At 39.0% G+C, this 140,130-nt stretch overlaps 16 protein-coding genes, 1 non-coding gene and 2 pseudogenes across 32 annotated transcripts in view; 11 read left to right on the top strand and 8 right to left on the bottom strand.

Annotated features, from left to right (window-relative positions):
- The window catches only part of LOC112168198 (ras-related protein RABA3), a 3,553-nt gene extending 1,881 nt beyond the window's left edge, over positions 1–1,672 (bottom strand). The window contains exon 1 of the mRNA XM_024305345.2: positions 1,248–1,672. Within this exon, the coding sequence (XP_024161113.1) occupies positions 1,248–1,522 (275 nt within the window). The 5' untranslated portion in view covers positions 1,523–1,672. The remainder of the gene's footprint in view (positions 1–1,247) is intronic.
- A 3,928-nt stretch (positions 1,673–5,600) lies between these two features.
- Positions 5,601–6,185, top strand: LOC112182095 (ATP synthase subunit delta). Its single transcript, XM_024320533.2, has one exon. It carries the CDS (start codon positions 5,601–5,603, stop codon positions 6,183–6,185), a length of 585 nt encoding a protein of 194 aa, XP_024176301.1.
- Positions 6,186–7,908: 1,723 nt separating this feature from the next.
- On the top strand, positions 7,909–10,767 carry LOC112182094 (annotated as a pseudogene).
- Positions 10,768–11,212: 445 nt separating this feature from the next.
- Positions 11,213–13,031, top strand: LOC112169493 (annotated as a pseudogene).
- A 12,579-nt stretch (positions 13,032–25,610) lies between these two features.
- LOC112182093 (U-box domain-containing protein 43) lies at positions 25,611–32,012 on the top strand. 4 transcript variants are annotated; one of them, XR_005809113.1, is made up of 6 exons: positions 25,611–26,192; positions 26,960–28,365; positions 28,559–28,862; positions 29,281–29,771; positions 30,273–31,701; positions 31,784–32,012. XR_005809113.1 is itself a non-coding variant. In XM_024320532.2 (6 exons), the coding sequence occupies exons 2-6, from the start codon at positions 27,130–27,132 to the stop codon at positions 31,108–31,110; spliced, it is 2,781 nt and encodes a 926-aa protein (XP_024176300.1). In that variant the 5' UTR covers positions 25,611–26,192; positions 26,960–27,129; the 3' UTR covers positions 31,111–31,260. The 4 variants fall into 4 exon arrangements, 3 of the variants coding, with proteins under 3 accessions (XP_024176300.1, XP_024176299.1, XP_024176298.1); XM_024320532.2 differs by lacking the exon at positions 31,784–32,012 and having other exon boundaries at positions 30,273–30,993; positions 31,082–31,260; XM_024320531.2 differs by having other exon boundaries at positions 26,977–28,365; positions 30,273–32,012.
- A 108-nt stretch (positions 32,013–32,120) lies between these two features.
- LOC112182092 (calcium-transporting ATPase, endoplasmic reticulum-type) lies at positions 32,121–37,132 on the bottom strand. 7 transcript variants are annotated; one of them, XM_024320524.2, is made up of 9 exons: positions 36,848–37,132; positions 36,475–36,736; positions 34,576–36,120; positions 34,366–34,487; positions 33,980–34,258; positions 33,518–33,901; positions 33,290–33,399; positions 32,965–33,193; positions 32,319–32,882 (listed from the first exon to the last, which is right to left on the bottom strand). In XM_024320524.2, exons 3-9 carry the CDS (start codon positions 36,041–36,043, stop codon positions 32,319–32,321), a joined length of 3,156 nt encoding a protein of 1,051 aa, XP_024176292.1. In that variant the 5' UTR covers positions 36,044–36,120; positions 36,475–36,736; positions 36,848–37,132. The 7 variants fall into 7 exon arrangements, with proteins under 7 accessions (XP_024176297.1, XP_024176292.1, XP_040373468.1 ...); XM_040517534.1 differs by having other exon boundaries at positions 36,498–36,736; XM_024320527.2 differs by having other exon boundaries at positions 36,475–36,612.
- A 15,398-nt stretch (positions 37,133–52,530) lies between these two features.
- On the top strand, positions 52,531–55,581 carry LOC112182091 (serine/arginine-rich splicing factor RS31). Of its 3 annotated transcripts, none has more exons than XM_024320521.2 (6): positions 52,531–52,682; positions 52,849–52,993; positions 54,346–54,458; positions 54,612–54,853; positions 54,940–55,218; positions 55,315–55,569. In XM_024320521.2, the coding sequence occupies exons 2-6, from the start codon at positions 52,888–52,890 to the stop codon at positions 55,343–55,345; spliced, it is 771 nt and encodes a 256-aa protein (XP_024176289.1). In that variant the 5' UTR covers positions 52,531–52,682; positions 52,849–52,887; the 3' UTR covers positions 55,346–55,569. The 3 variants fall into 3 exon arrangements, with proteins under 3 accessions (XP_024176289.1, XP_040368383.1, XP_024176291.1); XM_040512449.1 differs by having other exon boundaries at positions 52,653–52,682; positions 52,880–52,993; positions 55,315–55,580; XM_024320523.2 differs by lacking the exon at positions 52,531–52,682 and adding an exon at positions 53,503–54,219 and having other exon boundaries at positions 52,855–52,993; positions 55,315–55,581.
- Positions 55,582–57,229: 1,648 nt separating this feature from the next.
- LOC112196218 (calcium-binding protein KIC) lies at positions 57,230–57,988 on the bottom strand. The gene has a single exon (XM_024336533.2). It carries the CDS (start codon positions 57,816–57,818, stop codon positions 57,468–57,470), a length of 351 nt encoding a protein of 116 aa, XP_024192301.1. The 5' UTR covers positions 57,819–57,988; the 3' UTR covers positions 57,230–57,467.
- A 2,562-nt stretch (positions 57,989–60,550) lies between these two features.
- LOC112181550 (protein yippee-like At4g27745) lies at positions 60,551–61,817 on the bottom strand. Of its 2 annotated transcripts, none has more exons than XM_024319923.2 (3): positions 61,719–61,817; positions 61,164–61,291; positions 60,551–60,915 (listed from the first exon to the last, which is right to left on the bottom strand). In XM_024319923.2, exons 2-3 carry the CDS (start codon positions 61,254–61,256, stop codon positions 60,688–60,690), a joined length of 321 nt encoding a protein of 106 aa, XP_024175691.1. In that variant the 5' UTR covers positions 61,257–61,291; positions 61,719–61,817; the 3' UTR covers positions 60,551–60,687. The 2 variants fall into 2 exon arrangements, with proteins under 2 accessions (XP_024175691.1, XP_024175690.1); XM_024319922.2 differs by lacking the exon at positions 61,719–61,817 and adding an exon at positions 61,610–61,685.
- A 7,040-nt stretch (positions 61,818–68,857) lies between these two features.
- Positions 68,858–71,211, top strand: LOC112182088 (DNA-directed RNA polymerase III subunit RPC10). 2 transcript variants are annotated; one of them, XM_024320516.2, is made up of 4 exons: positions 68,858–68,988; positions 69,403–69,545; positions 69,662–69,752; positions 70,775–71,211. In XM_024320516.2, the coding sequence occupies exons 2-4, from the start codon at positions 69,435–69,437 to the stop codon at positions 70,906–70,908; spliced, it is 336 nt and encodes a 111-aa protein (XP_024176284.1). In that variant the 5' UTR covers positions 68,858–68,988; positions 69,403–69,434; the 3' UTR covers positions 70,909–71,211. The 2 variants fall into 2 exon arrangements, with proteins under 2 accessions (XP_024176284.1, XP_040365194.1); XM_040509260.1 differs by lacking the exon at positions 68,858–68,988 and adding an exon at positions 69,012–69,173.
- Positions 71,212–71,426: 215 nt separating this feature from the next.
- Positions 71,427–75,154, bottom strand: LOC112182087 (probable serine/threonine-protein kinase WNK4). Of its 2 annotated transcripts, XM_024320514.2 has the most exons (7): positions 74,459–75,153; positions 73,980–74,017; positions 73,589–73,816; positions 73,278–73,498; positions 73,034–73,191; positions 72,531–72,927; positions 71,427–72,404 (listed from the first exon to the last, which is right to left on the bottom strand). In XM_024320514.2, exons 1-7 carry the CDS (start codon positions 74,684–74,686, stop codon positions 71,614–71,616), a joined length of 2,061 nt encoding a protein of 686 aa, XP_024176282.1. In that variant the 5' UTR covers positions 74,687–75,153; the 3' UTR covers positions 71,427–71,613. The 2 variants fall into 2 exon arrangements, with proteins under 2 accessions (XP_024176282.1, XP_024176283.1); XM_024320515.2 differs by lacking the exon at positions 73,980–74,017 and having other exon boundaries at positions 74,459–75,154.
- Positions 75,155–76,004: 850 nt separating this feature from the next.
- Positions 76,005–79,277, bottom strand: LOC112191516 (putative F-box/LRR-repeat protein At5g38386). The gene is made up of 5 exons (XM_024330904.2): positions 79,153–79,277; positions 78,094–78,215; positions 77,121–77,975; positions 76,872–77,021; positions 76,005–76,561 (listed from the first exon to the last, which is right to left on the bottom strand). The coding sequence occupies exons 2-5, from the start codon at positions 78,136–78,138 to the stop codon at positions 76,220–76,222; spliced, it is 1,392 nt and encodes a 463-aa protein (XP_024186672.1). The 5' UTR covers positions 78,139–78,215; positions 79,153–79,277; the 3' UTR covers positions 76,005–76,219.
- An 80-nt stretch (positions 79,278–79,357) lies between these two features.
- Positions 79,358–79,431, top strand: TRNAV-AAC. The gene has a single exon. It is a non-coding gene; the product is annotated as a tRNA-Val (tRNA).
- A 2,712-nt stretch (positions 79,432–82,143) lies between these two features.
- Positions 82,144–86,777, top strand: LOC112182084 (bifunctional fucokinase/fucose pyrophosphorylase). Its single transcript, XM_024320512.2, has 7 exons — positions 82,144–82,610; positions 82,727–82,979; positions 83,169–83,527; positions 83,678–83,804; positions 83,909–84,922; positions 85,138–85,871; positions 86,172–86,777. Exons 1-7 carry the CDS (start codon positions 82,281–82,283, stop codon positions 86,568–86,570), a joined length of 3,216 nt encoding a protein of 1,071 aa, XP_024176280.1. The 5' UTR covers positions 82,144–82,280; the 3' UTR covers positions 86,571–86,777.
- A 241-nt stretch (positions 86,778–87,018) lies between these two features.
- Positions 87,019–89,622, top strand: LOC112182086 (protein LEAD-SENSITIVE 1). Its single transcript, XM_024320513.2, has 3 exons — positions 87,019–87,205; positions 87,341–87,471; positions 88,780–89,622. The coding sequence occupies exons 2-3, from the start codon at positions 87,378–87,380 to the stop codon at positions 89,439–89,441; spliced, it is 756 nt and encodes a 251-aa protein (XP_024176281.1). The 5' UTR covers positions 87,019–87,205; positions 87,341–87,377; the 3' UTR covers positions 89,442–89,622.
- Positions 89,623–108,771: 19,149 nt separating this feature from the next.
- On the bottom strand, positions 108,772–110,935 carry LOC112182083 (aluminum-activated malate transporter 10). Its single transcript, XM_024320511.2, has 6 exons — positions 110,547–110,935; positions 110,291–110,431; positions 109,915–110,187; positions 109,667–109,779; positions 109,443–109,586; positions 108,772–109,354 (listed from the first exon to the last, which is right to left on the bottom strand). Exons 1-6 carry the CDS (start codon positions 110,887–110,889, stop codon positions 108,947–108,949), a joined length of 1,422 nt encoding a protein of 473 aa, XP_024176279.1. The 5' UTR covers positions 110,890–110,935; the 3' UTR covers positions 108,772–108,946.
- Positions 110,936–119,521: 8,586 nt separating this feature from the next.
- On the top strand, positions 119,522–120,097 carry LOC112169478. Its single transcript, XM_024306512.1, has one exon. The coding sequence runs from the start codon at positions 119,522–119,524 to the stop codon at positions 120,095–120,097; it is 576 nt and encodes a 191-aa protein (XP_024162280.1).
- Positions 120,098–121,775: 1,678 nt separating this feature from the next.
- LOC112182082 (ORM1-like protein 2) lies at positions 121,776–124,326 on the top strand. Its single transcript, XM_024320510.2, has 3 exons — positions 121,776–122,149; positions 123,185–123,333; positions 123,937–124,326. The coding sequence occupies exons 1-3, from the start codon at positions 121,964–121,966 to the stop codon at positions 124,073–124,075; spliced, it is 474 nt and encodes a 157-aa protein (XP_024176278.1). The 5' UTR covers positions 121,776–121,963; the 3' UTR covers positions 124,076–124,326.
- Positions 124,327–129,378: 5,052 nt separating this feature from the next.
- On the bottom strand, positions 129,379–131,164 carry LOC112195174 (dof zinc finger protein DOF3.7). Of its 2 annotated transcripts, none has more exons than XM_024335544.2 (2): positions 130,988–131,164; positions 129,379–130,440 (listed from the first exon to the last, which is right to left on the bottom strand). In XM_024335544.2, exons 1-2 carry the CDS (start codon positions 131,009–131,011, stop codon positions 129,619–129,621), a joined length of 846 nt encoding a protein of 281 aa, XP_024191312.1. In that variant the 5' UTR covers positions 131,012–131,164; the 3' UTR covers positions 129,379–129,618. The 2 variants fall into 2 exon arrangements, with proteins under 2 accessions (XP_024191312.1, XP_024191320.1); XM_024335552.2 differs by lacking the exon at positions 130,988–131,164 and adding an exon at positions 130,840–130,979.
- Between the last annotated feature and the right edge of the window lie 8,966 nt (positions 131,165–140,130).

The raw sequence follows: 140,130 nt of genomic DNA, 5'->3' as shown, positions 1-140,130 counted from the left end.
AGCTAGCTCAGGAGAGGATCCTCTCCCATTATTCTTGGCCCAATTCAATGCAAAAGAACATGCATTTTGTCCTACTCATTAATTTTGAGGTTGGCTAGCTCTAGGCTCTAGTTCCAGTTGCAATGCATTCATACAGTACAGTTGGTGGTACTGATGCAGAAAATACAGGGAGCCCTTCGGCCCAAAACTCATGTTCTCATAACTACAGCAACCACTCAAAATCAGAACCCTACGAACGTGAATGTCTGTCATCTATGGCACAAATAAAACAAAAATTGAGAAAGATTAACTTGCTACGGATATCAAACAGGGCCCGTGGGGAATTATTATTATTATTTTTTTTGTTATTTTAAGGGATGGCTTATTAGACTAATTTTTCGATCACATATTGGGATCTTGACCATTCAGTTCTTAGCTCTATATGAGTAGATCATTTCTGTAAATTTTCAGTCAAATTGATGATCGTTAAAACATTCATAACTGTGATTTACAATTATAAGTATGAAAGGTTTAGGTTGGACATATTTGATTCGTTCATTAATTTAATATAGTTTGATACCTCAACGACCATTAATTTAGCTAAAATTTTGCATAAGTGATCTACTCATATAGAGTTTAAAATTAACGGTCGAGATCTCAACATGTGTTCAAAAAGTTAGTACAAGTAAGAGATCTTTTATGACTGAGTACAAGTAAGAAAGTTACTTTACAATAAAATATCGTACTTTGCTAGCTCACAATATACCGTAGTTGAGTTGAGATTAATATCAATTAATATTACAGCAAGCATGTCGGTTATAATTATAATATTTTCATATGTTGTTATAGCTACATTTATAGCTGAAACATAGGACATGCAGAAGAGGTTGAATTTTACTAGGTAGTAATCAGGTTCGAATCCAATGTAGGTGGTGTTACACTTCATAAATTTGCTTAATACATTTTGCATCAAATGAAATGTTGGTGTTTCAGATCGTGCTCGCCCTAGATCTCGTGTATTAGTTATTAACAAAGATGTGTTCCAAAATATAATTTGGTCAGCAATTTTGGCTAGTCGAGCATTTTTCACCTGATTATTGTCATACAGTACTAAAACTATTTTGAATTCGCTTAATAAGTGAAACTGTGAAAGTAACAGTAATCTATACCAGATATATATGAATCATAAAGATCATGATCATTAAAATCCTTTCTAGCTTTTGAAGATCAAAATGAGAGACAGACAGAGAGGGAGAGAAGAATCAAACCTTTCTTGGCCAGCAGTATCCCAGATCTGGGCCTTGATGAGTTTCCCTCTAATAGTGACACTCCTGGTCTGAAACTCAACCCCAATAGTAGACTTGGAGTCGAAGCAAAACTCATTCTTAGTAAACCTCGACAGTATCTGAGTCTTCCCCACAGCTGAGTCTCCAATAACCACCACCTTGAACACATAGTCTATCTTCTCCTGAACATGATGACCATTGCTGAGATTCTCCTTCTGATACCTCTCAGCTTCAACCCCATTCATTTCCTGGTTCATTTTGAAACTGGACCTGAAAATGGACTCGGTCTTTCTGGTCTATGAGGTTAAGTAGGAAAGTAAGTAGGGAACAGAAGAAAAGACGTTGAAGACAAGACAGGGTTGAGGAGAGAGGAAGGAAGAAAGAGGGCATCAAATAATAATGGAATTTGGTCCGGTCTTTGTCTTCTTGTTTTAATGCTTTGAAGAAAAGTGGACGTACCATGCATTATTTAACGTTGAATAGTGTAGAATGATTGTTAGGGCAAAGCACCGTCGGTCAGAAGCTCTACAAGTTTTGCCTATGTATAATATATACAATGAGTCATTTGGGTTTTTGCTCCACTTGGGATTTGGGGAATTATTAAAGGGGTTGATCCAGATAAGCAGCATATATGAACTAATGTCTTTAGACTTTGTGGCTTAATCCAGGGCATTTGCCACTAATGTTATCATTAAAGTTGATACAAAGTGGGTTTGCCCTTGATAATGACCCAACGCATTTGAAGGGAGTGTATTCCATGCACCGTCAGTACATGAGTACTTGTAATATGAATGAATATAATTTTTTTGATATTAAAATATATAAAGGAGTGGATTAGATAAGTGACTGTTATTTTTTTATAGATTAAAATAACCGACAGTGCACTTGTACTGTTAGTGCATACAATCCTCTCCACGCATTTGAAGCCTTCGTGTAGTTTGGGTGGGGATGCGGCGTTTACATTGTTCATAACTCTATTACTCTATAAATACTCTATAACATATACTCATTGAGATGGTCTTATATTGTTGAACTGTCAATATAAATAGTACACATATTTTAGTCGTTTCAGTTAAGATAAATATAACTTAAATTTATCTGATTACATACGTATAAGACATTATATGTACGAAATTTAATAAATTTAAGTTATCTTATTCGTAACTTAAACGATTAAATATGTATACAATTTACATTAACAGTTCAACAACATCAGTTCTCTTGAAATCATAGCTATATATAATAATGGCTAGGGCATAGCTAACTACTTATATATGACCTATATATATGATACATGACATACAGCATTTTCAACATTTTCAAAAGAAAAAGAAAAAGGACATACAACCCGAGCTCTACCAAATAGTTTAGCATCATCACATTCTTGCTGTCACTAAAGATCTCAGAGCCTCTGTTATTAGATCTTTATGACCTGCCCTTCGAATTATTGGATGATTATGCTATAGAAGTATATATGTATGCTTGAGTGTTATGGCCCCATAACAGCAAACCCAATACAGGGAATAGCTTTTATGTAACCCACTTTTGTCCGGAAAATACTACAATTGGTCATCTTTAAATGTGATGTTAATTGGCCCCGACAAAGTGTTTGGTGCAGCACCATTTGGAATCAAATAGTAATGGTGATGATAGCAAAGAAGATAGAGATCGAGGAGAGGGAACACAACCCAGTGCTTATAGTTATTGCTACGTACCGAATGGTTATGAGTCCAGAGCTTACAATATTGTATGTCAATTTTGGAAATGTCTGCAGAGGTGATCAGTGGCGGATTCAGAATACAAAAATGGAGTAGGCTAATTTATAAAAAATATTTGTTCATTAATGTTTCTAAAATTTAAGAATTAAAAAAGATATATATATATATATATTTTTTTTAAGAAACACTTACAGAAAATTTACAAAACAGAGGAAGAAAATTGTAGTCAAGAAGAAGGAAGGGAGAAGAAAATAGGGGAAAGAGGAAAAGAAACAAGAGAAGAAAATATTGTGAGCAAACAAGAATGGAGAAGAAAATGGGTGGAAAAAAAAAATAGGGAAAAGAGGCAGAAAACACAGAAAAAGGGGTAAGTGGGGGTTCGAACCCACGCAGCCAACTGAGTTATAGTTGGTTTCATGAAAAGGAAACCACATCATGAAACCACATATATTATATACTATATACTATATCTACATAATTTTGGGTTGGGCTACAGCCCAAATAGCTTACAACGTGGATCCGCCACTGGAGATAACCCAGTAAAGACAATTTTAGCTATATATGACAATGATTATGGTTCATAGGAGTTTGTTTGGCTCCAAAACCAGTTGGCGTGCAAACTATCTCTTTTGAGCGTGTGTGCGGGAGTGTCAGCACCGTGGAGTGCAGTCTTCGGGGGAGTCCCTTGACCTGACTTCTTCTTCAAGCGCTGTGAACGAGGAGAGCACCAACCTCGCCACAAGGTTCTTCTCTAGCCTTCCGAGAAAGGACTTCTTGCCTTACGGATAAGGACTTTGGATGTAATCTCTTCGCGTCACCGAATCGATACTCAACGTTGTAGGCTGAGCAGAGCAATCACCGGGAAGTTTGGAGAAAGCACGGGTTTTGCTAAAGCGTGACTTTAGCTTCGCTAGGTTGCGAGGGCGTTACCCTTGCTTCGCTGGTCGAGAGAGTCTCGGTGGCAGTCGGCTCGCGGAGAGACTGGGACTGGAAGTACGGTTGCCGGGTTGATCTGGTGATGCTGACAGTCTGCTCTTGGAGAGACTAGGACTGGCGCGCGGTCACCGGGTTTCAACGAGGTTGAAGGTTTGCTCCGGGGAGGCTTTGTAATTGCTAGGATTGATTGATTTCAGAGAGGTCCTTTCTTTGTCCTTGAAACCAGGTATTTATAACTAGGGTTCCGACTGTTCCTTGCTATAGAAGGATTATTGATTGAAGTTTCCTATTCAATCTCTGCTACTTGACTCTAATAAGGTTTTGTTTCCCTTATGGACCATGGAATGGGCGAAGCTGTAACCCAATCCCAAGCAGGCTTATTTTTGGGCCGCAGGTATCGGCCCGTTGTGCTAAATCCACTAAAGGATCTTGCCAAAATTACTTTTGGGCTCAAACAATGGCATGTATATGTCTTTGAAATGGAAATTAGAATGGATCAAAAAGAGCAATGTGAATGATTAAAAACTAGGAATCAACGATGTTCTTATAAATGTGAAAAATCAGGAAATTCAATTACTGGTATTATTGTTCAATATACACATGCATGTCAAGTCTTAAAGACATACATCACTTGAGAATTCTGCTTCCAACCTTTTACAACACTTCATAGAATGAATGAATGTATGCATTTTCCAATTTTGCAAATCTTCACCCAATATATATATATATATATATATATATATATATATATATATATATATATATATATATATATATACAGATCCAATCCAGAGCGGTGCTCCGCTTTGAAATTAACGTGTGAAGTTCGAGTTTTCAGTCACTTTTCAGTCGCATATCCACATCTCAACAGTTCAGTTTTTAGGTACTACTGTATAGATCATCTCTGCAAATTTTCAGCCAAATTGATGATCATTAAGGCATCTAACTCGTTTAAACCAATGGAATGACTGAATCTGTCAACCTGAACCATACTAGCTTTAAGGCACTAATCAATGCCTTAACGATCATCATTTTGGCTGAAAATTTTCAGAGACGATCTATACACTAGTACCTAAAAACTGAACAGTCGAGATGTGGATATGCGACCGAAAAGTGACCGAAAACTCGAACTTCACACGTTAATTTTGAAAGCGGAGCTCCGCTCTAGATAGGATCTGTATATATATATATATATATATATATATATATATATATATAACATAGTACATCAAACCCACACCCAAACATTTATTTTGCCGTGTTTTCTTTTTGTAATTCAACATGTAAAATTTTTAAGAATGAACAGTTTTAATTATTGAATTATATTGTATGGTAGTCGAAAAAATTGAAAGTCTGCACTTTTTATTATTATTTTATTTCTTGTAAGAATCCGATTAAGTAGACATTTCCCGACCCTCCCTAATCAAATTGAATCCTTTCTGTTTCAACAAAATCATCAAGGCTTATAATTTATAGTGCAACTACTGCTTAATTACATTTATACGTGGTGGGTGAACTGGTTTGATTATGGGCCGAGCTATAAGGATAGGTTTCAGTTTCAAGCCTGCAACGTTGCGCTACCCACTCCTTTTAATCCAGAAAAATTGCTTTCAACGGTAACATACTCCAATTCCTTTGTCATTCAGTGGCTGAAAACTGAATCCTATCCTCATCTTCCTCCATGGAAACATTCTCAAGCTCTGTCTCAACTCTCAAAGTCCCACGCACCCTTCTTTCAACTCCATCTCGTGAACTACTCCACCATTTCAAGACCTCTCACAACACCCACAAACTTCCTCCACAAACCCACCTCCACAAAACCACCACCAAAACCACCTCTTTCACCCAAAAGCCTCTAACTTTATCCACACCCTCATTCTCAATCCCCACCAAAACCCTTTTCTCAACTCCAAATCTCCACAAAAACCCAGCTTCTGGTTATGCAGCTGCTCTTTTGGACATTGCTCAATGCAACAGGACCCTTGATTTGGTCCACAAGGATGTGAAGAGGTTCTTGCAATTGCTCCACAACAAGCAGGTTCAAGCTGTTTTGGAAAGCCCATTTGTGGGTTTGGAGGAGAAGGGCCAAGTGATGAAGCTGGTGGCCCAGAAAGGGAAATTCAACAAGCACTTGGTGAATTTGGTGAAGATGTTGGTTGAGAAAAGTAGAGTGGGGATTGTGAAGGAAATGTTGGAGGAGTTTGGGAGGATTTGCAGTGAGCTCTCTGGGGCTAATCAAGGATTGCTAAGAGGGCTGTCAAGGTGAAGGTAAGGAATAATATGGTCTATGATGAAAGCTTGACTTATTAGTTTGCTGTATGATACTAGTCATAATACCATAAGCAACGTAAAATGATACCATAAGCAATGTAAAGATTGCATTTTGCAATCTAGGAAGAGAATGTAAAAGCAAGTAGTACTTTGTAAATTTTTGCTATGACATTTTAGTACTTTTCACGACGCTCTGGATCTTGGTAATGATCAGTATCAGTTGCCCACAATTATGACTCAGTTTTTAAATTTAATTTATAATCATGAACATATGTAATGCTTCATCGGTATAGTTTAGTAACATGAACACCACTGCGATAATAGGTTGTGCAAGGATAGTATTTTAGATTGCAATTGAGTCGAATTTGATATCAATCGTAAGAAATTTGTTGTGGACCTTAGTATCTTACAAATCTCTGGCGAAAAAGAAAAGGAATTACAGGGAAATAAATTGTCATTATGTCTTGTACATTGTATACTGTGTCATTAGTTGTTTGGCGCATTTTGTGAGCAATAAATCCCTACATTTGTTCTGTAGGGCTAGTTGGGCATTTCGCCTGTGTGTGCACTCAAAGTGCCTTGTCTGCTTTAGGTAGGCGGTGAGTTTCTAGCTTCGTCAAATAGTCGCTACCTCCTAGTGGTAGGGTGAGACTAAGTGTTGTTGGATTTATCCTCCGGCGGCAACATAGTAGGAAGCTGTGCGTATGACAATTATGCTACGTTGTAATCGAGCTACATATCGAGTTATCTTTCCGTTATGTCACTGTTATATCAAAGCAAATAGACTCGCCAGTAGAGCGCTCTTTGCTAGTTGGTGCTTAGTTGAATACATTATTTGGTAGTGACTCGTGATAGTATTTCAGGATGTTCTCTAAATGTTTATTGTAATCAGGGGTTTAGGCTCAATGCGCCCCCTTGTATTCGACAGTTTTATTAATCAAGGCTTGAGGGCAGCCGCACTAGCCATTTATTAAAAAAAAAAAATGGAATTGACCCAAAATAAATTCCAATAGACAGATTGCATTCCCCAACTCTTCCACGGATAGTTTAAATTCTAAAGACCCTCTATCTTCCCACCAAAATAAATTCTAGAGACACCAACCAAAGTATGCTTCTGGGTGTGTTTGGTATGGCTATGCTTTTAAGAAAAATTGGCTTTTGTTTATTTATAAGAATAAGTGGCTGAAAAACAAAGCAGCTGAGTGTTTAGTAAACTGACTATTTATAAGTTCTGTGAGTGCTAAAAGCAGTGACAAAGTGTTTAGTAAACTCAAAACTAAAAGAATTTAGACATGAAATAATTTTTTCCCTTAATCGTTTGGTTGATCATCATGTTCAATATTTAGTAAAAACAGAATCATACTGATCTGTTGCTACCAAAGTACCAAGTACCATATCAATTGACGTTACTGAGTAAGAACAATTTCAATCGCCATTTAGCAAATAATGATCCCATAATAAACGTGAACCGTTCATCAACACAGCTATGCAAATATATCAAATTCAACAACACCGCTATCCAATTCATTAAAATTGCACGTCGAGTTCGTACAAATACTCCAATTATAAGTGCTGTGAGTGCTACAGTATAGCACTTCTGCTTCGAAAAGGAGGCAGCTTCTGCTTTTGCTCTGAAAAGCCTAGGCTTAAAAGCAAAGCACGTCATTTCCTACTTTGCCAAACAGCTGTTCCTGCTTTACTTAATGAGCAGGGGAGCTTAAAAGCCCTCCCAAACGCAGCCAGAATAAAACAATAGAGCAGAGCTCCAGCTACTACCATTTTTCAACTTTCTTATCCTTCTTAAAGTACTCTTAATCTTTTCTTTGGTTCGAGTACTATTAATCTAAGAATGGCGGGAGTAGAAGGGAGTCATGCAATCGGGATTGATCTGGGGACAACCTACTCGTGCGTGGCCGTGTGGCAGTATGATCATGTAGATATTATAGTGAATGATCAGGGCAACAGGACCACTCCATCTCTCGTTGCTTTCACTGATACTGAGTGCTTCATCGGTGATGCGGCATTTAATCAGCTCATCAGGAACCCCCACCAACTCCATCTTTGGTAAGTTCATCTTCCAACTATTGTTTTGAGTGAGTACTTTCTATTTTTGTAAATTTAGGATGTTGGTGATTATTTAAAAAAAAAAAAGAGTGGATGTTGATGATTAATCTGTAGTGTGAATAATTTAATATAGAAAATCTAAGATCTGTTAACAAAATTTTCATTAGTTACCAAAAGTATATTGTTGAATGAAACATGAAACTGTCTTTTGTGAATATGATTTGTATGAATGAGTGCGTCATATGAATGTGAGGTATATCATATATTATTCAATTTCTAAAGACTATGAGTTAGTGTTAAATCTGAAAAAGAGAGAAGATGCTTATGATCTATAGAGATTCAATTCTTGAGTAGTTTGTCTTATTACCTCCATTTTTACGAGAAATGTATATACTGCTCCTTCAAGTACAGACCTCTGTATCAATTACTTAAGAGCTTTAAATTATTAGATTAAAGCAAACTAGAGTTCTACAAGATGAAGATCGAGTAAATTGCATACCTAGAAAAATTCTCGGCTATATTTAATTAACTTATTGTTCAGAACAGATGGCTACCTATCCTCTGTTCAACTTCTCAGTTTTTATTATGTAATGCATTTAAAGAATGTGTATGGTTAAAAGGTACAACACATTATAACTTCCTCCCCCTTTTTTTTTTTTTAACACAATAAGGAACCTGTATTACGGTATTAGTGTTGTGTTGTTGTCTAATATATTCACTGGTAAATATATGAATGTTCATAGGACCTGTATTAGCAACTGACCAGGCATAATATGATAAAAACGCAGTAGTTACAGTATGGCATAGTTAGAGAGAGAATGTCGAATAAGGATTTAGCAGTATGATTATCACTAATTTGTAATGAAATAATTTAGTTAATGCTTGTGTTTCTACATTGGTTTTTAATTCGCAGATGCAAAGAGATTAATTGGTAGGAGATTCAGTGATGAAACTGTTCAAAATGATTTGAAACTCTGGCCGTTCAGGGTCATTGAAGGACCTGGTGACAAACCAATGATTATGGTTACTCACAAAGGTCAAGAGAAACAAATTGCTCCTGAAGAAGTCTCATCTATGGTTCTTGGCAAGATGCGGGATATTGCTGAGTCATTCCTCGGCTCAACTGTGAAAAATGCAGTGGTCACTGTCCCTGCTCACTTCAGTGACGCGCAACGTCAAGGTACAAAGAGAGCTGGTGCTGCTGCTGGCCTAAATGTCATGCGTATTATTAATGAACCAACTGCCGCAGCCATTGCTTATGGAATTGACAAGAAGGCAGGATGGTATAGCAAAAGAAACGTTTTGGTATTTGAATTGGGTGGTGGAACTTTAGACGTGTCACTACTTACCATAGGGGATGGTGTCTTTGAAGTGAAGGCCACTGCTGGAGAACTCACCTTGGAGGCGAAGACTTTGATAACAGAATGGTCGACTTTTGTGTTGGACAATTTAAGAGGAAGCATGATTTGGACGTTAGTGGAAACTCGAGAGCTCTTAGGAGGTTAAGAAATGCATGTGAGAAGGCAAAGAGGAGACTTTCTTATGCATTTGAAACTGACATTGAAATTGACTGTTTGGATCAGGGTATTGATTTCTATACAACTTTTACTCGTGCCAAATTTGAACAACTGAACATGGATTTCTTCAACAAGTGTATGGAGCCTGTGGAGAAGTGTTTAAGGGATGCTAACATGGATGTAAGTAGTGTCAATGATGATGTTCTTTCTGGGGGCTCTTCTAGAATTCCCAAGGTACAACAACTATTGCAGAATGTGTTCAATGGAAAGGAGTTGTGCAAGGGCATTAATCCAGATGAGGCAGTGGCATATGGTGCGGCTATTCAAGCTGCCGTCTTGACTGAGAGTGGGATTGGAAAGCTTCAAGACTTCACTCTCTTTGATGTCACCCCTCTTATCACTTGGTTTGGAGAGCATAAAACGTGATGGATCCGAGTTGATCATGAATGTTGCTATTCCAAGAAACTCTAGAATTCCCATCATGAGGAAAATAAGTGTACGTACTCATCATGACAACGAAGTAGAGATCAGCTTCCCGATTTACGAGGGTGAAAGTAGAATAGCCAAGAATAATAACTTTTTGGCTGAATTTTGCATCGGAGGCATTTATCCAGCTCCTCGGGGCGTTCCTAAATTTGATGTTTGTTTTGATATTGATGCAAACGGTATCTGGAGCGTCTCCGCTGAGGAAACTTCCACTGGCAGAAAGAAAGGTATTACTATCAACAGTGACAGAAGAAATTTTGAAGGAATTGAAAAGGTGAAGTAAGGTGAAGTGTTATATTGCAAGGGATTACAAGTCACGTCAGTTGAGTTGCCGAGGAAAAACATGCACGTTTGTTCCTGTATCTGGCATTTGTATTTAGCTAGGACTGAGGTGAAGTAATAGAAAACGCTTATGCTAGGACTGACAGTAGCTTTTAGAAGTAACCTTAGAGTAGCTTCTATAATCTGCTCTCAATCACTTATATTTTTTAATTAAAACTGTTTTTTTTTTTTAAGTTTACCAAACATCTTAAGGGACAATCTATAGTACTGTGATTTTTATCATACACTCATTTTACATTTATTTGAACAAAAATTACAACTTATATGAATCAAAATTACAACATTGAGAACAAAGTTACCATATTTATTTACACTATTTACATATAATTATACAAAAACTACAACATTGACAACGAATTTGTTAAAAACATGAAACAAAGTCATAGGTGGTGTAATTACTACTAATAAAACTAAGATTACACAAAATAGGACTTAACTTTACCACTCTGACAACAAATTTATTGTCACATTTGTAAATGTGTGTATGATATACGGATATGTATTACAGAATTTTCCACATCTTAAAACCTAAAACTTTAGAAAAAAGCTGATCTTTGTCAAAGCAAAGCAATCCCAAACTAGACCTTAGTATATGCTGTTTTCATTTAGCAATATGATAAGTTTATAACCACTAACCAATTGGCATTACACTTTGTAAGTAAAAAATTTCTATATATTCCCTTGTTCCTTTTTCTTGTTGGATTGTGTTCGAAATTGGACATTGATTTGCAGATGCGAAGAGGTTAATTGGTAAGAGATTCAGCGATGAAACTGTTCAAAATGATTTGAAACTCTGGCCATTCAAGGTCATTGTAGGTCCAGGTGACACACTGATGATTGTGGTTACCCACAAGGGTCAAGAGAAAAAGTTAAATGCTGAAGAAGTCTCGTCCATGGTTCTTGGAAAGATGAAGGAGATTGCTGAGGCTTATCTGGGGTCAACTGTGAAGAATGCAGTTGTCACTATCCCCGCGTACTTTAATGATGCACAACGTCAAGCTACAAAGAATGCTGGTGCCACTGCTGGCCTTAATGTCATGCATATCATCAATGAACCAACTGCCGCAACCATTGTTTATGGACTTAACAAGAAGGCAGGAAGGCATAGCAAAAGAAACGTGATGGTATTTGACTTGGGCGGTGGAACTTTAGATGAGTCACTACTTACCATAGGGGATGGTGTGTTTGAAGTGAAGGCCCCAGCTGGAGACACTCATCTTGGAGGCGAAGACTCTGATAACAAAATGGTGAATTTCTGCATTGAAAAGTTCAAGAGCAAGCATGATTTAGACGTGAGTGGAAACTCCAAAGCTCTTAGAAGATTAAGAAATGCATGTGAGAAGGCAAAGAGGAGGCTCTCGTTTGCGTTTACAACTGACATTGAAATCGACTCTTTGGAGCAGGGTATTGATTTCTATACAACTTTTACTCGTGCCAAATTCGAATAATTTGATAAAGTAATTTGGGGTTCACATCCAAAACCAATTGGCAATGGATGGAGTGACCCAAACCCTTATAAACCCATAGGCAAAGTCCCATTTTTCTCATGTGAGATGTATATATTCTCAACACGCCCCCGCACGTGTGGCGAATTTTCAAGCCATACACGTGGACAACTTTGGATGACATGGAGCCTGTGTGGCAGCGAGGTATGTACATGTGGGTAACCTGCTCTGATACCATGATAAAGTAATATGGGGTTCACATCCAAAACCAATTGACAATGGATAGAGTGACCCAAACCCTTATAAACTCATAGGCAAGGTCCCATTTTTCTCATGTGGGATGTATATATTCTCAACACAATTGAACATGGATTACTTCAGTAAGTGTATGGAGCCGGTGGAGAAATGTTTAAGGGATGCGTACATGGACGTAAGCAGTGTCCATGATGTTGTTCTTTCGGATGGCTCTTCTAGAATTCCCAAGGCATGCAGGAACTATTGCAGAAACTGTTCAAGGGGAAGGAATTATGCAAGGGAACTAATCTGGATGAGGCAGTGGCATAGGGTGCGGCTGTTCAAGCTTCTTTCTTGAGTGAGAAGCTTCAGAACTTCAGTATTTTCTTGGATGTCACACCTTTGTCACTTGGGGTGGTAATCGGCCCAAATCAGACCATCGAATTTCTGGTTCCAAGAAACACTAGAATTCCTGTCATCAAAAATGAATACTTCACTACCATGTACGACAACCAACAGGCTGTCAGATTATCCATATACTAGGGTGAGAGTACAATAGCTGCAAATAATAACTATTTGGGAGAATTTACAATGGATGACATTCCTCCTGCCCCTAAGGGAGTCCCTCTACTCAATACTTGGTTCTTTATTAATGCCAATGGTATCTTAACTGTCTATGCTCAGGATGTCTCTACGGGACAGATGAAAGGAATCAGAATCAATAGTGATAGGAGAAGTTGCCAGATGAAATGATGACTTACGTCATAAGCAATCGCCCCTACCCAAAATACTTTGGGTTTTTTCTCCCTTATGATAAGCAATGAAACTAATGAAACTGATTTACCTTGATTTCTCTTTTTGTATTGATTATACATTGCTGATATCTGTTTATCTTGATTATTGCTTGATCTTAGGATGTCATGATCTAAACTGAAAATCTCTAGAATCTAAACTGATCAGCAGTGCTTTAATTGTATTCATTGTAATGGCTGATCTTTAGGAACAAAACTGATCAACAACCATGTATATATGATTGACATACTTCAATGAGAAACTAAGGAAAACACTTTACTCAAATCTGTTTCATGGTATCCAGAGCCTCTTGGTCTAAACGACATCTCCTAAACTCTTACTTATTTTCTTCTTTTTTTTCCCTATCCTACTCTCGGTTTCCTCTCCTTCCCATGGCTACCCCCGCCAACACCACCACCACCACCACAACCACATCAAACTTCCTCACCATCAAACTGGATCGTACTAATTACTCCTTACGGTTAGCCCAGATAACCACCCTCCTCAAAAGCCGAAATCTCATGGGTTTTGTTGACGGAACAAAGCCTTGTCCTTCTGCCTTTCTTCGGAATACAGCTGGCGAATTAACTGAGACCGTGAATCCTGCATATGAGGAATGGATAGCCACTGATCAAATGATCCTTGGATGGATCAATGGCTCTCTTACACCTTCTGTCCTGGCCACCGTTTCACGTTCCATTGCTTCACACACTACTTGGACGTCTCTTGCACGTCGATATGCTTCACAGAATCACAACCGCATTCTCTAACTTCGCAGCAACCTTCTCCGCACCACTAGGGTTAATCTTTCCATATCCGATTACTTGGATAAGATTAATCAAGTTGTCGACTCCCTTGCTTTATCTGGGCACCCGGTTGATGACTCCGACTTGATTTCAATCATCATGAATAATGTTGGCCCTCTCTATGAGAACAATATTAGCTCTGCTCAAGCCCGTGACACCCCATCACTTATGATGCACTTGAAGCATTGCTTTTGGGAGCTGAAAGTCGTCTGCAAAATCAAGCTCTTGTTGGACTGGAATCGAATCCCTCTGCCCTCTTCACCAATAACCGCCAAACTGCACCACTCCAAACTGGTGGCTCTAGTGGACGCTGCTCGTTCTCTGGCTCTCAAAGAGGTTGTCCAAACATTCATGGCCGTGGATCCTTGTCTGGTCCTACCACATATGGACGTGGTTCCAGCTCCCGCTTTCCATCCAGTGGTGGTTCTATTCTTTGTCCAGCTCCATCTCCTTAACCTACCTATGATTCACGTGGCCCATGCCAAATCTGCAACCGCAATGGTCATACAGCCATTGATTGCTTCCATCGACTCAACATGGCTTATGAAGGTCGACCACCAAGCACTCGTCTCTCTGCCATGGCTGCAGCTACAACCTCTCCCCATGATTCCTCTGCTTGGCTCCTAGACACCGGCTCAAATACCCACATCACCAATAATCCTCATACATTAACAAATACTCGCGACTACCATAGTTCTGACAAGGTTGGCGGCGTTGTGTCTGGTCAAGGTTTGCATATTTCGAAAATTGGAAATACATCTCTTCCTTCTTCCCACTCTCCTATAACTCTTTATGATGTTCTTTATTGCCCACATGCCTCTGCCAATATCCTTTCTGCTCATAAATTGCTTTCAGATAACTCATGCTATATTCTAATGTTTCCCAATGCCTTTTATGTCAAGGATCTGAGCTCAGGGAGAACGCTTTTGGAGGGTCAAACTAATAATAGATTCTATCCTGTCAATCATGTTCCTTCATCATCTAATAAATCGAGTCTTTTTCATACCTTTACTGCAAATAAAGTTTCTGCGGATGTATGTCACTAACGCTTAGGGCATCCATCAGCTCAAATCCTTCATCGTCTTGCATCTAGGATATCCTTGTTAGACAATAATCATTCATCACCATGTCATTCGTGTCCGTTGGGTGAATCTGCTAAATTACCATTTACTTTATCCGAATCTGTTACTACATTTTCTTTTGAATTAATACTTAGTAATGTATGGACCTCTCCCACTCTTTCTATTCAAGGTTTTAAATATTATGTTATTTTTGTCGATGATTTTACAAGATATGCATGGTTGTTTCCCATGAAACACAAATCTGAAATCCTCACTATCTTTGTTGCCTTTTTCACCTATATTGAAAATCAATTCACCTCCAAAATAAAAACTCTTCAAACAGATGGTGGAGGTGAATACAACAGTCATGCCTTTAAACAATTCTTGCTCCAAAAAGGCATTCATCATAGGATCTCTTGTCCGCACCACCCTGAGCAAAACAGTTTAGCAGAACGTAAACATCACCATCTTGTCGAAACCGCTTTAACTCTTCTTGCTTATTCTTCAGTTCCAAAATCTTATTGGGTCGAAGCAGTCAACACTGCTTTTATATTTAGTCAATCGATTACCAACCCGTGTCCTCCATTTCCTCTCTCCTTATGAAAAATTATTTCGCCGCTCTCCCAATTATTCCTTTCTTCGTACTTTTGGTTGTGCTTGCTTTCCTTACATTCGTCCATACACAAAAGATGAGTTGGATTTTCGGTCAACTAAATGTGTCTTCCTTGGTTATTCTCTCAATCACAAAGGTTATCGTTGTTTAGATCTATCTAGTGGCCGAATTTATCTTTCACGTCACTGGATGATATCCTCGTCATTGGCACACATGTTGATCACATCAGTCCTCTTATCACCAATTTGAGTAAACTCTTCTCCATGAAAGATTTGGGTCCATTACACTATTTCTTGGGCATTGAGACTTTGCGGTCCTCTCATGGCCTTGCATTAACTCAGACCAAGTACACTTTAGATCTTCTACACCGCACAAACATGACAAATGCTAAACCTGTTTCAACTCCGACAGCTACTGGCAAACGTTTGAGTCTCACCAATGGCACTCCGCTTCATGATAGTTCCCAATATCGGAGTGTTGTAGGAGCCTTGCAGTATCTAACACTCACTCGCCATGATATATCATTTGCCGTTAATCAGGTATGCCAGTTTCTGTATTCTCCAACAAATGTGCATTGGGTGGTTGTCAAATAGATTCTCCGTTATCTCAAACACACACCTACTTATGGCTTGTTCTACACTCCAAGCAACTTCAAATTAATAGGTTATAGTGATTCTGATTATGCCGGGGATCCAAACACAAGAATCTCAACAGGTGGCACTTGCATCTACTTGGGTACAAACCTCATTTCATGGAGTTCTAAAAAGCAGAGTGGAGCGTCTCGTTCTAGTATAGAAGCGGAGTATTGTCAATTGGCCTATACTGCTGCACATATTTCTTGGTTTTGGGCTCTATTTCGGGACCTATGCATTCCTCTGCAGTCTCCTACCTTATGGTGTGACAACATTAGTGCCATATATCTTGCTTACAACCCTATTTTCCATATGAGAACAAGACATGTGGAAGTTGATTATCATTACATTAGGGAAAAGGTCGTTCGCAAGGAAATTCAAGTTGCCTATATATGTTCCCAAGATCAACTCGCGGATATCTTCACCAAGGGTCTGAGTTCATATCGCTTCCACTATCTTCTTCCCAAGCTTCATGTCCGTGCCCGACCCATCAGCTTGCCGGGCGGGGGGGGGGGGGGGGGGGGGCTGGGGTAAACAATAATGAAACTGATTTACCTTGATTTCTCTTTCTGTATTTATTATACATTGCTGATATCTGTTTATCTTGATTATTCTTGATCTTAGGATGTCATGATCTAAACTAAAAATCTCTAGAATCTAAACTGATCAGCAGTGCTTCAATTGTATTCATTGTAATGGCTGATCTTTAGGAACAAAACTGATCAGCAACCATGTATATATGATTGACATAGTTCAATGAGAAACTAAGGAAAACACTTTACTCAAATCTGCTTCACCTTATGTATGCTAGAATGCCATTTTGTTGAGGCGAAAATGCCCTCTTGTTGGCTATTCCCATTATTTCTGTAGTACATTTTCAATTCATTTGGGACTGAAGGAGAAGGAAACATAGTCAGTGACTCATATGAGCTTCCTTTCTGGATGCATGGTTCATACAATCATTGCACAGGATTTGATCACATAAAACACAATTATGTTTCTATTAGACAAGTCCATGTTCTGAAATATTGATAGATTGTGTCAATGTAATCCAGATTTCAAAAGAACTAAACAGTCAACACTAGTATGTTTCTTCCACACACAAAAAAAAAGACAGGGAAATGAACTGTAATTTATTTCATGTACATTGTACACCAACCTATTTTAGGATTTCAAATTTTCAATTCAGTTTGGTTCATCTGCAATAAATTTTACCTTGCTGTGTTGGAAAGAGTGGTATACATAGGATATTAAAGTAAAATAAATTTTTTTAGACCTAGCTATTACACTCCCCAACAAATCTTTCACCAACGATTTAAATTCTGTAGTGTGCATTCCTCAATAAAGCAGAGCTTTAGCTACTACCATTTTTCACTTAGTCTTCTTTGATTACTCTTAGGGCACGTTTACTTACTTGGAAGGAAAGGGAATGATTACGGGGTAAAAACATTCCTGCGTTTACTAACACATGAATGAATTGGAATGAATGTAGGTCCCACCTCCTTATCAGGAATCGATTCCTGAATACTCAGGAATTCGATTACTAAGGGGGGAGATGGGTTTAGGAATCATTCCTTCGGAATCAATACTGATTCATTTCTTCTCCCATTCCACTTGTCTTTGATTCATGATTATTTTCCATTCCAAGTAAATAAACGTGCCATTAATCTCAGAATGGCAGGAGTAGAAGAGAGTCATGCAATTGGGATTGATCTGGGGACAACCTACTCTTATGTGGCCATATGGCAGCATGATCGTGTAGAAATTATAGTGAATGATCAAGGAAACCGGACCACTCCATCTCATGTTGCTTTCACTGATACAGAGCGCTTGATCGGTCAAGCGGCACTTAACCAGATCACCAGTAACCCGACCAGCAACTCCATCTTTGGTATGTTCTTTCCTCAATAGTCTAGTGATGCAGAACGGATGGCAGCCCAATTCGAAGAACAGTTGGATTGTGCTAAAGGAGGAAAACGAAAAGTGACTAGTAGACACGAAACAGCTCGGTGTCTGATTGGGACGTGCCTTACCTTTCCTGAAAGGGAATCACGTCAGAAACAAGATTCATTGCTTTGCCATGAGCTGTGGCCCTTTTTCGGGCTTTCGGGGTCGTTTAAGGCCTCAAAATTGCATTTTTCTATTTTTCGAAGTTTTGGTTTTCCTAATTATTTTTTGGTTGTTTTCATTTTTACCCATGGGCTTTAGGGTTTCATTGTTAGTCGCCCTAGGGTACTTTTCTCTTCTTGCGGCTGCAGAACCTATCTTTCAACTTTTAATCAATAAAATAGAGATTTTCTCTTTTATCTCTGGTGGACTCTAGAACCCTTTTGTTAGGTTTATTGCTGGTAAACCTAGTTATCAATCCGACTGCATCATCTAGAGTAGTATTTTGAGAACAAATTAGCTTTCTATTTTCTAAGATAATATGCTTGTGATCTGTATCCATTTATAGAGAACAACTCTTGGAAAATTTGGCTTATGTAATAAGACGCCTTAGTATATGTACTGCTCCTTACCTAGAGACCTTTGGATCAACTACTTTAGACTTTCATAGATTTTGATGAAGGAAACCTATCAGGCTAGAAGCTTACAACATAAATTTACTCGATCAGGTTACCTTGTAGAATTTCTTAGCTAGCTGTTATATGTTTACCTTATCATTCTGGAAAGACCTCTTCTACATCCTATGTTCAACTAATTAATTCGTTGTGTATATATGGTTATATATAGAGGTACCACTCTTTACTGGACTTTCCTGATTTGTTCAACATAGATATGTTATTGTATTATACAACATTAGTCTTGTTTGTCTAACACATGCAGAATGAAAGATAAGGCCACAAATAAGCTATGCATTACAACGAGATACCAACTTTACATACATTGACAAGCTTCGTTCTAAACGGGTCTTTGTTGGGGAGGGTTGTTGCTTTTGTGATCCTGGAGATGAATCAATTGCCCATATTAGTAGAGATTGCAGTTTTGTGGCCTCGATCTTAGGTGTCATGCCATGTCACCTACACACATCACCTATTTGCCAAACGTAACATTAGGAAGTGTTCCTTAAAGGTCAAGTGACGCTTCATTAATACAACTGTTCGTTTATTTTTACATGAAAAAACAATCATAATGTTATTAATACTATGTAGAAATTCAATGAACAATAGGTGTATAACACAACAATAATCAAAGAAAAAGTGCAATTAAGAAAGGTGTAAAATAGAAGTCATCGTCCACATTAACATTAAAGTCAGCTAACTTGTCTTACACGAACAAATAAGTAATAAGTAGCTAATAATGAGCCAGTAAAGTTTACTGGGGACTTTTCCCTAATGGCATATTTACACTGAAATAGAAATCATCATCCACACTGAAATTTAAAGTCAACTAACATGTCTTACAGTAACAACTAAGTACTAAGTAGCCAATGATGAGCCAGTAGAGTTCACTGGAGACCTTTACCTAATGGCATATTCACACTTAAATAGAAGTCATCATCTACTGAAACTGAAAGAACTAACATGTCTTGCACAAACAAGTAAGTATTAAATAGCCAATGTTCACCAGAGACCTTTACCTAATGGCATATTCACACTTAAATAGAAGCCATCATCTACTGAAACTGAAAGAGCTAACATGTCTTGCACGAACAAGTAAGTATTAAGTAGCCAATGATGAGCTGGTTAAGTTTACTGATGATCTTTTTCTAATGGCATAATTACACTTAAATAGAAGTCACCATCCACATTGTCTTACAGTAACAAATAAGTACTAAGTAATCAATAATGAGCTAGTAAAGTTCACTGGGGACCTTTTCCTAATGACATAATTACACTAAAATAGAAGTCATCATCCATACTGAAATTTAAAGTTAGCTAGCATGTCTTACACGAACAATAAGTACTAAGTAGCTAATACTGAGCCAGTAAAGTTTACTAGAGACCTTTCCCGAATGACATATTCACACTAAAATAGAAGCCATCATCCATTGAAACTTAAAATAAGCTAGTGTGTCTTGCACGAACAAGTAAGTACTAAGTAGTCAATAGTAAAGTTCAACGGGGAATCTTTCCCTAATAACATATTCACACTAAAATTGAAGCCATATATCATTCACATTGAAATTGAAAGTCAGCTAAGTACTAACATGTCTTATACGAACAAAAAAGTACTAAGTAGCTAATAATGAACAAGTAGAGTTCACTGATAACTTTTTTCTAATGACATATTTACACTAAAATAGAAGCTATCATTCACATTTAAAAATCATTATTGTCTATTGAAAAATTTGGGATCAACAAAACAAGTATACTTTCAAAAATTAATTTCCTCATGTGCAATATATTGTATTCCATATTAAGCAATTTCTTTTCAGATATCAACTTCCCAATCAATTTAGATATCTAGGTTTTCAATCACCAGATTTTATGAGTTAAAATTACGATTTAAATACATTTTCTTTCCATTTTTGTGAATCTAATTTAATTTTTGACTTTTCAAATTAACTTGTTAATATAAGGTAACTAATCTTCCATTAATTTTATTAAATTTATTTATTAAAAGATTTAAATATTACTTCAATTTACCAGATTTCATGGATTATAATTACGATATTAATATATATATATATATACACACACACATTAATTCTCCATCGAAAATATATAAATTTTTGGAAGAATTATATATATATATACACACACACACACACACACCCATACTTTTTTTTTAATATGTATAATGAAAAAAAAACCCAAAATAATGAAAAAGAAAGAAAGGAAAAAAAACCAAACAATATTTTTTTTAGAAGAAAGTCAAAATAATTTAGAGCCGTTATATATTCAACAACATATATATATATATATATATATATTTTGACGAATTATAGATAAATAAATAAATATATATATATATATATATATATTCACAAAAATATATAAATATAAAAAAAATTTAGACGAATTATATATATATATATAATAAAAAAAATATAAAAAAAGAATAAAATAATGTATCTTTTCTAGAATAAAGCTAAAATAATTTAGAGCCATTAGATTTTGAAATGATAAGATAGTCTTTTTATTCAAGAATGACATGACATGATTTGACAAATTAATGAGGTATATAGGTGACATAGCTTGACACCTAGGATTGAGGCCACAAATCTTAGGCCTCATTGAGGCCCTATATCATTGCTCGGTTCATTTGCGTAGGATGCTAATTCTGCTGCACATGAATTAGCAAAGGCTGCTTTGGCCTCAGATTTTCATTTTCTGTGGGAAGGATTAACCCTTCACCTTTGAGTAACATTGTTGCTCTTATTTGTACTCACTAGTTCTCAAGATCAATAAAATTGTTTGTCGTTGTTCTCTAAAAAAAAAAAAAAAAAAACTTATACATACCGTACGACATAGTTAAGAGTGAAAGGATGTCGAACCAATATATAACGTACATGCATTTTTCTTTGGGAAAATGATCATTTACCTAATTTTGGGGTTAATTAACCCCACTTACTTAAATACTCTAAGAGATTGCCTACTTTCCCAATATTTAATATATATTTTGCCCTAATACCCAATTATGTATTTTTTAATTACTTTTAATTTATTTTTAGGACAATTTTGTCCTCTCCTTCTTTTTTACTTAGAGTGAGAAGTCATTGGAGACCTTGCTAGACTCCGATGACCAGCGGCTGGCCACGGACTCTGGTGACAGGAATCCGGCCATCGGACCGGTAGCCGGATTCCGGCGTTCTATTTTATTGCCCCTAGTAATACTCTATAATCATATTATTGCCCCCTAATAATATTTTTATTGCCTCCCAATAATCATATTATTGTCCACCAATAATCTAATTATTGCCCCAATAAACATTTTATTGCTCCCAATAAAATACCAACAAGACGATTAAAACAATTAAACATTAGTATAGGCAGTCACCAATCTACAAAATATACCAAACAGATGCTATTCTAGTACATAACTAGAATGAAAACATCTTTTCTGCATATTTTCACACACTAGACAACCTGTGGCCTATGTTCTGCCCCAAAAAAAAAAAAAAAAAAAAAAAAAACACAAGAAGAAGAAGAAGACAGCCTGTGGTCGCCACCCACCATGCTGAAGCTGATGAGTTGGCTCTCCTCATCCAGCAAGTCTAGCCTCTCCATGTTGTTGTAGGCTGGGACCTCACAAAGAATACAGACTTCGCCGTCCCCGACGATGACATGGTAGCTCTTGATGAAGGGCTTGTATGCTTCGGCGTGGGTTGTCAAGCCCCGAACCGGACATGCAACCATACAGTGGAGATGAGAGCAACGATCTCCTGCGTCACATGGAGCGGGATCGGGGCGCGCTGCTTCTTGATCATCCTCCCCAACCGAGATCTCCAATCGTCGTCCATTCCTCGCTCGGCAGAGATGGTGGAGGGACGCCGAGATCTTCATCCCCAACTACCTCACCAATCGCCGTCAATTCCTCATTCGGCAGGAATGGTAGTTGTTGTCCACTAGTTGTGACTCACTGAGTCGACTCGGTCGAGAGAGAGAGAGAGAGAGAGAATCTTTGAGAGAAGTCGACATAGAGAGAGAGAGAGAGAGTCTGAGGGGTTTGTTAATTAAAATGAGGGTAACATTGTCATTTATGTTTAAATTAGATAAAAGGGATTAAAAACTTCTTAGTGAAGTAAGTGATCAATTTTTAGGCTCAAATTGGGTAAGTGATCACGATCCCTTTTTTTTTTTTTGAATAAAGGGCTGGTGCGGCTGCCCTCAATCCTCGATTAATGAAACTGTTGAATACAAGGAGGGGACATTGAGCCTAAACCCTTGATTACAATAAGCATCTAAAATATTTTCTGAAATAATATCAGAAATCTCTACAGAAGACTTGTATTCTAACAAGCACCAACTAGCAAAGAGTGCACAAATATTGAGTCCATTTGCTTTAACATAGCGGAAAGATAACTCGATATGTACCCCGAGTACAGCATAGCGTAATTACCAGCTTTAGCACAACTTTCCTCCTATGTTGCCGCTGAACAGTAAATCTGATGACACTTAGTCTCACCCTGCCACTAGGCGGTAGCGTCCATTTGACGAAGTAAATAAGTCGCTACCGACCTAGAGCAGACAAGGCACGTAGAGTGCATACCCAGGCACATAGCCCGATTAGGCCTACACAATATAGGTAGGATTTTATTGGTCGCATAAAGCGCATCCAACCTAGACAACTTTAAAAAAAAAAAAAAAAAAACAAAATAAGAATTGTAAAAAATAAAACATCTTGGGCCAGACCCAAACAGTGGGCCGGATCCAAACAGCAATAAAATATAAATATAACATTAAATAAATTTAAAACCAGAGCCCTTGCCCAAGCCCAAGAAGCACCCGGCCCAACAATGAATATGCAGGGTTTCAGCTACACCACAGCCATACCAACACCGCCGCCACCACAACGCCACCATCACCGCACCTCTGTCGTGACCCGATCTCCGTCCAGAGCCCAGCCACCATAACGATCAGATCGGCAACCAATCTGGCCCCCAGAAACCCAAGCACCGGTGAAGACACCGAACCACCAGAGCCACAGAACGACGCCATGGCCTCAACAACGCAAATCCTCCACGGCTCCACCTCATCCCTCCAGGCCGCCTATCCCCTGCCATCCCTTGCCAAGCCATGCTGCCTATTCCATCATCCAACACACTCAACCCCATATCAGAATGGATCCGATTGGTATCGAGTGGTTCCATCTCCTCAACAACGGCCAAAACTAGGCCAGCACCATCCTCACCATCTGAGAGAAACATTGCCACGAAGGCTAGAGCCCGTCTGGCTGCACGCGCCACGCGCCAACGAGGCCAGAGGCCCGCGCCGACTAGGGTGCAACGTCGGACGAGGGAAACGAGGGGAAACCTAGCGTGGCCCCCTTCTTCTTTTAGCAATATGAGAGTCGCTAAAACTTTTGGCATTGGAAGTAATAAATTAGTTTGGTGAAAACTATACACTGTTAAATATATCCTTTGCACTATACACCCTTGTTCTTTTTCCTTATTGGATTATCTTAATCAGACATCAATCTAAGTTTGAAACTTTATATTCAGTGATAAAACTGTTCAAAACGATTTAAAACTCTGGCCATCCAAGGTCATTGAAGGTCTTTGTGACACACCAATGATTGTGGTTACCCACGACGGTCAAGAGAAACAGTTTTCTGCTGAAGAGATCTCATCCATGGTTCTTGTAAAGATGCGGGGGATTAATTGCTGGGGCCTTCCTTGGCTCAACTGTGAAGAACGTAGTTATCACCCTCCCAGCTTACTTCAATATATCACTCACAAAGTCAAGCAAAAGAGAACGCTAGCTGGTGCCATTGCTTCAATCACTCACAAAGTCAAGGAAAGAAGAACACTAGCTGGTGCCATTGCTGGCCTAAATGTTATTGATATTCATATTCTCAGAGAACCAACTGCCACAGCCATTGCTTACGGACTCGACAAGAAGGCAGGATGAATTCTGGCAAAAGAAACATGATGGTATTTGACTTGGGCGGTGGAACTTTAGATGTGTCGCTACTTAATTACCATAGGGGATGGTGTGCTTGAAGTGAAGGCTACAGCTGGAGACACTCATCTTGGAGGCGATCGAAGACTTTGATAACAGGATGGTGACTTAATTTTTCTGTTGAACAATTCGAGAGGATCCGAAGCGTGATTTGGATGAGTCGAAACCCCAAAGCTCTTGGGAGGTTAAGAAATGCATGTGAGAAAACAAATGATAACTGTGCCAAGTTTGAACAACTAAACATGGATTTCTTCAACGGATGTACGGACATGGAACCTGTAGAAAACCGTGAGAATTGTTTAAAGGATGCAAGAACATGAAAAATGCATTACATATACCACATTATGAAACACTCACTTCCCAACCTAAATCTATGTGTAGCAAAGGTTTAAAGTTTAAACTTACCTGCCGAGCAGGGACAAAAGTCGGCCTTATTAGTGCCGACTGCCGATCAGGGCCGTTGCTCAACTGAAAATTTCTTTTGATTTTTTTATATTTTTTATTAGAAAACTCAAGAGGCACTTCTTCCCCTAAACGAACAGCTAGACCCCATTGGCCATATTAAAACAGAAAACGAACAGGTGCACCCCATAAACTGTATAAATCAAATGGGTGGGTGGAAGAACCGTGGAACACATTGGATTCCATTATTGACACCACTACAAGTTCTATTGGTAAAAACTAGTTCAGAATCACAAACGATGATTTTCGTAAACCTTTTGACAACCCGATACAAATCTCTGTGGAAAAAACACATGATTGACTACTGGAGTCTGAGACGCCAACGGGGCCTCAAATAACGTGTATATAACGAGTTTCATACTTTTCAAAGGTGGATGGCATTGTAGTGATTGATTGTACTAATTGTAGTAGTGACGGGTCCAAGTTTGGGTTTAATCTACTACTTAGTAATTGCTTATCATAGTTACAAAGATCGTATCAAAAAATACTAGTTACAGAGATTGGTCCTTGACTCATTGGTTTTGTTGTGTTTCAGTCAACGGTTCATGTTTGCTGGCCTCGCTGGATACCAAGTGACTTCCACAAGATCAAAGCAAAGAGACCCAGAAACAAAGTTGTGTCTTTTTACCACTATCATATCCTTTCTTTTTGGCATTGTTGGTGTTTTACCACAAAAGACCCAAACTTTCTTAGAAAAGGTCAAGACATTAGAGGAAGGGAGTCTTCACTTTCCACTTAGAGGGCAACAAACTGAAATACAGATTATTTTTCAGACTACAATCTTCCAGAAACACCCAAAAACCCAAGAAGAAATTCTTTTTGGTCATTTATTTTCAATTTTCTGTCTGGGTTTTTCTTTGAAGGTCTATATGGTGACTTGATTGCCAGTTTTCTCTGGAAATTTGATTCCAGCTTCCTCCAAAGTTGGGTTGAATAGAGTGGTGGTGTTGTGAAGTTTGATGGGCATGAACTCTTTCTCAGGTGTGTATCTTTAACCTTCTCTTGTTCAGTTAGTGAAGACTTCTGTAGTTGACTAGATGGGTCCTTGCCTTCTGGCATGTGTGGTAGATGTTTATGGGGTTGTTCTAAATTGCAAATTTTGAGCTGGAAATTGAAAAAGAAGCTGAAAAGTAAAAGCATTTGATTTCAGTTTATTAAACTAGGACCAGGATTCAGTTGTGCTTTCAATCTTTGGTTGAACTTTGAAGTGCTTGATGTCTGTTAGCTTGGGTTTGTTGACCCTGTTTTTCTGGAATGGTTATGTAGCTTTTGTGAACTCTGTTTGGCTCCTGAGGGAATGTAGGGAAATAATGAAGAGTTTGGGTAAATTACAGTACTTATCGCTTATTAGTATAAAACGAGGAAACTCCACTGGATTGTGTCCAGAACAATTTGATGCCTGAGCTTAGTTTCAGTCTTTTCTTGTTGATTAACCAAGCAAAACAACCCTTCTTTTGGTCACTGAGTGAACTGAAGGGTAGAGAAGAAAATGACAGTTTCAATAGTGATTTCATGCTGTTTTGATATCTGGAAAACGGAGAGTAGTTATTGGACTAGGGACATTGCTTCCATAGTTCAAAACCGAACAGAAAAAGCATATGTTGTTTTGAAGTTGTGTGCTTTTCATTTCTGCCTAGTGCTCTCCAAATTTATGGGTAGTTGGGTCCATCTCTTTACGAGTAAATACATTCAATTTATATGATAAATTTAGAGTATTACCAAGACTAAGCAATGCTGTAATATTCCAGATTGCACCTGAATGCAGGCATATGCCAGAAATAATATTCTGGGTGTGAAAACTATGGTGGATCAAAAGTTTCAGGTTATTGTCCGGCAACAGCACTTCTGCAAATTTTTGTCAATTATGCACTCACATAGGAAATGAGGGTCTTGCTTCCTAGTTATAGCAGGTTGCAAAATGTTGGCCCTAGACTTGGCTACAAGTGTTGCATCTGCTCCAGCTTCAGAAGTCATTTCTCAAATGGTAGAGGCCATTTTCGAAACCGTAGTTGCTTCCAGGGACGTCCTTGTTAAGAAGGACACTTTTAAGGAACTTGCAACTTATTTGGAAAGGATTGTCCCCATCTTAAGAGAGTTGAATAAGAAAACAGTTTCGCATTCTGAGAGCTTAAACAATGTTCTGGAGATCCTTAACCGAGAAATAAGATCTGCGAAGACAATGACTATCGAGTGCAGCAAGAGAAACAAAATGTATCTCTTAATGAATTGCCGAACAATAGTTAACCACCTACAGAATACTATGGGAGAGATCAGTCGTGCTCTAGGTCTTCTTCCCCTGACCTCTCTAGATCTTTCGTCTGGCATAGTTGAAGAAATTGGTAAGGTTCGTGACAATATGCTTGGAGCTGAGTTCAGGGCAGCTATAGCAGAAGAAGAGATTCTGAACAAAATTGAGACTGGAATCCAGGAGAGGAATATGGATCGTTCTTATGCCAATAGTTTGTTGGTTCTCATAGCAGAGGCAGTTGGAATCTCAACTGAGAGGTCAGCATTGAAGAAGGAATTAGAGGAATTCAGAAGTGAGATAGAAAATGCTCGGCTAAGGAAAGACCAGGCAGAAGCTATACAGATGGAACAAATAATTGCTTTATTAGAAAGAGCTGATGCAGCTTCATCTCCTGAGGAGAAAGAAAGGAAATATTTCACTAAGCGAAGATCGTTGGGCAGTCAACCATTGGAACCACTTCAGTCATTTCATTGCCCAATCACTGGGGATGTTATGGTGGACCCTGTGGAAACTTCTTCTGGACAAACATTTGAGAGGACTGCTATAGAAAAGTGGTTAGCTGATGGGAATAGTTTGTGTCCGCTGACCAGGACTTCTTTAGACACATCAATTTTACGGCCAAATAAAACTCTGCGGCAATCAATAGAAGAATGGAAGGATAGAAATACCATGATTATGATTGCTTCCATGAAATCAAAACTCAAGTCTGAAGACGAGGAGGAAGTGCTCCATTGCCTTAAAGAACTACTAGATCTCTGTAAACAAAGAGACCTACATCAGGAATGGGTCTTATTGGAGGACTATATACCTATTCTCCTTCAACTTCTTGGTGTAAGAAAACCTGAGATAAGGAATCAAGTTCTTGTCAACCTTTTCATTTTGGTGAAGGACAGTGATGATGCCAAGGTAATACTTTGATTAACAGAATTGTGTGCATAGAATGAGCCTTGTGCTGTGTTTTTCTTTTTCTGAACATCTTCATTTTTGCCTACACAAATGATAAAGAAAAATAGGAGGTTTATATTTAGCTAAAAATACATCTGATTTCCTCTATTTTCTACTTCTTTAAATTATCTATAACCTGATATTAATGTTGCAGGAAAGAACTGCCAGAGCTGATAATGGCATTGAACTTATTGTTCGGTCACTTGGGCGCCGTGTCGAGGAAAGGAAGCTAGCAGTGGCATTACTATTGGAATTGTCAAAGTATAATTTGATAAGAGACAAAATTGGGAAGGTTCAAGGTTCCATACTCCTATTAGTTACCATGTCCAACAGTGATGATAATCAAGCTGCCAGAGACGCACGAGAGCTGTTGGAGAATCTGTCATTCTCAGACCAAAATGTTATACAAATGGCAAAGGCAAATTATTTTAAACATTTGCTACAGCGTCTTTCTACAGGTTCTTTTCATATTCTTCCATCTTAATTCCTTATAAAATAGCTTGTAAGGAAGAATCAGTTTAAAGTATTGCAAATTAAAATAACCCTACAAGTAACCTGATCTCACAGCGTGAGAAATAGAAGTACAATTAATTCATCAGTGATCCAACTTTTTACTCATGAAATTGTATTTCATTACTATCTCATTTAATAGTTCCTTGCATGTGATTATGTTAAACTCAATGATATGCTGTAGATATCTTAGAATGGTTTATCAAAGCTTGAATTTGTTGTTGTATGTTTATAATTTGGAAAAATAATAATAATTAGCCTTGGCATGCAATGCAGCTTTCATTTTGTATGTTTGCTACTATCTATGTGGTGCAAGGCTTCATCTCATGTTAATTTTTTTCTACAACTTTGTCACTTTTAATTCAGGACCAGAAGATGTAAAAGTGGTCATGGCATCAAATTTGGCAGAGATGGAGTTGACTGACCACAATAAAGAGTCTTTGCTTAAAGGGGGAGTACTGGGTCCACTTCTTGATATGGTTTCACATGGTGACGTTCCGATTAAAATGGGGGCTGTTAGAGCTCTTAGAAACCTCTCTAGCTTACCTAAAAATGGTCTGCAGATGATTAGAGCAGGTGCAGAACGCCCATTACTTGACCTTCTTTTTGATCATAGCTCATCAACGTCAAGTTTGCGTGCGCATTCAGCGGCCACACTCATGCACCTAGCCAGGTCAGTGGTGTTTCAAGAATCCAGCCAGGCACCTGCTTCTCTTCTGGAATCGGATGAAGATATTTCCAAGCTTTTGTATTTGATTAACCTAACGGGGCCTGATGTACAGGACAGCATCATTCTCACCTTCCACACTTTGTGTCAATCCTCCTCTGCTATAAACATCAAGACCAAGTTGATAGAGGTGTGTCTTTTATTGGTGAATACGTTTTCATTTTAATAAAAGTATGTTACCTGCTGACTTAAATTACTAGTATAATGTTAATGGGATCCAGACGTTTGAATAAGTGAGATGATCATGGGTGGCTAGTTTGATAAGACCTTGGGAATTCGTGCAAAGTGAAAATTGTTGACTAAAATAACTTAAACTTACCATAATCCCAATTGTGAAATATGTGAATTCAGATGTGCTTGTCCGCTTGTAACATCGGCATCACTTGGAATATTCTTTCATCCCATTATGGCTTTACCATGTTCATGGTTCTTTTCACCCCTGATACAGATACATTATGAAGTGAGGACATGTCTGAATTAATTTCTTATCGAAGTATTTGATTCCTAGTTCCGCATTTCAATCATTTCATTACTTGGTATAATGATAGTGTTACATGATGCTAATTTGATTTGCTCAGCTTCTTCTATGTAATCATTATATAATCTTGCACTGATTTAGTTACGTTTACAGTCCTCAGCTGTGCAAGTATTGACTCAATTGATGGAGCATGATAACCCAAATCTACGAGCAAATGCAGTAAAGCTGCTCTCATGCTTAATAGAAGGTGGCAGTGAAGCCATCAGCATAAAGGAGCATGTGGGTCAGAAGTGCATTGAGACTATGGTCAAGATTATCAAATCTTCTAGTGATGAAGACGAGATTGCTTCTGCAATGGGTGTTATCTCTAATCTTCCAGAAATTCCCCAGATCACAGAGTGGTTTGTCAATGCTGGGGTACTACCTGTCATACTCAATTTCCTCCGGAACGGCAAGCAGAATGGTCCCCATCAAAATCAGGTGATAGAGAATGCTGTTGGAGCCATTTGCCGTTTCACTGTTCCATCAAACTTGGAATGGCAACGAAGTGCAGCTGAAGCTGGCATTATACCCTTGTTTGTACAGTTGCTGGAGTCTGGAACCTCCTTGACTAAAACACGTGCAGCCTTATCTCTTTCTCGATTTTCACAGAGTTCGCCCAGGTTAACCAGGTCATTACCTAAGCGCAGAGGGCTATGGTGCTTCTCACCCCCACCAGAAACTGGGTGCCCTGTTCATGGAGGAATCTGTGGCATTGTTTCATCATTTTGCCTCGTGGAGGCTGATGCAGTGAGACCGCTAGTCCGGATGCTTGGGGAACCTGATCCTGAAGCTTGCGAGGCTTCTTTAGATGCTTTAGTAACTTTAATTGAAGGTGAGAGACTGCAGAATGGTAGTAAGGTGCTTACAGATGCAGATGCCATACCACCTATAATTAAACTTCTTGTTCAACCCTCCCCTAGTTTGCAGGAGAAGGCTCTACATGCTCTAGAGAGAATGTTCCGGCTGCTGGAGTTTAAACAGAAGTTTGGAGCCTCAGCTCAGATGCCTTTGGTTGACTTAACTCAGCGTGGAACTGGTAGTATGAAATCTATGGCAGCGAGAATACTTGCTCACTTGAACGTGCTTCATGATCAGTCTTCTTATTTTTAAAGGAACTTCTTGATTCACCTGCACGTGTTCAGTGATTGAAAGATCAAGCATAAACTCACTTTGATGCTTCAACTTGACTAATATCTTATATCTACATGAGAACTTGTGGGGGGAACTAAACATGGGAGCTCTTCACATTTCTGTGAGAGCTAGAAAGTATCTGGTTTTCTTGACATTAATCTGGGGACGAAATTCAGTTTGTCTTGACATGGAGTTGCAGCTTCAAGTACCACATTTGACAATTCTAGTTCTACTGGTCTTAGATAGAAAGTGAGCTGTACGACAAGTAGGATTCCCACTGTAGGGAGCTTGATTGTGACTCACACGAGGTGGTGCAGGACGTTCATTTCTGTTTGTATATTTGAAGCTTGATTTGATTGTTGGTGCAAGCAGAAGAAAAATCAGTGTAAACCACCACTGTTAAACTCTGGTAAGGAAGTGGAGATCATTTTTCCGACATCACTAAATTCTTTTCTACTATTAGGCGTTGATTCTTTCTTGTGTATATGTAGGAAAAGCAGTTAAAAGAACCATATCAACTTCTCAGGTATTAGTGTCATTCAAATTCCATTCATATTACTACGTGGTCTATGCAATTTATGCCCATGTTTCATTAAAGCAGCTCCTGAAAACCGTTTTGGTCAATATGTATGTTCTATGTATCAATGTATGTATGTGGATTGGTAAGAAACACTAGTGGCTTGAAAATCTTCTATATGTATAGAAATTCACAGGTTACTACTTTGCAAAGGGTCATCAAATCCAATTCATGCATTATATACCATAGCAAAAACAAGGCAAAATTTATTATCCAAAAAAAAGGCAGAATTTGACTTGATGACTCAGTAATAGACAGTAAAACAAGCCTTCAATTATATTTTAATTGATGAACAAATCTGATTAGTGATTTTCCTTATACATAAAACAAACTGTAGTTTTGGAAATAAATAAAATTAGCTACCAGAGAAATCTAATTAACTACAATATGCTTTACTTCTATCATATCCAGTATGTCTGGTTTCACTCTGATCATAACCTGAGATTTTATCATGCTGTCTTCTCCTTCTTTGCTCTCCATCGTCTACTCCTTCCTACTAACTTGAGAACCTCATCAATAAGAATCACCGGTGCTGAAATCGAAACTACCAGAAGCCATTCGTTCAGATTCAATGGGACAACACCAAACACATCTGCTAAAAATGGAATGTAGAGAATGATGCAATGGAGTCCGAATGAGACTGACATGGCGACCAAAAGCCAAGGGTTCTTCCAAGGAGGCATTTTGAGCAAGCTAATGTCTTCAGAAAGAGCATTAAGGGAATTGAACATCTCAATTGCCACCAAGACAGAGAGTGACAAAGTCATTGCCTTCACTTTACCAACAGAAAAATAGTCACAAGGGTCAGTAAAAGCGATCATCCTGCCCCCATTAACTATGAATGGAGCTGCTGTAAAATTTGACCACGAGGAACACTCTCCCCAATTGCGAAGCTGAGATAATTCAACAAGTGTATGTCCATCACTCACAAGATTGATACCCATGAATGAAGCCTGAGTGTACCACAAGATGAAGACTCCAACAGTTGCAATGCCCACATAAGAACCAATTACCTGCCAGTGAAAATATATTGAATACAAAGAGCATACGCATGAAATTCCATATGAAGTTTAAATTCAAAATGAGATCACTAACCAAGTAACGGAGAAGAACCCAAGAATTCATAAGCGCTTCTTTGCTTTTGCGTGGTGGTTTCTTCATAATGTGAATGTCAGCTGGATTAAAGCCAAGAGCTGTTGCAGGTGGTCCATCTGTAACCAAATTTACCCACAGAAGCTGCACAGGTATCATACACTCAGGTATTCCCAATGCCGCAGTCAAGAATATGGATATTACCTCTCCAACATTTGAAGATATCATGTACCTGCAGAATAACAGATTGAAATAATGCTTACTCGAAAGAAGAAAAAGAAAGAAGAGATTATGATTACAAGGAGGAACAAAGAAATCAGACAAATACCTGATAAAAGCTTTCATGTTAGTGTAAATGGCACGGCCCTCTGCAACAGCTGAAACAATAGTACTGAAATTATCATCAGCCAAAACCATATCTGAAGCTTCTTTTGCTACCTGAGACAGGAATAATGAAGGCTTAGAAATTATGGTACAATCCCCAAGTTAATCAGATTCTTAAGTGGCAATTGGTTAAGATAGAGATGGTATTCGAAAGAGTGAGAATCTATGTTACCTCAGTTCCAGTAATGCCCATGGCGATTCCAATATCAGCAAGTTTAAGTGCTGGTGCATCATTCACTCCATCTCCAGTCATTGCAACAATCTCCCCCATCTCTTTCAGCATCCGTACTATTTCTTGCTTATGTCTAGGCTCGGCACGAGAGAAAACCTTCCCTCCTGGCTTTGATAAAGTTTCCATTTGTTGTGATGGTGAAAGAGCCATAAACTCTTTTCCTGTAAAGCTTCTCCCTTTCAGATCCTCATTTCTTGAAAACAATTTGATTTCTTGACAGATAGCTTCAGCTGTAGACTTATTATCTCCAGTTATTACCATGACTCTAATTCCAGCTTCTTTACAATCTTCAATTGCTTTGCTAACTTCATCACGAGGAGGGTCCTGCACAACACAGTTAACAAATGAAGTCTTTGAATGTTTAAAAAATCAACTAGCAAACAAACAGTGGAATCTACATACTCTTAAGCCAACAATTCCTACGAAAACTAAGTCACTTTCGATGGAGGAGTAGCAGGCTGGATCCTGCAACATCTTGTGAGCTGGATGACTCCCAGAAGAATAATCAGAGAGCTTTCCCAAGTCATCTTTATATGCAAAACCCAAGCACCTCAAACCCTTTGAGCTCATCTCCAAGAGTCTCAAAAGCAATGATTGTTTACAAGGTTCATCTATTGGAACAAGGGATCCATCTGCAAGTTGCACATGCGAAGTTCGCTCCAGTAAACTCTCAACAGCACCCTGTAAATATCAACCATTTGAAAGCACCAGAATACATCAAGCATGAAATGCTTAGCAGAACACTGAAACCAAATTGTAAACAGCAATGACATCAAATTGACAGTCACCTTGACAAGAAGTCGATTATGCCCAGTTGGCCCCCGAGTAATAACACTCATTGACTTTCGAACACGATCAAACTCTAGTGTGGCGACCCTTTTTGATCTTTTTGTCCACCACTCACAACAGCCTATAGTTGGAAAAAAGTGATTGTTAGAGAAAGCTTCCGCATACTCAGCAACTTGGATCAAATGAAGAATAGACCATTTTCTGCTAACCTAATTTCACTGAAGTGGAGTCAATTAAGTAGCTTGCAGCAAGCTGTGAGTCACGAATTTTGTTCCTCGCCTTGACGTCTGGAACTCCCATCTTTTCAACCAAAACCTTAAGAGCTGCCTCAGTTGGCAAACCTGTAGCTCGAAAGAGCTGACCATCAAAATAAATCCCAGCATCATTGCAAACGGCACATATTTCTGCCATGGCTTGCATATTTGCATCCATATTGAAGCAAGTCCAGTCAACAATTCCCCCATCCTTGGGATCATAAGTTGTGCCTTGAACATGAATTGTTCGAGAAGCTGTAGTTTTCCCACCCAAAGTGAAGAATTCTGTCACAGACATCTGATTTGTTGTCAAAGTCCCAGTTTTATCTGAGCAAATCACGCTAGTACATCCTAAGGTTTCTACACTCGGAAGCTTCCTCACAATTGCATTTTTTTGTGCCATCTTCCTTGTCCCGAGAGCTAAGCAAGTTGTAATAACAGCAGGGAGACCTTCTGGGATTGCAGCTACTGCAAGTGCAACAGCTATCTTAAAATAGTAAGTGCATCTCTCGAAAGAAAACCGCACATTTACTGGCCATCCATCTTTCATATCCCATGAAATGAAGTTTTTGTAGTTCATAACCCAGACAATGAGGCAAACGAACCCAATTGCTGTAGTAAACTTGCTTCCAAACTCATCCAGCTTCTTCTTCAAAGGGGTGTCATCTTCTTCCAAAGAAGCATCATGTATTTGCTTTTGTATTTTGCCAATCTCGGTGTTCATCCCAGTGCTAACAACGATACAAAGACAGCTACCATTTACAACTGTTGTGCCTGCAAAAACCATACTCTCTTTAGCTTGCAGGTCGCCGTCATCCATGAGTATAGGATCAGTGCTCTTCAAAACAGGCATTGCCTCTCCGGTCAATGAGCTCTGCTCAACTCGCAAAGTTGAGGTTTTCAAAACCGCAACTCTCATGTCAGCAGGGACTTTGTCCCCAACTCGCAACTCCACAATATCGCCAGGAACAAGTTCTCTTGCAGGCAAATCCGGCACCAAATACCCATCCCTTAGCACCTTTGCAGATTCACTTTGCATCTGTTTAAGAGCTTCAAGTGCTTTTTCAGCATTGCTCTCTTGCCAAACACCAACAATGGCATTAAGCACTAGAATCAAGACTATCACAAATGGTTCCACATAGGCCTCAAACCCCGACTCCCCTGACTCACTTCCATGCATGAAAGCTAACGCGAACGAGATAAAGGCTGCAACTAGAAGTATCTTCACAAGAGTGTCATCAAACTGCTCTAATACGAGCCGCCATAAGGGCTTCGCTTTCTCTTTGGTAAGCTCATTCCACCCATACCTTTCATGCCGCTTCTCAGCCTCATAAGTGCCCAGACCCTTCTCAAGTTTTACATGATGCTCTTTCAAACACTGATCAACTGACCATGACCATGCCGGGAATGGCTTTTCGTCCATTGGTACTTAATTTCTGAGTTCGAATTGCACCCAAAATGAAAGCTCAATTAAAATTCTCTGAATACCATGTCAGGTTCCTACAGTATTAACCAAAACATGTAAGAAATTTCAGAACAGCACGAACCATAAAAATAAATATAAAAGCTGGAGTCCCAATTTCAACCAAAATTATAAGTTAAAAACTCTTAAACGCATCTCAGATACCTACAGAACTATCCAAGAACATGTAGAAACTTCAGCAGACACCTTGGCCAAAAAAATTAATAAACTAAAAGAAGAGCATGAACCATAAATCCTCAGATTAGGAAATAGGAAGTGATAATTCAAAAGTGGAAAAGCAATGTAATAAGCTGTAAACCATAATGTCAAAAATCTGATACAAGAAAAAAAATCTCATCATAAAAATAAAAATAATAATAATAAAGTCTTACTGTTCAAAGAAATTGAACTGAACTTTACTCTCCTCTGCAAGCCAAAAAAATGTCTTCTTTTCACTAATTCTTCAACTCAATCAACCAGAGGTAGCTTCATACCATGAGAGAGAGAGAGAGAGAGAGAACAGGACTAGTCTGCAAACAAATCAAGCAGAGAACTTGGAAGTAAAACTGAGCCACATACAGAGTCTCCAATCAAATTAAGCAAACACAAACTCAACCTCAACTAAATGACACATCTTCACACTGCAATAAAGAACTATCATACAAAATAAAACAAAACATGTCAATTATCATCAACACCTAGAACAAAAAAAACAAAAAAAAACAAAAACTCTTCAAAACATTTCTGAAGTGAAAAGGCACTGACCCTTTGAAGTTCAACCAAGAACATGGAGAGGAAATGAGGACACAGCAATAGCTAGGCTGGCTTGGAAACAAAGCAATGCAAAGTCCAAAGTAACACAAAAAAACTTGTCAAAGAAACTATAAGGAATTTATGGGTCTGATGAGTGCACCGGTCAGCAACTGTTGCTCTCTTTCGCTTTAATGGAAGAATTTTGGGATCTTTTGCTTTTCAAATTCTTCTTATGTGGTCGCTCAAAGCTTCAGGTTATATTTTGAACTGAGGCCATGGTGCGGTTAAGAATATGACATCGTGGATTCGTGGCTAATGGTTATTTACGATTTGGACCCTCCAGTTTGACTTGTTATTTGAAAGAAAAAAAAAACCAAATTGTGAACTGTGGCCGTACGCATTAGCCGTAGAGAAGAGAACAGAGGGAATCAAAGACTATGCTTCCATTTTCTTCTTTTTTTATGATGATATCAAGAAAAAACCAAAACCAGACAAAAAAAACCCAAAACACTGTTAATTTCAAAACCACAACTTAAAATAGTAATCATTCTTAGTAAACCCTTTAACTAGAACTTGATGTTCCTTTCATCATTGTGCCTACTTACAGGGATTTTTCCTCTTTACTTCTTAAACCGTTTTACTCAAAGCTCAAACCTTTAAAATAGAGTGAAAAATAAACAACATTTTTTATTTAAAAAATGTTTTTACAATGGAAGTGTTGTTAGTAATTGCCAGAAATATGGAACTTTACTATGAAAGATCTCAAACGATTCAAACCTTGTTGAAGTCAAGATTTGCAAAGCTCTATATCCTATCACACGATGGCTATGTAGGATACATTTCAACTCCCATTTTATCAATAAGTTGAATACACAAGTTTACAAAAAAAAAAAAAATTAGAAAGTACCTTGGTTGGTAAGATAATAGAAAAAGTTTTGTTCGTCTCAATTGAAATCTCCTCTCTTCTAAATAAGAAAGAATGTCAAAATCTCTTTGAGGGTGAGTGAACTTCTCTATGAGTTTTGGTATTTATAACCGACACTCTAAATCCTCCATAATCTATATAGAGGCTTTGTTAGTCAAAACTGAAAATTTTGACAGATTTAACCCTAAAAGATTAAAAAACTTTGAGAATAAATTAAATTACAAGGATAAATAGGAGAATTATAAAATAAATTTTTATTAAGAAAATTAAATAAATAAAAAAATTCCATAATCTCCACTTTTCTCTCTCACTATTTTCTCTCTGCAATAACTACTACTAATTTTTTTTTTTTGCAATAACTACCCACTTTTCTATTTTTTTTTGAAAACAAAAATTTGATCGTATACATGCTCTGATTGTAGGCTAATAAGAATTTTATTGAATATTTAAAAAACATTAAACTTTTGGATACCACCAAATCAACTTTTGAATAGCGTCAGATTTGGATAGATATTTGAAATCTTAATTGAATGCAATAAGATTTGAAAATACTCTTTCATATCCTACATAAGTACTCATGAGTATTATTCTATGCACCGACGGTGTAAGTGACTCAACCCTTATAAAATAATCTCAACCCTTGATATTTATTATCAACTTTATTTTTAATAAACAAAAAATGTATTTAATGCAATCTAACAATTCATTTATGTTGGTGCAAGTGCACGGCGATGCTTTGAATAATCTCTCGAGTTGAATACACATGAACTTTTAAAATGCAAAATAATTTTGTAGTCTTGTAGTCTTATGATTTAATACGCTTTCCTTAGATTTGAATCTTAACGTCTATAAGACATATTAAAACACAATCATAGTTTAATAATTTTAAACATAAATAACACATCCATTGTAAAAGCAATGTAGTTGATGTTATGAATTTTTCAACTAATAAATTTAGCTTCCATCAAATTAAACGGTTGAAAAATTCCTAACATTGATTATATGCATAAAACATGCCATCATAACATTCTGAGTAAACATGTCAATAATATTAACAAAAAGTCTTTTAGGTTTATGCTCACCGTGATAATTTAAGTTTGCCTCTTGTGATTGTCCGAACAACTTTATATTGATTGCAATGCATGGCAAAGATGTTCAATTTTCCATCACCGCCTCCTAAACGTACATAATTCATCTTCTTTTCTTAGTAATTGATACAGTCGATAAACTATGGTCATACCAGCTCGGCAGCTCTCAAATTTACAACAGTCAATCGTGAAGACATTAACAGCTCAACAAAAAGTTCTCTCATAAATACAAATAAGTATGATAAATATGTATAAAATTATATGACCACAATCATTTAATCCAGAGAGTTTCTATTGAGACCTCCAAATTTGCGCATTTGACATCTCATACTCTTTCCACCTCCTTTGTGCTTTTAAGTACAAATATTTGCTCACTATAGCTCCTTTTGAATTCCTCAAATAACCTTAGTTATATTATTCACATACAAAAAAATAAAATACTCTTAGAGGTATAATTTCACTAACTACACCTCCATTCCTTTTTTTTTTGTTATTTTTTGCATGCAAACCTAAAAAATGCCCAAAATAAATTTCCAGAACTTTAATCATGAATCAAATGGGTCATGTTAAACAGCGACAAGCGTGACCCGTGGCCCACCATTATACCGATATTGTCCCAACTTAACCACCCGATAGGTGTTGGGTTTTAATCACAAAAGGCCTCGATACAAGTGGGTGAGATCCACCCACTTATAAGTTATATTTTATTTGTCACTTTTTCAATGTGGGATCTTTCCTCTCCAACACGCCCCCTCACGTGCATACCTAGAGCTAGGTATGCACGTGGAATTAATTGACAAACCCGATTCCACGTTGGAAATCGGGTCACAAGTCCCACATTAGAGACTTGACCAATCACATAACAATCCAAGGCCCACATCGGACACTTGGCAATAATCCAATCGGAAACTTCCGATGGCCAATTTAACACCAATCAATTAATGAATGAACCCATATCCGGGTCCATGATGACGACGTATTGAAGAGCGACCCGCTTTGATACCATGTTAAACAGCGACAAGCGTGACCAGTGGCCCACCATTGTACCAATATTGTCCCAACTTAACCACCCGATAGGTGTTGAGTTTTAACCACAAAAGGCCTCGGTACAATTGGGTGAAATTCACCAACTTATAAGTTATATTTTATTTGTCATTTTTCCAATGTGAGATCTTTCCTCTCTAACACACCCCCTCACGTGCATACCTAGAGCTAGGTATGCACGTGGAATTAATTGACAAACTCGATTCCACATTGGAAATCGGGTCACAAGTCCCACATTAGAGACTTGACCAATCACATAACAATCCAAGGCCCACATCGGACACTTGGCAATAATCCAATCGGAAACTTCCGATGGCCAATTTAACACCAATCAATTAATGAATGAACCCATATCTGGGTCCATGATGACGACGTATTGAAGAGCGACCCGCTTTGATACCATGTTAAACAGCGACAAGCGTGGCCCATGACCCACCATTGTATCGATATTGTCCCAACTTAACCACCCGATAGGTGTTGGGTTTTAATCACAAAAGGCCTCGGTACAATTGGGTGAGATCCACCCACCTATAAGTTATATTTTATTTGTCACTTTTCTAATGTGGGATCTTTCCTCTCCAACAGGTCATAACACAGAAATTGATCAAGCAGTCATAAATCAAACGGTTAGACATGATTCATATGTTTCTAACCCTTATAAAAAATGAAAGGTAATTCAAAAAAAAAAAAAAAAAGGTTGTAGAAATTGATATAAATAAATAAAAACTCAGAACACATAAAATTTTTTTTTAAAAAAAATAAAGAAAGAAACACGCAGCTCATGAAGTCAGAAAAAATAAATAAAAAATATAAATAAACTAAAAACCACCATCTCCCACCCAAAGCTCATCTTCCAACCAAACCTTGAACGAAGTCTAGACTAGGAACTCAATAAAAGTTCTGCAACAATTTCTTAGTCTTAAGAATTAAAACTAGGGGGAGAGGTTTGTAAAGAAAATATATACTAGTTGATTATAATTTATTGTCTATAATTGTTATTTTACAAGAGGATATATATGTAATTCATTAATTCAAAAGATATAGAAGTCAAATGAGCACATTTGGAGGTCCCAATAGAAATCATCTTTAATCTAATAGCATAAGTCTCACATTCGTAAATGAAAAATCATAAATTCAATCATAAAGGTCGTTATTGTACAGTTAAAAAAATGCATGTCATTGTTAAAGTTTCATTGGTGCCCACAAACAGGTGACAGGAGATTAACAAAGTATAGATATATCCCTTGATATGTTTAGGGACTGAGGGATGCTAGGCTGTTAAAGAGTCAAGACCATGTGTGTGATGATAAACCATCACTTTAGCTCGTGGGAGAACGCGTGTGTGTTAAATCAGATCATTAGCAAATAGCAATTGTTTATTGGAAAGCCAAGTTCGAGGAAAGTTCTTCATCTGATACCTGCACCACTATCTCCTTTAACTAGGGTTTATCTTTTCTATCCATTAAGAAACCCTAGACAGTGAAATTGTTTTAGTCAATGACATGGGCGTGGATTGTGATCGATTTAGCTTGGTCCTAGCCTAGGGGTAGTTAGCACGTCGATATTGTTCTTTTGCTTGTGTAGTTGTGTACGTTTGTTTATAGCAAGGTGAGGAATTATAAAATGATTGAGATTATAAAATACCTACCAGTCAGTGATCATTTTTGAAGTAATCATACCCAACGTCTGTTATTACACTCTTAAAAAAAAAAAAAAAAATCTGTTAGTAGACATATTGTCTCTCTTACAGTCTCACTTATGATGGTAACCGTAACATTCGAACTAAACTCGTTATGGGATTAATGAAATCTCTTATTCTTGTTAAAAAAAAAAAAAAAAAAAAAAAAAAAAACAAAGACATATGTTAGTGAACTGTGAACGTGAAGAATCATAATGCCATAACTCTTTTATTTATTCTATAGTTAAAAGAAAGGGGTAATTCCCTTTTGCCCAAAAATCCTATGTATTGTTCCCAAATGCACCAACCTTTTCGTATTTTACTATTTGCTTGGAAAAAGACCAAAAAGGGTTGTTCCTATGTGTTATCCTGAGTTTTAGAGATTTTGTTCAACTTTGAAACTTTTATTTTAAAGCAAGTTTGAAAACAAGACTAGCCTTCAACATACCCAAGTTTTTCTCCTAACGGCCTCCTGCCTAACGGATACTTTAACAGGTGGAATCACTGCTGCTTGTCTTAATCTTGGTTTTAAAACTGAGTTTTTCTGGTTAAAAAGACCTTTCAAACTTTAGATGCACATAGGAAGTAGATGGTGAAGGACGGAAAACACGGTTGAGAGATAATAACAGATATAATGCAAACTAGATAGTAGTTCTGCTACATTTGACAAACATGGGTGGGTATTCCCTTTTATTATTCAACAGAAATACATGCTAGAAATTCAGAGCTTCATTCTAGGATAAACAGCACAAGGCTGTTTATCTATCCATAGGAATGAAAAACAGGTACTTACTTGTAATGAAAGCACACTACTGCACACTGAATAGGTAGGAAAAGCACACTGCTTACTATGGCTTTCTTACTTCTTGAGAGAAGACTCTTCTACTCAATTTTCTGATCTAATTTTCGAATCTAGACTAATCTCGAAATTTTCGAATGCCTTCTAAGAGAAGCTGAAGCTCCTTATATAGGGAGCGGAACTCAAACTAGAATTCAAAATACAAAAATGTACAGGACAACTCCGTGACTTCTGCTTTTCGTAGTGCTCCTGCTGGTGGAGGTCGGTCAGGGAAAAGCAAAAGGAAAAAGTGAAATGTTTTTCACTTAACCTTTTCTTTTTGAAAAGGAAAAAGCAAAAGTAGCTTTAGAAAAGTCTAAAGTTCTACAGTTGCTATTTTGGTGCTGATTCTTCACCTGTAGCTTCACATGTTCTCGTCTGTTTCAGAATGGTGGCCAAAGACAAAGGAGTTGTTGTCTGTCTGGGCCATGCGAGTTGTTGTTGCATTATCCTCGACGTCTGTATCAACATACATCTTGTAGTGGTTGTCCTTTTCGAGTTTTTCCACCCAACGCATGCATGCCATTGTCGAGTCTATCTCTTTCTTGGTTAGAGATAGGAATATATCGCTGCTGACTACGTCAGGATGATCGTAAGCAGTGATAATTGTCTTTTCTCCTGCTGCCAGGAAGGTGTTGTTGATGTCTTCAGAGATGATCTTTTTGATGTAGTCAAGAGCCATGGCCTTCATCCAGGGAATGCTAGAATTCGGTTGGCCGTTGTATGCTACACAGGCTGGTTGAAGATATCTTCTTTGAATAATTCTCACATAATGATATGGAGGAATATATTCCACTTCACCATCTGTCTTCTGGATCCATTCAGGAGGTGTGGATCTGAACTTCAGACGAAGCATACAGTTGTCTTTTCTGATGTTCTTGACCGTGTTGACAATAATAGGCGGCAAGCCTCTCAGATCATCATTAGTTTTAGTCCATAAATTATGGACAAAACCATTTTCAACAAGCCATAGCTTGTGTTCTTGAGGATGTTCACTCTGAACATTTACCAGGTATCTTCCAACATATGGTCCTGAGACAATAAAGAGGGTTGGAGGAACTAGGTTTTCAGGATTGTGCCTTCCTATCAGATTATGGAATTCATACCAATCTAATTCATTGAGTGCTATGATAGGGACCCTAGCACTTTCTGGACTTTCAAGGAAGGATAGTTTTTCTTTCCTTACAGCACTCTGCTGTGTATGAAGCTCTTCACCTTGTGTTCTACCATTCTCGTAGAGTTCTTCAGCTAATGCAAACAGAGCTGGGAACATTAATCCACTGCTTCTTTCTTGAAAGGCAAATAAGAGATTGTCCAGGATTGCCTTCTGGTGATACGCTAGTCTCCTGCCAGTTCTGAACACATGAGTATCAAAAGTTCTTAATTCATAATTAAAAACATTTATAACTCCACTAGGAGTTGGTCTGCTTTTTGGCAAAGCAGCAGCCGTCAACGGTCTTGATGTGCCTTTACCGTCTGCCGTTTGAGACGGGCTAGCCAATCCTTTACCCTGGGATTGATCAGTTGAGGCCAAGCCTTTTGAGCTTAGCAGAAACCTTTTAAGGATTTTCTCCTTGGTTTCTTTTGGATCTTCTTCAGATTCCTGTTCTTTCCCAGTCCTTCTGCTTCTGGGATTACGACCTTCGTCGTCTTCTCTTTGGCTGAACATTGCCAGTTCTCTGGTCAATGCGTCTGGAAGATAGTTCTTGTTTCCTGCAATTAATTCAACAGTATAATCATATTGGTTAAGAAACAATTGCCAGTTGGCTAGTCTTCCTCTATCAGCAGCTTTGTCAAGTTTAAAATTTTTAAAATTCTTTACTCTAGCACAATCGGTGCGGACAGTAAAGGTTTTTCCCAGATAAGCTGGAGAATTTAAAATTGTTTTCTTGACAGCTAGAATTTCTTTTTCCCCTGTGGGATAATTCAGTTCTGCAGGGCTGAACTTGCCACTACAAAATTTGCAGATCTTTTCAATGTTAGTTCCAGGCGCTCTCGCCAGAACAACACCGGACCAGTAATTATCACTCGCATCTGTCTGGAGGATAATTTCATCATTCTCTTCTGGTTGTTGAAGAGGAGGGAGGTTCTTGCAGAGGTTTTTTATCTGCTTCACGATCTTTTCATCATCTTCTGTGAAGTTCCATTTCCTTTTGGAACTTGTCTTGGGAGATAACATTGCTGTTAACCCTGAGATTCTAGGGATGAAATCTCTCCCATAATTTATGACACCAAGGAATCTCTCTAGACTCTTAGCATCAGGGATTTTGTCTGGGAACTTCCAGATCTTTTCAAGGATGTGAGGTTGGAGCTTTATGACTCCATTCTTGATGTTTAGTCCTAGGAAATCAACTTCATCGAGGATAAAGAAGATTTTCTTCTCACCTAGGATAATTCCATGCTGGACTATCAGCTTTGCTACCTCGTGGAGGTGCTTCATGTGTTCTTCTCTGTTTTTGGAGAAGACCAGGATGTCATCTATGTAGACGACGCAGAACTCCGCTACATGCTTGAAGATGTTGTCCATCTTTCTTTGAAAGATTGAGGGAGCTTGTTTGAGACCAAAAGGCATTACTAGCCACTCGTAATGACCTTGTGGTGTTCCAAATGCAGTGAGGGGTACACTCTCAGGATGCATCTTGACCTGCCAGAAACCCGACTTTGCATCGAATTTCGAAAAGACTTTAGCTCCTCTGAGCTGGTTGATCAGGACTCTGACTTGAGCGATCTGATATCCGTCTTTGACAGTCTTCTTATTGACATCTCTATAGTCAATAACCATTCTAGCTTTTCCTCTTAGATTCTCTGCATGATTTCTCACGTAGAATGCTGGAGCATGATGAGGGCTAGTGGAAGGTTGAATTAATCTCTTCTTCAGGAGATCTTCAATATCACTTCTGAATTCTTTTTGATCTTCCTCTTTGTACTGAGGAATGGCTTTGACATGGCAGATAGCATTCATGTCATGCAATCTCAATTCACAGACCACTGGGTCTTTTTCCCAAAACTTCTGAGGATTTGTATCCACATTCTGCTCGAGTAGTTTCTTGATTTTGTCAAGGGTGGGAGTTTGTTGAGACTCAAGCTTGTTCTGAAAGTGCTTGAGGTTGTGCTCATGGATGAAACTAGCTTCTTCATCTTCACTAGCTTCTTCTTCTTCTTCTGAAGATTCTTCAACAAGCAGTTCTTCTTGTTGTTTGATTTGGAGTATGGGTTGAATTTTGGGTTTGTAGGGGGTAAGATCACCACTATTCTGTTGCGATCTCTGATACTGAGTAGTAAAACCGGGACCGACTACACTGAATGCATGTGTGAGGCGGTCAGCCCAGAACACCCGTTCTCCTTTTCTGAAGCCTATCGCTTCTTCATCCTGAATGAATCTTTGTTGGAGAATAAAATCATTGCCCAACAAGAAATCAGATCCTTGGCCTTCAGATTGCCAAACATTCTGGATGATAAATGTTCCTCCACCAATGGTGATATGAACATTTTTTGCTACTTTCTTCATGGTGAGATGGCTTCCATCGAATGTAACACCAGTAGCTGACTTTTTCTTGTCTTCGTTCCAGAGTTCTTCTGGAATTGCAAATCTCTTTGCAACAGTAAAGCCTGATCCATTATCTACAAAAGCATGTAGATGATATTTCCGGTGATCAGGGAACTTGAGTCCGATCTCTATGTAGTTGCTGTATCTACTTGTAGAGACGGCTTTCGATTGGTGAGGCTCCTTTTCTTGAGCTTGTTCCGTTGGAATGAATGGTTTACACTCTTCTGGAACATTTTCCTGAATGGGTGATTTGTCATCATCATCCCAATTTGTAGGAGTTATCTTCTTGCTGTCTGGATTACTGAACCAGGGGGGAGGATCATATCTGACTTTGTAATCAAACTTGCCGGAAGGTTGGCCAAGTAGATCCCATGTATCAGTATCCGCAGCTATCTCTTGTCTTTCTAAGAGATGGATATTTTCTGGTATTTCAACCAGTTCAATATCTTCATCGATTGTTTCTTCACCGATGATTTCTTCCTTTATTTCTGAGGAAGATGGTTGTTTCATAGTCGTTTCTTGGACTACAGTTGCTGCAACATTCTTTGCTTGTTCCATGGTTTCCTGGAACAGAGTTTCAACTTCTTTCGCCTTTTTCTCAGCGAAATACTCTTCATATTCTTGCTCAACCCATTGGCTGACAAGACCATTCTTGGTTTTTCTTCTTGCTTCAGCTATGAAGCATTCTTTGTGATAAGTCTTCTTGGATTCTTCACAGAACATAGGGAGACCATTCTTCTCGTGACATAAGCAGTAGTCACAGACGAATGAACCAGGGTTGACCTGATAAGAAGACATGAAGGATTCTGTCTTGCTTTCTTCCCAGTTTTTGACTTTCAAAACGTTCATTTGTCTGGATTCGAAGTACTCTACTTCAGAATCTATCTCAGACTCTTCTGATGAACTTTCTTCTTCTTCAGACCAGGCAGAATAGACTGACCTGTCTTCATCTTCATCATCAGAATAGGCTATTTCGTAGCCTTTCATGTTTGCTACCTCTACTAGTTGCTCATATTTTTCAAAGAGAGCTTTAGTAGATCTGTTACCCTTTTCCGGGCATTCATTGGCATAGTGCCCTTCAGCTTTACACAACCAACATCTGCAGGCTTTCTTGCTAGGTTGTTTATGCTGCTGAGTATTCTTCTTTTTCTTGAAGAATTTCTTTTTTGGATCTTCATCCTGTTGCTTCTTGTAATTGGAGCTTTTTTTGAATCTCCAATTCTTTCTCTGATTACTCTTTTTGAATTTTTTCGAGTAATATTTTTCTTTTTTCTTCTTTCTGTGGAATTTGGATTCATGACATCCCCAGTTTGTGGGCATATCCAGTATTCCGTAACAGAAATTTTCAACTCCTTTGAGTTGCTTCTTAGCCATCTTAGCTCTAAGATTGGCTTTGCATTGCTCCTTCAGTAGTTGCCGGATTCTGTAGGCGATTCCTCCAACTGAAAATCTTTCAATTGGCTTTTCAGCTATGCTTTCTCTCACAGCTGTTCTCCATGGTTCAGGGAGCTTTCTGTGCAACAGATTAACTAGATCAGTATTCTCTAGTTCACCAATTGTACAGTAATATTCCTGAAATTCATTCAGGTATTCTTCGAAATATCTCATGTCACAGATCTTGAGAGCATAGATATTCGACTTTGCCGTTTCTTTGGCTTTCTCACTCAGATTTGAGAGATCTCCACAGAATTGATCGTACAGGGGTACTGCAAAATCATACGGAGACTTTGAATTTTTTATCTCTTCAAGCCAGTCTCTTCCTCTGGTAGTTTCCTTGAAAGATAAGTAGTACTTTTTTGCTACTCTGGTGAGAGTAGTTTCATAGTACACCTGCAAATCTGGTGCTTCAAATTTGCCAAGGGTAAGTGCAGAGGCCATCATCAGGCTATCTACCCATTGGTCAATGGTTTTTCTTTTGTCTAGACTCTTGTCTAGATTCAACCAGATTCCGTAGTTTGTGATAGGAACTCTGGGCAGATTGTCCTCGGGGACGAATCTTTGAGAATTTCTTTCTCCTTTTTTACCCGTGGGGGCTTTCTGAACTGGGAGTTTTATTTCCCTTGTTTCTTTTTTTATGAAAGTTCTGGAGCTTCCTCCTTCTTCCATTTCAACATCTTGATAAGGAAAGACTTTTCTTGTCTTTCTGCATTTGAATTCTTTCATTTCCTCGATTAGTTTTTCTAATCGTTCAGGGCTTTCACAATTCTCAGCTTCTTTGTAAAGATCAGAGAGCTTTTTAGCTCTGAGCATATGGACTGGTCTGCATAGATCGGCTTCCAAATCTTCTTCTGATATTGGTTCTTCAATAGTGGGTTTTGTACCACTAACACCGGCTTCTCTGGTGCTGTAGCTTCTTCTCAGAAGACTGTTGTTTATCCTGATGTTTTCAGGACAGACACCACTTTTCCTGTGATCTTCAAAGTTGAGGCTGATTTCTCCAGTGCGTCTACTCTCGTAGATCTTTGCTTTTGCTCTTTCCGGCAGCTTTTTTGGACCGGACAGTTTCCATTCAAGAGGAAAAGTTACTTCATTCCAAGCAACCTTGTGAATCTGCTGTGAATGGTTCTTCTGGTTGGTGAGGAATCCAGTAGTGAGACCAGGGATGTTGGAGATCCTTGTCTTTGGTTCCACTGTGGTGCTCATCAGTTTATAGTACACTCTGTATACTATTGCCAATTCTTGCATTTCTTCTTTCATTGAGATCCCGTCTGTCTTGACTCTCAGTCTGAGGCAGTGGGCTGCATCTTTCAAGCTGGTTGAAAAGTCAGGGAAGCAGTTGAAATATGCTACCTGGTTGCATAGAGATGCTTCTAGAGTTCCAAACAGACTAGCTTGGAAGTCTGTCAGTCTGTTGTCTTGCAGGACACATAGGACTGAACAGTTGATGCCTTCTCTTGCCAATAGTTTTATGCCGACTTGGACTGCTCCAATGTGCATAAATTGATACTTCTTTGCTTGTGCTCTGGCAACTTCAGCAGGGGTAATCATCAAGAGATCTGTTTCTCCTGTTGTTGAGGGGGTTGTGAATTCAAGTATTTTGAAATGATGGCTGTCCATCAGGTCAAATGTTCCCCGTCTGTAGATTTGTTTGAAATCTAGCTTTGGAATTGAGGAGTTTTTAACCTCATGCTCGATTTCATTGTATTCAAATTCTTCAGAATTTAGGAGTTGAACTCCTTTCTTTTTTTCAAAGATGCTTAACATCTTCATTTCTCTTTTTTCCGGGTTTTCATACCGGATACTAGACTGACTAGTAGATGGTTCCAGAAAAATCATATTAGGAACATGATTTGAGTCTGGTTTTTCTAATGGTTTGAATCCATTAGTCTTCTTTTTTACTGTAGGCAATTTCTTGTCCTTCAGTATAGAATCCAGCGTTTTTTGCTGTTCTTTGATTTTTCTACTGACACTTGTCAGTCTTTCTTCTTCCGTTTTTGGAAGATCTTTGATATAATCCAGTTTGTTTTCCAATCTTTCTAATTGGTGGATTATAGCAGGTATTGTTTCTAGTGTCGACTGACATCTAGATATTTCTAGTAACATCTTCTGATATTTCTCATCAGAAGCTTTTAGTAGAGAATTTATTTTCTCTAATAACAATTCTGACATTGTCCCCATTAAGGAGGGGTTCTCCTTTGAGCCTTTTATAAGCTCTGATACCAGTTGGGTGCGGATCTAACCAATGCTCAAGTAATCAAGAGGTTTTTGTTCCTCTTTCCGAACATATAAGAGATTTTCTATCTCTTCTTCTATTTTATAAATTCTATTTTGAAGTCTATAAATGATATCCCAATAGTTGGGGGATTCTCTATTAAGCTTATCTCTATAAGCCTTCAATTTTCTCAATTTTTCTTTTTCTGTTTGCAGTTCTTTTTCAGTATGTTTGCAGATAGCTACTAATTCGAGTCTGTCAACGATCGAAATTATGAATAGTAAATCGTACTGTTTATCTTTGAATGCAAGATGAAAACTAACAGACTTCTGTTTAAATAATTTTGAGAATGGGCCCACCACGTTTCATAATCGTAACAGAAATATTAAATATATATAAACATCACAAGGGTACAGCTGGAAGAAAAAGTGAGAGTTTGTGCAAGTGAGAAAGAAAGAGACAGATACTTGTGTGAAAGGGAAAGGAAATAATTAGCTGGGGTTTTGGGGAAGTATTTTGGTAGAATCGGGGTGTATGAGCATTATCCCTAAAAGAAAAGCTCTCTTAACAAACAATTACTATTGGCCTGAACCTTGATTACGTAGGAATAAATTACATATCAACCAAAGTCCACGGAGTAGTTACCACCCAAATGACTGGGAGAATGGGGAGATCATTTAGCTAGAACCCCAAGAAGGTGCCCCAACAGCCCCTGGAATTAGAACGTTTTTCATCTTCTCAATCTCTAAATTTCTTTTCAAGGTACGCACATGATTCAAATTTTTATCAAAATCCATGCTATAATAAGGACTTTTCGAGTCTCTTTGAAGAAATGCGGACAAAGATATATCATACCAATAAAGCCTACTAGTCTACTACATGCCACTTTAACACTTGATTAGGTCCCGATTATGGTTAAATTAAAAGAAACTCAAAACAAAATTGCAATATGACAATTGCCAACGACTAGATGATAAGACTCAACACTAGAGGAGTTGAGCGGATTAGGTCTCGATTTTGGTTAATTTAAGAAACTGAAAACAAAATTGCAATATGACATTTGCCAACTACTCGATGATAAGACCCCAAGGCCATCTCCAGTAATGCATGTGTATATTAGGGCCAAGGCTATATTTTAGTTGTGTAAATATTATTCTTTATTGGAATGCTTATGAACCATCTCTAATAAGGTAGAGCTAAATTTTAACTTTTTTCACCGCTATTTCAAAACAAATGAAGCAGCTGGTAGAACACTCTTTGCTAGTTGGTGCATGCTAGAATACATATATTTTATAGAGACTTCTGATATTATTTTGGGACGTTCTCTAGATGCTTATTGTAATAAGGGGTTTAGGCTCAATGTCCCCCCCCCCTTATATTCGGCAGTTTCATTAATCAAGGCTTGAGTGCAGCCGCACCAGCCCTTTATTTCAAATTTTTTTTTTCTCTTTTCAATAGTTTTACATTATGCTTTCTAAATTTATGATTTTATTTTATTATAATAATATTTTTATGTAGACTAAAATTAATTCTTTAGATATATATACTATATGTATATATTAGCGTTGTACAATTAAATATATATATATATATATATATATATATATATATATATATATATACACATTGTATGTATGTGCTTATAAATTGAGCACAATCAAACTAAATCACAACAGTCCAAATGAATGTATGTACGTATCTATTAATTAAGGACCACTATTTGATTCCAAAGGTGATATTTTTGTGGCATTTGATTTGCTTCCGAAGAGCTATATGTAGCTCTCCCCACTCCCCTAATGATCTCGCCCCACTTTATAGCACTATAGGAATTCTTTGCTGGAGTCCAAAAATAGGTCAAGAATTTGGCCCTCCTACTGGAGATGGCCTAATACTAATATGCAAAACACACCAGCGTTCCTTTTATGTTTCTTAATTTGTTTTAAAATATAATTATTGAAAATTTGAAGGGATTCTGGATCATTGATCTTGGAAGAGCAATTCTTGGGCTTCTAAAAAAATTTGGGTAAGCATATTGGGCATCGGGAGTTGATTTTGATGCATGTCAACTAGGGATTAGAAAGTCCTAGTTATATAGCATCCAGATTAACTTCACAAGTCTCTTTGAAGGAGTGTAAACAAAGATGTAATGTACCAATAAAAGCCAATTACACAACACTTTAACCAACAGAAGTGATACGTTTCAATTTAGATTAAATTAAAGAAAAATTAAAAACAAAACATTTGTTGACAAACATTTTGTTGGGAAGTTAGTGTTCCCGTATTATAAATTTTTTTTTATTCTGTATTTAGAATTAGACAAAATTTGAAAAGATTTGGATTACAGCTCTCAGAATGATAGTTCTTGGGCTCCTAAAAGAAATTTTAATTCAAAAACAGGCGACTACAAAATTCCTGATCACTTGTTCATCGTTTGAAGGTTAGCAGAAAAAGGAAAAAAAAAATTGGTTTGACTAATTGTTTTAGGGGAGTTCTTCTAATGAGGACCACTAATAATGAGGACTAGTTGAAGACTTTCTAATCAACGATTTAAGAGACTCACTTTTCGATTACATCATGCCAAATCACCTGTTAGATGTTTATGTATGCATGAGTAGATCACTTCTGAAAATTTTCTTTCAAGTTAACCGAACTAGATCAAATCAATGGACGAACCAAATCTGTCAAACATGATTCTTAATAAATCACTATTATGAATGCCTTAACGATTTTCAATTTGGTTAAAAGATTGCATGAATGATCTACACATAAATATCTAAATATCTAACGGTTAATTTACAGAAATGTGATCGAAAAATGAATCTAACACAAAAATCCTCATTATAATGGCTCTCATCAGACGGGCTCCCATAGTTTTAGCGGGTCAAATGGTTCTCATATCAAAAGCCCTGTCCTCCTAACAGCCCAATTAGGTTTAGGCTAATAGAATCGGACGGATAATACGTAGCCCCCCATTCCCTGCCGAATTAGGCTTCGTTTGGATATATAACTTTACCTCCTCTATCTCTATTTCTCTATTCTAGGGTTTCTCTTCCTCTCTCTGTTTCGGCCTTTCAGGTATTACTGAATTATCTTAATTTTTCTATCAATTAATTACTGTTCCTCTCTGCTTCCACCCCAAAGTTGTCTCCTTTCCTCCAATTTTTCTTGAGAATTGAGCACAGCACTCTGTGTTCCATTGTTTTTCTGGTTCTTTATGTAATTTGTAATTTGGGTTTCGTAGGGTATTCTGTAATTTTGGCGGTAACGTGTAGCTTCCAGAATGAGGGCCATTTTCGTCGGCAACTTTGAGAACGATACTCGGCAATCGGATTTGGAGCGGCTGTTCTCCAAGTTCGGGAAGGTTGATCGAGTGGACATGAAAACTGGTATGATTTATTTCTATCTGTCCAGTAAAAAGTTCTGTTCTTTCTTGGGTTGGGGTTGATTATTTGATTATTTTTTTTTTCTGAGCTGGGATATGAAAGTACTGTTCTATTCTGTGTAAATTTTTAGTAAATTTCTGGGGAAAATTTACATTATGGTAGGACTAGTCTGCTTGGTTAGGTTTTGATTCCTGCATTTTTATTGGCCCGATATTAATGTCAAGTTATAAAGATGAATGCTTAGCTTGTTTCAGTTTGCTAAGGGCGCTAATTTCAGTTGCCAGTGCTCCTAGCTGGAACAATTGTACCAAATCTTTTGATTTTTTTTGTTAAAACTTAAAAGTAAGCGTTTTGGTATAAACTCCAGTTGGCTGGCTATGGATATATGGCTACTGTAGCAAGTAGCTTGTATATCCCATGGCCCCTTTTCCTGGATGAAAGGGAAGTGGCGGCCACAAGTTTCAATTTCATTGGAGAAAATCTCTGCATTTTAAGTGTTTCTTTTGACGCAGGAACTTGTTTACTAAGGGAAAATGAACTGAGCTTCTATCTGGGCTCGCCAACATCACTGCCAAAATTTTAATTTGGAAAGGAAACCTTCCTGGTTGCCTGGTTCTGTACCACTACATTCTCAGATAGCATCAATCAGATAGCAACATTCTGCATTTTGTTCACTCGCCCATCCGTCACTCACCCACTCCATCATCGCTTAAAGTTGCCATTTGACAAGAATGGTCATAGTTGGATCAATCAGATAGCAACATCCTGCATTTTCTTCACTCGCTCATCCGTCACTCACCCACTCCTTCATCGCTTAAAGTTGCCATTTGACAAGAATGGTCATAGTTGGATCAATCAGATAGCAACATCCCGCATTTCTTCACTCGCTCATCCGTCACTCACACACTCCATCAATGCTTAAAGTTGCCATTTGACAAGAATGGTCATAGTTGGATCAGTCATTTGTCATGCCATGCTTTTCACCAGTTCACCACTGTTCTAGGAGATTATTGAACATGCCTTCAATCACTGATAATAGGGGGAACTTTGCTTTCTGTCATGCCTTGTCTTCCATTATTGAAACCGTGCTCTCTGAATGGCGAAGCATGCTTAGCAATGACTTCTCAGACTTGAACCTTTGGATTTAAACCTTTATTATGCAACCATCATCATTTAGTTCATCATGCAATGCCTCTACAGTCTTATGTGCATCAGCCCCTCACTATCAGGTGTCGTATTTACTTTAGTTTGTGCCAGGGCAAAGATATTTGAGGCTGATGTCTCTGCTAAGTGGGTTATATGCCAGTGATTCTCTTGCACTTTTCTGCTCCTGATTTTTCTCCCCTCTGTTTCAGGTTTTGCTTTTGTGTATCTTGATAATGATCGGGATGCTGAAGATGCTATCCATCACCTTGATGACAGGCCATTTGGTTATGACAGGCGCAGATTATCTGTGGAATGGGCTAGGGTATAATGTTTTTTCCTTTTCTGTTTTTCAATGCTCTTTTTCATGTTCTCTATTTGGATTGTTGTCTGTTTGTTCGTTCTTTTTTCTTAATTTACTGAGCTTCTCTAAACATCATTCTATCTGTTCTAATCCAAAACAACTTAATCTCATCAGGGTGAACGCGGTCGTGAACGTGGTCATCATCTTGATGGGTCTAAATCTGTGGCAAACCAGAGGCCCACAAAAACCTTGTTTGTCATCAACTTTGATCCCCTTCGCACCCGGGTTTCGGATATTGAAAGACACTTTGACCCCTATGGGAAGGTTCTTAATGTCAGAATTCGGCGGAACTTTGCATTTGTGCAGTTTGACACTCAGGAAGAAGCTACCAAAGCCCTTGCGGCTACGCACTTGAGGTAAGTAATTTGTTTGTTTTCTTACTTGGTTAACTCTCTTGACTAAAAGGTTGGCAAACTGAAGCAAAGTTTTATCATTCTTGTAGCAAGATACTAGACCGAGTGGTTTCCGTTGAGTATGCTCTGAGAGATGATGATGAGAGAGGTGAGCGACGTTATGATAGTCCTAGAAGAGGTGGTTATGGAAGGCATGTGGATAGTCCTTATAGGAGGTCACCAAGTCCTGTGTATCGCAGGCGTCCAAGTCCTGATTATGGTCGTGCCCGCAGCCCAGCTTATGGTAGGTACAATGGTCCAGTGTATGACAGGCGCAGGAGTCCTGATTATGGAAGAAATGCGAGTCCGGAATATGGCAGATACCGCAGGTAGGTATCGAGCTTTACCGTTTCTTTTGTTCAATTTGCTTTCGAGCTGTTTTGGGTCACATCCATATCATTGCCTGATCCATCTTTTACTTACAGTCGCTCCCCTATTCGAAGATCAAGAACATGAAGTCGGACTGATTCAGTTGCAGTAGTGGGCTCAAGATGTTACTCTGGTGGTTTTAGTAATAGCTATAGGTAGAAAGAGAATGTTATGATAGTACTCGAGGTTCTTCTCGATGTATGTTAATTATATGCCTAATGGATTCCTTTGATTTCTAAGTTTGCCGGTATTATCACATTAGTACCTCTGCTCTACTGTTTAAATAAATATATATAATGGTTTGGCTAGTATTTTCCTTTAATTTCTTTTATGGCCACCTCACAAATTAGTATTTCGCTCAGAAGATTAGCTATGGTCATATCATACTCTTCCAAGAATAGTGTCACCCAGGGGAAACCTAGTTGCATTCTGAGCAGTTCTTCCACCATGTGCAAATGGCAGCAACCAGAATTTTGGTTTTGTCAAAACACTTGCCTCTTTGACCCAATGGGGTTGGTCTAGTAAAAGCATGTTAGGCTGCAAATGGAGCGGACGCTGTAGGGATCCTCTTAGTAATAGGTCTCTAGTTCGAACCCCATCTTGTGAAAAACATCTTTTGAGAAGGGGTCATACCCAAGTTGCTTTCGGTCTCAGAGTGATAGTTCATTTGGCCATCATTTTTACTTACCCAAAAAAAAAAAAAAAAAAAAAACACTTGCCCCTTCATGTCAACCTACTAAATGGAAAGAGCTTGCCTTTAAGGTTTTGAGAGAGGACAGTTCGCTCTTGGATCAATTTGGACATGTTTAAGTTCTCTTTTATTTGTAGATATTCGCTACAGTAGTTATATTCAAACCTCATGTAATGGTATTTGGACCTCCCACCATACTTTGTACTACCAAACTTCCCATTTTGCCCATTATTTTTCTAGCTAGACCTCCTATTCTTCGAACTTCTACAACTCCACTCCATGTGCCATTCTCTAGCAACATTAGTCGTCCTCTTTGTTGACAATCCATTTGACAAACTGTTCTTACAATTGGATCAATTTAGATGTTGCTCATTGATGGAACGAAGGATATATATAGAGGAAACAATGGGGTTGAGTTTAATCAATTTGTAGATTTGTTGGTGGTCGAAAGTCATCGAGGAATGATAGAAACGTATGGAAGTCCATTTACCTAGTATAGGAGAAATTTTGTATAAACTTGATTGATTAAGGACAAAACAGATAAATTTACCATACATGTCTGCATATATATACAACCAAATTGAAGAAGCAGTTTTTCATTCAACCAGATACCTGATGCAGCACACTTGCACGACCATTGGAGAGGTTTAAGAAATTGAGGACTAAAAGTTAGAAAACATGGAAAACTAGAAGAGTTGGAGAGACGCGTTCTGTTTTGCTTACACAAGTTTATTTATTTATTAATTTAAATGAGAGGAGGTCTGCATACCAATAAAGGAGGTATGAATGAAAACATTTTATTTGCTATTGTATTTAGAATCAAAGCCGGTTATGTATTTAGAATCAAAGCTGGTTATTTTCTAAGTCGATGAAATCATGTATGGTACAAAACCATGATATGCGGCAAACAATCCTAGCTTTTGGAATATGCCTGCAGCCCTTTAGAGCAAGTCCACCCGTTGAGGTTGGCAGGTCAATACTATTCACTATTTTTTGCCTTTCATTTCCACATTTTTTCTTGACCAGTCAGATACTGTTCACAAAAAGTTACTCTGGGTCAATTTCTTGACCTGCCAATTGACAATCAGTGACTTTTTGTGAACAGTATCTGACTGGTCAAGAAAAATGGTGGAAATGAAAGACAAAAAGCAGTGAATAATATTGACCTGCCAACCTCAATGAGTGGACTTGCTCAGTTGCTCTTAAGTTCAACATGGCTCCTCCTACTAGCCATGGAATCACAACTTATTTTCTACTATGTGACACAAGGACTTCTATCATTGATTGTATCAAATGGGATCCATCATCATATATTATTACTTCTTTCTTGTCACTAAAAAAAGGCATTATCTGAGGAAGTTCTCATCTGCGAGGTAACAAATTCTCCAATCAACAACTTTAACAACATTATTGAACAGTAGCTTACAGCCTTACCAAGTTGTAAAAACACATTGATCTTTACATTCAGCTACCGTAAAAATTGCATACCATCGAAGACTCATGTTGATCATCATATGATCAGGATTTCTTTAGCTCTTGTTCAAGAGCTTTCTCAAGCCAAGTCTCTGCATCTTCCATCATCCCTGGACTCAGCCTCACCATGAGAATACAGAACTCCGTCTCATTCAGCACGCCGTCTCCATCAAGATCACCTTCCCTAACCATGCCCTCAGCATCCTCTTTGCTCATCCCCTCCATTCCGAGAAGCGCAGAATTCTTCTTCAGGCTCTCCGCGGTGATCAGCCCACTTTCGGGGTCTGCCAGAAGTCGAAAACCTCCACATAGCTCGGACACAAAGGTCTCCACATCCAGCTTCTCTGCCATCACTGGTAACAAGTCCTTGTATTCAGTTGTTCCATTGCTCCCCATATTGATACTGGAAAAAATATATGAAACAGCAACCAATATCAGAAAGACTTGAAGAACCAATAAGAATGTCTCTCTATATATACAATGCTTAGCTAGGCCTTTATAGACATTGGACAGTTTCTTTGCTTAGTTTAAGAGCTAGAGAGCTAAGCTAAGTGATCAAAATGAATAATCATTGCTTTGTGAAACTTAGTGCCACTAATTGGGCATGATTTTCTTTCAATCTTGGCCATCCACTTGTTTAGTTCTTATGGAATCCACACATCATGGAATCATGGAATACATGCCAAACCATCTGATAGTGAAATTTGAACATCAAATGGACGGTTGATGCATCAAGGAACAACTTATGTGGAGGGCCAAAAATTTTCAACGTCACCATCTGACATTGATTTTATTTTCTTCTTTTTTGGGATTATTTTTCTTTTTTAGTCCAATATTAACGGTTTCCGGGAAAGTTCTTATTGGTGGGCTAAACGTCCTCTATCAAGATTGAGAGAATAGCTTATATTGTCTTGGAGTTTGGCTTCTATGAAGCTTCCTTACTGTGTCTCTTTTATCAATTTCTTTTTGGATTCTTGTATCTTGTTGCTCTGTCAAGGATGATAATATCTGACGTCCACTATTTTCTTTTCACTGATAATCAATACTTTGGGGACTCTTAGCAGAAATCCTACACCTGTAGGCCAGTGATGATAAACGTCTGTGACAGGTAGGAGATTAGCATGTTAACCAGCATCTTGAACACAAAACTCTAGCTTTGATACTATGTTAGACAATTACGGAACTCAAAAAACTTAAAACTATTTCCGACATAAGTTTACATGCCGAGCTAGCAATGTTTGTTAGGTTGTGGTAGAGACTAATGAGTTTATGTAGAGTTGGCAAGAAATTAGAGGATATTTTATTTTCACAACGACTCCAACACACTACAGTGAATAATCGTATTTGCTTTAATCATCAATCCAGAACCGACACCATCTTCTTTAACTCTTAAGCTCCCAACCAACTTGACAATAACATATCGGTGCCTTGGAAAGAGGAAAAGGTTAATAAGAAAGGACTTCTTAGAAAGGAGTAGCTAGTAAAGACTGGATTGAGAAAAAGGGGTAGGCCAAGCTTCTTGTCCTCATCAAGAAATAATGCACCATCCTTCTATTTTATGAGTGATGCAACATTCATGAAATTTCCAAATTTTCTTGTCACCTTCACGGACAAGTCGTTAGCACTACTCGTGTTTTTTAAACCCCAAATGGGATGATCCCTAAACGAGGCAGAGGAAAATGCTCTGTGTTTACAGCTAGATTGTGAATCCAAATTAAGAATTTAACCCTAACTTCGTCTGATTAAAGGTCTTGATTCCGATCTCGCAGGTAACGTCATAGCATGTCAAACTATCTGTCAAAAGATCGATCATTTCATTCATAAATGTATATTCCTTCCGATATCTGTATTCACAAAGGCACAAATATCATATCCATCATGCAACTGACAGAACAAGACACATGTTAGGACCACACTGAACGTCTATATATGAGAAAGTAAAATTCAATGAGGCCGATTTGTCACGTATTATTTTGGGCGGCGGGCAGTTACAGTTAAAAGTTAGCATGTCTTTTAACTCGAGAGCCCCCACACATACGCATGATCAATCCCCAAATCTGTCACGGATGAACAGATTTGGTGCCAAGTTCCCCAAGAATGAAAATGAGTCGCCTACATGAAGAAAAGTAGAAAACAGCCCCAAATCCCCCCAAGAATCCTACCAGCCAATATTCTGATTTTTAATATTCCAAAGTTGTGTATCCCTTATGGCGTTCTAAATCAATGTACATAGATTGATGTCATCTCTTCAGCTCTTCTTTGATTTGTTTCGAAGAAACTCAAGAAAGCAAGCAAGTGTTAAATCACATCCTCCAGCGTTTCAGACGCAACTTTAATCTCGTTTTCGTGAGGGGAAACCAGAGTACCACTCATCAATTTCTTCTCCACAAAGGAAGCAAGAACAATGTATTTAGTGTCACAGTTTATTTTTGGGGCAATCTGGATTCTGGAACAGCACAACCAGAAACCACGAGTTTCTTCTTCTTTAGCTTGTGTGGCAAACAAGCAAGTTTAGTGGTATCATCTCTACCAGATGTTCCAAAGTCTAATATGAAGAGGACCTTTGCCCAGCTTGTGTAGAACAACCTGACACTTCCCTATTGGTTCAGTACCTTTCGGTTTCTTTTCTTTTGCTTATACCTTTATTTTCTTCTTATGTGAGGCATTATGCCCATTGTATATATCTCAGCCTCATCACAATATTTATCCCAGTATTTCCTCAGAACTTCGCCACTGTTTCTATGCCTCCGAAGGCTTAATCTTCTTCGGAAATGTACTGCATCGAATGAAAAGTAGACATCACAAGAGGTATAAAGCAAAAGGTATAGACATAGTTCAGATTCTCCACAGAAGTACCACAAGGACCAGTAGTTCACACCTTTCATCCACACCATTGGTGAGGCAACATCTAGCTTTCTTCCTTCCTATCACACATCATGTCCTTAGCAAGATAAGGTTAACAATCCCTAAAACATAGGGTACTGTTCAATTGTCATTCAATGTTCTATCGTCATTCATTTGGTATGTTATGTTTCCGAATTGTGAATCATGACCCCATTCAAATAATTCCATCTAACCAACCATCTTAAGTTTAGGTGAAAGAGAGAATATTCCAGCTCAAGCACAAATATCGAACTGGGGATATGATTATTTACTCACAAAAGCATATGGTTAATCCATTGAAAAGGACTTCTTTGTACATGATGAATGGAATAATGTATGAACAATGAAACAAAGTGAATTCCACAAACCCAACTGCTCCTTGCTACCAGTTTGCCTTGACAATCTTGAACTTTGCAATCACAAATTTCCCTTCTTTGTACTTCTGCAACTGTTCGTAAGCTTTTACATATTTCCAACCCAACACCTCCCCGCAATCGCTGCAGTGTACATCAGCAACTGTGTGGAGGCCGGTGATGAGTCGCCGGTCCTCTTTAGGCCCTTGAACCACATTTATTGCATGAGAGAACAGAAAGGCTCTGCCACTTTCAGCCTAACAAAACAAAGCACATAGTCATCCAAATTAAGAATATGATTGATTAGCGTTCGATCTCTTCTAATGTAACCCTTTACATAAAGCAAAGCATATACCACATGGATCGCTTCCAGGCAGTGCACGTCTATATGCACATTAAGATTCATATGCAAAACATTCTGAACATTTCATATCATGTTCTTGATTATTAGTTACACACCAGACCAAACTTTTAAGCAGAAATCAATCACAAATGAGTTCATCACCTGAAAAGATTTAGAGACAATATCATCATGACAGCATATATGGTTCTGGCACTTGTAGCAGCTGTATAGCCTTGGCCAAGCCCCATCAGCCATTGAAGAATCTGCTTGACAATACAATCACTTCAATACTGCAAAAAATCATAAATAGAAAAAAAGAAAAAAAGAAAAATTATAATCAAGCCAGAGATCTTGTTCACAATACTGAAAAGCAATCAGCCAATTGAAGAAACACATTGTGGGCACCAATTATTGAGGTGTAGTATAATATTAACAAATTGGAGTTGATCATGACAGGTTAATATTCTAGTATTCTGGAAGTTACAAGGAAAAGAAAACCAATAGCATTTGATGGTTTTTATGTCAATATCATTATCCTTGAATGAAAGAAAGACAATTCTGGACTAGAAGAAATGTATAAAGAACGATGATTTGGGTTTAGTCAATACCTACACTTTGAAAAGAAGAAGAACAAAGCATTATTTCTTAAAAAAAAAACTGTATTTCACTAGTAGAAAACAAGAAATTTCAGAGTGAGGGAGAAAGGTTGCATTTTACCTTCTTCAAAACTGTGGGAGGTTATGGGGAGTTTGGGTTTTGACAAATAACAATTAGCAATTATGAAGAGAGACGCCACATTGGATAACTCAAGAAAATCTGTTGGGCCCTACGAGATAATTGAAAAACAAAAATAGAAATTTCAAATTTTATAACAGGTCAACCCAAATTCAATCTTACTGCCCTTTGATCATATTTGAACATATACAATAATTTTGGTAGTGTTCAAGTAAATCCAGAATATGTGTCTGGCCCAAACTCGAGGTTACTTACTCTAGTTGAAATATGGTTTATATTAGAGATATTCTCAGAGAATCTTAGGAGATATCCAATTAATGTACGATTATATTTCTATGTACAACTCTATCTCTATGCTTGTAATCCTCTATATAAAGAGGCCCCTATTATCAATGAAAGTACGACTCAATTCTCTCCTAATTCAGTTTTCCTTAAACACGTTATTAGCACGAAGCCCAAACCCTGATTCAAGAAGCTAAAAACCTTGAATCCGAATACAAAACCTTGAAGCCTTTTCTGCCTACACCTCACACCTTGAAGCACTCAATCCCAGGAGTCTAGAACCGGCAGCGCTACCCCAAGAACCGGCCTGAAACCTACCGAACCGGCCACCGGAAGCTCCATACAACCCGCAACAAATATTCCACCGGTTCACCAACTTCTGGACCTCCAATTTCCACCAAATTTTGTCACAAGAAGCTCCTCCACCTGAAGATTTAGGAACCGGAAGAAATATCACAAAAACCGACCAAAACATTGCTGAACCGACCGATTGAAAGTCCAGCAGAAACCGGCAGCAGGAAAAGAAGAAAAAAAAAAAGGAGAAAGGAAAAGCTGCAGCCCAGAGGCCCAAGCCGAGCCCGAGCCCAAGCCCGAGCCGTAGCCCAGGAGCCCAAGCCGAAGCCCAGAAGCCCAAGCTCTTTAAGAGTTTCCAATGAAGATCATGTCCAACATGAACCGCAATAGAATCCGAAACTTGTTATTCTGATTCCCTAAAACACATTATCAGTACGAAGCCTTAACCCTGAAACCATAATTTCGTAGCCTTCAAACCCCAGATACCACCGCCGCCCACGTCAGCTGATCTACCACGTCAGTAACTCGGTCAACACAGGTCAACGACTTCCGGCGACTTTTCCGGCAGATTTTCATGCCATTTTCCGGCAACTTTTTCCTGCCAAATTTCTCGGCGACCTATTTCGAGGTATTTTTTACTAAACGTTCCCCTTTTTTTAGAGTTTTTAAATTCAATTTCTCTTCTTTTTCGGGGACTTGCAACCTCCCTTTTTCTACCCCCCTTTCTTCATCATAGGGGAGACCAAATTAAGCCGAACTGTGGGGGTTCGTGTTCACTTCAAGCTTAGAGCTTGTTGAGATCTCCAAACTTAAGAGTTTGTAGAGAATTTATGATCAACCACTTACGTCATTGTTTCGATCTAATCCAATATATCTTGGAATCGAATTTCTTGGAAGCGACTACACTCAGAAATTCCTAATTTCTTGAAAGCGATTATGCTCAGAAATTTTATATGTTTTCGTGGTAGCCTATTTCGCTCCGAAACTAACCCTAATTTCTTGTTCTCTTTCAGGATGAGTAACCTGAACAAATTGGATTTTGCTCCATTGGGAACAACTGGCTCTGGATATCATAGGTGGGTTCGTGATGTCCGCCAGCATCTCAAGGCCGATGGAATCCTGGATATGATTCTCGAGCCTAACCAGGACATGCTAACTGTTGAGCAAACTCAAGCTTTAGAAGTAAATAGAGCAGCCTTAGAGGGAAATAAGGCGAAAGACCTAATGACTCGTCATATGGATGATTCGCTCAAGTACGAGTGTATGAATGAAGAAGACCCCAAAAGGCTGTGGGTCTCACTCGAAGAAAGATTTGGCAACGTCCGTGACTCCCTGCTTCCTGATTTAGAAGTGAGATGGCATAGCCCCCGCTTTTGTGATTTCAAGTCAGTTCTTGACTACAACTCGGAAGCACTTCGCATTAAATCCTTAATGAAATTCTGTGGTAAAAAGATCATAAATGCGATGTTGATTTAGAAGTCTCTCTCCACCTTCCTCGTCTCTGCATTGATGGTTGCTAAGAACTATCGAATCGATATTACTGCAAAACGGATCACAAGGTTTCATGAGCTTATTGGAGCTATGAATGTCACTGAAAAGCATGACAACATCCTTGTGAAGAACTATAATTCGAGATCCGTGGTAACAGAGCATATTCCGGAATCCAATTATAGTCGCGCCCCAAAGAGAGGGCGCCAAGAGCGAAACCCTAATCTTAGGGATACATTTGGACGTTCTGATTCATATAATCGCTCTACTTGGGAAGGTAACCACCAAAATAGGCGAACACGGAACCGAAGAGGTCAACGGGGAAAGAGAGAGGGAGGCAATGCCTCTGGCCATGTTGGTGGCGCCACCAACACTAAGAGCCATCTAAATGACGCTTTCAAATCGCCTCAATCAATAGAGTTTGAGCAAAGAGATGTATGTTGTTGATGTGGAGTGTCTGATCATTGGGCACACATTTGTAGAGCTTGTGAAGAAATTGTCACCGCTTACAAAGCATATTGTGAAGCAAGAGAAGCTCACTATATGGAACAGGAAGATCAAGTAGATGATCTAGAGTGAAGGGTTGAAGACTACAAATCTGGCTGGGATCAATAGATCGCCAATTCTGTTTAAGTCTTTATTTTTCCAAGAGATGTAATAGGCAATTGCCATATATTTTTGTAGTAAATGCCAATGGTTTAGTTTTTCTTCAAAGTAGGCTCACTCAAAGTAAGTGTGATGTCTAGGAAGGTTATGAGATTAGTGGTACTTAAGCGAGTCTTGCTCCACCTACATCTCTCTACTCACCTGGTCACATTTATTTTGGAATTACCAAAAGAAATTAGACGACTACCATTGTTTTGCATTAGCTATCATTTTGGATTAGATTTTGTTTAGTCAAAGAGACAATGATGTAATTCTGTTGGCTTATGAATAAAATTTTGAGTTCTTTATGACTCCATTTTGATTATGAGCATATGACTTTTGTGACTACAATGGCTGGGCCATCAGTATTAATTCAAGGACATGGAATAGCCCAAGTTCCACTTGCCAAATGGCACCTTAATTATTGTCACAGAAACTCTCTACGCTCCTAGGGCCAATTGCACCTATGAATAGCCAACAGATTCTATGCGAAAGTGCATGTAGAGAACAGAAATGAGTTCTTTTGCAGTTCCTCTAATGATGGCGAACAAAGGCGCATCTTAGAAGTTTATGTGTCTCTCTAGTGGACTCTATGTCACTATTCGAGCTATTAAATCCAATAAAGTTATGAGAGAAAATTTCTTGGATTTAGACACATATTGGCTTTGTCACGACAGGATAGGTCATCCTGGTCATGATATGATACTCCGTCTACTAAAGACTTCACATGGACATCTTTTCTATAGAGCGAAATGAAGCATGAATCAAAAGTTGATCTCTGGACTAAGTGTGACCGACGCTGCTGCCTAGGGCACCGCCTCCGTCCACCACCAGCCTAGGGCTGGCACAGTCCCTATCCATGACACCATGGATAGCGTCCATCATGGTGATGGCGGCCCAGGTGATGCTGCAATCACCAACTTGCTTCAAATAGCGTTTCAGACGCTCAGACCTAACCAAAATTCTCATTGGTTTCTTCTAAAGCCTCTCGCTCATTTTACAAAAGCCGTTCCGTAGGAAAATTAGGACTGAGACCGTCCTATGCAAAGGATATGAAAATACTCATTTTGTTCTTACATAGAATCCGTGGGGATTCTGTGGACTGATTCAACCAACTTGCGGACGTTTAAATATCTTATGATGTTGGTTGACACGCAAACACGCTGGTCACGTGTTGTGCCATTGTCCACTTGTGATGCTGCTTATGCTACACTCCTAGCACATACTATATGACAACGAGCTCATGCAGAAACGACTACGATGGTAGCTCTGACATTGGTAATGCGCGACAATCTCCTTATATCTGCTTGGGGTGATGCAATATCGCATGCAACTATGCTAATTTGTCTACGACCTACCGCCACTCAATGTATATCTGCATTATAGCTAGTGACTGGGTACAAGTATTTTGCACTTGCGCACATTTGAGTGAGCCCTTTATGTGCCCATTGCGCCACCACAGCGCTCTATAATGGGTCCTTACAGACGAATGGGCAACTACGTTGGATTTAAGACTTCAACAATCGTCTGCCACTTAATGCCCTTGCAAGGCGATCTCATTACCGCTAGATTTGCGGGTTGTCACTTTGATGAGACAGTCTTCCCGTCGTTAGGGGGAGATAATAACACGGATGTTCAGCAGGAACGACAGGAATTGTCGTGGACTGTCCCCACTATGTCTCATCTCGATCCTTGTTAAAGTGACGAGATCACACAAATATGCTGCAAACATGCCTGCAAGGATGGACGTCCCTACGAGAGGACGTAGCGCCACCCTACACAGAGGTAGGCATGGCGCCAACGCCATAGAGAGTGGCACTTTGGCGTTACAGGTCATGGCCCCAGCTAGGATGCGTGGGAGGCCCGTGAGTTCGAAGGACACTTTGGCACATTCCAATCCTTTGATCATCAAGACTCAAAATCCGTCTCATGAGAATCTTCTGGATTATGGTTATCGTTGGGGGACGCCTCAACGTTAGAACCTATTCTTGAGAATATAGATCTCTATGAAAATTACACTAGTGTACATGAGACGTGGGATAGAAACTCCATCATAATTGTTGATGTAGTTGCGCATTTCGTTGCGCATGAGTTTGTTGAGTCCGATGATATCGAACCACGCTTCGTTGATGAATGAATGCCAACGTAGAGAGATTTGGCCTAAATGGAAAGATGTGATCCAGGTTAAGATGGATTCTCTAACGAAGAGGAAGGTTTTCGAGCTAGTGATGCCAACACCTCCTAACATAAAACCTGTTGACTAATGGGTCTTCGTTAGAAAGCGTAGTGAGAAAAAGAGATGGCAATCTCGCCTTATGGCGCAAGGCTTCTCATAAAACGCCATGGAATCGACTACGATGAGACATATTCTCTCGTAATGGATGTTATTGCACTCCACTACCATGTCAGTTTGGTAGTTTCCGAATAACTGAATATGCAGCTTACAAATGTGGTCACTACGTATCTCTATAGGGATCTAGATAAGGAATATACATGAAGGTTCATGGTGAACTTCATTTACCCAAGTCAAGTGGCTCTAGACCACGGAGCGCGTTTACAAAGAGGTTGAAACGCTCACTAAAGTGACTACTTGATTGGGAAGGGATATGTCCACGCGTTTCCATAACAAGTTTCGGATTCTATCGCGGTTCATGTTGGACATGATCTTCATTAAAAGCCCTTAAAGAGTTAAGGGAAACCGCTGAACACTTGAAATCCGATTTTGAGATGAAGGATTATGGGAGAACACGATTATGTATTGGTTTGGAACTTGAGCATCGTGTCGATAGATGCTTAGGCATTTTGACAAGGTCAAGCCTTCAAGCATCCCCATGATCGTCCATAGTCTTGATCCTGAAAAGGATCTTCTTCGTTGAAAGGATGAAGATGTGCTAGAGGCAGGAGTGCCTTACTTGAGTACAATAGGCGCATTATTGTACTTAGCTCAATGCACAAGACCGGACATCTCATTTGTCATGAACTTGTTAGCTAGATATAACTCTGCACCAACGCGACGCCATTGGATTGGTGTAAAAGATATCTTTCGATACTTGAGATGTATGATTGATATGGGCTTGTTCTATCCCTACAACGAGATGATGGATTCAGACCCATCACACACTAGGAACGCCGCCAACACTGGCCTGCATCCACTATCCCCATCCCAAAACGACATAAGTGTTTTGGAAGGTTTTGCTAATGTTGGGTATCTCTCTGACCCATACAAAGGTCATTCCCAAACTGATTAAGTGTTCACCATGGGAAAAGACCGTGATATCTTGGAGGTCTACAGAACAGACCTTAGTCGCTATATCTTTGAATAATGCAGAGATTCTTGCTCTTCACGAAGTGGTTTGTGAATGTATATGGATTGGATCAATAATTACGCATGTTTGAACAATTGTGGTTTGAAGTTTACCACAGATGAGCCTACGAGCATATAGGATAATGCTGCTTGTTTTGAAGCAAGGCTACATCAAAAGCGACCACACCAAGTATAATCAGCAACAACAAACTCTCCTCAAGATCAAAGTGAACTAGGTTCAATCTGAGGACAGTGCGGCATGCTTACTTACTAAGTCATTGCCTAAATTCCACTTTCGAGAAACATGTTGGTAGCATCGTTTGCGGAAGTTATCCGAACTCCAATGACCGTAGTCTCAGGGCGAGATGCAGACATTAGGGGAATGTGTCTACATGTATGGTTTCGAAACGTGAAGGGTGTGTTGTGCTCTTTTTCCCCTTCGACTGAGGTTATTTTTGTCTCACTGGATTTTTGTTACTGGGCAAGGTTTTTAATGAGGCAATGAGAGGAGCACCACGTTTGGGCGACACAAGGGGGAGTGTTTAAGTAAATCCAGAATATGTGTCTAGCCCAAACTCGAGGTTACTTGCTCTAATTGAAATATGGTTTATATTAGAGATATTCTCGGAGAATCTTAGGAGATATCCAATCAATGTACGATTATGTTTCTATGTACAACTCTATCTCTATACTTGTAATCCTCTATATAAAGAGGCTCTTATTATCAATGAAAGTACGACTCAATTCTCCAAATTCAATTTTCCTTAAACAATATGTAATTTTTTTTTTCTTCTTGAGACCGTGTTATGACCAGGAGTTAAAGATGAAATTACTTGAGTAGTAAATATTTTTATCATATTGAAACAATGTGGTTATCATGTGTATGAGTTTTATATCATTACAATTGACGTCATCGTCCGTTTTGAAGACTTTCGACTATTCTTGTTAAGTAATTCTTCATATTTGTACTTAGATTCAATTCAATGGAAATGTTCTAAAATGAAATGTGAAAAATTCATTGTTTATGAGTGTCATTATTTTTGGGACTTTTACCAAACAAAAGAAAAAAAAAAAAAAGATTTTACCAAAAAACAAAATTGGTGATTTTCCAAAAAGAAAATTGGTGGCTAAAGTCCTGCTATTTGCCTAAAATCCTAACAAAGAACTGACTGAGACTGAGATTAGGGTTTAACGCAAAACCCTGCCAAATTCGACCCGAATTTCTCAATCTATCGAAAAGTATGCAGAAACATGCTGCACCCTTTTATTATTTTCGATAAGATCGACCCGAATTCCTCAATTTGTTTCATGCTGCTTTTGTGGATTGTGATTTTGATGAATTTCTAATGTGCATAGCTGCAAGATTTAAGCTTTGAGCTTAGAACATATAGCCGATATGTCATATCTGTTTGTTTTATTGTTGGGTATGATTGGCACCAATAAATTTGGTTCTTTTTATGATTGGTACCTTCACATACATAGTTAGGAATTAGCTCAACTTTTGCTCTGTTTTTGTTGTTAAACATATTCACAATTTGGCGATTGGTGTACTCTTTAGTTAGTTTATGTTTATGTTTATGTGATTAGTGGAATTGTAGTTGGGAGTTGTATTACTATCAATGGCATCTCGGAATCTAAACAAACATTATGCAGGGAGGGAGAGTTGTGTTGGGAGATTTTCGCAAATGGAATTCTGCCCGGATTGTGGAGGCATGCTGCAGTATGAGCTTCCGAATATGCACGCTGCTAGATTCTTCTGTCCAACTTGTCCTTATGTAGCATACATGGAGAAACGGGTATAGCTACGATATAGATCTTTTTACGTTGCCTGAATTACATTATCTCTTTATGCTATGTTGAAGGGTATGCATAATGTTTATTTACTGGTTGCCCTATTGTTTTGTGCGTTCAGGGTGAAATTAGGAGGAGGCAGGCTCTAGTTAAGAAGGAGATCCAACCCATAATTAACCTGAATGACTTTACAAATGCACCCAAAACTGAAGGTTTGTTTAATTTACATTCACATGAGGATTTCATTCTTTCTCCTACTTTGCGTTCAAGTAGTGCATTCTTTTCAGAGTTGAAATGTTTGTTAAAAACTTAAAACTGACCAACAATATGCTGTCATAAGTTTATTTTTAGATCAGTAACCCAGCAATAGTTTTGACGTGGTTACTGCAGTACTACAACTGATTTAAAATTTAAGTTGTCCAAGACTTACTAGTTCTAGCTTATTAATTGGTTCTTCTGTGGTCTGTAGAACCAGCAATTTCTTTGTTTTTCCTGCTGCTTCTGCTGAATTTGATAATTCTCCTTTTATGTGTGAACTGAAGCTACGTCTACCTTGTGAATTGATGCTTGGCCTTTTTTAGCTATACCTTTTCGGAACTATTGTATATATCAAATGTGAGATAGGATTTGCTGGTAAATGGTAAGAAAAGGAAGAAACGTTATATTTTGGAACAAATGCTTCTGTACAAAGGAGAAAGCCCAGGTGAGGATACAATGGATGAGGGTCGGTTAGAATAGTCTGGTCAGGTCGAAAAATCAGTAATTTTATGGTTTGTGTTGACACAATCAATGGTCCAGAGTATTCTCAGAGAGAATGTCAACCAACTGGTATGGAGGAATATCCATTTTTGTCAGCTTGGCAATTGATGTTAAGAAGATGCTCTATCAAACTGGTCTACTTGATTAGATTTAAGTTTTAACTAAGCAAAAACCTGTTTCTTTTGTGTGCTCTCTCTCACACATTGGCAGTAGTTAGTCTTTTTTCATCTTGTCTGTATCATATTAACTAATAATTAGTCCATACAACTTACGATTTCCAACTTAGAAGAACATGCAGGTATTGGTGCTTGAATGTGACTGCCAGAGCAGAGCACGCATCTTATTCTTGAACTCATTTTGTTGTTTTTGTGTTGATGCTGCTGCTTGCAATGTTTTATAACTTTTATTGAAATCAATCCTGACTGCAAATCTGACTTTTGTTTCTCTTCTTCCTTGATCTACTTTTCTCTGGCAGAAACATGCCCAATCTGTGGTCATAAAGAGGCTGCTTTCCGGGAACAGCAAACACGATCTGCTGATGAAGCATCAACAAAATTTTATAGGTGTTTGAACGAAGACTGTAAACATGCTTGGATCGATTACTCTTAGTAGGAGATTCGGAATCTTTTTTTACTTCCTCTGGTCTTGATTTTTCCCGAGCCAAGATTTCTTGCCACCCTGCCATGGACAAGGGGAGAGCCAAGCACCATTCCATTATGTTTTCGGACTTGAAATCAAATTAACTGTTGGCCAGCTTTGCAACATTTTGCCTATTTTTTGGTAAATGCTTAAATCTGGGTTGTTGTTTTTCTTTGGCCTTTTGGAGTTGCATTTGTAGTGGAATAGTGTAGAAGGTGTGAATTAGGCAACTGTCAACTGAATTCAAGTTGAAGAGCTTGAGCTTTATACAAATATGAACCTCCCCTGTAATTTCATTGCTGCCTCAATCTCGACTTTGGTCTTAAAAGGTCCAAGTGCATAACCATTCAATTTGCTAACAATTTGCCAACCTCAATCATCCTCATTCAACGTCCTTGTACTCTGTCAATGAATCAGCAATAGACAAGAAAGCTGTGTCTGCGTAATCGACAGATTCAGGAAGATATTTACACTCAACAAACAAAAGCAAACAGAAAAATGGGCACAAAACTTGGGCCATAGAAAGATCACGACTTCAGAAAACTTGAGCCGCATCCAGTACATAGGGCAACATTATGTCAACCCTTATATAGATTACCAGCATACAGTATTAACACCAACAGTATCATCAAACAAGGGAAAACATTACAGATAAAGGGTTCAGCATGGTCTTAATTAGTGAACAGCTAGTTTCTGCTTTTCTATCCATTTCTTTCTGGCCCCTTCCAATGCTTTCTCCCTCATCCTAGAAAGCTCTTGAAACAAGTTCTGGTATTGTGCCTCAATAGTATCGAGTTCCAACTTCAGCTCAACATCCATATCAACTGCCAAAGAAACCGATGAACAGCTGCTTGACAAGCTCATATCATTAGATACTTTCTGATCATGTGATGGCAACTCTATGTTCTTTGGGATATTGATAGGAAATACTTGGCCTGCATTGCTAGTGTAATTTCCTTGCAAGCTTCTGTCATCAACAAACGAATACCTAGGATGTACAATGTTGCAACCAACAGATTCAGCTGCTTTATTAATATTGGTGGAAGCATCATCAGCCTGAAACACAGAAGCGAATGATGCATTTGAATGTCCATCGGCAAATTCAGTAAAGCTTGGATAAGAGGAAATGCCACCATTAAAACTAATTGTATCAGAATTATCCCAGACGCTACAAGCTTGATCAACCATTGAACCAGCAGGAACACCAGATAATGGTGAACCCCACAGGCATGCCACTATGGATTTGCCATCAAGGAATTCGGATCCACCATAGGTAAGTCCACCTGAGGAATTATCAGATGATGGCTTCCAACCAGGTAGGAGTTTCATTATCAAGTAATCAATAAATTCAGCAATGAAGGCCACATCATGATCTGCTAATTCCAGATGTTCAACCATCTCAGCCGCCAGAGAGACTGCAGTATCAGTATCAAGGTAAAAGAGAAAATCTATATTCTTCACCTTACCTGTAAGACACCAAAAAAAAGTCAGGTTATTACATTATTTGTCTGGAATCTGTGTGTGTGTGTGTGTGTGTGTGTGTATGTTCTGTTTAAAAAATTGTATGGTCACTCTCAAATTTGCTTACTCACCGCATGCATCAGCAATACGCAAGGTCAATGATACTGAGTTATCATCACTTTTTGTCCCCCTTAACCTAAACTCATTGTTCTTACTTTTCCTTTGAAATTCCAAAACCTGTGGACTTCCATCGTTGCTTCCTGTACATGTGCTTACTGAGAGCTGCTTATAATCACTATCTATGTCCATGGAAAATGGCCCAGACTTGGGTAAATTTAATGCTTTGAGATTTTGGTTAGGTAACTTTAAGGGATCACGCATTGGTTCCCTAGGGTTCTCAACTTGAAGGAATGGATCTTTAAGCAGCTCCTTTGCAGAAGATCTCTCAGACATTGGAACCAGACATTTCTCAATGAACTTTTTAATTTGGGGGTCATGCACCTTACCAAGGGCTGCAGGTTTAACACCCTGCAACAGAACATACCAGACATAAGATACCTGGGAAAACGCAGTGATTCTACTTAAAAGGATCCAGCAGAAGAAATGATGATTATCTGATGATTCGTCAACTTACTGAGGTAACCTTCTTAAATATTTGAGCAGGACTTTTGCATTCACTATATGGATACTCAAAAGTAACCATCTCTAGCATGCACATCCCAAACGAATACACGTCAATGAGTTCATTATATTCCTCATCATACAGTTCTGGCGCCATAAACTCGGGAGTCCCTAGTTTAGAAAACAGAAAAGTTTCAGTATACTATACTTGGTCAGTTTGACCAAGAGATGGCATCTGATGACATAGATTTCTTTACCAATCACACTTCGAGCAGCAGGCTGTTTCAGAACAGTTGCCAACCCCAGGTCTCCAATTTTAACTTCTCCGTGGTTTCCATTGATAAAAATATTGTCACATTTTAAGTCCCTATGAATAATAGGCGGGTTCTGACTGTGGAGATAGACTAAACCTCGGAGAATCTGCCTTGCCCAATTCCTTATGGCCTTTGTATCAACATTTTTATGCTTCTTACGATATCTAGTAACCGAGCATCACATAATTAGTTTAATTGCACACAATGCAGCAAAGCAACATAAAGAGAGAATGACAAGAATCAATAGAACGTACTGCCTTAGATTTCCAGATGTGAAGAGCTCGGTAATCATGTTAATGGTATTTCTCTGATCATCCACCCAGGCATTATAGAACATGATAATATTTTCATGTTTCAGTGATTTCAGCAAATGGACTTCAGAGTACAATTTTGCCAAATCGTCTGGTGAACGCAAAACAGCATCAATCTTCACTTGGTTCCAAGCAACTTCTATTCCATCTACTTCATCAAATGCCTTGTAGCTGCAAAAACAAAATGACAAACCCAAGAAAGAGCCCCAAAAATCGTTCAAGTTAACGAACTGTTTCTTCTTAAAGAAATCACTTCCTGAAAGTAGCTACAATAAACCTCAAGAATAAAAGAAAGAAAATAAAAATACGAAGAGAAAAGGTCTCAAAACCATACACAGTCTTGAAGGCTCCCCTGCCCAAGATTTCATTGTACTGTTCCCAAGAAAAAGGAAACCAATTAAAGAAGAAATGAATGACTCTATGAGAGAGGAAGCACAATCTTTCATTTCTAATCTAAACACAAATCAATAGGTGACAATCACCAACATGAATTTCAACAACACTCAAACAATATAGACATAAAGATTGCATCTTGAAAAGTCGCATTCCCATTCTCAAGGACTCTTTATCACATAAATCCAACAGGATCCTAAATCCTAAATCATCAACCATAATCGAAACACAAATCAACACCAATCACAACATGAACATCAATAATACTCGAAACACATAAAAAGATGCAACCTAAAACACGACCATTTCCCATCAAGCAAAACATCAACGACATTGAATCACACAAAACCAACAAGATCCCAAATTGCATGCAATGCTGATTCACAAAACTAAATCAAATGCATGGTGTGTGTTTCATACCCGAACATATCGATTTGTTGGGTCCTTCTCTACACCCTCGGCCTCATCTTCGGGAGGCTTCACCATCGAAAACATTCCATTATTATGTTTCGAGGGTCCAAAACCAAACCCGGAATTCATTTCCTGCCGAGAACCAACAGCTACCAGAAAGACAAGGACTTGTAAATATATATGTACACTCTTCTTAACTAAATACACTTTCGCTTGGTCCAAAACAAACAAATTCATGAACTAAAAGAAGAAGAAGCAATCGCCGTCAGAGAACGACGACGTGTTCCGTAGTCGTAGAAGGCTTCGGAGGCAATGCAGAAGGAATCGAATGCCGATTTCGATCGGAATCGGCATTCGACGACGATGGGATTGGATCGAGGCAATGAACCAGAAGAGTTCAAGACCCCAAGACCCATGCAAGTCGGTGTTGTCATTCTCTTTTAGACCAAGCCGAGTGCGACCCAGTTGGCGAAAACCATTTCTTTGATGAACCCAGTTGGCAGAGAGGTTAAGGATGTGGGGAGGCCAGCATTGGGGATTGACCCAGATTGGGAATTCCGAGTTGGAGAGAGGAAGTTGGGGAAGGGAAAAGGAGAGAGAAAGGAAGGAAGAAGGGGGTTTGGGATTTCAGAGAGGAACACAGCGCGGGTAGAGGGGGACCTCCGAAATTGAAGCCTGAAACGGACATTTGTGTGGTTTGAATTACCGAAATAAAATCTCTATTCTATTTTCGGAAACAGCTCTGTATTTTGTATTTTTTTTTTTCCGAATTTTTTTTTTTAGCGGACTTTTTGGCACCGAGAAATTGAAACCGCACTGAATTGCACTGTCGGTTTTGGTTTGGTTCGCACTGTCGGTTTTGGTTTGGTTCGATTGGTGGTTAGGGCTTTGGTAATCGTCACTGGAATGGATCGAAACCGGGACTCGCTGTTTCTTCTATACGCGCATTCTTAGGTGAACTTAATAGGTGAATAAGTGAATATATATGAATTATATCCATTCCCATGATTAAATTAGAATTCTATTTTAGGTGGATATTTGTCTTATCTATTTAGACTTGCGCCAAATTTTGGTCTATCAATTGAGGTAACCAACAAAGTTAGGTCAATTTGTTAGTTTTCACTGGAAAGTCAGTTCAGTGACTGGTTCTACCAAACCCATCACATAGAGTATCAAAATGAATTGAATTGTACTCTTTTCTGGAAATGAAGTTCTTGTAGCTTCAAATTATAACAAATCAAAAGTATTTTCAATCTAGATGTCCTACATGAAATTTGTATTTAGTAACTGTAGCTTGTGTGGTAATATGTTATCGTCTATAATTACTTATCTACCTAATACTTCACCACAAAGAGCTTGGACAGTAAACAACAGAACTAGTTTTTGGCGGGATAAATCTAACTTCGTCGTAACTCTATTTTACCGTTAAATTCATACCGCACCCTCCACTTCAATCTAACCTGCGGCAGCACTCAACACCATATTTGACGAGAAAATTTCAACACCATACATATTCATCCGGTAATATGCCTGCTGAAAGTAAAGGCACTGAAAGTAGAGGTAAGCAGCTTTAAGTTTACGAGATAATATCCACTTAAGTGTGACCGTCCTACACATTACAGGGCACGAAGACAGGTCTGTCGAACAGCAATATTTTCCGTCAATACATACATATTTGGTAGAAGCAAGAAGGAAGCAACAAATTAAAACAGAAACAAAACAAAGAAATGAGAGAGTGCAGAAACTGGAACAAAATGACTGTTGTGCATACTACAGGCAGACAAATTCTACACTTGATGGCACTACTTTTCTAATAAAGTGCATAGCATGATCTCTGGCCTCTTCTTCAAGCTTGACCTCTTCAATTCTCTTATTCGCTCTGGTACCATGATGTGCCCAATTCCGGGCAGGATCAATAACAATTTTGTCTAGCGCAACAACATTCTTTACCATATAGTTGACAAGCTCAACAGTAGTTGAAGCATGACGATACCCTAGTATTTCAACAACCTTGATGTTATGATGTGGACATTTCTCAGTGTAAATGCCATAGCATAGTCCTTTAAACATATTCTCTCCTTCTGTTGGGTTAAATGGAAAGGAGAATTCCAACTGCACGAAGAAAAACAATTTTTTAAGGTACACGCAACAAGATGCACAGGGACCATTAACTTTACAGCTCACATATAGAATCGCCATTAACCTCAGATCTCTAATCCAATAAAGGTGAAAAACTACAAAATCATGCATGTTTCATGGCATATGAAACAAGAAACATGCAACACTGAAAAATGTGAAGTATGTAGGGATTTCTTTTATTCCACTGCAAATTTGAAAGAACTTCAACCAATATTCCTTTTGTCTATATAAGGTTTCAAGTCTTTTCTGCATTGCCATTTAAGAAATATGTATGAATAAATACCTTCAAAACAAGCCTCTGCAAATTGGGAAATGCCTTCATGAAAGAGGTTAACACAGGAAGAGTATTCCGGCAAGCATCTGCGCAGACTCTTACTTCTAAATTCTTGAGATTTGGTAGTACAGGGAAATTCTTTTGGTGGACCTGCACGAACTGAACCAAACAAGGAGTAGGGAGGTAGGTAGACAATCCAACAAAATGAAGAGAAAGAAAAAAGAAAAAGAAAACTACACATTATAATTACATACTAACCATGGGGATATCCAGCATGAGAGTCTGTAGCTGATTTATGCAGCAAGAAAGATGGGTGAAGGCAAGTTTCATGGATTCATCAGTAAACCCATCATAACAAATGGATACCTCAATCAGCAAGGGCACATTACTGAGATCCAATTCTATGGGACATCCACTATAAGACAATGAAACAAGGTTTGCATCATGAATCTGAATCCTTTTGATGTCACCACAATATCTTATCTCCAAATACTTGAGTGCAATGGATGGATCGACAACGCTTAACTCAACCAAATTGTTGGCATAATACACTGATACTTGTTCAAGAAAAGGGCAGTTTCGCAACATGCACTCAAGAACATCTCCAGTCACATTAACACATTCCAAATGAAGAACTTTGAGGGATTCAAAGTTAAAGTGTTCAGAGGACGTTTCTAGGTAGTTTGAAAATGTGTAATGTTTTGCATCATATAATCTCGTCACAAAATCCAACACCAGAACTTGAACTCTCTTTTTCATTGCAAACTGAATCCATTTATCAATTGAACTAGTAAAACGGTTATCTAGACCAAGGAAGCAAACCCTAAATTGTTCCAAGTCCTCCTGCTCTCTATGCTGTTCCACCACATGATTGACCCAATCTACATATTTAGAGCTTTCCTGGTCTTTGAGTTCTTGGTTGTACTCCCAATAATAACGCCGTACAGTTTCATCAGCATCAAAATTGAGATTTTTAGTGGATGCCCACATATAAAGCCAACGCCGAGAAAGGGTACTGGTGGCTCCAGCTTCCTTTAGTGGCAAGAGAGACAAGATTCTAACCAGAATTTCATCCGGCAGCTCACTGATTCTGTCCACCAACTTATACGCATCCTTAGTTTACATAAATAAACAAAAAGAAGCACATTTCAGACTAGCTAGATAACTAGGAAAGAAACTGATGCAAAATTAGAATTCCGTGTAGGAGAAAGAAAAGCAGCCTCAGTGCTACCTTTTCTTGAACAGAACTAGAAATTAGGCAAGCTCTTTTCTCCATTTCAGGAAGGTAGCTATGGTGCTGACTTGTTCGACAGTCAGGGATACCTTCTGTGGAAGGAAACTGACTCTGAACCCCTAGAGCGAAGAGGAAAGATTAGGAGCCATAAATTTTTTTACATAAGAAACAGGTTGAGAATGTACAAAAGCTGGGATAATTTTCAAGCTTCAGAAAGGAATCTCATAACTCATAAACATATCAATTGTCAACCGTAAAGCATAATCGAGCTACCAGCCTACCACACATCATAACTCTATATCAATAAATCAATTGACCACCTGCTATAGCACAATGAAGCTACCAAACATCCAATTTCAAACCTGAACTTGCTATCCTAATCACTTGCTTCCAAATTTGAACCAAAGATTGTATAACTCGCTTGGCATCACCATATGGCATCATATTTGGATGACAAAAAGAAATCCCACTGAGCTAAACGGGACGTGAATTATACCTTCTTACTTGAAACTGGAAAGGTAGTTTCCCCTGCAAAAGTTTCTGATACTCTTCCAAATCACCCTAAAAGCTCTCATGTAATAACTGTACTCCAAGAGATCCTGGACTAATTGATATTACCATAGAATTTGAAAATCATAATATTCCAATTGTCCACAAAAACATTCCAAGTAATCTGAGAATTCATATTACAAGCATGCAGTAGTGCATAACAACAAGCCCCATACACCCAAAAATTTCTTCATTCAAAGTAATCATACACCTGGATAATGATCTTGCAGTTAACTCTACCATAGTTTTGAAGCTACTTTAATCCATTTTTGTTTTTCAAGGCTACTAATTTAATCATAATTGAGAAACCCATTTCATTGAAACACCAACTTAGAAAAGTAAAAGATACAGTAAAGCAGAAAAAGCAAAAACCCCAATACAGAGAAACCTGACAAGGAACCAAAACCCCATAGTATGAAATTCTATACAGTAATGAACATTGATACTATCATCAAGAAAATGATGAACCAGCAACACATAAAGTTGAGGAACAAGAAATGAGCTCACCTGGGTTTAGATTGAAAAGTTGATACAAGCTCTCAGTGAAGTGAGTTTCAACAAAAGGAGTGTTCTTTACCCCAAGAAAATGCGGAATGGGGAAAAAGGTAATAAGTTTTAGCAGGACCTTAGCAGTTGAGTACTAAACAGACGTATATAACTCATAGTGAAACAGACGTATATAAATCATAGTGTGGTACTTAAGAGCATCAAAGGTTTCGTGGTGTAGTTGGTTATCACGTCAGTCTAACACACTGAAGGTCTCCGGTTCGAACCCGGGCGAAGCCATTGAAGTTTTGTTTTTTGGACTTTTTCCTTCCTTCTTAGTATTTTTTAGAAGATTTCATTTTCAACCATACATTTACAAAAGAAAATTAATTTGTTGAATGCTTTTGTTACTTCAATATTAAATTCTCTTCCCTTGTGATAATGTAATGTAAGCAAATCGTGATAGCTCCTTCACTTAGATTATGCTTTCGTAACAAATTTTGGTAATGTTGAATAGACATTTTTCTCTCATATATATATATATATATATATATATATATATATATATATTTTCAAATGAAGAGAACGTGTCAAATTTTATGGAAGTGAAATTCACGGTCTGCATCTTACAATCCACACTTTATGTTTCATTTTTTAGTATATTAAGTTTTTTCTGTTTATAGTGTAAATTGTAAAACATGTGACGTTAAAATATTTAAAAAAGAAACATGAAGTGTGGATTATAAAATAAGAAGTGTGAATTTTATTTTTCAAATTATATCATAAAAAATTAATGTTGTTTTTTGGTATTTTAATTAATTTTAGTTTTAATAATTAGAAAACCGATATCATATCTACCACAGGTTAGTCGAACGGCTTAGTAAGGAACCCTCATGTCTAGCGCTCGAGTTCCAATTCCCACCAGTTTGTAGCCAATAAGTTTGAAGTCATTCTGCCTCGTGCGCCTACGGCAGAGCAATTAGTTTGGCTTTATGGAATACCCTCATGAACATCAATCCAATCACTGACTGACTGTGTGTGTTACTAACTCGCTATCATAATCAAAGTGGCTTAGTAGAGAATAGTTATTTGTCCTTGCCCAAAAGCACCAAAATGAGCCAAATTTTTCTCACTTAACCCAATAACAGATTTTTGTTCCCACATACACAATTTCACACTAAATGACAATTTTGCCCTCAATTCAATTAAACAATTACTTCAACTGCCTCTCTCTCTCTCTCTCTCTCTCTCTCTCTCTCTCTCTCTCTCTCTCTCTCTCTCTCTCTCTCTCTCTCTCTCTCTCTCTCTCTCTCTCCAGAAGCCGACGACAACTCAAAACCGACACCTCCGAGCCCGGGTTGCTCCACGACGGAGTCTCCAATGCCGGAGGGTACCAGAATGGCCAGAAAATTACTGCATAACCTGGAGGAGATTGTCGAGTTGCTCCTGGCCTCGTCAACGACGCTCTCGGCCTCTGCTCCGATCATTTTGCAGAATCACTAGCTGCTCCGATCGTTCTGCAGAACCATCAGTCGTCTTTGTTGCTCCGATAGGGCTCGTCGACGACACAGAACCACCAGCCGCCATCTTTTTGCAGAACCCGATCCGGCACGACGCTCTCGGCCTCTGCTCCGATCGTTCTGCAGAACCATCAGTCGTCTTTACTGCTCCGATAGGGCTCGTCGACGACACAGAACCACCAGCCGCCATCTTTTTGCAGAACCCGATCCGGCGGAGTATCAACACCTCGATCTCTCTCCTCTCTCTGTCACCGCCGTGGTCGCCGGCATTCAAGGTTTGTTTTCCGAAGGCACATACATCATCCACAACCCCAGCCTCGCCGGAAGTAGTCAGGTCTGCAACCGGAAAGAAGGGAGAAGAGGATTTGGGTGCCCAGATCATTTTCTGGGTGCCCAAATAACAATTTTTTTTTTTTTTTAAGTAATGGGGCAGAATGGAAGGAAAAAAAAATTGAATGTCTATTGGGGGCAATAGATGTCTATTGGAGGGCAATAGACGTTTTGAATTGATATAATCTCTTCAATTTTTTCTTTAATCAAAGTTTTATTTGTCTAATTTTAGAAATATTAGTTCTAATTCCAGCGACTGAAAGTCCTATGGGGAGGCAATAAACGTCTATTGAGGGGCAATACATGACTGATAGTTGTCTATTGGCTATTGGGGGGCAATATATGGTTGATAGTTGTCTATTGGGGGGCAATAGACCAAAAGTTCTATTGGAGGGCAATAAAGGTCTATTGGGGGGCAATACATAGTTGATAGACGTCTATTGGGGAGTAATAGACGTCTATTGCCCCTTATTGGTGGGCAATAGATGTCTATTGGGGTAATAAACATTTCCAGTGAGGTTTTTTGAAAGGTCCGATGGGCGGCGGCCGGTGACGGGCTCCGGCGAAGTCTTCTATGGTTTCTCTCTCTTTCTCTAAGTAACAAAGGGGTGAGGGGTAAAATGGTATTAAAAAAAAAAATTTAAAAAAAAAAAATCTTAATAGGGTATTAGGGAAGACTCTCTTAGTGTATTGGGTAAAAAGGAATTAAAAAAACTTAATGGGATTAGTGAGAAAAAAATCCCTAAAAATGGGGTAAATGGATAAAAACCCTTTTATTTTTCAAGTTATATCATAAAAAATTAATGTTGTTTTTTGGTATTTTAATTAATTTTGGTTTTAATAATTAGAAAACCGATAACATATCTACCACAGGTTAGTCGAACGGCTTAGTAAGTAACTCTCATGTCTAGCACTCGAGTTTCAACTCCCACCAGTTTGTAGCCAGCAAGTTTGAAGTACATTCTGGCTTGTGCGCCTACGGCAGAGCAATTAGTCTGGCTTTATTGGAATACCCTCATGAACATCAATCCGATCCAATTACTGACTCACTGTGTGTGCTATTAACTCGCTATCGTAATCGAAGTGGCTTAGTAAAGAATAGTTAAATAACCGTACCCATTAGCTCCCCCGTACTTATTAAGTTGCCTTTTTCAACCGGAGAAATTATCTACCGACAAAAACTGGACAGGTGAATGATCCTCTGTTATTACCTGCAGTACAGTTTTCTGTTGTAAATCATTGCCTCCTCTTCTAACACTCCACTACTACTAGTCTACTCTACTACATCTCCACCGGAAAATGGAACCCCGATTCGCGCGGACCAAACAGAAATCCGACGTGGCAGCCGTCCTCCGCAAATCATGGTACCGTCTCCGCCTCTCCGTCCGTCACCCCTCCCGCGCCGCCACGTGGGACGCCATCGTCCTCACGGCCGCCAGCCCCGAGCAAGCCCAGCTCTACCACTGGCAGCTCCACCGCGCCAAGCGTATGGGCCGCATCGCCCCCTCCACCGTCACCCTCGCAGTCCCCGATCCCCTCGGCCAGCGCATCGGCTCCGGCGCCGCCACTCTCCACGCCATTCGCGCCCTCGCCCTCCATTACCGCAAATTAAGGGACCCAAACTCCCAGGTAACAGAATGCAAATGGCTAATAACTGTTTGCTCTGATCTGTTTGATTAAAAATGGATGAAATTTGCGAAATTTAGGATAAAGTAGGTTCCTTTACTCTGTTTTGTTTCGAACAGGTGGAGCGAAGTGGAGATGGTGAAGTGGAGGATGATGATGTTGTGGAAATGGTTAGCTACATTGCGAAAAGGCATATATTGTTGCTTCATGCTGGAGGGGATTCTAAAAGGGTACCGTGGGCGAATCCCATGGGGAAAGTTTTCCTGCCACTTCCTTATCTGGCAGCTGATGACCCTGATGGGCCGGTCCCGCTGCTTTTCGATCACATACTTGCAATTGCTTCTTGTGCAAGACAAGCTTTTAAAAATGAAGGTTTTTTTTGCTAAATCATTACATCTTTAAAGTCGAACTGAACTTGGCTATATCATGGATCACATGATATGCAAATAGATACTCTTTTTATCTTTGATTCATAATGTCGGTATAGTTTTGGTTAATGATACTTGGTTCATTTCTCCCAGAATCATATATGTTCACCTAATGATGTTACTGTCTTTGCAGGTGGAATGTTTACTATGACTGGAGACGTACTTCCATGTTTTGATGCCTCCAATTTGGTGCTTCCAGAGGACACATCCTGTATCATCACAGTTCCTATCACCCTCGATATTGCGTCTAACCACGGTGTTGTTGTGGCATCTAAGAGTGGAAATGTTGAAAATAATGTCAATCTAGTTGATAACCTCTTACAAAAACCTAGTGTAGAGGAACTTGTTAAGCACAATGCAATTCTTGACGATGGCAGAGCACTTCTTGATACTGGATTAATAGCGGTTAGAGGTAAAGGGTGGGAGGAGCTTGTTACACTTGCTTGTTCCTGCCAGCCAATGATTTCAGAACTTCTGAAGACCAAAAAGGAGGTAAGTGTATGGTTTACAATAAAGTCAACTGGATTTTTATTGGAAGCTTTGTAGTAATATCCTGTACACAGGTTTCATTAATTATATGATACTCATCGACTTTCAGAAAGCTTTGAATGACATCCTTTTTTTTTTTTTTTAAATTTTCAGATGAGTTTATATGAAGATCTTGTAGCAGCTTGGGTACCTGCAAAGCATGACTGGTTGCGGCTACGCCCCTCAGGCAAAGAACTTGTCAGCAGATTAGGAAAGCAGAAGATGTACAGCTACTGTGCTTGTATGTGTAATATTGATGCCAGCATCCAAATCTTAAATTTCTCTCTTATTTTCAATACCTATATGATATATATTTTCAATATCAGCTTCTTGATTTAACTGCAGATGATTTGTCGTTCTTACATTTTGGAACCTCCAGTGAAGTTTTGGATCATCTGAGTGGAGCTGGTTCGGGACTGGTGAGTCGAAGACACCTTTGTTCTATCCCGGCAACCACTCTATCTGACATAGCAGCATCTGCTGTTATTCTTGCTAGCAAAATTGCACCTGCCATCTCAATTGGGGAAGATTCTCTTATATATGACTCAACCATTTCCAGTGGGATGCATATTGGTTCCTTGTCCATAGTTGTTGGTATTAATGTTCCAGACATACGTGGTAATGCAGCAGAAAATCCATTTAGGTTCATACTTCCGGATCGTCATTGTCTTTGGGAGGTTCCCTTAGTAGGATGCACTGGAAAAGTAATAGTGTATTGTGGCCTTCATGACAACCCCAAAATTTCACTCTCTAAAGACGGAACTTTTTGTGGGAAGCCCTGGAGGAAGGTCTTGTATGATTTAGGAATTGAAGAAAATGATCTTTGGAGCTCAACTGGTAATCAGGAAAAGTGTTTATGGAATGCAAAGATATTCCCTATTCTTTCTTATTTTGAGATGCTAAGTGTGGCAACTTGGTTGATGGGCTTGAGTGATAAAAAATCTGAGGAGTTGCTTTTGTTGTGGAGAAGTTCATCTCGTGTCAGCTTGGAGGAGTTGCATAGATCAATTGATTTTTCAAAAATGTGTACAGGTTCCATTAATCATCAAGCAGATCTTGCAGCTGCAGTCGCTAAATCTTGCATTAATTATGGCATGCTTGGATGCAACTTGTATCGTTTGTGTGAGGAAATTCTGCAAATGGAAAATGTAGGAGTCAAGATATGTAATGATTTTCTAGATCTTTGTCCCACACTCTTGGAGCAGAACAGTAAGATTCTTCCCAAAAGCCGTGCATACCAGGTTCAAGTTGATCTTCTTCGAGCATGCAGCAACGAAACAGCAGCATGTAAATTGGAGAACAAAGTTTGGTCTGCAGTTGCTGATGAAACTGCTTCAGCAGTAAAATATGGTTTCAAAGGTAGGAGTTCATTATTTATATCCAACATTGCATAATTTAGGGAAACAAGGAAGAAAATTCTCTCATACAACACTATACTCTCTGATTACTCATTCATTTCTGTCACCCTAAGTCTCTGAGTAATACATGGTGCATATCATCTATCGCTCTGGAGTTCCATATCTGATATCCTATCAAAGTCACTTATATTATTTTTTCTTGTCTATGATCTGTAGAACATCTCTCAGATGCCCCCATAAATATACCTCCTCCAGCTTGTAAGAACAATGATTTTAATGGCTCTGTGGATGATTTTTTCAATCCTAGAAGGGTGAAGGTTGAATTGCCAGTTCGTGTTGATTTTGTTGGGGGTTGGAGTGACACTCCTCCTTGGAGCTTGGAGCGTGCTGGTTGTGTCTTGAATATGGCAATAAGTTTGGAAGGTTCTCTTCCAATTGGCACCATCATAGAGACAACAAAAGCTACTGGCGTCTTTGTAAGTGATGATGCTGGAAATGAGTTGCACATTGAAGACTTGACCTCAATTGCTACTCCATTTGACCACAGTGATCCATTTCGGCTTGTTAAATCTGCACTGCTTGTGACTGGCATAATTCATGAAAATGTTCTGGCATCAGTGGGCTTGAAGATTACAACTTGGGCCCATGTTCCTCGTGGCAGCGGCTTGGGGACTTCTAGCATCTTGGCAGCTGCTGTTGTGAAAGCACTTCTGCAGATTACTGACGGTGATGAAAGTAATGAAAATGTTGCACGACTTGTTCTGGTATTAGAACAGCTTATGGGGACAGGTGGTGGCTGGCAGGATCAAATTGGGGGTCTCTACCCTGGCATTAAGTTTACTGCAAGTTTTCCTGGAATTCCACTGCGACTACAAGTCATCCCACTTTTGGCTTCTCCTCCATTAGTTTCAGAGTTGCAGCAACGCTTGCTTGTGGTATTTACTGGTCAAGTATGTCACAGCCTTCCTTTCAAACTTGAATCTGCATTAAGACTCTCTCTGCAGTACCAATAACTGGATGCAGAGAGCATCACACAACGCCTTGGTTTTATAAATCTATGGCCAAGTTCTCTCTCTCTCTCTCTGATGTGTGCATGAAAATACTGTGTTTGTTGGACTGTGGCAAAAGCTATGTTGTTAAGTGGCGCCTGGCATGTGACATATTGTCCACAAGTTATGTTGTCAATTCCATAGGTCTAAGCTCATGTTATGTTCTTCTCACCTGAAATATGCAATGTAATTTCCGTGCAGGTTCGACTAGCACACCAAGTCTTGCAAAAGGTGGTAATCCGATACCTTCGAAGGGACAACCTTCTGGTATCCAGCATCAAGCGCCTCGCCGAACTGGCTAAGATCGGGAGAGAAGCTCTGATGAATTGCGACATAGATGATCTTGGGGACATAATGCTAGAGGCATGGAGGTTACATCAAGAACTCGACCCTTACTGCAGTAATGAGTTTGTCGATAGACTCTTTGAATTCGCACACCCCTATTGCTCCGGCTACAAGCTCGTCGGTGCCGGTGGTGGAGGATTTGCCTTGTTACTCGCCAAGGATGCCGAGCATGCTGAGAAACTGACACATTTGCTGGAAAAAGATTCGTACTTTAACGTCAAAGTATACAACTGGAACGTCTCCTTAGATAAGTAGAGTTATACATATCTTATTACAAGGTGCATTACTATATTTTCTAGATTGATTCTTGGTTTCTCACACATTCTTCATTCATTCGAAATTCTGTATACTAATAAGTACCGGAAACAGATATCCGTAAATTCACATGTACTACATTGTATCATTCTAAACACTTTGTATCTAATATCGTTCATGATACAAATGAACTTTGGCTGGAGCACATATGGTTCTTTTTTGGCTGGAGCACATATGGTTCTTTTTTCTTCTTTCTTTTCTTAGAGTACGTTATCATAGTATTTCTCACGCTTCATAAAAAAGAGAAAAAGAACACAAAAGACATGAAAGTCAAGCGGCAAATATGGAAGTTGAGACATGTATAACGTGGGAACAATGCAAAGAATCCAAAGCATTCAGCTTTTCTTGGCCTTAAATGTCGGTGTTTATAATGGAACAAAATTGATTACGTTATTGAAGAGTCGTTGGGCTTCACACTATCGGATATCGCCCACTTGTTCTTCAAAGACCCCATGTCAAGTCGGAGTGGAAACTAAAGGGGTCATCATCACATAAACACCTACCCATCATCGTCATCATGAATAGAAATGAAATTTCTATGCAGTTTCGGTAAAGGTGGTTAACCTGATTCCTTGGTACGCGAATCTTTCTTTTCTATGCTTCTCTGTATATGTTGGTTTTTTGTTTGAAGTTTGTGACGATGTGGGACTGTTATGTACGTTTTATCTTTTTGTAGAGTCTGTTTTTCATTTGGTTTCTTGTGCTAGCAGAGCAGAAGAGGGTGAGAGATAAGAGAGAGAGAGAGAGATGGGTCTGCTCAGTAACAAAGTTGAGAGGGATGAGATCAAGCCAGGAGATCACATCTACACTTACAGAGCTGTCTTCACCTACTCTCACCATGGTTACACTCTTATCTCATTTTTGTTTTTTGTTTCAGGGTTTTTTGTGTTGTTTTGAAGAATTGCACAATGTGGATTCATTGTGTGGTATTGTTGTCTGCTTATTCTTGTTGTTTGTATCAAAATGCTTTCTGGGTTTCAATTTCATTTTCTGATTATTTGCTTTTGGGGTTATTTTGTGAGGTGTGAATTGGGTGTCATCTAAAAGCGGTCAAAATTTTGTGGTCTTCATTTCAAAGTTTGTGCCTTTACAATTCGGCTATTGTATCTTGAATTTTAAAGTTCTTTGCGTGCAAGTTTATGGTTGCGGATTCCTTGATTGGTGATTAATCCACGGAAAATGCTTATTGAAGAGAAGAATTTTAGATTCTTGAGATATCAATTTACTTCTAGTTGAGTGCTTATTGAAGTTTAGATCTCCCTCAGTTGGGAGATTCTACCATTGACTTTTTGGAAATAATTGCTATGACGTTTCTACTTTCCCAGAGTGAGGCAGCTGCTAATTATTGTGTGATGTGACTGAATCTTCTATTGTGGGTTGATGATTCTCCATTTAGTTGGTCTGAATCTGATTTAGTGATTCCTAGTGCTCAATTTTGGTGTGGTATGATCGCATACCTTTCAGAATTCATAATATGTTTGTAAATTACCCTTGTTGCTAGTTACCATGGAGGTTGGAAATTCCCGTGTTTTGACTTTATGCACTCAATCTAGCTGCAGAAAGGTTTCTAAACACTACTACTGTTTCAAAGAGTTTGTTGGATAGTTTGTATGGCTCAATAAAGGGACAACAGAATTGGACACAAATTTTTGTTCCTCCCCTTGTTGTGGGATAGATCATCCTTGGTTGTTTTCTTTAACTGTGTGTAACCCATCAATCGTTTCTGAACTCGAGATTTTTCTATTATAATTAGGACTCTAGAAACAGAAATCCCTGAAAATATCCCAGTTCTTAGGTAGCAGAGTAGATAGGTACTATGGATCTGGAATTTACCCAGAGATGTGTCTGAATTTATTCTGACCTAATTGTATATCATTGTCATCATCATCTGCTATAAGGATTCTTTTACCTGATTTGTGCTTTCCATTTAAAACGTATCAGTTGTGTTCATTCTATCAGTCCATCCAATATACAACTACTATTTAGTGCATCCTGCTCACAATTTCTCTTTCGTAACATTTATGTTGTAGGTCCTTCCAGTATTTTTGCTCTCTTGTGTTACGCCAGTGCTTCTATCAACTCTTTTCTTTTTGCTCTGTATGCTTGGGTCAAGTTTAGTCGTAAGTGTACTGTATATCATACTGTGCAGGTATTTATCTCGGAGGAAGCAAGGTGGTGCATTTTACACCTGAGAAAAAGCCTAGTTCAAGCACTGGCAAATCTTATGATTCAATGTCCTGTCCCACCTTTCCTGACTGTGGATTCAGGCAACCCAATAGTGGTGTTGTCCTTTCATGCCTCGATTGCTTCCTGAGAAATGGATCCATTTACTGCTTTGAATATGGGGTTACCCCTTCAATTTTCCTATCCAAAGTACGGGGTGGCACATGCACCACTGCCACATCTGACTCCCCTGAATCTGTTATCCACCGTGCTATGTATCTTCTTCAGAATGGATTTGGCAATTACGACGTCTTTCAAAATAACTGTGAGGATTTTGCAATGTATTGCAAAACTGGTCTCCTGATAATGGATAAGCAGGGAGTCGGAAGAAGTGGCCAAGCTGCTTCCGTTATTGGTGCCCCACTGGCGGCCATGCTTTCATCTCCTCTAACGTTGTTGATGCCAGGCCCAGTTGGTGTTGCTACCGCAACAGCCGGGATGTACTGTATGAGCAGGTATTCAACTGACATTGGTGTCCGAACTGATGTGATCAAGGTGGCCGTGGAGGATTTGGCTGTGAATTTGGGGTGGACAACTCACCATGAGGAAGAGGCCAAGGATAGTGAAGCTCCTTTGATACAGCTGTGAACATGATCTGTGCAATTGCATGTATAAAATTTGTAGTTGGTGTTAAACCAAAGAAAAGAAACATAAGCATTGGTTGGCACTAATGCCTGAAGTTCTGATGTGGGATTTACAAATCCATTTGTTCATTGTGACACAGTTGCTTTCTTGTTTATGCATAAAATGTTGAAAGCTTATCCCTGCCTATTGTGTGTACAAGCACATGTGATAATTTTTTATTTTTTATTTATTTTATAAATCCGCACAGAAACATTTTATTATATCACTGCAAGAAAAATGTGGTGCAGAAAACAAAGTCATGCATTGCTTTAACCAAGCACCGAACAAGAGGAAGGAATTATATTCTTTATAGCCTTTTTTTTGGTCTGAATATATTCTTTATAGCCTAATGGGGCAATACCGATTTTAAGAAAATACATATTTATGACACGTTTATTTATTTAGAATAGATATGGAGATGGATGAATAGTATGGAGATGGATGAATAGTTTCTAATAGTTGAGTTCATCTGCATAACCTGGATATGAGAATAAGTGTGGTTCGCACGTTAATATTAAAAATCAATTCTTGAATATTAAGGAGTTTGATAATCAAGGAGAGAATAAGTAGGCCTGGGAATGCCAAATCGAGATCGAAACCATCCGATCTGAGCCGATACCGATTGGGTCGGTTTGCAAATCCAGTTCCACATATTCTCGAACCGTACCGAATAGTATGTAAACGGATCAGCATCGGTATGGGTCAAATAGATACCGTATTGTCCGACCCGATCTGATTTTCTAATCTTTTCATGACTTGTCGTAATGTCAGCCACTCAGCCCTAAACTCCCAAATCCCAATTCATTTCATGTTATGCCGTTCTCATTTCTCAACTCACAAACCCTAAATTCCTAAATTCCTTTCTGGCTCTCTGCCCTCCATCGAAGAATCGAAGGCTCTCACTCCTCTCTCCCCTCCATCGAAGAATCGAAGTCTCTCACTCGGTCACTCCTCTCAGAGACCAAATCAGAGTTCAAGAGTGAAGAAGTTAAGACTTAAGAGCCTCGATTTGACTTAACTCGATTCTTCAAGCCTCCCACTCTGAATTGATGGGAAAACTGCGGGTAAGTCTCTCACTTTCTAAGATTTTTCTGTTTTCGTTCATGCTTTGTACTTTGTAGCAGCATGACTGAATTTGGGGTTGATTAGTGGTTGGATCTGTGAGGTTTCAGTAGTGAAATTTTAGGGTGGAGCAGTGGGTGTGCTGGCCAGTGGGTAGTGTGTGGTTGTGGACTTGTGGGATCTAATGAGTTTTAAATTTGAAGTGATTTAGGCTGGAGGCTTTTGATTTGTGGATATGTTGATTCTAGTCTAGTTGTTTCTTCAACTGGTATTAATAGATTTCTTAATACTATGTATAAATGTTCATACTACATTGCATTTTTCATTTTCGTGTTCATAACTTCATAAGCTGCATTGCATTTGCATGTTTATATGTAATCGAGTAATTTGACTGTTGTGTAATTTACTTGTTTCAGTTTAAAAGTAGTAAGAAGAGAGCTCAAGGACAGAAAGAAGCAGATTCTAGTCTAGTTGTTTCTTCAACTGGTACCTCTCCCTCAATCCCTGACAGAGCTGAAGAAGATGTCATTCAAGAAGGAGCTCCATCTTCCTCATCTGACAAGGTTAGTAACAATCCTCGAGCTGATAGAAAACGTAGTTGGGTATGGGAGCACTTTAAGGAATATAAAGATGTAAAAGTCACTAAAGTAAAGGGTCAAGAAGATATTGTAGAAGAATTTAGGAGGGCTAAGTGTATATATTGTCCAAAGGGTCCTATAGGAGACTATGCTTGTGATTCTTACAAAAATGGGACTCAAGGGATAATTAGGCACATAAACAAATCATGTAAGTATTATCCCGGAAGGAGAGCGATAGATAAAAATCAGAAAGTGCTTGCTAGTGATAAAAGTAAGGGTAATTCTATGAAAATGGTAGCATTTAATCCTGATGAAGTTATGAAAGCATGTGTTGAAATGGTAGTAGTTGATGAGCTTCCTTTTAACTTCGTTGAAAATCAAGGGTTTAGGCATTTTTGTCATGTTGCAGTGCCGATGTTTAAGGTCCGTTGTAGGAAAACTTTGGTTAAACATTTTCTTACATTGTATGATAAGACAAAGAAGAAGTTAAAAACTGATTTAGCACACTATACGGTCTGCCTAACCACTGACACTTGGACAAGTGTTCAAAATTTCAACTACATGGTGCTAACATCACACTTTATCGATGATAAGTGGGAAATACATAAGAGGATAATCAATTTCTGCACTATTTCTAATCATAGTGGGAATTCCATAGGTCTTTTGATTGAGTCTAGTTTGCTTCAATGGGGGATTAGCAAGGTTTTAACCATCACAGTAGATAATGCAGCAGCCAATAAGTGTGCTATTAGTTTGTTAGGTCCGAACTTAACAAAAGAGAAAAACCACAATCAATCTTAGAGGGTCTATACATGCATGTTTGGTGTACTGCCCATATTTGTAATTTGATTGTTGGTAGTGGGCTGAAGATACTAAATAGAGCAGTGCTGGCCATCAGAAATGCAGTGAAGTTTGTTAGGTCTTCACTAGCAAGGTTGGATAGTTTTAAGGCATGTGTAGAACAGGAACAAATCCCTTGCAGAGGATTGGTTGTTATGGATGTTCCCACGAGGTGGAATTCAACATTCTTAATGTTGGAAGCTGCATTGAAGTTCAAAGCAGCCTTTGCAAGGATGGAGGAGCAACCAGACAACGACTTTTTAGCCTGTTTCAAAGAGCTTGAGGAAGAGTATGATAAGGAAGGAAATTTGGTTCCAAGTAAAAGCAAGAGGCCCAGAGTGGGGCCTCTATCCGAGGATGAATGGGATAAGGCGGAAGTGTTTGTACAGTTTCTTAGGGTGTTCTATGAAGTAACTCTAAGAGTTAGTGCAAGTAATAGGGCCACAATCCGTACCACTTTTCATGATGTGTTGTCAATTGAATCGGAGATTAGCAAGCTCTTCATAGAACCTGAAATTGCAACAGGTTCGGACACCAAGAAGGTTTTGAGTGATATGGCAGCAAATATGAGGTCCAAATTCGTCAAGTATTATGGTGGCTTTCGGGATTTGAATCCTTTGGTGTTTATGGGGCTGATCCTTGATCCTGGATTCAAGCTAAGGCATGTAACTCATCTTTTGACAAATGAAGGGTTTGAATTAGAAAATGTGCAGAATAAATTGAGGGAGTTATGTGATATGTTGTTGTCCTTGTATGAAGAGTATGCACCAAAGGAGGCCCTGCAAAGAAGAGAGGTCAAACAGAGGTTCAAAGCTCATCTTCACAAAGCACTGTAACAAGCACCGGCAGCAGAGGAAGACAGTCTTACATCAATGATTGGAGGAAAGTAGTTTCTGAGCTTGATGAGGCTGTGGTTTCACATTAAGTAGACAAATACTTACTGGACCCTCTTGAATTCACAAACGAGAAGGAAGGGTTCGAGTTCCCGATTTTGTTATGGTGGAAGATCAATGGAGCCAAGTACCCTATACTTCAAGCAATAGCCAAAGATGTCTTGGCTGTTCAAGTTTTGACAGTTGCATTGGAGTCTGCTTTTAGAACCGGAGGGAGAGTAATCGACAACTTTAGGAGTTCATTGACTCCTAAATCTATCGAAGCATTGATTTATCTACAAAGTTGGTTGAGGGGGAATGATATTAGCTGCATAGAAGATGCACCATGCATCAAAGATTATGAGTTCTATGAAAAGTGTGAGAAAGGTGCAGATTTCTAACTTTCTGTGTTTTATTTTTTATTTTTCAGTTTTCGCTTTTTATATTTCAGTTTTTGCATTTATTTTTTACATTCTGACTATAGTTTCTTATGTTTTGTACTTTGGTATGTAGATCATGTAACCTCAGCCTCTTCAACCTCTTGTCCTCCTCCAAAAGCTAAGGGAAAGAATGGTATTGGAACTGATGATGAAGTTGTTCAACTCAGTGAAGATGACTCTGAGGATGAAATGGTGTCTGATGATTCAGAAAACAGTTGATGCCTATTGCCTTGATGTGATCAGTTTCTGACTTTCTGGTTTATGCCGCAAGGATGGACTTTTTCAGTTTTCATTTTTTAACTTGATTGTTTCATATTTTCATAAACTTATTTCAATTGCTAGTTTGCTACTGTGGTTTCACTAGTTTGTGAATATTTCCATGTAATATTAAGCTGATAGGCTTAGAACAGTGGGAACTGTGAACTATTTGGTTATTTGCAGTTATGCACTTCTGAGTTCTGATTTTATTATGTGCTTTGTTAACCACTTATTTAGTTATTTTAGTTATTTGTACTTTTGTAGTTCCAAGTTCTGTTTTGATTTGTATTTTGGACAGAAATGTGCATGAAGTTCATTGGAGAACTAATTAGAAAGGTTTGCAAATTTACAATGCTGCATTTTTTCAGGTTTCTGGAAATTTTGCTACTCAAAGCAGTTCAGGCCGATTGGTACCGAACTGATCAGTTTCGGGCCTAATCGGTATTACAGATGAGATTTCGGCGTCCCAAACCGATAATAAACTTGGTATCGGTATCGGTATAGGCATGTTCCCTAAGAATAAGTATTCGGAATGAATCCACAAGAATTAATTTTTTCTACCAAAAATATCCTTGCTTATTTTCATTACCTCTATTTACATAGATTTTTTTCTTTCTCTTATTATTATTATAACTTACCAGGTACATATATACTGCATATGATTATCATATGTTATAGAGTAATTATTACATAACTTTTCTGACCTTTGGTGTTTTGTAAAATAAGGTTTCGACCCCTTATAAAGTAGAGGGCATTTCAGTAATCATACTACTTTTGATTCCGATTTGGGATAAATTGTACACAATATCACTAATGGTTAATAAGCAGCATAATTAAAATGATTCATTCCAATACCAATTCCTTTTCTTTCCCGTAAGGTTGTATCAAATTCATGAATTTCTCCATTCCAACTAAGTAAACCAGCCATTAGAATGTTTTTAGATCAACTTAAAGCATGTTATATCCTAAATTTTAGGGTCTTAATTTAGAGGTTACTTCTATAATTTATAAGGGTTAAATACTGTTTACTCCCTGAACTTTCAGGGAAAAAACAGTTCAGTGCCTCCCTTTTTAATTTCACACGTTTACTCCCTCATCTCTCAATTTTAGACCAATAGGTCCATTCCGTCCAATTTCTCGGTTAAATCATTGTTGTGGTTATCCCTTCTATGTCAAAATGTCTCATATACCCCTCAATTTTTTTTCTAATTAATTTTTTTTTCTAATTAATTTTTTTTTCCTCTCTCTCTCTCTCTCTTTTTCCCTTCTGCTTTTCTCTCTCTTCTTCCTCTTCCACCACCGATGGGATTCTTTTTTTTTTCCCCCTTCTGCTTTTCTCTCTCTTCTTCCTCTTCCACCAACGATGGGATTGGGTAGATCCTAAACCACAACTCCATCCACCTCCCCTCCCAACTTCTCCTTCACCCCATCCGAATCCGAATTCCTATCGATCCCACCTTCTCCAAGCTCAACCTCCAGCTCCTCGACGCCGACAGCTTCGAATTGGTGAGACGAAGAACATAGATACCAGATTTTAGGAATTTGTAGACTTGATTTGCAAAAGCATTCGAAGATCAAGACCCATATCGATCTTCTTGATCAAAAACCTGTTAGTGTGAGTCATCGTTCCCTATTAGGAATAGACTACATGGGAATATATTGTTGTAATTACTTACCTTGTGTATGTTGTGTAGTACGGTTGTACACAATAGGTGTAGTACGTTGTAGTACGATTGTAATCTGTTTATATACACCACAGAATGGGTGTAATATTATTATCAGTGAAATTAATTCTCTCAATATTGTCTTATTTGAGTTGGTATCAAAGCAAAGATCCGAAAAGGACTTTGTCTCTTTCTTTCAGCTTTTTCTCAATCCAAGGAAAACAATTGGGTTAAAAGCCAGTTCTTTGGTCAGGCTTTGAAAAGACTTCGTTCAGACGTCCTCTTCACTCTCTTCAGTTGATTCGTTCGCCCGGCTTCATCTTCAGCAAAAGACAGATCGATCCGGTCCGTCTCAGATCGCCGGCGCCCTTCTCCCTGACCTTCAGTCCAGACCGGCCTCGTCTTCCGTCCCAGACCGCCTTCGTCTGACATCAGATCGATCTTCGTCCACCTTCTGCAATGCCGAAGACCGCCGAATCTCTTCTGCAACCCTCAGATCGCCGAACCTCTTCTGCAACCCTCAGATAGTCATATCAGCGTCGCCCATCCAGACCGACGTCTCACGCCCAGATCCGGCTTCGTCTCCAACAACCCAGGCCACCGTTGCTTCCATTCCTCACCCAAGTCGGCCGGATTCTTCAGTTGGCAGCCCGAGTCGACCAGGTCTGACCTGATTCCCCACCTCGTCAAAACCCAGATCGATCAAACTTTCAACTCGGTCAACTCAACCGAGTCAACTCGGTCAACTCAACCGAGTCAACTCGGTCAACTCAACCCAGTCCACCTCAACAGGTTTAAAAAAAAAAAAAAAATCTGTTATTATTATTTCTTATTATTTCCGCTGCATACGTTGGGATTTGTGTGTTTTTTGCTATTGTACTATTGCGATGGGTGGTGATGACAGTCACAGTTCTAAGGCCAATGAGGTCCAGAAGGTTGAGGTCTCTGTCAAGAGCTCAGAAGGTGGTTCTTTCGGGGGTACCAAACTCACTGGTACCAATTTCCGAATATGGAAGAAGATTATGTCAGTTTATCTCCGTGGAATACACAAGATGGGGCATGTGACTGGAACAATCAAGGCTCCTAGTGCAAATGATGTGGAGGCCTATGCTAAGTGGGAAGATGATGATGGTTTTGTAATGTCAATTCTATTTCGAGCCATGATTGATGATGTGCTACAAATTGTGGAGGAATCTGAAACTGCTGAGGCGAGTTGGAAGACATTGGGGGATTTGTATACCAATGAGTCTGATTTTATACAGGTTCATGAATTGATGTGTAAAGCTGCTAGTATGCAACAGAATGGGCAACCAGTAGCTGTGTATTTCACCAAGCTAAAGAATGTATGGGCTGAAATTGATCAGAAGCGTCCTTGCAAGATTAAGAATCAAGAAGATCTTGTGTGGTACCAGAAAGAGAAGGAGCTAGCAAGGGTCCATGTATTTCTGAGAGGGCTTGATGAGAAGCATAGCAGTGCCAAGGGAGAATTGCTTAGAATGACAGACCTTCCTAGCTTGAACACAGCGTTTGCATACATCCGTAAGGATGAGTCTCAACAGGAGAGTGTCAAACATGCACAGATTGAAGTATCTAGCTTAGCCATTCAGGCCAAGTCACCGGCACCTTTCCTTCAACAGCAGAGTTCAGCCCCATTTCATCCGCAAGGTTCACCGCAAGGTTTCACCAATCGCTCTCGTCCTCAATGTTCTTATTGCAACGACCTTGGGCATGTTCGGGAGACTTGTTGGAAGTTGAACCCACACCTTAAACCTAAAAAGCAGGGTTATCGTCCTAAGGCGAAAGCAGCTGCTGTTCAATTGGTCCAAGAACCGGATTTCTATGGAATGGCTGGCCAAGATCATCATACAGCAGGTGGAGCTACCCCCACAGCCTCTATAGCTGGTCAAGGTAAAATTGGTATAGCTTTACAGATTTCTAACTTTGTTGGTTCTGATACATGGATTATTGATTCTGGTGCCTCCGATCATATGACTTATGACAAATCATATTTTACTGAATTGTCTTCCCCATCAGTGTCCTATGTAACCAATGCCAATGGTGAGGCTTTTCATGTGTTAGGGTCAGGGTCAGTGCGTCTTACTCCCACTTTAGAACTTCATAATGTGCTATATGTGCCTGACTTATCTCATCACTTGATATCTGTCCCACAATTGAACACTGAGTCTAAATGCTCTGTAACCTTTTATCCTATGTATGTGATTTTTCAGGATCTTCTCACCAGGGAGGTAATTGGTCGGGGGTATCTGAGGGGCAGGTTGTTCCATCTGGATCAGACATACACAGGAGAGAAACCAGGAGCACAGTCCCGCGCCGCTTTGACTTCGAGTTCTGATAAGCTAAGTGAAATTTGGTTGTGGCATCGCCGTTTAGGGCATCCCTCTTTTAGTCTTATGAGAAAAACCATGCCTACTTTGTTTATTGGTGTGGATGAGTCTATTTTACATTGTGAAACATGTGTTTTGGCCAAGAGTCATCGTGCTACTTATTCTCCTAGTATTTCTAATAAAAGTGTTGCTCCTTTTGAGTTGATTCATTCTGATGTTTGGGGGCCATCTAGAGAACCCACTGTGTCGGGTATGAGATACTTTGTGTTGTTTATTGATGATTGTACGAGATTGTCATGGGTTGCTTTGCTCAAAACCAAAGATGAAGTTTTTCCAGCTTTTCAAACTTTTCGTACTCTTGTTCAAACACAATACCATAGCACCATTAAAGTCCTTCGTTCTGACAATGGGGGGGGGGGGGGGGGGGGGAATATGTTAATCATGTTTTCCAAGAGTTTTTTACAACCAATGGGATTGTTCACCAAACTATATGTCCACAAACACCAGAACAAAATGGAGTGTCTGAAAGGAAAAACCGTCATTTACTTGATATGGCTCGTGCCATTCTCTTTAGTGCTCATATGCCTAAATATCTTTGGGGCGATGCTGTACAGGCTTCCTCCCATCTTATCAATCGTCTTCCATCTAGCGTCCTTCAGGGAAAAATTCCATTTGAGGTTCTTGCATCTCATGTCTTCTTACCTTCCTTTCATAATCTTCCAGCTCGTGTCTTTGGTTGTGTTGCCTTTGTCCATGTTCTTAAAAACCAGAGATCTAAGTTGGATGCCCGGGCACTTAAGTGTGTCTTTGTTGGCTATGGAGGGAATCAGAAGGGATACAAGTGCTATCATCCACCTACCAGGAAGTACTATGTCACTATGGACGTTACCTTCTTTGAGGACATGAGTTATTTTTCCTCTTCAGATACAGCTCTTCAGGGGGAGAATTCATATTTTGAAGAGCTGTATCATGGAGAGGGGGAGGAAACAGAAGGAGGAGAGGAAGAAGTCACACAGGCAGGAGGTATTTTGACTGATCCAGTTGAGACCATCAGCTCGCCACCTCTTGAAGCAGTAGCTCCAAGCATCTAGGCACCAGTTTCTATGGCTGAAAATGAAGTTGAAGACACAACTGCCCCTCCTGCCATCACTTCTACCCTTGACCCACAGCTTCCTGGTACGGAAGATCACTCATTTGAGGTATGTCCACCCACTAGTGCTAGTAGTAGTGAGTCTAGTGTTGAGCAATATGTGTTACCAAATAGGACCACTCGAGGTCAATCAGCCAAAAGATATGAACCTACTCTTACTGCCAAATCAAAATACCCAGTAGCTAATTATATGTCCACTAGGAGATTGTCTAAGTCATATGAATCATTTGTGAATCAAATATCTGCTGTATCAATACCTAACAAAGTGCAGGATGCGTTGGGGAATCCAAAGTGGAGGAAGGCAATGGAGGAAGAGATGGAGGCGTTGCAGAAGAACAATACTTGGCAACTTGTGCCTCCACCACAAGGCAAGAAGGTTGTAGGTTGTCGTTGGGTGTTTACTGTGAAGCATAATGCAGATGGATCAGTGAATCGGTACAAAGCACGCCTTGTAGCAAAGGGGTTTACTCAGACATATGGTATAGACTATGATGAAACATTTGCCCCTGTTGCCAAGATGAACACTATTCGGGTTCTGCTCTCATTTGCTGCTAGTTTAAACTGGCCACTCCGACAGTTTGATGTCAAGAATGCATTTCTTCATGGAGAGTTAGCCGAGGAAGTGTACATGAGCCTTTCACCTGGATCTGTAGTTGCTTCTCCTGGTGATTTTGTCTGTAGATTGAGAAAATCTCTGTATGGTCTCAAACAGTCACCACGTGCTTGGTTTGGAAGTTTTTCACAGTTTATGCGGAAGGTTGGTTACAGGCAGAGCAACTCAGACCACACCTTGTTTCTCAAGCATCAACAAGGGAAGGTAACAGCTCTAATTTTTTATGTGGATGATATGGTGATCACTGGTAATGATACTGTTGAGATGGATAGACTGCAGAGACAGCTAGCCTCTGAGTTTGAGATGAAGGACTTGGGTGAGCTTAAGTACTTCTTAGGAATTGAGGTAGCCAGGGGGAGAGAAGGAATCTATCTGTGCCAGAGGAAGTATGTTCTTGACTTGCTGACAGAGACAGGTTTGTTGGATTGCAGACCTATTGACACTCCTATTGAGCAGAATCATTGTTTAGCTGAGTATCCAGATCAGGTACCTACTGATCGAGCTCGCTATCAGAGGTTAGTTGGGCGCTTGATTTATTTGGCTCATACTAGACCAGACGTTGCATATGCAGTGAGTGTGGTGAGTCAGTTTATGCATAATCCGAGTGAGAGTCACATGGATGTGGTTATGCGGATTCTGAAGTACTTGAAGTCAGCTCCAGGAAGGGGAGTACTGTTTTCTAAACACAACAACATTCTTCAGATTTGTGGCTTCACAGATGCAGATTGGGCTGGAAATATCATAGACAGGAGGTCGACATCAGGTTTTTTTACCTTTGTGGGAGGTAATCTGGTTACATGGAAGAGTAAGAAACAGAAAGTTGTGGCACGTTCTAGTGCTGAGGCCGAGTATAGAGGTATGGCTCACGGAGTGTGTGAATTGTTGTGGCTGAGAAATCTGTTACGTGATCTGGGTTTCAAACTCAAAAATTCCATGCAGTTGTATTGTGATAACAAGGCAGCTATTGACATATCACAGAATCCAGTACAGCATGATCGTACTAAACATGTGGAGGTTGATCGTCACTTTATAAAGGAGAAACTAGATGCCAAAATTATTAGCTTTCCTTTTGTTCCAACTGAAGAGCAACTTGCAGGTGTACTTACCAAAAGAGTTTCCAGGAAGGCGTTTTATGACTCACTTAGCAAGTTGGGCATGGTTGATATATATGCGCCAACTTGAGGGGGAGTGTTAGTGTGAGTCATCGTTCCCTATTAGGAATAGACTACATGGGAATATATTGTTGTAATTACTTAACTTGTGTATGTTGTGTAGTATGGTTGTACACAATAGGTGTAGTACGTTGTAGTACGATTGTAATCTGTTTATATACACCACAGAATGGGTGTAATATTATTATCAGTGAAATTGATTCTCTCAATATTGTCTTATTTGACTAAACCCAGATTGAAACCCAGCCGGCTGGGACTTGATGGCTTGTGCTCAGATCGGGTTTGGAAATACGGTGGTGTTTTGCTTTCCGATTTGCAGTAACGTCTCCCGTGAGTTCTTCGATCTTGGTTAGAAGTTGGGTTGTTTGATCAATTCTGGAATTAGAATTTTTGTTCGTTAATTTTGGAAGTTTAATTTGAAGTATAGAGTGGGGTTTTGCAGGTCGCCATTAGAGAAATAGGGAATTTTCATTTCGGATATGGTTTTGGGCGGCGGACCAATGGCGGTGGGGATGAAAAATATCTCAGTTTTGAGGGTTGGGAGGTGGTGCATTTACCTGGATATGCGGCGGTGGTGTTGAGTCAGACATTGATCTTGATCCAGCCCTTCATTGGCTCAAGTCTCCACCTTCATAGGATTGTTGTTCTAGCAAGGATAGCAAGATTGGTGGAGTGGTGGTGCTGATGATGGCAGTAGTGAGGAACGTCGGGGATTGGGTGCCCAGACAATTTGGGTACCCGAAACATCTCTTTCTCTCTCTCCAACAATTTGGGTGATCTTGATGACTCAAAATTTCCAGATTTGCATTTGGGATCGATGTTTGAGAGTTCAAATTGGTTTGATCTTTGTGGGTGTTGTTAGTAGATAGAAAAAAGTAGATCCAATTCAATTTTGAACTGAGCTTCCTGCTGCTAGTTTTGTTTTGTGTATTGTTTTGCGGTGATGAATTATGCTTTGTGTATTGTGTGTTGCCAATTGAGGGAGGTCGGAGATGGAGATTGGAGAATCTATGGGGATGGATTACGAGAGTTTATATATGGGTTTTGGTAGAAAGAGAGAAAAGTAGGGGGGGATAAAGGAAGTGTGGGTGATAGTGGTGGTGAAAGGGTGTCGCAGCAACTTTTGGCTGCAACGTGGGTAGTGATGGTGGTGGAGACCGTGGAGGTGGCGGTGGCAGGAGGATGGAGGGGAGAAGAGATAAACAAAAGAAAAAAATAAAATAAAAGAGAAAGAATATATATATTTTTTTTAAAAGATGAACTGAGGGGTATAATAGACATTTTAATGTGGTATGGATTGCCACGTCATCTAGTTAACGGAACTTTTTGACGGAGAGTAACGGAATGGACCTATTGGTCTAAAATTGAGAGATGAGGGAGTAAACGTGTGAAATTAAAAAGGAAGGGACTGAACTGTTTTTTCCCTGAAAGTTCAGGGAGTAAACAGTATTTAATCCAATTTATAATAAGGATCGGAGCTTTGATAGGACCGTTGGCTTTTTCATTTTACTTTATTTTTTTATGCAAATTGTTTACATGTAAAAAAAAACGCATCCACATATGGTTAAGGCCTAAACTTTAAGCCTTATTGAGCCCCCTATCATTACTCATTATATATATTCCACCAACACAAGCCATAACAATGTTATTCACTAGCCTAAAAACCCAAGAAACAAAATAACATTAAACCAACCAATTATGGTGGAAAATTTCTTGAAACTAGTTAAAATCAACTCATTTTGAAATGTTTTTACCTAAATCTGGACATAGCACTTGGGTCAAGGCCATGAAAAAGTTTGCAAAGACGCAAATGGTGGACAACCAAACACAAGATTATGATCTTCATTTGATTCTTCTACGTATTGTAGACCTTGATCAGATAGTGTTAATAGAGGCTTACCAATTCCTTGTTGAATACTCTTTTGATCAAGTAAAGAAGAAGGCGCTGATGAAGGTTTACTATCAACTGCAACATCTGGTTGGACACTCTTTTCACTTTTTCCATGAGAAAATGTCGTTGGTTGTGGTCTAGTATCAAGTGATTGCACAATAAATTTTTGATCCGGAAATTGCCTACCACATTTCTGATCAAAACATGCCCTCATCATTGATTCTGATGTGACATTGTCATTGACATTGCCACGAATTACTCTAATCTATGCCAGAAAATGTCTCAACTATATGTCCTAACTCAAAATTTTGGTAATCTAGTGCTAGAGGTCAAGAAGTTTAAAGGTTTGGAAGAGAGAAAAATTATATCATAAATTTTAGTAAGGGAGTTTCTATTCATACCTCCAAAATTAGCATTTGGACCTCTTTCTTTTTTCAAGTGATAGTTGATTTTGTCAACTCATGTCAAATTACCAATAAAGACACAAAAGAGAAAAAAAAAAATTAGAAAAAGTCTTTTCCCTTTTAGAGGTATGAAATCAACAAATGGTCATCCTTATGCCATTTTTGTCCTTTTGTAGTCTTCATCCTTACTAAGCAGTGGAGAAATCAACAGACCAGTTCCTTACTTTGCAGTTCCTTGAGTCAATTTCGGATATGCAATATTCTCTAACCAAAACACCAACAGACCACTCTCTCTTAAAATCATACTCATCCATTAGAGTGTGTTGTTCCCATCGAGCAAATATTTGAAACAAGGGAACTTAGGAAGTTAAAGAAATGAACTGCTCTTGGCCTCTAAAGATGCATATATGCCTAAAAATACAAACAATAAGAAAAAGAAGGGGGGGGGGGGGGGGGAGCTATCAATTGAAAGTTTTTTTTTTTTTTTTTTTCCAGCTTAGTTGTATCAAGAGTAAAATAATATTGTGAAATGTTCAAAAATTGATGGAGGTCTAATTACCGATCTGGAGGTATATGAATAGAACACTCTAAAAAAAAGTTTTAATTGATATTATTGGATGATGGGTATTATGGAAAAATTAGGAAGGTGTAGATAGCATATTGGTTATTTGTAAAATTAAGTTGGAGGTCTATTAAGTGGGGACGTCTAAATACTAATTTTGGAGGTATGAATATAAGCTCCTTTTTAGTAATTGTATTGGTCATCCAAAGGAAAAACGCTCGATACAAGTTCTATTGTGTGGGACAAAGAAATAAATGCCATCGCACCATACATAAAATGGGTCATCCAAAGGAAAAATTCCTGGTAGAAATTTTATTGAGTAGTATATTTTTTTTTGGAACCAAAGTAATCAAATTCATTCATATCAAGTCAGAATGGCACGGATACATACCTTCCCTTGCCAACTCTAGGGCAAGTTTAGGACGTGGTATGCTAGCACCACCCATTAGACAATCCGTGCTCACTTATTTAAAAGCAAGCTTATAACTATGAAAAAACCATGACATAGTAAATAGGCATAATTTAAACAAAAATTAGATTTTCTCCATGCCTTCCAAGCTAGGGCTAGGAGGTTTGGGTGAGTCCCTTCTCCTGGATCCCAAATTCGAAACCCCATAGTCCTTGAGCCCAAAATTTGAAGTCCCAAAGCAGGATTAAATTGGGGCACCAAACTTTGTGTGGACTCCCAAGAAGGTTTCAGCACATAAACAGAATTGGGTCTCCAACGTAAATTGGGCCACAAAACTGATTTGGGCATCCAACCCAACTTGGGTTCTCCCTCTGCTGCTCCGTTCACAATCACGGTCTCCAAACCTCGGTTCCCGCGATCGATGATTGACGTTTGACAGACGATCATTGTCTCCATTCCCACCGCCACACGCTGCAGCTTTTGTGTAGAGTCGCTTGCCACCGTGCCCACCGAACAGAGTACAAAGCAAACAACCTCAATTCCCACAGATCGGAACCCCAAGTCCGGCAATACTACGTTTTGGATAGCAAAACCTTGCCTTTGCTTCGCCGTCGAACCCCCTAACCGAACAGAGGTGATCGTCCTCGGCAAATCCAACAATCCTTTCCAATGCTTTAGGGCTTCAAGGTGACTACTTGGTTGAGAGCCAAACGGCTGCCATGCTTGCCATTTAGTCCATGAATCAGGACCATCACTATCACTTAGGGCATTGAGGCGACCCCTTGCTGGTCGGCACTTCCAACCCAGATCTTGAAAGCCATCTCCCAACGAGAACTCACTTTGATGAGAGGATGAATCAGTGCAATGTAAGGCAGACCCAGAAATCTGTAGATTGGTTAGAGTGCTTGTCAACCATATTCGACGTTTGAATGTTGCACAGCAGCCCCGCGAGGCGGAGATGGCCAATTCGCTTAGGATCGGCGCAGAACGCCGATGTTGGGATCCAAAACCAAAGCGGCTAGTATATATAAACATTAGCACACCATATATAAAATTACTGATAATGAGACTGTTTGTGTGATCCTATGTTTAAAAGATACACACACACAGAATTTTTCTATACTAAGGAGGTCCGTTCCTTAGCTAAGGAACGGATTTCTATATATATATATATATATATATATATCTAAACATTGTGGTACTTTTTGGCACCTTGCATCCAAACACAATTAATTCTTATACTCAAGAATTAGCTAATTACGTGTGTAATCAAAATCGTTCTAACATATTGAAACAACACATGATGTGTTTGTAATACAAGATGAGCAAAATCCAACAAATATATATCTAGAACCTCATACTAAGAAACTGTCCCAATTACAGCATTTATAAGGCCCTGAAACAGAGTGCAAGATCCATATATACATCTAACGTCGCTGTGCACTTCTCACAGGCATCACTAATGGAACTTCAACTAAATTCTATATGAACCCGAGGAATGCAGGTCCAGAGACATCATGGCCAAGCTGAACCAAAAGACCAAACACCAGTGTCCTCTGCATGCTAAACAAAGGACAATCGATACCAAGACTCTCAAACTGCCAAGTTCGATAATCTGCCTCAAATTTCTCTTATCACTCATACTCAAGAGCGAATCATTAAATCGAGTGATATGAGTCACCACTCGTCTTTCATTATCATATATATAAATGTAGCACTCGACGCTGCCTCCACAACACCTAGGAATTCATGTCAGAAATTGATCTCATAACTTGTGATCGTCGACCTGTTAATGATTCCAGAAACTCGTCTCTCAACTTTATTGAAAGTAGAGGCATACCTCAAGTAAAAGGACCTCTGAATCTTTGAACAAATCCATTTTTTTTTGTCCCCAGAACTGCAGATGCAGTACATGTGAGTCAGCAAACGATCACTGGAGTTATAATACCAATTATAAAGTTAGGAAAGTTAATGAGTGAATAACAAGAAGACAAAAACCAGGAAGTCTTCACTATCCTTGCAGGACTTGAAACTTGGTGTGAGGGTAGTCAACGACTTTGATCCACCTTCATGACAATTAAACGTCGTCATATGTGTGGGAGTAATGACGATCATAAATGCGATGAAAACTACCCTTGTATTTAGCTGCAATGATGCAATGAAGAACGCTAATAAACGCGGCATGATGGCGATCATAATAACGTGGCATGATGGCGATCATAATAACGCGACATGATGGCGATCATAATAATGCGGCATGATGGTGATTATAAATTAGGTAATTAATGCGGCATGATGGCGATAATAAGTACAAGTAATAAAGACGTTATTAAAAGCGACTTGTGGTGCAAGTGCAAGCACTTCCTCACCTATAAATAGGGGGCATGATGACCAAGTAAGATATCTGATTCTGACTCTTTCTATTACAGACAACTCAAACAGTTTCTAACTTGAGCGTCAGAGAGTTTTCTGCAGGGACCCCCCTCCTTTTGGAGCCAACGGTCAAACTTTCAAGTCAACACCCCAAGGAAGCTTCTCGATTGTTCTGAGTCAGCTCCCGCTCCAATCCGCATTCATTGTGAGTCAAAATCAGCATCAAAATTTTTGGTCACCAACACTTGGTGATAAGAAGTTGAGTCAGAGTACTTCAATACTTGGTTCAAACCAAAGCTGGAAAAATTGGATTATGCTGAAACTTTCAAAATGAAAACTAATGCGATAGATGGCTGCGGAATATTATATCTACAAAATTGATTTAGAAAACTAAAAACGTATTAATTGAATTTGTTAGATTGACGCAGGAGGCTGGAAACAAGTTCGGGACTTCAAAAGAAAAGAAAGAAAGAAAAATGATGTTTTAAGCCATCTTTCAAAGGGCAATATAGCAAAATGTGTGATTTTATCAAAGTTGAGGGTTCAAATGGAAAAATTTGTGAGGCAAATACTCATATATGTTCACTAAATAAACAAGGAGGAGTATCACTCTTTCAGGTTGTTAGTTACATCCATGAGGTTTAAAAAAATGTTACATTACAAGATGTTAAGTTTCATATTGTAATGTAAGAAGACTTCAACTCTAATCCTGCAACTGAAAGTGATGCTTAAAAATTTATAATTAACCATATCATAGCTGTGAAGTTCAAAAAACAGAAAAAGAAAAAGGGTTTGCATTCATTTCAGTGATTAAATGTCAGAATCAATAACATGCATGTGTTATTTTTCAAAGTGGCACTCAAATTGGTATTGGATGTTAGGATGACCTCATCATTTGGCCCGCGGATCAAGTGGGCTGATGGAGGCTCACAAGGCTCGATGAGTAAGAGTTTGACCTGACTTGGTGGGTAGAGGGCAGGGCTTGGTTTAGGGGTTTCAAGTCAGGCCCCCGGCCCATAGGCCAGGCCAGCCAAAGGCCATTAAAAGCTCACCCGACCCGGCCGTAAAAGCTCGTAAATTAATATATATTATATAAATGAAATATGATGTTTTAGCTTAGATGGAAAGCACATGACCTTAGATGGAAATATGATGTAATTTGATTTGTGCTTTCCTTTAATTTGAATCCAATGACAAAATTCGTGCTCACCTAACTTAGACCAGAATATGAAGATTTGTTGAAATGCAAGAGCTCACTATCAAAAGTAATGTGTCTTTGGGATCGATTTATGTTGATGAAACAGTAAACGAATGTATTGCAACAACAATTTGATTTAGAAGAAGATTGGAGAATCCCACATTAGAAAAGTAAAGAAAGAAAATATAACTTATAACTGTGTGGCTGTAATGCATAGAGACATTTTGTTAATACCCTACCCCTTTTATTTTATTTTTATGTTTTATTTCTTTTTATCTCAAACCCTCTCATCTTCATATGTCAATATATGAGATTCAGACTCATGACTTCTACAATGTTGATTTTGCAAATGACCAATACGCAACAACTCACATACAGTAAAACCCTACACCTCAGAGATGGTCAAATTGGGAACAACACCGGTGCTATGCCAATTAGAAGTGGGTCACATAGACCATACTTGTCATTGTTTAAGATGGTAATAGAGAAGATTATATTTTCCAATGACTCTATTGACCCTAATTACTGGCTCAAACTTACTTCCTTAAGTTAAGCCTTCAAAAAGATGTTTTAGCTCTAGTAAATGAATAATGAGCGGATTCTTGAAATGATGTGTTAGCTTTAACATATGGACGAACCTGTTTCATATGTGAGAACTGGTTTCTTAAGTTGGATTTCACAAGAGGGGGTATGTTGAATTGATTACCCTCTAGCATATGAATTAACAAACCTCCAATATATGGAGATTGATTATTTCATGCAGACTTATAGTTAGGTTGCACGTACATGAGGGCGCATACTAAATTGATTGCACATGCAAACCTAGCATGTCAAAGAGTGTGTTGAACTTTGGAAAATCCCCATATTTGGAAAAGAACAAAAAATAATATCAATTATAAGCCAAATTGGACAACAATTGTCGTTTTCTTTCTTAATTTCCCGTATACTATGAGAATCGTACACATATTTACATTTCTTTCATAAAATACTTTTGTATTTCATAATTTTGAAAATGACTTGTTGAATTTCCCCAACTTTTGAATCTAACAATATTATACAATTTATATCATACACAATGTTTAATTTTTTTTTGAGATTGAAATTTACACTTCTTAATTTGCAATCCGCACTATTTCTTTCTTTATTATTATTATTTATTTATTTTTGGTGATATTCTTAAAAAATACAAAATTTAAGTTACGAAGCTTAATTATTCTCTGTCACAACAGATTGTTAATAAACACTAGCTATATGTGGGCACTGAGAAATTAAAATGGATGTGGATGTGTTATGTGTATACATCTTATTGCTCAAGTTCCTCTATAAAAGATTCATCATTGCCTCTCAGAAAAACAGAGAAAGCAACTTCAAAGTTCTTATATATATTAATTAAAAGTGCATGATACACTGATAATCTGTAGCTTCCAAGTACAAGTAGCCTAGCCTTGGTAATCATATGCCCTCATGCATAACTAGTGGAATGAGCGGATTGTGGTCAGGAATTTGAAAGCTCTTCAATAATGTCCATGAAGATGAGCTATGGTCATACATAGGCTTCTTTACTGTACATGATAAAATAGACCCATGATTTTGAAGAACCTTTACAGTTTTGGGTAGCTGAGGAAGAGTTAATACTTATTACTGTGTTGTTTTTGCGTTTGAGTTCCCATGCTTCATATCAACCATGCCTGCTAGCTCATTGACTGCATCAACAATCCCATTGATTCTTGCTGCATTTTCTATTAACAAAGACACAAAAGTGGTCAGTGGAATGACCTCCACTAGTGGTGTTATGCAGGTTTTTCTGGAGGGTTCATCGGTAGTATCTTCTGATGTTGGAGCAATGAGGCAGTTAGGTATAGATCTCAAAGAAATTTGAAGTTGCTGCACTGCAATGTTCATTTCCCGAACCAATGAACCCATCTGAGATGACTTTGTCATGGTTTTTAGTGTTATTGCCAGTTCTCTTAAGATATCTGAAGAAAATTTGTTCATTGTCTTGCAGGCATTGCTTACATGCTTCTTAAGGTACCCAATTCCCGGTGCCTGGCCACAGTAACAAGTAGCTTGCATAATAAGAAACTAGTGGTACAGAACAAATCTAAATACAGCTACTCTAAAGGTAAAGTCCTACCTGAATTTCTGAATCCATGCAACCACTCAGAGCCTCAATGCAATATGCAGAACTACGAATTGATGCCCCGATCTTTAGGTATTGTTTCCATGGATGTTGGAAGTTGAAACAGCCGTGTGCAGGCTCCCATCTTGCAAATTTTGCCTGAAAAGTTGAAGCAACAGTGTAAATTTAGTCAACAAATCAGCATTTACTTATTACTCCGACCAAACTCGATCACCTACCAAATTGTCTTCGGTCGCCTTTGAATCAAGCACATACTTGTACCCTTTCATTGCCTTAGTATGATTGGAGTCTTCAGCCACAGCTTCATAGTCAAAGTACTCGATAACGTATCCTGTATAATTTTTGAAGTTAACAAGATACCATCATGCATGTTCATAATTAGTTTTTTAGAATATGACATCCTTTCTTTAAAGACTTTAGATTAAAGCAAAAGGAAATTATTTAGCATTGTAATTAGAGACAATACCATCCAAGGAATCAGCCAGCTTCTCAAGGTTCCTATAGATCAAACGGTGAAGCTCAGCACCAGCCCAGGTGGGATAGAAAAGAATGCTAATCAGAATGCAAAAAGAGGTCCCAATGAAAATGGTGGACAGTCTTTGGAAAGCCAACTCAGATATTCCGTCCACACGATACCCAGAAACTGAAACTAAGCTGAAGGTGAGGATGAATATGAGAGCACCATAATCGAATCGGGATTTGACAGATGGGATAAATCGAGAAAAGGTTGCTGCCGAAGCTGAAAAGATGAGCATTGCATGAGTGTGTTTGCAGGACACTCATCCCTATAAGATATATGACTCTGAGTCAAAAGTTCGTAAAATAGAAAACAATCAACATACCTAAGAAGAATACTGAGATTCCAATAATTATTGGCTCAAATTTTTCTCCTGCCTTGTAAGAAATCCAATGCACACCCAAGCCAAGTGATCCAGCAAGAAAAGTTGCTGTTACCCTATTTATGCTTTTATAGAGTGTTGCACCTGCAAAATGAAATGTACTATATATATTGGCCATTTTTGTAATTTAAATTGATGTATAGCAAGTATGTTAAGATATGCCTTGGGTTTACTTGGTACTCACTACACAATTACTCACCTACGGAAGATTCAAAAACTACTACAACTGTCATAACCGCCCACATAGCATTCCCTCCAACACCTTCATACAAAGACCTTATATAGTAACAAAGTGACACAATAGTAAGAGCCAACCCAACTTTGACAGCATGAATAACCTTTTTAGGTTCAGCAACTCCCAAATTCCATGCCTTCACTAAAAACCTCCAAACTGTCAATATCAAACCTCCAACTACAGACTTCGATCCTAGCCACACCTTATTAACTAGCCTCAGTTCTGGAACTGCTACCACTTGTTTTGTCCCATCAGTCACGTTGATACTCCACTCCAAATTCTCTGGCACATCCTTTGCATTCACCATATTGGACAGGACTGGACCAAAAAGAAGAACAGAGTTGGGAAGTTAGGACTAATTAATTCAGGTGCTTGGATAGCTGTGTAAGTCAGTGGGTATGCTTATATATGGCAGTCACAGGTTTACTTGAAGTTGCAGGCTAGGCTTAGAATTTGTACATTGTTTACATGAATTTTCAATTCCTTGAGCACTGAAAAGATAGCATGCCTAAAGAAAGTGATAAACATTTCCGAGTGTCATCACCATGCATTATGTTTGTTTAACTTTAATGGTTTTGAATTAACAATATCTTGGTGCTGTTATCTCCTTAGACAAGTGGATGTTACATTATTCCCAGACCGTACACTCATAGTTTGAGGAAGATGCCGTGAACCACTGTTTTAATTGAAAGTAAGCTAGACAGTAAGGTTTCTTAAGAGGACTAAAAAACTCATGCATCAAGTGTTAAGACAAGATCTTAGGAGTGTAAGATTGCCAATTAGGGAAGATTAGTGAAGGTCTAAAATAACTTCGTACTTCAGAAATATTATGTTTACATAGTTGGTCTAGCTATTCCCTTGCGGTTTCTTACTCCAATGGATATTATGCATCTTAAAATCAGGTTTGCTGCATTCTCTACAGAAACTTCAAATTCTAATTTGTATTACAGAGTACACTCACATCGGTGCAATTAACTAAGGTGCACTTGGCTAGAAATTAATAATCCAAACAAAACCACAAGCAAACTCCCAATTTTATAATAAATTTTTCCAATGCTTCTGTTGTAAGCATCGCAATAGAACGATGCAGTTCTATAGGTTGATATACCCAATAATACTTATTAATACACTGTTTAGTGCGGTTACCTCAAGTTGAGCTCGAGGCTTTTGCAACCTTCCAAGGGATCCAATTTAAGTGGAATACTCGCTTCTGATCTGAAAAATTAATGAATAACATTTAGGTCATTCTATTATACTAATACAACATAGGAAATGCAACCTAATCGATCAATCAGAATCCAATAGGAGACAATCCCTGTCTCAGTGTTCACATCAATGGTACAGAAATGCACTCATAGGATTTGATAGCCAACTTCAACTATCAAGCAGCTAACGAGCTTACAAAGTTTTTATGTCTTTCTCAAACACACATCCACACACTATTACAGAAGACTAATTAGTATTTTAGTTAATCTCTATTACATCATGAATCACATTACCAAGGTAGTTCCATGCATGCAGCCGCCAAGTTTTATATTTTACAGGTTTTAGAGCTGGTAGAGAGCAACCCGGCCATTTCTTTGATAGAATTTGGTATATACCATCTAGTTTGTATTGCATTTCTGTGTGCTAACCAGTGCTCTACATCTACATGGCGTCCAACTTTGATCACTTGCCTGTTGCCACATTAACACGCGCACCGTCGCTTACTTTCAATCCCTTTCTTTCTTTTTATTCTTTACATGCGAAGAAATCAAGGACGATTGTTCTTGAGATAACCTCGTATCGACAACTCTAAGAGCATCAGCAGAGGGACCCAAATTTGGGTCCAAAACCAAAGAAATTAGATCATCAGCAATGGAGACTCACTGTCTGGACTCAAATTTGGGTCCAAATTACCTGGAAATGGTGATTTGATAGACTCTATCTGAATAGTGTACAAAGAGACGATAGAGTCGATCAAATCACTTTTGGGCCACCAGACCCATTTGATTTTAACCTCAAAACTGATTTGGGCCACCACACACTTTTGGGCTTCCGAAATGATTTGGATACCCACACTGACTTGGGCCACCCAATCCATTTGGGCCCCCGAATTGATTTGGGCACCCTACTTGCCGCTCCTTTGCCAAGCATGGCAGCCGTCGCCAAGACCACCCCATTACCAATCCGGGTAGCAGAGCCAGCCACCGCCATCGCCTCAGATCCAATCATCCTACCGGCGAGTTCTGCCGGCTCCAAAGTCGGATTCACTTCACGGTGCACGACTGCTATCTCTACCGCTTCCACAGGTTAGGGTGCAAAGGCCGGCGCCTCCATCAATCGGAGTGTGGCTGCTTTGATCTTGGTCCAGAGGTCGCACCCTCTCATCTCTTGACTTCGAGACTATATATTCAGGTCCTTCTCAACTGCGTACAACCCAGATTTGAGGCGTCCTCGCCTCGGCCTGATCCGCCATGGCCATTGCTCCACCCAATCACCATTGAATCTGATCGGACAGGAGCACCGATCCATCTCTCTCACATCACCTATTTCCTTCCGGCAATAGATGATGAATGAACTAGGCCTGAGTTGAGTGGTCGCCACACATGGTCGGCTTCTGAGTGTCATCAACAGATGACGTAGAAGGGAGACCGATACTTGCTGCTGCATAAAGTCGGAGAAGGGAAGGACTCCCGCCGCCGGCCGATCTAGAAGTAGACTAGGGTTGAGAGGGTAGCTCTAAAACAAAATTTAAATTGGTGTGAAGACCACTCTATAAAGTGTGAATTGATGCAAGCAGCAATAACAATTTTTTTATCACATGGTGGGGCTGCGAAATTTGGGTCCAAACTGATTTATAAGTCCTTTCTTGAGCCAAATCTGATCCAATAAATGAGTCTCAGGCAGATTTGAGTCTCTTTATTTCTGACCCACTATAACCTAATTCCTTTGCTCTTGGACCCAAATTTGAGTCTCCACTTCTGCTCTTAGATTGTAGTGGGTCGGAAAAAAATAGACTCAAATCTGCGTAAGACTTATTTGTTGGATCAGATTTGATCCAAAGGATTACCTAAATCAATTTGGACTCAAATTTCACGGCCCCACCAAATGACAAATAATCTTCTTCTTGCTTAAGTTCACACTTCCACACCAATTTAAATTTTGTTTGAATTGTATGGCCAAGATTTATTGCTTGGTAGAATCAAATGACAAAAAAATAAGTCTTGCACTACTACGACACTGAATAAAAAGTAAGTCTCTTTGTACACTGATCAGACAAACTCAAATCTCTAAACGGCTAGTATTCTTCCTATAATTTTTTTTGGATTAATTTCAGTTTACCCCCCTGAGGTTTGGAGGTGTCATCATTACCCTTCTACTTTCAATTTTGAATTTTTACCCCCTAAACTTTCCAATTTCAATTAGTCGTGTCCAATTTCTCCTATTCTGTCCAAATTGGACGTAAAGTTTGACCCTTGAGGGCTAAAATGGTCATTTCAACATAAAAAAATATAAAAAATATATATTTTTTATTATTTTTTTTATGTTTTATATTTTTATATTTTATATTTTATATTTTTTTTTAATTTTGTCATCAACCTATACACCACAAGTTATAATAGGTTTATAAAAAAAAAAAAATACTCTAGGTGGTTGAAAGCCGCTCGCTGGTCTACAATATTTGTGATGTATCTCCGATAAAGTGAAGAATTTAGGATATATCCCCAATAAAGTGAAGAAATATCTGTAAAAAATTTTTTTACACTTTATATGTAAATAAATATCAGTAAAAAATGATTTAACACAGATATTTCTTCACTTATTGGGGATATACAGATATTTACAGATAAAGTGTAAAATCATTTTTTTACAGATATTTCTTCACTTTATTGGGGATATATCCTAAAATTCTTCAATTTATTGGAGATATATCACAAATATCGTAGACCAAAAATGATTTTACACAGATATTTCTTCACTTCATTAGAGATATACAGATATTTATTTTTAGATAAAGTGTAAAATTATTTTTTACAAATATTTCTTCACTTTATAGGGGATATATCCTAAAATTCTTCATTTTATCGGAGATATATCACAAATATCGCAGACCAGCGAGTGGCTTTCAACCACCTAGAGTATTTTTTTTTTTTTATAAACCTATTATAACTTGGTGTATAGGTTGAAGACAAAATAAATAAAAATTAAAAAAAAAAAAAAAGAAACAGAAAAAATATATATATTATTTTATTTTTTTTACGTTGAAATAACCATTTTAGCCCTCAAAGGTCAAACTTAACGTCCAATTTGGACGGAATAATAGAAATTGGACATGGCTGATTGAAATTAGAAAGTTTAGGGGGTAAAAATTCAAAATTGAAAGTAGAGAGGGTGAAATGATGACACCCCCAAACCTCAGGGGGGTAAAATGAAATTAATCTTTTTTTTTTTTTTTTTGAGAAGATAAAAATTTCATTAATAACCAAATAGATTACATAGCATTGGATCCATAGTTACGGGAGCGTCAACATAAGTGACTTCCATGAGCCAAAAAGGCCCAACCCCTAACCAAATGTGACGTCCCGAACCCGAATTCACCGGGTTACTAGTCATTTGGACGGTAAACAACTTTTACTTTCACTTTTACTATCGTTTCAATGCTTTTAGGGGGCCCTAAAAGTTGACTTTTTGTTCGGGTCAAAATTTGAGAAAATTTCCTTCATGAAAGTTGTAGAGGACGTTAAACCGAGCGCGTGCATATGTGGTGCGTAAAAATTGGACTTAGTATGTGAGAGTTATGGCCAAAAATGTAGAACTTACTGTTCATGGTAAGTTGTATATATATATGGAAATTACTGTTGGTAGATTTCCATTTTTGGAAAATCTACCTAGCCCCCGGTAACTTTCTCTTCTCTCTCCCCGACCCTTCCTCCCTTTCGGCCCGATCTCTTCCCCCTCCGATTTCTTCCTCCTCCGGCCGACCCAGAAAGTAATCCGGCCACCCCCAAGCTCGGTTTCTTCCCCTTATCACGTCTGTGGAGGTATATTACGGTGATTTGGCCGGAGAAGCTCGATTTGGAGCGGAGGAAGCTACGGTGGCAGTTAGCCATTTTTGCCGATTTCCGGCGATTCCGGCCACCTCTGGTCACCATTTTGCCGTCGAAGGTTTGGTTTTCCACGGAGATCATTTCGCCCCTAGCCTCGAATCAAGATTTGAAGTGTAGAGGCAGAATTGAAAATCTAGGGTTCTTGATTTTCTGGGTTTTCTTCACCGGTTGAATTCGACTGTTTAAAGGTAAAATTGGGATGTGTTGTAGTTGAGAAAATTGATCAGTGTGTTGTGTAGGTGCTGCTGTCAAAATATGGTGGCCATCGGAGGTGGTTGCCGCCTGCGCGTGGGTCCCACGCGCCGCCACTGTGGGTGGCACGTGGAGGCGTGTTGGGCTGTGTTTTAATTCCAGTTTTTAGCCCATTAAATCCTATAAATATTGTAGAGCTTATATATGAAATTTGGTGAATTTTGGAGAAGCTTGGAATTAATTATGAATTTTTGAAGTTTAGGGTTTCGATTATCGAATTACGAGAATCCGGCCGTCGGATATCTCTCGGTTCTGCCTTGGAACCTTTAAATTAACGAAATGGTATTAGTGGTATAATTTGGGTTGCATCCGAGGAGAAGTGGAGATGTAATTATGAGGATTTGATTTTGAGAATCGTATTTAATTGTTGAATAGTTATTCACGGAATATAATTGTGTACAGGGCGATGTACCGAGCTATTGCTCGACGAAGGAACTCGTATGCATGGTCGCCTAAATAGTACTGTGAGTGGACATTTGTTTTTAAATTAATTCTGCATGCAGTATTATTATTATTTTCTTCCAATTGAGATTTAATTATGTTTTGAATATTTGAGATTTAGTTTATTGAGATTTATTTATGGATTACGAGATTAGTATTGAAATTCCTTCCCGAGGGCTTTTAGTAGATTTTTGAGATAGTCATTCATGAGTTATTGAGTTGGGAAATGATTTTCGGGAAGTGACTGATTCAGAAAATATTATGAGAATTTTGGATTTCAAATATCGGTTTTTATGAGGATTCACGAGTACGAATGTTTTATCGAAATTTATTGAGCTTTGAGCTCCGCACTTATTAGCCTTGAAGTTAGATTGAGTTTTCTTTCCGAAAGCATTTATTGATTTACAGAGTATTTGATTTTATGCTTTCGAGGATTTATTGAGATATTGAGGTTTGATTTAGTGAGTTAATCCTGAGTTATGCTTTCGGTGAATTATTATTGATTTATTGAAGTAATACCGAGTTTCTTTCCGAAAGCAAGTAATTGAAAGAGGTTATTTTCAGTTTCCTGAGGAGGCTATTCAGTTTATTAAGGAGGCCAGTTTTGGCGCATGCGTATCTTACCTAGTTGGCAGTCTCTTCTAGGTAATGGTCTGGTTGGCAGTCCCTTCCAGACTACAGCTCGGTTGGCAGTCCCATCCGATGCGTCACCTGGTTGGCAGTTCCTTCCAGATGACATGAGGTAGTTGGTCGGCAGTCCCGTCTACTACCTGTGGTTAGTCGGCAGTCCCGTCTACTACATGTGGCTAGTTGGCAGTCCCATCTATCCACCGCCTCCTATTCCGGTTGGCAGTCCCTTCCGATGCGTCATCTGGGTGGCAGTCCCTCCTAGATGGCATGAGATGACTAGACAGCAGTCCTTTCTAGTCATCAAACGAGCCTCATGAAAATGATGTTTTTATAAGGATTGAGGATGAGATTTTAAGAGACTTCAAGATGTTCTTATTACGTGATTGAGATTTCAGTAAAGAGGATGATTAAGAGTGTGTTCAAGATTGTTACTGCATGCGAGGTTTTAGAGAATAACTTGGGAAAGCATTAAGTTTTACTTATTCATTTGAAATTACTTATTTTTCGTCCACTCACTCTAACGGATTTTAAATGTTTTCCCCTGGGCCCTTCGGTTTTAAATGCCCAGTTTGCAGGCCAGTTTAGCTTGAGGTCGAGCGTACTTGGGGTTGAGGCATAGCTGTCATAGCTTCCGCATTATAAAAGTATTGGTCGTTTATCTTGTATTCTACCTTCTTGTACGCCTGAGAAATAGATTGCTCTGATATCTCTTGAGATTAATATTCTTAAGTTTCAGAATTGTTTTGTGATATGAGAGATGTTGTGATATAGGGAGCAGGGTGGCTCCAGGAGAATAAGGATGGATGATTTAGAAGTGTAATTGTTTGTTTACAGGTTTTGGGTTGTCCATTTTTAGGGGAAGTTCTGTCAAATTTTTTGGTAGAATTTCTTCTAAGGTGGGCCCCGCAGGGCCTTTTCGGATTTCAGGGTGAAATCCGGGGCGGGTCCTGTCGCCAAATTTTACGCTCATACCCGCGAGCTACAATGAGTAACAACCAAACTTGTACTGATACAACCCAGCCGCCAACATTACAATGAACAGTTTTCACTCGTTCGGACGCCGTGACCCAAAATCGCCAGACCACGTGTAAGGGTGATTTACCATCACGTTGATAACCAAAAAGCACCAACAAAAGACCAGACCACGACACAATAGAACAACCATGACACCAGAACAATGGCATCGACCCTAAACAGAAATACCCAAACCCTCGCTCACAAGATGAGGGACTTATTTTCAAATATAACATGCAATAAAACAGAAAAATAAAACATTTTGGAACCTGAGCCCAAAACCAGACCCAGGCCCAGGCCCAAAAACCATCCAGCCCAAGCAACAAAGCCCGAGCCCATAGATCCAAAGCAGTCGGTCTCCATTCCTCATGCTCTGCCCAAAGTCGTGCCAACACTATCAAGTCACCACGCCTACCACTCCACCGTCGATGTCGGGCCTCCACCATCGCTGCTCTGTCGCCGCCGTTGGACCACCAGAGGAGGACGTCATCCAACTCCACGATCCCAACCCCACATAGCCCAACTCCACGATCCCAACCCCATGTAGCCTGGATCCAGATCGTGAATCCAGACCTGAGAGGAAGATTGCCTGAACACCTTGCTCCATTCCTTCACCTAACCGTGATGGCTCCGCCGCTTGACCCATCGCAGCACCATGGGTCCGCCCAACATCGATCCCACCCCTCAACGACAAAACATACCTTGGTGCAGCAGGACATGAGAAAAGATGAGGACAGAAACCTCCACGCCTCAACCTCAGAGTAACGGACCTATCCATGGGTAAAAGAACCCATCAGGCCGCACGCACAGTGCACGGGCAAGGCCCGTGGCCAGAGCCAGCGCTGAGGCGCAATCCCAGCCAACGGCGTTCTCTTGTTTTCTCTCTCTAGGTCTTCATCTTAATCGAGTGTTACACATCTTACTAGGGAAAAAGGAAATTTCAATGCCATTCTTCCTACAATTTGGTGAACAAATAGTTTGAGAAAGCTTGGTTAGTACATCAATGCACTTTTTCCTCACGGTCTCACCATTTCTATCATGAACGTGTGTTTAGTGACACAGATCTTAAGGGTTTCCGAAGTTGGGTTTGGGTTTGGAATGTTCGTGCCCCCCCCCCCCCAAGAGTCAAAATTTTTGTGTGAAGGGCAGTATCCAACTTGCTCGCTACAAACTCAAACAGATTTCGAAGACATTTGGCTTATTCCCCTATCTGTTCCCTCTGTGATTCCTACTCTGAAACTGTGGTGCATGTGTTACTTCTATGTCCGTTGGCTATAAAGACCAAACTCACCCGACTACTTATCGAATTGATGCTCAATCATTAACTACTCTTGATCGGTGAATTTGTGCTCTCTTCTCTTCTGACAATGGGTTGGCTATTGCAAATGACAAATTTCCTACTCATGTTGCATTCTTATTATGGAACATCTGGAAGTAGAGGTACGTAGTGCGATCTTCAATCAGACACGATATAGTCCTATTTTGGTGGCTGCCCGGGCATACGCTGCATCAATGGAGTTCCTTCAGATTCCTCAACATCTGCACAATGCTTGTCACTCCAAAACTTTCTCCAGGACTTCTCATGATACACATTGGACTGCTCCAAAGGTCAGCCATCTAAAAGTCAATACCGATGCTACATGGGACTCATCCACAAATTCTTGTGGGATAGCAGCAGTTGTTCGGGACTCTAACGGTCTTCTTGTTGGGGGTTCTTCCCGGTTCGATATGGCTTCCTCTCCTTTGGCGGCTGAAGCTTTAGCAATCCAGCTTGGTCTCACGCTAGCCTCCTCTCTCTCTCTTTCTTCTTTTCAACTGGAATCAGACTCATTAGTTTTGATCTCTGCTTTTTTAAACCCTCTTTCGACGGTGGACTGGTCAGCGTCTCAGCTGGTTTCTCGAATCCGGTCTCAGGCTGCTCTTTTTCATCGTGTTAACTGGCACTGGGCTAGTAGAAGGGCTAACAGAGCTGCAGATCTGGTGGCGGCGTTGGCTTTGCATAGGGTGTGTATTGATGATTGGACCTCCAATCCTCCCCCCTCCCTAATGCGCATTTTACTTTTTGATGCTGCGGGGCCTCCTCCCTAGCTTCCTTTCTCTTAGCTGTTGCTTTTCCCATTTTCCTCCTATTTTGGATCTGGGTGTTCGTTTGCTGTTTCTGTCTCCTGTTCCTTTATTGGCTTGTTACCCAAAAAAAAAAGTTGATATTACTTGTGGACGAAACAAATTAATCATAATGAAAAAGAAAGTATGTACTCGAAGCATGAGAGAAATGGCAGCATAAAGATATTACTAACTTCAGAGCTAGCTAGCTAGCTAGGCTTTTCTTTCTGGGTATTGCAAATTAACATGCCAATACCATGTACTTTTTTCTGATGAGTACCAATACTATGTACTTGGGATATTACTCCCTATGACATTATGTGGTATCTTTTGAACAAAGGACAATTTTGAGCCAACCCCTGCCATCCCAAGCTTAGCGAATATCTACTTCAAGTCAAACATTAGATAATATACAGGGGTAAAGCTATGGTATATTAACATTTCTCATACATCAACTATTTTTACTCCTTTAAGGACTCATGTTACCACATTGAGGACTAATATTACTATTTTGAGGACTTATATGGTAAACTAAAAAAATTTACCACTTTAAGGACTCATGTTACCACTTTGAGGACTAAAATTACTATTTTGAGGACTCATGTGGTAACTAAGAAAATTTACCACTTTAAGGACTCGTGTTACTATTTTAAGGACTAATATTACTATTTTGAGGACTCATTTTTACCACTTTTAAAGCAATTGTATGCATGTCATACGTTAACACATTGTAAAATTTTCCAATACACAGACTTGTCCTTATCAATTTATTCAATTATTAGTATATGGGGCATCTAGCTTTCAAGACATCATTATGTTAGGAATTGGTTGTGATTTAGACTTCACACCAAAGAGTTAATTTTGTAGTCAATTGGGTTCACCTTTTTTTTTTTTTGGCTCCAATCTTAGTGGTATCACACAGGACCAATATTCTATCCGTCTAATCATATTGGTAACAATAGATGTGGAGTTTTATCAATTTTGTGGCGTATCTCAATTCATGTTGCGGTTTGACGGGGTTTCATCAGCGGTGGTTCTTGTGGTGGAGGCAGCCGAATTAAGTGGTGGTCTCGCCATTATGTTGTCAGAAGCGGCTTATCTTGGTTCAGTTATCTCATTATGATTTTCTTTTTGGGTTTTGTTTAGGACTAACTTGGATTCTCTAATTTAGGGAATTCAAATGTGTTAATTACAATATTTTTCTTGTAACGTAGTCCCATTTGCTCGCTAAAGTCTAAAGACAAGAGCAGGCCAAGGGAAGGCGACCTTGATTCGGTAGGCCTAGTCCTCGAACCGGCAACAAATCTGGATCATAGCTCTTTATTGAATTGATAAATATCCAGTTTTTATCGGTTACAAGGCACTTGTGTGAAACTTAATAATAAAAAAATGAAAGGCACCACTAATTTAGTCACCTAAACATTTCCGTGAGCCCTATGTTACTCTTATTTGTATGGATCAATATTGGTCATGCCTCTCTCATGTCGGCATTGGCAAGAATCCCAAAACCACTAAATAATTCTCTCTTAATTAGTTAATTATCACGCCAACGCCGACCGAATAGGACCAACCACACACGAAAACGACGTCGTTTCCCAACGCCCCCCAAAAAAAAAAAAAATCCTTCGTTTCCCAATAAAGCCTCCACCGTTAACCCCAGCTTTATTACTGGTCGAATATAAAGCAACCACGGAAAAACAGAGTGCCCTGCTTTGGGTTTTGCATTTCCAACTCCTCCATCTCCAATCTCAATCAAAATATCCGAGCTTATCTCTATCAAAACCCACCAAAGATTCAAACTTTCTGCACCAACGGGTCCCCGAATCAAAACCCAGAAGCGTTGATTCGTGAATGGCGAGCCTGTATGTGAAAGCTGTGCCTCCTGCGGATCTGAATAGGAACACAGAGTGGTTCATGTACCCTGGCGTTTGGACCACCTATATACTCATCCTCTTCTTCTCTTGGCTCCTTGTGCTCTCGATTTTTGGCTGCTCTCCTGGCATGGCTTGGACCATAGTCAATCTCTCTCATTTCGCGGTATGACAACATATACTGGCTTTGATTGATTGCGGTGTTCAAATTGGGTTTCTGAAATTTTTGATTTGAGGGTTGCCTCTTCAATCAAGTAATGGCTTTTAGTTGGGTTTTATAAAGAACCCATGTTGCAATTGCTTAGCTCAATGATATTTTGTGTTTCTCCTCTCTACTTAATTAGGTTTATGTTACATGGGTTTTGTATCTGGAAGCTGAATTGGGGGCATTAAACCCATGTTGTATTTTTCTTGACTCAAGATGGGATTTGCTTTAAGTTATTATTTTCTAGTCGGTGTGAGCCGGTGGATGTTTTGGTGGTTTAGCTAAGAAAATGAGGTCAATCTTGTGGAGCCTTGTTGCGTGGATATAGGTTAGATCAATACTTAGTTTAATTGGTATGATAAATTATAGGAATGTAGAGAAATTGTTTTTACTAAGCTGTCTTAGCTAGGACTTTGGAAGGAAAACGGCATCAAAGCATTCCAAACTTTACCTGTCTCTCCGTCATCAATCACGTCTACTTTCAAGTCCTAGCAGTTTGTTTACTGGTTGGGGCATTGTCATTGTTAATCTTAGCAGAACCTGTTTTTGTTCCCTTCTCCGAAAGTGCTCGATGTACCTCTTTTCTGGGACTTGGGAGTGGAGGATAGTTGGTTTTTATTGGATATGTAGGGGTTGTACAAATTGACTAAATCTGAATTTGAGGTCTAGTGAATATCACTGTTCTAATATAATGAGGGATTGGATAGAAGAAAATCAAGAAACAGCCTTGTTCGATATCTAATTGAGGCACATAGCATCAGTTTTAATTTTAAATCTGTGTGCCTAGCTATAAACTACTTTAAGGTCTCTCACACATAGGCATTATTCAACAATACTTTTACCAAGTACCACTCTCCTTGGGCCAATACAGCATTTTTCTTAGAGACAATGTATTTGAACCCTTCATTCTTCTGCTTTGTTAGTGTAACCATTCATACTAGTTTAGTTTCGTTTACATCTCCATCATCTATATTTGAGGAGTCTGATTCTTCTCAGGTAACTTATCAATTCTTCCACTGGAAAAAAGGAACTCCTTTTGCCGAAGACCAGGGGATCTACAATGGATTGACTTGGTGGGAGCAGATGGATAATGGGAAGCAGCTCACCCGTAACAGGAAGTTCTTAACGGTTGTTCCTGTGGTGCTGTAAGTGTATTTTTATGATACTGTATAGTTTCTCTAGATTTCTCGGTCACTCTCTCTCCCTCCCTCTGCATGCATATGCCTAATCTATCAACTCAGTTACCCAGATATGAGTTTGGTGGTATTCTCTTGGTTTCATCTCTCAATCCATATTATCTGCTATGCACACACTAGAGAATTGCTCGACAGACTCTGTTCAACATCAAATGAGTCATGTTAAATAGATCATGTATTTTGAATGGGTTTGATACGTGAGAAATTTGCACAGTAGCATGTGTGTGATTGGTTGGGCATAGAGTTTGTCAGATCCCTGAACAATGGCATATTAAATTGAGGTATAACAGGAGTCAGACTTCCTTATTGGACATGGATTCATAAAAAAGTAAGAAAAAATAAAAAATTACTCTGTAGGTATAGATAGTTAACTCTCAGAAGAAGTCAATTTGAAGCATTCTGTGAATCTGCAAACTAGTTGCAACGCATACATAATTTTTTCAGTTGATCAATGCTGGTCTTGGATGTTAATTATACTAGGGTCTCGTTTTGAAAACTTATTCACATAAAGACCATGTGGTTCTCATTTTCTTTTCCTTTCTTTTCTGCTAGGTACTTGATAGCCTCACACACAACTGACTATCAGCACCCGATGCTCTTTCTCAACACTCTTGCGGTCATTGTTCTAGTGATTGCCAAATTCCCAAACATGCACAAAGTCCGGATTTTTGGAATCAATGGAGATAAGTGAGTGGCTTTACATTTGGGTTTGACATGTTCAAAAGTCACATCATTCCCTTGTTCTGCTGAACAGCTACTTTGTATAGAATTAGAACCGGAGGGATGCTCAAATATATAATGTTTTTTTGTGCTTTACTGCTTTCAAGCTGTGCCTCCTAGATGATGAAAGAATAATTGTATTGAGTTATTTGTACAGTAGCGAAATTTTAATGTATCTCTATTATCACTTTGTTTAACCGAGCAAATCACATAGTTTGACTAGTGTTTCTCTTCGTAATCTCCCCGTTTGATTGATATCTTTTCCACTCTGTAAATCCTGTCTATTCCTGAAACCGAACAGAACTAAACTGTGTAGATAAAAATGCGCATAGTAGGAGACGACAACCAAACTGTGTAGAAATTTGACAGGCTGCAGGTTTGATAGCAAGAGATGGAATGTAGATGATTGATTTCCTTTTGTTTGAGACGTTCTCAGCATTCACGTGAATACCCAAGTGGTTTCCTTGTGGTGTTCATGATTTGGAGCTAGTGTTTTGTAAAGTTATTAAAGTGCTACATGGTTTGGAGCTTAGTGTTTTGTAAAGTTATTAAAGTGATACATAACACATGAATAACGCTATTTTATGTTGTGCATGTGCATCAAGTAGTTATGTAACCACCAACTTTATAGATAGTCTGCCAGTTTTTTGATCAAAGTCATCAAACCATACCAATTCTAACAGCCTAGCAGGGAAGACCGGAAGAGTACTTTTATCTTGTATGTTCTTATGGCCCTATGGGCGCAATCACTATTGACAACTACAATTGGAGGAAGCAGCCGAGTACTATCCTGCCCAACTTCTCTTCCGGTGTCTTCTGAGATGCGTAGCATTCGAGATCGAGTTTGAGATGTGGCCGGGTTGATACAGTGATTAGATCTCGGACGCTTTGTTCCGATTCAAGTATTTATCACATCTTGATTTTATTTAATGGGTTTTCTGCACGTTTTGAAGACTTTGTTTTGTCTTGCTAATCATTCACCAATTTGTGAGAACATGTTTTTTTCATTATAAGTGCGTGCTGGGTGTGTCTGCCTAGGTTGCGCAACTTGTTAGATGGAAATGCACTCTGCGTGTTCGACTTTAGCTTGGATAGATGAATGGTTGGTTGAGCCTATGTATCTGCAGCATACTAACGAAAGGCCAATCTTTGCCTTTAGCAAACGATAAGCTTCAACAATAGACAAAACCCTAAGGTCTGGAGAACGCGCCTCACGCGCTTGGAGAAGTTGAGAGAGGTTGATGCTCCATTTGGAGGCGCGTCATCAGGGCTTTGTCGTCGGACGGGCCTTTGAGGGATCTGTGCGCACTGATGGGGCACAGGGCCGGTCCTGAGATTGTAGAGGCCTGAGGCGAAGATATACATTTTTTTTTTCCTTATCAAATTATTTTTTATTTAATTTAATAATTATAAAATGATAATAGCGAAAAGAAACATATAGTATTGATGTTATTTAACCACTTCAAAGACATACGACTCGAGAACATGTCTATACCAAAAAAAAAGAGGAAATTAATTCAAAAATATACAAAAAACTTAAGAAAACAGATGCAAAAAAGTCATTAGTGGGATTCAAACTCATGCTGAAAAAGACCCCTCAAAGGCAACCTTACCATCGCTCTAACTTATAACACTGGTGATTTAGGCGCAGGGTTTATATATATTATATAATATTTACTGAAAGTCAGAGCTCAGAGGCCCCCAGAAGCCGGTGGCCTGAGATGGTTGCCTCAGTGGGCAGCCCTCAGGGCCGGCTCTGATGGGGCATTCTAGTAGGGGCATGGTCCAGGGAAGAAGGATTGGCGTCAAATATCGAGTTGGGCAGATTGATATCGATCGTACCCTCTCGGATCGTTGATGAGCACAGGTGAGGCGCATCGCTAGGGAGCTGTTGGCAAGCGGCGACTGGTGTCACCGAGGCACTAGGGATCTAGGTAGTTGGGTGAGCGACAAACTTCTAGTAGAGACGTTCTCGAAAGGGATCAGCTCCGCTTTGGGATCTGGCCACTGACATCTGCTGAGGTTCGATCTTGGCCATTTTTAGCATCGTACTACGATGCGGTGATGTGTTGGCGCGATGCGGTGGCGTGGTGATACAGTGCGGGGGCGCGGTGGTGCGGGAGCAGATGGCACTGGTTCATTGGTGGCGTAGTGGCGGCCTGCAGCATGGGTGTCCATTGCTAGGAAGAAAGGTGGTTGGGCCAGGCTTTTGTCTTTGAGCCCTTGATGGTGGGCTATTATTACTAGTTTTTTAGGGCTTACTTTTTATGTTGCAGTTTCTGTTTAGTTGATAATAAGTTTCTACCATTCTTTGGTAGGACGAGTTGGGCTTTGTGCCGGTCTTTTCACCTTGTGTGCCTTGTATGCTCTAGGTGGGTTGCGAGTTTCTTGCATTGGCAAATGGTCACAACTTCCTAGTGGCAGTAACGTGTTTTCTCTAGGTAGGCGGTGAATTTCTTGCTCAGTCAAATGGTCGTAGCTTTCCAGTGGCAGGGTGAAACTAAGTGTCACTGGTGTTATATTCCGGTGGCAACATAGTGGGAAAGCTATGCTATTTGTAATGATGCTTATTTGTTATAGAGTTATCTTTCCAGTATGTCACCACAATTATAAAGCAATGGAGTAGCCAGTAGAATACTCTTCGCTAGTTGATGCTTGCTAGAATACATTGTTTTAGTTGAGACTTTTGTTATTATCTCAAGAAGTTCTCTTGATGCTTATTGTGATCCGGGGTTTAGGTATCATGTACCCCTATGTATTCTGCAGTTTCATTAATCAAGGCTTGAGGGCAGCCACACCAGCCCTTTATATATATAGGGCTTCCACTAAGGGATCCCTTTTTTTGGTCTTTTATAGGGATAGGCATTAGACCAACTTTTAGATGATATTTTCACATCTTAACCGTTCCGTTTTTAGGTCCTAATGTATAGATCACTTCTGCAAATTTTCAGCCAAATTGGTGATCGTTAAGGCATCCAAATCTGCAATTTACACGAACGGACCGAATCTGTCAAAACCGTTCGTGTTTATAATGGTAAATTGCAGTTTTGGATGCCTTAACGATCATCAAATTGGCTAAAAATTTGCAGAAGTGATCTATACATTAGGACCTAAAAACTGAACGGTTAAGATGTGAAAATATGATCGAAAAGTTGGTATAATGCCTATCCCTATAAAAGACCAAAAAAGAGATCCCTCACTAGAAGTGCCCTATATATATCTATATATATATATATATATATATATATATATATATATAAAAGGATAAGCTTCAACAGACTAAGGAGAGCCAAATGCTAGCTGCAAAACAATTCTAATGTTTTTTCATATTGTGAACAGTTCGTAGTCAAAACACGTACTATTCTTAGCAGCATTTGCCGCTTCATAACCTAGCCCCAATTAGTCAAAGCCAAATGAACATTTTCATTCTGAACTTTTCCCAACCATATCGATCTAACGTTGGAACAGTACGTAGAAACCAAAACACTATTTCTAACTCTTTCTCATTTGCTTGTTCCTCTTTGTATACAGATCAAATTAAAAGGAGTATTTCTTTTCACAACCAACCATGATTGATCTGAAATCGCTTTATTGTTGGAGATATTCAACTGCTAGAATTACTAGGGTAGATCTAATTTCAAAAAAGGCACATCTACATATACTGGCTTTTTTCAATTCAAATTCCATTTCCAACTAGTATCCCTAAAGATTCTAGCTAACATCTATAGAAAAGAGACTCAGAGAGCTAAAATTAGGGTCGTCTATAGCGTTAGTGGATTGACTTGGTGGTTGAGCATAGAACATATTTGGGGGTCATTGGGTGGTGAACTTTCTTCCTCCTACTATGAACTTTCTTCCAGGCTACTTATTTATGCAAACAAATGCCTACTTGGCCACCTAAACAGTCATTTCCCTTGTACCAGATAATAGGAAAGCTCCAAAAATATCTACCAAATATATAACAGAGGGAGGGAGCATCATCACTATGTGAACTAATGGATCGAGTCGAGTTGGTGGATAAAATAGTTTATGATGATCAACACGCTTCCCCAGAGAATGTTTTTGTGGGTCCCACGCATGCACCGCCCTGAGGAGGCTTTCCCGGAATTTTCTAGGTGGTCGATTGCCTCAGGTATTATTGTATTAGAGAAGTAGGAAGGTAATGATCGTTCATAGAAGGTGATGGAGTACTCGTCCAAGCTAAAACTGCTGAGCTGCTGGGTGTTAAAGAAAAATTAGGTTAGCTTTTGGTTGGAGCAGGTAATTGAATTGTTAATTATAGTGAGTTTGGTCCACCACTAGTACTAGTGCTTCTAATACTAATATCTTGATCGGATCTTATTCATACTATATAAACCCTAATTATATGCGTGCATGTTTTGTATTGACATGTTATTGCTCTAAAAGGCAAAACTAAAGGTGTTTCTTCATCATTTTAGGAGCCCCATTTTTTCTTTTATGGAAATGCTTTTCTAGCTGGAAGAATCTCAGTTGTGTTTGAAGATAAAGACGTCAAACCTGACGCCTTACAGTCTTACTCACTCTCATACCATTACTGATCATCAACCTGCTTTATCTGAGACTGAGATTCCCCATATAGCAGTATGCAATTAACTAACAAGTTTGATTCATTATATCTAATTGATAGACAAAAGGGCAAGAAGAACTGAGCATTAGCTAATCCACTAATAAATTAATTAGATCATCCGTAAACAACAGAAACAAGTACTCTATAAAAACATACAATTACACTGCATATATCAGATGCATGCCCTAGAACAATGTATGAATACAAGCCATGTTGCCTAGCGATCAAAAAATCCCCGGCCATACATTCATTTCTTTTTCTATCCCTAATCTCATTCGAGTGGGTTCACGACCCTAAATCTTAAACCGCGTCTGGTAGAAATTATTGTATGTGTCAGTTATATATAATTCTCTCTCTCACGATAGGTGGATAAGACAGAAGTTATATATAAGAGCAACTCCAACAGTTTCCCTATAATTTTTGTATTATAGAGAAGCAAAAGTCAAACTTTTAGCCTATTTTTCTTCTCCAATTCCAACAGATTCCCTAGTTTACAGTAATCTATAAAATCTCCATATTCTTCTTTAAAATTTTAGAGTTTGCTGTAAATATAGGGAATTTGGTTTTCTCTCTCCTCACTTTCCCTGAAATAGAGATAGCTATAGGGAATCTGTTGGAGCAAAAGAGGCTTATTTTTCCCTAAAGTAGAGAAAAATCAAAATATAGGGAATCTGTTGGAGTTGCTCTAACCGGTGCATACAAAAAATTCCTTGAAACTGAGCTTCATTCGCTTACAATTTGTTCAAAAAGCATGCTGAAGGAGAATAATATATAACAAATTACGAAAACCATATTTATCCTATCTGTTAGTTCTGATCAACAGCGTCAAATAAGTAACTAGTTCAAAGCGAAAAGAAAGAAGCTAAAAGTGAAAAGTACACTTTGTTTTCCTTTCCTGTCTTTTTATCCAGATAGCTCTTATTCAATTACCATGACCCTCCACCCATTAACCCATTCCAATACCCAGATGGATTACCTTGCCCCTTATTCTGATCAAGTTCATGATGACCTGTAGTAGTGCTTGAGATTTGCTTCAAATCCCCAAATGGAAACAAGAGCCTTCCATTACCACCATTCTCTTGAGGATGATCACCATACCTACTTCCAACCCCATCAACACAAAAACCAAGATGACTTGGTTTGAATTCTTGCAAAGAGAACCCGGACGATGAATAAAGCACTGCATTCGAATCCTGGATTGAGTTTGGTATATATGAATTCACACCTCTAGAAGCAATGCCAGTACCCCTAAGCAGCTCTAAAGCCGATGAGTTGTTGCTTTCCATTTTGGGCACCTGGTGATGATCAACATAATGAGCAGTACTAGTACCATTGTAGTGCTCCACATTAGCAGAAAAGGCCAGATTAAGATCTTGGCCTTCATGGGTCATCCTAGGGTTTTGAGATGAAAAGTGAGACAAATTTGGTGGGTTAAGATCAGGAATGATATTCTTTGATGAAGAAATCGCTGACGATGAAGCTGTTGATGATGTTGACTTCTTGTTCTTTCTTGAACCTCCTCCAACAGGAACATTTCTGAGAGTTCCACCTTCAGTCCAATACCTTCTGCATGTTTTGCAGAAGTATCTTGGTTGAGTGAGGCTATAGTTGTTGTAGTAACAAAACTTGGTGTTGGTTGAATTGCACCTTGGACAATTCAATTGCTCTTGAGGCCTTGCCCTTTTCTCTGAGGCTAACCTTGCCTCAGACCCCATATTCTCTTCCATTGTCTTCTCCAATCCAATTTCCTGATCAATAAATTAATTTAAAAACCTCACAAATTAAGAGAAATAAATTAAGAACCCTAATTAATTCAGAGATCAAAAAAGCTAAAACAGATTAAAGGAGAGATTACATATAACAAAGTGGGAAATTAAACAAATGAATCAAACAAGCTAGCTAGCTTGGCTTTTTTAGTACTTGGGAGAATCATAGTACTGAAAAAGAAACATTAGTCTGGGGAACAAATTAAAAGCTAAAGAAAAAACAAATAAATATAACAAGTAATGCCTTTTCCATGATCCCTTTATCAGTTAATATCACATGTGAAGAAAGTAGTTTTCATGTATAAAGAACAAAATAACCTTTTATCTTTGAGTTTGAATATATAAGACATCTATATGTACTATGGAACTTGTAGTAGTTACCTTGAACATGATAATATCATTAGAAGTAGCAAAAGAACTGATAATAACCACTCTGTAATATTTCAAACACTAGTAATGAAGGAGCTTAATCCATCCATATATGTTAATCTTGAACAGAAAAGTATACAGATGAAATAAAACAACCCACCTGAGGCCATTGAGCAGTGTCCATGAACTCAGAAGAGAAAAAGGGAAAGAAAGGAAGCTGATGACTTCAGAGAGAGAGAGAGAGAGAGAGAGAGAGAAAGGAAGAAAGGTGTTTCAACCTTCTTTGTCTTCAGCTGCTCTTAGTGGAAGAAAGAATGTTTTGGATTGTCCTTTAGATTTTGTGTGTGCAATTGCTTTATGCCTTTGGCTTACTTTAAGAGTGATGATGAAAGGAAAACACAAAATACATAAAGAAATGTCTTGGTTTTGACTATGCTCAAAGTGCCACTACAAATATAATGGCTTTTTTGTGTTACTCTATGTGGGAGTTTTTGTCTGGTTTTGCTTACAGAATTAATCTGTAATGCTTTTCTATTCATCTTTTGTGGAATAATGATGTGTTAGGGTGAGTGGGTTTCTCTTTTTTGACCTAATAATGGAAAAGTCTTGATTCGTGTTCTTAATAGTCACCCTCTATCTCTTTCAAAATGTTTTCCTGAGGACCGTACATGAACAGGGATTAGGGATTCGTTCCGTTCATCCAAAGAATTAAAGTTGCTTTATGATATATGGCACATTGGTAATATTAATCTTCTGATTTGTCTAGCTACCTCTGGGTAAACCTAGTGAGGCGCTCTGATTTTAATTTTCTCTATTGGGAGAGAGGGGTGAGCACTTATAAATAAAATTTATAAAATTTTATAAATTACAAAATTTCACTTGACCTTAGAACTTATAAATTATAACAGCTAGTAAACAACTAATCTACAGTTACAAACTAGTTAATAATTCAGTAGTAAATTTGATTTTATTTACTTGTCAAACAGTTCATTACACTTCTCTCAAAAAATAAAAAAATAGTTAATTACACATAAGTAATTTAGTTTCGATTATTATCACCAACACTAAAACAAAGCGCGATCTGACACACAAATACTATACTTAAGCTTTGAAACCTATCAAAATGGTTCTCTACAAGATACCTTTGTCCTCCAATTTTGTTATAATATATGCTCATAAAAATTTAACTACTTGCCTCGCACATATTTAATTTTAGGGTAAAATTAGTCACTCATTTGTGATATAATGTACATCTTTCCCAAAAAAAAAAAAAATACAAATTTACAATGTTTCAAATATAAATCTTAAAATTTGAGCTCAAAATCAACCCATTTAAGGTATATTGATTATTTACATCTCATAGAATATATACACCAATTATTCTCTCCCAAGGTTTTCAGGAAGTTCAAGAAGACCTATTACAATAATCCATAATCCCATTGAGTGGGCCAGCATCCTAACTTGGTTTGTATAAACTTAAAGCATAGATAATAGTGGTGATAGAGTATTTCATCCTCAATTGTGGATGAAATTGAAATCGTTCTGGAAGAGTAAAGAGGAAGAGATGGGATGATCGATGAGTCGGTCTCGGATGAGAGATGAGAAGGATAGCCGACAATAGAAGACAAAAGGGAGAACGTCGGGACCCAAGTAATGCGCGGTAGAAAAGAAAAAGTCTTCCTGTTGGTATTGGGATGTCGTTTTACGGTGATGGTGACTGTGACAACTTGTTTGGTGATTTCATTTTCTTCGAAACAGCCAAACCCTAACGACTCGATCAATTTCCCACTGCGCGCTTTCTTCGATTGGGTGCACCAGTACATACTGCTCCTCTCTCTCTCTCTCTCTCTCCCCCCGCACTCAACCCAACCCTAATCGTTGATCAAGCTCAGCTCATACATAATTTTCTAGCTCCTATGCTAGTATGCATGTCTAATTGGCTTATGTTTTAGGATCGATGACATGTTTACTTACTGAAATTAGAATCAAGTCCCAAACAATTTTGGATAGAAGGAAGTCATTCATGTCATCATACAGAATATCAGGAGTATTGCCCTTCATTTCTTCCATCTCAACATGTTAGCAAACATGTGCGTTAGGGTTTTATAGTTAGTGTTTGAGTTTATGAAGTGAGATTTAAACTGGACCGTAACTAATGGCAATGCTACATTGGGGTCAATTGACTCCAATATTCTATTTCCTCAGTAGTCTCTTGAGTGGATTTGCAATCTCAACTCCGATTAATGTTTATGAACTACGTCTTTATAAGTGTTTAAAAAGTACAGTGTTTTAGGAATCCATTTGCCATGTTCAGTTCAAATATGATTAATAACCTTGCGTTTAGTAAATAATCTTGTTTATCGATCATAAGCATGTTCGTACGTGTACTATATGTACTTATAATATATGATCGAGTGAGATTATCTGAACTCAGAAAACGATACGGAATACTACAGTACTTTAACAATGCAAGGACTATTTCAATTCGTTTTGATTCGATCTTGTATTGTCACGTCTTTCTTATGCTTGGATTCTAGTTTGATCGCACAAATAGTTTCCTTTTGTTATTTTGTTGTTTCTCTTAACTTGTAGTGCAGAATAATGCAGCGGCAATGCGTAAAACACCATTATTGATTTTTTTTTTTGGTACAAAAAAATTTAGGTAAGAGGGAGACTTCCCTACACTATTAGGGCCAGGGCAAACCTACGACCTCAACCCAACATGACTTACGAAACTGGCCAGTGTCCCAGCTTAGCCCATTGGTATGGAATTATGCAGGACATTTTCTAGATTGCTCACCAAATGAGAGATTGTTGGTAATGGAGATCGAACTTGTGTGAGTTTACACCTCAAGTCCGCCCTTGCCAACACCATTATTGAATTTGAATCCACTAGCTACTTTCTTAGTTGTTACTTTTGGTTTTAAAACGAGATAGCAATTATGAGCTAGGAAATAGTGTTAGCATATATCAAGACATGCGGGAACAATAATGCAGTTCATTCAATTTGTAAAAAAGTTCATCTTTTGTTGTAGAAAATGGGACATCGATGTCATCATGAATAGACATATATGTAGATCTGCGGTCAATAACATAGAAGCAAAATTAAGAAAAGCAAGAGCAAAAGAACAGATAGAATGTGAGTCTTAGCTAAGGTTACTTAATGTCATATATATTATCTACTTCTTAGTCAATACAATAAACTTTCCCTATTTTATATCAATGTGATTATGAGTCGGTTTTGATCATGAAATTTGAATTGCTTTTCCAGAGAAAAGAGGATAGACTTAACTGCATGATTTGGTTGGTGGCTAAAGTTGACAATAAATATCAAAGAGACAAATTAAGCTAATGGATTGGTTTCAACGTGAAAGAGCATGGAACTGGTGGGACATGTAAATGGCTTCATTTCACCGTCCATGTATCTATCAAAGCATCAATTCATTGAAAAAGAATGACCTTATTTTAAAAAAGTAAGTCTCTTGTTTGCTTTTATACACTAGAGGAGAGGAAGTAAAATTTTCTTTAAAAGAAAAGATAGAGCCATTCATGGATATACTAGCTAGTTCTGTCTTTTGAACATTATACACTTCTGTTAGAAACTTCATAAATTGATGGCTATGCTCCAACTGTCGTTATCGTGCGCTATGCTTTAGATGGATACGAGATCTCAGCCAACATCTTAACTGACATTTCAACTTCGTTTTGATGACAACATAAAATTGTAGGAAAATTTCGTTAAGTCTCAAAATAATTTAATACGCAACCTTTGTTTGATCGATACTGATACACACCAAACACAAGATTTTTGTTTTTTTGTTGTTTTTAAGAAAAATGTCAACTCATTGTATTGATTAGCGAAATTACACATAACCACCTACTCCAGTGAGACTGTAAAAAAAACCACTATCTAAATAATTCAGTATCTTTAAAATAAATCAAATGGCCAAAATCTACCCTAAAACATCTAGAAAATCAAAGGGCCAAAACATAAAATACAAATCTCAGAGATAACTTATGAATTTATTCTCATAGAAGAATGAATTCTTACAGCAACATACTACTCTCGATGATTGAGGAGTCTTTTTGCTCCACAAAATTCAGAGTGAAAAGTAGGGTTTTTTTCGTTGGTTTTCCCTTGTCCGGCGGCGCTGCAACGTTGACAAAGGCTCTTTGCCTCATCGGAGTATAGTAGTTGCAGCCGGACGAGATCTTGGAGGTTTCTTGTGGTCTAGTATGGTCGCAGGCGGGACTTTTGCTTTCTCTGTTTCTGCTGCTGGGATAGCAATGGCAGTGCATCTACATTGGGCGTGGTTGTGGGCTCATGCTTGGCTGGGTCTTCCTAGCCCAGATGCGTTGGGTTTTGACCCGGGTTGGAGGGCTTTTCGACGGTGGGTTGGTTGGCGGCGTCAATCTCTTGCGCCTTGGCGGGTTTGCTGTAACGCCCCAAGCTGCACCTCACTAGCTTAAGCACGTCACAGTGCCACGAGTCTCTAAAACGTAAACCGAACGCTCGATTTACATCCTAGAGAACCTCTAGGCATTTTGTTTGAAAAACTTTTTGGAAAACATAGCAGAAGCTACAAATATTTTTGAGGTGAAAACTTGAATTGCTAAAATCTATTTCGTTCGTCCAGAACTTGGATAAAGGCTCACACGAGGTATGGATTTCAATGAAAGAGAATTCAACTGAATTTAACACGAGGCTAGATAACAACAAGCTCCGAAACACGAAGTTCGAGAAAGAAAATTTAAAATAAAATCCAAACAATGATTTACCGAGCTTTCGCACACCCAGCTCTGCCCGCTGCTGTCCCGTCACCAGTGCACAGTACCTGCATTCATACTATTGTAGGGGTGAGCTATCGTCCTTGCTGCTCAACAGGAACTCTTACTCGACTAGGCTTGAAATCGATACATAGATTTTGGAGCTCCAGTATGAAAACATGCTTAAACCAAGTGTTTAAAAGGGACGACAAACTTTAATGTTTTTCAACTTGAAAACTGATGCATGATACTTAAATAAATACGGCGCGAAATCCAAGTTTTACCTGATGGCCGGTCCCATAGACCCACTACACGACCTTACCTCTATTTAAGTTATCACCAGGTAAGCGTAGCGAGAGTGTCCACTACTTAGCTACATACACGGATCGGGTTGTCATTACGATCGCTCACTGTCCGACCGGTGTAGCTAACCCTCCGGAGGTTTAGGGAATCGAACCCAAGGAAGTCAGTGCCTCTTTCGCTCTCAAGCCATCACTGCTCTCATACGGTTTGGTCAGTATGCATCGCATTTTAACTTAACCAAGCCACACTATGTAACATGCATCATATTGAAAACAACTAAGGAAGTAAAAACACGCATCGAGGAGAGTTATCCCTACCTGGACCCACTATGCTTTTCCTCACGTACTCCGAGAGTTGCGAACTTTCCGTTCCTCGGGTAACTGGAGTCCTGGATTCCGACATTTCGACCGTTAATATCATTTGAACAATTATACAAAATCTCGACGATTAATATATCGTCCAAACCAACTTTTTTTGGTTTGACTAGGAGTTGACCATTTGACCATGTTGACTGGCACTTTTTAGTTTGACCAACATTGACCAGTTTGACCACATTTGACCAATCGCAGCAAGTTCGATAATTAACCCAAAGTACCGAACCTTCACTTGAAGTTTACGTTATCGACCAAGTGCACCCGATTTACTAAGGCCACCCAATATACTATTTTCATTTCTTTACTTATTACCCTTTCACACAAGGTGTGTCCAAACTACTAAGGACACCCAAAATCACACGTGACCAAGTTCACTCTTCACAACCATTTCCTTGATAATTTACCTTATAAACCATAACAAAACATCAAGTTTACCAATTATCCACTTCAAGATCACAATACCAGATTATCAACTCTCAACAACTTAATAAACTTAAACACACAACCAGGATAATCCGAATTCAACCACAACACTGTTCATAACACATACAAACAATCAACTCCTCCAAACTTAATTCCTAATTCGAGCATAAAATCCAAAAGCCATCAGTAAACTAACTTAACACAATCAATATCAGATAGAGATTTCATCCCACCATACCAAACCAAACTCAGTTCCCTATCTTCCAAGAACCAAACCAAGATCAAAACTTGATTAGAGGTTTGAAATATACCTTCAAAATCTAACTGCAATCAAGCCAAACCACATGCCGAAACTAGGTAGCTGAGGGACTGAGGATGTTGACGTAATCTACCCATAAAGCTGCCTAATATCTTGCCTACAGTTGCAGTCGAGCAAGAAACGAAGCCCAGAAAGGCCGGAGAAGTAGCCGCCAGCCAGGACTCGCAACGGAGGCAGAAGTAACTCAGAAACCAAAATGTCAAAACTCGATTGAATCGAAAAACTAATCATACTGGGCTGTAGTGCATGACGAGGAGGTGAGATTCCATACCAGATACAGCACAGATGGTGGCCGGAATTTGCAGAAACTCGCCGGAGCAATCGGACATTCTCACCGTCAATTCTTCTTCCTCGTCCGGTGCATGGACGATCAGAGGCCACAGGGAGGTAGGCGACAGCGAGACGAAGACGAGGGTGCCCGCGCGCCGTCTTGAGGTGGCAGAAGAAGCGATTTCCAATCGAACCCAGTCCCGGGTCGTTTCAGGGTCGGAGAGTTGTGGTCCTCTCTCTCGATTTCTGGATCACTCCTTTGATCCCAGGCCCGTTTATAAGCTCCTTTATTTATTTTTGGACGGCTGTGATAAAGAGGTGGCTAATGGAAGGCCTTGATTGCACCGTTGGTTTTCTTTTATTTTCTAAAATCTCTAAACTTCAGAAAATCACGGTAAATAACTCGAGTATCCAAAACATCTCCGGAAAATTTTCATGAACTCGTCGTGTCGTGTACTTTATTACTCAATCCTTAAATAGAGGATTTCATTTTCTGAAAATTTCTGAAAATATTCTCGAGCACTTTGATAATTACCGAGATCGTTAAGTAGTTTATCGAACGATCTCAACTTAGCTCGTTAAACTTTTCCGGGGCTCACATTTGCCTTAGTGGTCTAGATTTGAACTGTGGACCTAGAATGTTGTACGTAGTGGTCTCCATGGGAGAGTGGTGGTGGAGAACTGGTGCTGTTGATAGTGGAGGGATGGTACTAACTTTGTGTTGGTGGCAGTCTTCATGCTGGCAGTGGTGGAGGTTTGGTGGAAGGCTGGGAAGGGGGGGGGGGAGAGACTGATCTTGAACAGTTGGTACGAGGAGGTCTTTTGCGGTTCATATCTGACGTGCGAGAGGTTGTCGGCGTTCACACTACTCCGACGACGAAATCCAATGGTAGGCCGGTGTTGGTTTCTTGGCAAAAGGATATGGTTTTCATGTGATTGTCTTATTTTGTTTGTTTTTAGGTAATTTGGTGTCAATAAGTCCCTACTCTGAGTTTGGGTTGTTCCCTTATTCTCTTGAGCTAGGGTTGGGTCTAGTTGTTATGCCTTGTAAATAGTGTCATTCCTGGGGATGATTTGTTTTAAGTTTGGTTTATTTTGGTTGTCAATTTGCTGACGAGCGATCCTTGCATGTGGTCTGGTACTTTTTGGACACGATGTGGAAGAGGGCGCAGTCTTCTGTGCCGTTGACTACAAGGTACCGGGAATCTCGGGATTATGTGAAATTTGTAGCCTGGGAAAGGGGCGTAATGTGGTTAGAGTTTGGGACCTTTGGCTCGATGGTACCTGTAACCGCGGTTGTACACTTGTACTTGAGGTTTTGGTCTATGTCCCCCCAATAAATGCTTTCCGATTGATTAATTGAAAGTTCTTTCTTTTTCTTAAAAAAAAAAAAAAAAAAAATTAAAACAAGAAGAATGAATTCTTACATAAAAATAATTACATTTAAAATAATCCAACCAAACACAATAATGAATGACACTCAATTTTGCACCATATTTGTTTTCGTAAACACGTAGCAGATATGGGTTTTAAATAATAACTCTGACCTAGCCGTAATTGCTCTGCTAGGGTTAACTCGTAGATTTCGATCTACAACCAAAACTCCCAAATTTGATGGCCGATGCCATTGCTTGCCTTGTGGCTTCTTGCCTACTCAGTGTTTTCGCTGCTGATAGGGAGGCGGGACAAACTCCGGCGTCGTTTTGGTTGTTGTCTGTTTTGGTGAATTATATTGATAGTTTTTGACTGAATTTGTCTTTATGACCTTCATCTTTGTGACTCGACATACGAGGATGAGGATGGACGTGGTAGGGATCGCCTAGGTTGTCTTGCGACGGAGGACGTGGTGGCTTTGGTGGGGATGGTAGCGTGACGGTGGAAAATCTCTAATGGGTTTCTTTTGGTCTAGTAATGCTTGTATCAGGGCTGCAACACTGTCGTTGGATTTTCAGATTGACCTGGGCGTGAAGGATGCGGACGCCGGCCGGCAATGAGGGCGGCTGGTTTTTCGGCGGCGGCGGCAGGCCTTCTAACGGGGTTCTTCTGCTCAAGTATGGCAGACCTTTGGTGTTGGCCTTGCCTAGCTAGGCTTGAGTCTTGATATGGGATATGGGCCTCAAGCTTGATTGTTGGGTTCGGTTGCTTCGGGTTTTGATACTTTAAACTGTTTTGTATTTTATCTTGGGGTTTTACATTCTACACTCCATTGATAATGATTTTACGAAACTACCCCTCACACTTAGTCATCGGTCGAGTCTCAAAACTCCACATCTTCTCTGTCTTCCTCCTCTCTTCATTTTCTCCTTCTACCTGTTTTAAATCATCTTCATATCAATTGAATTTCTACATCTTCCTTATATCTCGTCCTAAATTGATATGCCCAGTATCAAATAGATCTTTGTCTTTGGGTAATTAGAGATTAAAGTCTGTATCTGCAATATCAATTCTTTCATCACTCAAACGTCTCATTCTCCCTCTCTCTCACATAGATTGCAGTCTCATTCTCTCTCTCTCTCTCTGTTCTTCTGCGTTTCTCTTGATCTGTTTTGCTCTCTCACATTTCTTGTTCTTTATGAAGAAACCAGATAAAGGTGAACTGATGAAATTTCGAATAAAAGGAAGATATATGGCTGATATCCTTTGGGTGGAGATAAGAGCTGCCAAACTCTTCTTTCTCATGATGTTGGGTTCTCAAATAGAGAGAATCAAGGTGCATATAAATTTAGTCGTCATACTCAGTTGAATCCAATCTCCTTACTAATTTCCATCTCTTCTTTACCATCTATGCTATTCACTTCAACCCAATCTCTTCCACCCTATATAACTTCATCAATCTCTCCATCAAAT

The sequence above is a fragment of the Rosa chinensis genome, chromosome 1, assembly GCF_002994745.2.
Source record: "Rosa chinensis cultivar Old Blush chromosome 1, RchiOBHm-V2, whole genome shotgun sequence".
Taxonomy (NCBI): Eukaryota; Viridiplantae; Streptophyta; class Magnoliopsida; order Rosales; family Rosaceae; genus Rosa; species Rosa chinensis.
This window is presented reverse-complemented; position numbering and strand designations above follow the sequence as displayed.

Coding starts and splice junctions, on each gene's coding strand:
- LOC112182095 (XM_024320533.2), top strand. CDS start 5,601: ATGGAAACATTCTCAAGCTCTGTCTCAACTCTCAAAGTCCCACGCACC.
- LOC112182093 (XM_024320531.2), top strand. CDS start 27,130: ATGTTGGCCCTAGACTTGGCTACAAGTGTTGCATCTGCTCCAGCTTCA. Junction 28,863..29,280: donor GCTACAGCGTCTTTCTACAG/GTTCTTTTCATA, acceptor CTTTTAATTCAG/GACCAGAAGATGTAAAAGTG. Junction 29,772..30,272: donor TCAAGACCAAGTTGATAGAG/GTGTGTCTTTTA, acceptor TTACGTTTACAG/TCCTCAGCTGTGCAAGTATT.
- LOC112182092 (XM_024320524.2), bottom strand. CDS start 36,043: ATGGACGAAAAGCCATTCCCGGCATGGTCATGGTCAGTTGATCAGTGT. Junction 34,488..34,575: donor CTCCACTTCAGTGAAATTAG/GTTAGCAGAAAA, acceptor TTCCAACTATAG/GCTGTTGTGAGTGGTGGACA. Junction 32,883..32,964: donor GGGTTCTTCTCCGTTACTTG/GTTAGTGATCTC, acceptor TTTCACTGGCAG/GTAATTGGTTCTTATGTGGG.
- LOC112182091 (XM_040512449.1), top strand. CDS start 52,888: ATGAGGGCCATTTTCGTCGGCAACTTTGAGAACGATACTCGGCAATCG. Junction 54,854..54,939: donor CTTGCGGCTACGCACTTGAG/GTAAGTAATTTG, acceptor TCATTCTTGTAG/CAAGATACTAGACCGAGTGG. Junction 55,219..55,314: donor GAATATGGCAGATACCGCAG/GTAGGTATCGAG, acceptor TTTTACTTACAG/TCGCTCCCCTATTCGAAGAT.
- LOC112196218 (XM_024336533.2), bottom strand. CDS start 57,818: ATGGGGAGCAATGGAACAACTGAATACAAGGACTTGTTACCAGTGATG.
- LOC112181550 (XM_024319923.2), bottom strand. CDS start 61,256: ATGGCTGATGGGGCTTGGCCAAGGCTATACAGCTGCTACAAGTGCCAG. Junction 60,916..61,163: donor TTGTCTCTAAATCTTTTCAG/GTGATGAACTCA, acceptor TTGTTTTGTTAG/GCTGAAAGTGGCAGAGCCTT.
- LOC112182088 (XM_040509260.1), top strand. CDS start 69,146: ATGTCATATCTGTTTGTTTTATTGTTGG. Junction 69,546..69,661: donor TAGCATACATGGAGAAACGG/GTATAGCTACGA, acceptor TTGTGCGTTCAG/GGTGAAATTAGGAGGAGGCA. Junction 69,753..70,774: donor AAATGCACCCAAAACTGAAG/GTTTGTTTAATT, acceptor TTTCTCTGGCAG/AAACATGCCCAATCTGTGGT.
- LOC112182087 (XM_024320514.2), bottom strand. CDS start 74,686: ATGAATTTGTTTGTTTTGGACCAAGCGAAAGTGTATTTAGTTAAGAAG. Junction 73,817..73,979: donor AGGGGAGCCTTCAAGACTGT/GTATGGTTTTGA, acceptor TTGTTTTTGCAG/CTACAAGGCATTTGATGAAG. Junction 72,928..73,033: donor TATTTAAGAAGGTTACCTCA/GTAAGTTGACGA, acceptor GTTCTGTTGCAG/GGTGTTAAACCTGCAGCCCT.
- LOC112191516 (XM_024330904.2), bottom strand. CDS start 78,138: ATGGAGAAAAGAGCTTGCCTAATTTCTAGTTCTGTTCAAGAAAAG. Junction 77,022..77,120: donor TCATGCTGGATATCCCCATG/GTTAGTATGTAA, acceptor TGTTTGGTTCAG/TTCGTGCAGGTCCACCAAAA. Junction 76,562..76,871: donor TGCAGAGGCTTGTTTTGAAG/GTATTTATTCAT, acceptor TTCTTCGTGCAG/TTGGAATTCTCCTTTCCATT.
- LOC112182084 (XM_024320512.2), top strand. CDS start 82,281: ATGGAACCCCGATTCGCGCGGACCAAACAGAAATCCGACGTGGCAGCC. Junction 82,611..82,726: donor TAAGGGACCCAAACTCCCAG/GTAACAGAATGC, acceptor TGTTTCGAACAG/GTGGAGCGAAGTGGAGATGG. Junction 84,923..85,137: donor AGTAAAATATGGTTTCAAAG/GTAGGAGTTCAT, acceptor TATGATCTGTAG/AACATCTCTCAGATGCCCCC.
- LOC112182086 (XM_024320513.2), top strand. CDS start 87,378: ATGGGTCTGCTCAGTAACAAAGTTGAGAGGGATGAGATCAAGCCAGGA. Junction 87,472..88,779: donor CTTCACCTACTCTCACCATG/GTTACACTCTTA, acceptor CATACTGTGCAG/GTATTTATCTCGGAGGAAGC.
- LOC112182083 (XM_024320511.2), bottom strand. CDS start 110,889: ATGGTGAATGCAAAGGATGTGCCAGAGAATTTGGAGTGGAGTATCAAC. Junction 109,780..109,914: donor GCTGGCTGATTCCTTGGATG/GTATTGTCTCTA, acceptor AAAATTATACAG/GATACGTTATCGAGTACTTT. Junction 109,355..109,442: donor GCATGGATTCAGAAATTCAG/GTAGGACTTTAC, acceptor TACTGTGGCCAG/GCACCGGGAATTGGGTACCT.
- LOC112169478 (XM_024306512.1), top strand. CDS start 119,522: ATGGAGTTCCTTCAGATTCCTCAACATCTGCACAATGCTTGTCACTCC.
- LOC112182082 (XM_024320510.2), top strand. CDS start 121,964: ATGGCGAGCCTGTATGTGAAAGCTGTGCCTCCTGCGGATCTGAATAGG. Junction 122,150..123,184: donor TCAATCTCTCTCATTTCGCG/GTATGACAACAT, acceptor GATTCTTCTCAG/GTAACTTATCAATTCTTCCA. Junction 123,334..123,936: donor ACGGTTGTTCCTGTGGTGCT/GTAAGTGTATTT, acceptor CTTTTCTGCTAG/GTACTTGATAGCCTCACACA.
- LOC112195174 (XM_024335544.2), bottom strand. CDS start 131,011: ATGGACACTGCTCAATGGCCTCAG. Junction 130,441..130,987: donor ACACTGCTCAATGGCCTCAG/GTGGGTTGTTTT, acceptor TTTATTGATCAG/GAAATTGGATTGGAGAAGAC.